The sequence below is a fragment of the Orcinus orca genome, chromosome 1 (genome assembly GCF_937001465.1).
Source record: "Orcinus orca chromosome 1, mOrcOrc1.1, whole genome shotgun sequence".
Classification (NCBI taxonomy): domain Eukaryota; kingdom Metazoa; phylum Chordata; class Mammalia; order Artiodactyla; family Delphinidae; genus Orcinus; species Orcinus orca.
In genome coordinates, this window is record NC_064559.1 from 31,246,319 (window position 1) to 31,355,263 (window position 108,945).

Here is a 108,945-nt window from a genome sequence, read left to right on the forward strand (position 1 = left end):
GGAAGCGTCTGCCCGGGGAAGAGGGGAGGGCCCTGGTGGGACCCCAGTGCTAACTCTGCCCCTGGCTGGCTGTGTGACACAGGCACGCAAGCCACCTCTCTGGGCCTCCAGTGTGGCATCTTCAACATGGCCTCTCCCGCTGCTGGAGAACGAGCGGGTACCGTGTGCGACGGTGCTCTGGGGCTAGGATGTGTCTGCAGCCGGCATGCAGGAGGGAGTGGGGGCCACAGCCCGTGCTTCATCCTGTTACACACTGCTCCTCGGTGGGTGCGGGAGGGGAGGGGGGCACTGCGGGCCCTGCTCCCCCCGAGGCTCTGGGGCCGGGAGGGCCGTGGACTCTGGCCAGGACAGTGGGGAAGGGTGGCTGCAGGGGACCTGCCCGGGGGGCTGCCCAGCGACGTCCAGGAGCACCGCCTCCTCCACGGTGGCCCCTCTGCTCCTGCAGAAGGACGATGCAGAGGGGCCTCCGTGGAACGGCAGGGGTGTGTGTGTGCGGAGGGTGTAGAAGGGCCCCCAAATGAGACGACAGAGACAGGTGCCCTGTTGCGGGCCTGGAGACTTTAATGTCCTGCTGGCACTGACCAGGCCTCTTTGAATGACCCCAGAAGCTCCATCCCATCACGCCTCTTGCTGGTGAGGAGAAGGGCCTGTCCATCCACCTCCTGACCTTGTGGGTGGCTCCTGTCTATTTGTCCGTCTAGCTGCTGAGACGGGGGGGGGGGCTGCCGTGCTGGGCCAACCCTCCCGCGCCAGCCCCCCACCCTTGGCCATGCCGGCTCTAAGCCCAGGCTGACGCCCGTGGCCTTCACAGCCGGCGGGGAATGAGGGTCTCCTGGGAGCCCTGATGCTGGTCGAGGCTTCCCAGGGAGGACCCGAGGCTCCAACGCCCCCGGGCACTGGCCACACCCTCCAGGGTCTCCCGTCCCTTCAGAAGCTCAGCGGCTGCCACCTCCACTTCCTGCAGTTCCATCTGGCAGGCTTCCACCAGGGTGTGGCCCGTTGCCATGACGAACTTAGCGTCAGCCGCCAACGTGTCCAGGCCCCCTCGAACCAGAGCCTGCATACGCGAGAGTGGCCGGGTGGGTCTTCCCGCGGAGCCTCAGCCCCTCTCCACCCCGGGCCATTGCAGGGCCACCCCGGGATGCAGTCCAGGGCCTTCCTAGCCCCCTCACCTCTCGGATCAGCAGGGCCATGGCTGGGGCCGGGCACCCGGGGGTACCATCCTTGGGGGGCGCTTCCTCGGGCACCAGAGACTGTGTCCCCACAAGCTGTTCCGGGTGCACAGAAGCAAAGACCCCTCAGGAATGCCGGAGCCCACTGGGATCAGGAAGCCCCGGCTCTTCAGACGGAGCCCCAGCCAAGACCCCCAGGAAGGGGGGACCAGGGGTCCCGTCCCTCCTGCTGTTGAATTACCACTGCAAGCTCCCTGGCCTGTGGCCCATTACCTGGCAGGGGTTAGCAGGTGCCCGAGCGCCGCGTATCGCCCTCCGGGGCAGCTGTCCCTGCAACCTCTCCCCATGGGACTTGCTGTGGGGTCCTGTGGGCACGGTGGGCCGAGGGCCAGAGGGACTGCTGACTCCTGCTGGGAGCCCTGGATGGACAGAGCTCCCCTTGGCCAGTCAGCCCCGCCCTGAGATCCTCGGGGTCCTAGAGGGTGACACATGCCGAGGCCCAGCCCACCCCAGGCCTGGCAGGACTCCCCACTGCCCATCTCCCCAACTCTACGTGCCCTGGTCCCTGTCCCTGTGGGTTTGGGAGGGGATCAGGGCCAGAGCCTGACCAGCTCTGGCCAAGCTGATCTTGTGTTTGTGTGCGTGTGACTGTGCATGTGTGTGTGCGCGTGTGCGTCTGTGTTGGGGAACACAGCAAGCACCCTGGTCTCCTGTGAACTCCAGCCTCCTCCGGCCCCTACTGTCACGCACAGCGGTTCAGGACCCACTGAGAGGCTGCCTGGTCATCTGCTGAAAGGCAGAGCTGAGGTGTCAGTGTGTCCAGGGCTGTCTTCAGCTGGGGTGGAGGGGTCCGAGCTTCCTGGTGTGCCAGGGAGGGCCCTTTCACAGTGCACCACCCACCCCCGGCTCCCTCAGTCACCTGGGTGGCCCCCTTCCTCTGCCTGGGTGAGGAGCTGGTTCCCATCGCCACAGGCTCCCAGCCCTCCCGGCCACAGGCTCCCCAACTGGACCGAAGAGCGGCTCCCCAGGCCTTCCTGGGAGAAGGTCAGCCCCTCGGGAGCACAGGAGAGACTGACCCAGGGTCCCCTGGGGCCGGGCGGAGGCTCCTCCTCTGGTGGCAGGCGTCTCTGTCTCCCCTGGGAGCTCCCCTTCAGAGTGGACGCTGAAATGGAAGCACGGCTGATGGGGCTACGGGCTCCCCCATCCCTGCCCTCTGTGGTCCCCACACCCTTTCCCTCTGGGTCTAGGCCCATCGCTGTGGAGAGGCCAGCCTCCTCTCCTCCCATCTGCACCCCTTTGCTCTCTGGCCCCTCCCACACCTGCCCAGCTCGGGCCTCACACCCCTGAGGACACTGTGTCTCAACCTCGGGTGCACGTGGATCACCCGGGAGCCCTCACATCTGGTCGCGGGGTGTCCCGCCCAGAGCCCACAGTTCTGGAAGCTTCCTCCATGCCCGTAACCAGTTAGGTCCTGGGCCCTCGGCCTGCTCATGACCTACTCTTTGACATCGTTTGGTCACAGTCGGATCACATGGCACGTTCTCCCGACAAGACTGCAATCCTCTGGGGGCTGGGCCGGGTCTGCACGTCCACAGCACCCAGCACCGCAGTGACCCCACGTGCAGGCGCCCTCCAAGACTTGTGGGCTGAATTTGAGGGGTCTCAGGCCAGAAGGGGGTGCAGGCAGCCCCAGCCTGGGAAGTAGTGGTTCCCCGGGGCCTCTGCCCTGTCCCGCCCATTCCTGAGGCAGGGGAACCCAGCCTCTCCGGGCCAAGGAGACGCCCAGTCCCTGGGCCCGCTGTCTAGAATAGAAGCTCTGCTTGGAGCCCAGCCCATAGGCCACGACGGCCGAGACCCTCTCTGCTCATCCTGCTGCTTTTCCTGACACTCATGTAATCACAGATTATATTCAGCCCTGGGTTGGCGACATGGGAACCACCTGGAACCCAAATCCAAGGGCTGAATCTTAATTCTTCAGGTTTCGTAGGATGCGCCCTCTCCTTCTAACCTAACGTGTGCCTTTCCCGGACCCGCCAAGACCACAAAAGAAAAGCACCGCTGGGCACTGCCCGACACCGACCCGAGGCTGCCCCCTGCTGGCTACACACGTCTCTGCCGTCCAGGCCCGGCCTCCTGCGCAGCAAGGCGTGGGCTGGACCACAAAGGGCGCAAGGCAAGCAAAGCACACCCTACACGTTTCGGGGTGCCCCCAAAGGCCCGGAGCCCACTAACCATGTCTGCCCAGTCTCACCCCAGCCCCTACGTGCCGGGCTGACGGTTGCCGCCACTACCTGAAAAATGCCGGGCTGTTGCCATGGTTGCTGTTGCCACCGGCAACGTTGGCGTTGGCATTGTTGGTGTTGGCACGGGCAAGAGGGTTGGTGCTTGGATGTTGAGGGAAGTCCTCCAAGAAGACGGGTGACTCCAGCTCCTGCATCTCTATTTCAGTAAACTGGAGGGGTCTCTGGTTGGCCATGTGTGGAGGCAGGGAGTTGGTCCTTTCCAGGAAGCTGTCCACCCGGCCAAACAGGCCTCCGGTCCTCTGGGGGCGAGGAGGACAGGGGAGGGACTGAGACCAGGCACCAGGGATGGATGTGCGGGGGCTGTCACCCTGGACGACAGACGGCGCCGGGAACAAGGCCAGAGGAGAACAGGGCGGGCTGTAAGGCCGGAGAAGAGACCATCGCCCTCGGGGCGTTCTCAGTTTGATGGGGTACGCGGGACACCCGTAAGAACTGTATGGGGACCAGACACCGGGACGGGAAATGCAGGGTGTCGGGGAGCCCGGAACCAGGCAGTCTGGAGGACGGGCTCTAGTCCAACCTCCGAAAGTAAGTTGCTGAGCGGTACTGGACTCAGACGGTCTCTCTGGGCCACCATTTCCTCATGAATAACCCAGAAGGTTCAGCTGGGTGGTCGTGAGGGACCCTCCAGCTCTAGGAGGGAGGACAGTGAGACAGGAAGCAGCTGGGGCATCTGATAACGGGGGCTTCCGATGAATGGACGTTGCCTCAGGCTTGTGGGGAGGGGCGGCCGGGGAGGCTGGGCAGAGGAAGGTGGGAAGGACGTGACACCTCAGGTAGGTGGGTCATTGGTTCAGAGTCCTGGGAGGTGTGGGCGGCGGGTATCCTCAGCTCCCCCCGTTCTGCACGGCGGGGCTCCTGGCCTCCTTTCCGCTCCCTGGCCTGGAACGCGCACGCGCTGGCGTGGCCGGGGCCTCACTCACCCGGAATATCCCTTCCTCCATCGCGGCCTCCACCATGGCTCTCTCCAGCTCTTCCTCGGCCGTCAGGTCTCCCGAGATGGTGCGGCGGATCTCAGGGGCTGCCTCTTCCTCAAGGGTCCGCAGTCCGGCCTGGGGGCACAGAGGGACTCAGCGGCCCCCCCAGGCCAGGAGGGGAGGACGCACTGCTTCTCTCGGCCTCCCCGTGTCTAATCCCGGCAACCAGGGCTTCCCTGAAGGCCCAGCTCCGCCCCACCCCCTCCCGCCCATTCGATCCCCCTGGGCTCCTGCTCTGCCGCTGGGCTAATCCTAACCCTGATGGCTCCCAAGGCATCTTCTCCAGGCCTCACAGGGGTCTCATCCCCCGCCCAGGCCTCCAGGCCGGGAAGTCCTCTCCTCAGTGCAGTCTTTTAGACAAACGATCTCTTCCGAGGGCACGCGCCAGTTATGCCATTTTTTGAGCTGATCAAAGTTCATATCGCCAGCAACGGGACAAAGCAAGATTGGTGTCACCTGACAGTTTGCAGTGACAACGCAGCATCACTTCTGGGACACTGCTGTCCAAGATGCAAGCCCTCAGTCTGTCACGAGGCAACACTGCACAAACCCAGACCGAGGGACACGCTGGCTGGGAATCTTCAAAGCGTCAAGGTCATTTCAAGGAAAGACTGAGGGACTACAGACTAAAGAGATATGACAGCTAAACGCACTGTGTGATTCTGGATCCGATCCTTTTGCCATAAAGGACATTATTGGGACCACTGGCGCAACTTGCACGGGGCCTGAGGATTCCGTGGGAATCATGCATCAGTTTCCTGATTTTGGTGGCCACGTCGTGGTTATGTAGGAGGGTTATGGAGGAGAATGCCCTTGCTGGCAGGAAATACACACTGACCTGTTCTGGGTTGATGGGAATGACCCTCAAACGGTTCAGAAAGAAAAATTTGTTTTGTATCATATGTGCAACTTTTAAAATTGTGAGATTGTTTCAAAGTAAAAATTGAGGTACATTTGTGAACGCACAGCCCGAATACGTGAATATTTTTTGAATGTATCCTTTACGTGCGATATACTTAACATAAAAAACTGAAATTAAAAACAGGCAAGATAGCCCAAAGTTCTAGGTTTCTGTGCGCACCCAATGGGTCATTTCAAGCACCTCCCCTCCCCCGGGAAACCTGTTCTGTTTGGAGACCACTGCTCTCATCTAACCCAAATCTCTCCCTTGTGTTCAGGGGATAGGACCATGGTTTTGGGTCGTATCCTGCAGGGCTGGAAGGGCTCCTGGTTCTTCCCTTGAGGTCGAAGCATCTTCCATCCAGAGCTGTCATCTCTCCCCCTACTCATCCTGGCTCCGTCCTGCCCTGTCTGCCTCCACCGCTGCCCCCAAGGACACAGAGAGGGAGCTGGAGTCTCGAGAGCATCTCAGCAGCGGAGCTCCCTGGTGCTCGGGATGGGCTTACCTGGATCTGCACGGTGTCCTTCTTGGGCCGGTACCCATAATATTCCTCCTGGCGCCTCATGAACTTCCGGAAGTGCTCCTGGATGAGAAACGTGGCGTAGAACTTCCCCACCGTCACCTCGTCATCTGCAGGGGGGGCAACAGGGGCCGGTGGGCATCTGAGGCTGGGGTCAGCGTAGCCGGGTCCAGGTGCCCCTCGCGCCCCCCTCCTCTGCTTGCCGATGTGACCCCAGTGGCTGCCATGGGGTCCACCCAAGGCATTCACGGAGGACCAGGCTGCCCTCCAACTCCCGCGGGGCTCCCTGGAAGCGACCTTCTCCCCTGCCCTCGGCCGCCGTTGCTCCCTGGTCTCCCAAAGCGGCGCCCACCTCCTATGGGCGGGATGACCTGGTCCAGCAGCTTCATGCTGGTCCTCTTCCAGATCTTCTTAATGATGGCCCGCAGCTCCTCGTTGGCCTGTTCGAAGTTACCTGGGGGCAAGGGACAGGCCAAGCCAACCGCACTTGACAAAGCCACCTAGCACTCCCCAAACCTCTCGCTCAGCAAACGTTGGCTGGGTTTTCCCTCGTGGCGGCTGCTTTGTGGGGAGGGCATCGCTGTTCCCCCGGGGCCGCCCTACCCTCGGGTCACACACGCACTCCCCACAGGCCTCGGCTTCCAGCACCTGGAGTGGCTGATTGGAGAGGCTGTCGCCCCCCTATTCTCCCCTCCGCCCGTGCAGCAGCCTTCCATCCCCCACACCCCGTGGTCTGTCCCGCCTCCTCCAGGCAGCCGTCCTGCTCCTCTGCTTCATGCCTGCGAAGGCCCTGCTCACCTGGGCGGTAGCTCTGATGCCGCTGGGTCCCTGCGTGAGGGACACCCCCATCTCCTCCCAACTCCCATCCCGTCTGTCCTCCCGGCAGGGGGGCCTGCAGGTTCAGTGGGGCCCCGTGCGCACCCAGCAGTGGTCCAGCGGACCCCGGGGGGTCCCACCCCCGTGCTCACCCCGCCAATCCCTGGCCCACCCGCATCAGACCCGGCTGTGTGGGAACAGAGCCTTGGTGACCTTTGCCCTGCAGAATTTGGGGGCTCCCGCTGTGCCCTGAGGGGCATGAGAACGTTGTGGCCGTGGCCTGGGTCCTCCCTCTGCTTCTCCCCGTGACTCTTGATTCCGACCTTTAGCTCAGATTTTGGTAGAATCCGCTAGAAAACTCAGCCCCTGAGAGGAGGGGACTGCCCGCACCTTCCGTCTTGATCTTGAGCGCCGTGCGGACCAGGGCGAAGAGAGTGGCGTTGAAGGTGACCGTGCCGTCGCTGTTCAGGGGCATGTTCATGCCCACCAGCCGCTGTGCAGAGAGGGGCTCACTGCCAGGCCGGGACCACTGAGCCGGGGGGTCATCCTCACCCGGGCTGGGGGCCGGCAGGGGAGGGGACCGGGCGCTACGCCCTCCGTGACGGAGGGGAGGATGAATTGGAGACACTGTTGAGAGTTTAGGTCCCAGGCGTGTGGGGACCCAGGAGACGACTGCTCTGAAATGACTCACCCAGTCGGGCCCTCGCCAGTGTCCCTGCCCCAGGGCCAGGTGGGGGGCACCCCTCGCGGGCAGCTCTGGTTACCTTACATGCTACCCGGTGTGGGCAGAACTTCCCAAAGCCCAGAGGGGGCTGGATCCTCCTCAGCAGGGTCACCACGTCCAGGTGTTTGATTCTGCCCCTGCGGTAGGACACCAGACCTGTGCACCTGGCAGCCCCACCCAGACCTCCCTTCCCGCTCAGAGAACGGCCGAGGGCGGGGGAGCCGGGAGCCAGGGGGACGCTTCCTGATTTCCAACCGGGCTTAGGGAGTGGAAGCTGAGTGTCCATTTTAAAGAAGAAACGATGTCTGAATTCACTGTTGCCCACCACCAGGAATGGGCTCTCTTTTTTGGGGGGTGGTAAGAGGCCAGAATCCCCTCAGATATGGGATCTCCGGGCTGGAATCTGGACCTCATTTCTCCCATGGTGGAGCCTTCGCTGGGTTTTAGTCAAGCTGCCTGGGGGCTCTTGGGATGTATTAACAGAAGTAGAGGGTATGGATCAAGGGAGGTGGAAGCTCACTTCCAGGGGCTGGTAGGGAGCTGGAGACCGTGTCATAGGTTGGGAGATTAAGTGAGATACTGCACGTCGTGGTTGGCACAGCACCTGACACCTGGGAAACAGTCATCGAATGTGAGCTTATTACCTTCTTAGAAAGAAGGTAAGGCAGCTGTGCTTCCCAGCGTTAAAGTGCACCCGGACGCCCCGAGGGCCAGGTTAACGGCAATGCAGATTCTGATTCCGTCATTCTGGGGTGAGGCCGGGGAGGTGGGGGCGGGGTGGGCTCTGCATCTTTATAGAGCTCAGCTTCTTGGTCAGTGGACCACACTCTGAGTAGCCGGGGCCTAAACTGCCTGGGGAGGTAGTGAGTTCCCTGCTCCTAGAAGCATCCAAGCGAAGCTGGATGACCATCTCCCAATAAAGGCGAGGGGGCTTCTGCCCTGGGAGGCTGTAGGATCCCTCCCAACCCTGAGGAACTCCAAGTCTCTGTTTCAGGCCCTGGGATAATAAAGGGAGGGACAGCCCCCTCCTCGTCGTTAGACTGGAGAGTGACTTGCTGTCGGACTCCAGGACGGGGTCTAGTCCAGAGGAGTGGATGGTTGAGGGAGGGCCCAGCACAGAGCCTGCAGGAGGGACTCACTTAGCCTCTGGGTCATACTCTGCCCAGATGGCCTTGAATTCGTCCAGGTGATGAGGGCCCAGGATGGACCAGTCCCGTGTGAGGTAGTCAAAGTTGTCCATGATGACAGCCACAAAGAGGTTGATGATCTGCAGGAGGAGAACCGTGGGTTCCCTGCTCGGAAAGGCAGGTGGCACAGGGGGCGGGGCGGGGCGAATGGGGGCATCCACGGGGTCTGGGGTCCGTAGCTTCTCCTGCCTGGGCCCTGCCTCCGAGCCCTTCTGGTGACTACATCCCGCACACAAGCAGCCTGTGTCACTGCTCCGGCCCACGCGGTGTCCACTGCCGGGGCTCCCAGGGTTCATCCTTAAAAATCCCAACCTCAGCCTCTCGTCTGCCCCCCAGAGGGACGCTGGTCTCCCCCTGTGCCGCTCTTGTCTGTCCTGTATTGTTGGGTGTTCCTTTGAAATGCAAGGTGGCACTCAGTGAGCGCCTTCAGGGCTAAGGCTGTGTCCTGTTTGCCTTTCCGTCCCCTGCACTGAGCCCAGGGAACGTTAGACGCTCAAGCAAGCGCCTTAGTGAACAAAGAAAAGAAAAAGAGTGAAGAGCGAGGGCCTGGGGCTGGGGGGCTCTTTGTCTCCCGCGAGTGCAGACAGCAGCCCCGGAGCCTCAAAGCCACCTGTGCTGTTTCCGAGCCCACTGCTACCGCCTTCGGGACCTCGTTTCAGGAGTCTCAGCCTCCTCACTGGGGGGCAACCGCCTCTTCCAGGGAAGAGAGAGGAGCGAACGGCTTTACTCTGTTTTAGGGTAGAACCTCACTAAATTCTTTTGATTACCAATCGCTAACAACAACAGCAAAAAAGGGCCAAGCTCTTAGCAACTCCTCTGGAGCAGGCAAACGCACTCGGAAAACTCAGCCACGCCCAGGATGACCAGAACAGGGACACCCTAGCCAGAGTCCCGTCTCCTGAGTCCCTGAGCTATAGGTCCCTGGAGAGACAGAGGCGACGGGAGGCGGCGGGGTGGGGTGTCACCCTGCCTCAGCGCATGTCCCCGCAGCCCGGCCGCCCCGCCCTCGGGCCTCACCAGGAAGGCACAGAGCATATAGAAGCTGATGAAGTAGTAGTAGGCGAAGTCGGTGCCACAGGTGCGCTCCTCCCCCGGGGCGTAGTCCGACTCGGGGTCGCACAGCTGGCCATAGCTGCAGGCCAGCAGGATCTCCTGCCACGCCTCACCCGTGGCACACCTGGAAAGCAGGGCGCCGTGCGCCTCTCACTCTGGGCAGCGGCGGAGAGCAGGGCGTCGGGGGGAGCGGGCCGGGCGCCCCTGAGGACCCCGGGTTCACGTGCTGCCCAGTGTGAGCCAGGCCCCACTGCCCCCTGTGCTGCGTGCGGTCCCCCCCAACTCTACCCCTCGTGGGGCACCATAGGCAGGAACTGAACAAAGAAAGGGGGCTTCTCGGACAGAGAGGCAAAATCAATCCAGGATTCAAGTCACCGCTGGAGCAGCAAGAGAGCAAGAGAGCTGACCCGGGGTCGGCAAGGCCTCCCCCTCCCCACAAGGGACATTCGAGCTCCATCACCCGCCTCAGTGCAATGAGGGTGGGGCGATCTGCGGGACCCCACTCAGGACCGGCTGCCTCCTTTTTGACCCCCAGGGCACAGTGAAGACGAGGGCCACTCGCGCAAAAATGATTTAAACAGCGGCTCTGGCTGTACGGGGTGAGCATCTGAAAAGGACAGCAGAGCCTTGGCGCTCCAGCATGCTGGGCCCACACACATGAAGCCAGCCTGCTCGCGGACTAGGGGAGGGGTGGGGACAGCTGGGGCCTCTTGCCTGAAGAGCAGAAGCACGGCCTGGGGGAAGGTCTGGAAGTTGTTGTTCCGGTTGATCTGGGTCCCGTCCACCAGGGCAATCTTCCCGAGCATCTGCAGACCAGAAAGCACGCGACGGCGGCACCGGCATAGGTCTCCCCCGGCCCATCTCCCACTGCCCCCTACTTCCTCCAAATCCCCTCCACTTCAGGCCCCGTCAGACCTGAAGCCAGACGAACTGGGCTGCAGTTGGCCCTCGAGCATCGCAGGGGTATAACTTTACAGTCAGCCCTTGGGCCCTCCGTATCCACGGATTCAAACCGCGTGGTACCGTGGTACCACGGTACGTATTTACCAAAAAAATCGCGTATACGTGGACACGCACAGTTGAAACCTCTGTTGTTCAAGGGTCACCCGTATTATCAAGGTTGGGTGAAGTTCTTCTCCTCAAGCCAAAGAAATCTGGGGGGGTGGGCCAGTTGTCCTAACCAAAAGCTAGTCAGGGACTCAATGTGCTCCAGGAGATCGTAGGCCGAGACCACCCGAACCTCTGACGGGGCCCTGGAGAGCAATCTGGCCCTTGTCCGTCTGCCCACAAAGCCTCCCCCGCCTCCATGCCCCGCGCTGCTTCTGCTTGACTATCGCTGCGCCGTCTGGGGACCACCTCCTCCTCTGGTCCTGCAGCTGAGCCCAGGGCTGCCGGGAGGCCGGACGGGGAAAGGGTCCAGCCTGCAGGCCGGCCAGAGGCTCCCCTCCCGCCCCTCACCTGCATGCCGATGACGGCGTAGATAAAGAAGAGCATGACGATGAGCAGAGCCACGTAGGGCAGGGCCTGTGGGCGACGAACGGAGGCTCAGGGCGCAGGGCCCCGCCGCCTGCCCCGCAGCCCCGCCCTGCCGTCGTTCACGTTCACCGGGCCCCGCCCCCCGCGGCTGGGTGGGCGGGGCCGCATACCTGGAAGGACTTGATGAAGGTCCAGAGCAGCGTGCGCACGCCCTCGGCGCGGCTCAGCAGCTTGATCAGCCTCAGGACGCGGAACAGGCGGAAGAAGGCGCTGGAGATGCGGGCGCTCTCGTCGGGGTCCTGCGGGGCGCAGCCCCAGGATCAGTCTGGGGCCGGGGCAGGGGGTGAGGGCAGGCAGGCGGGGCGGGGCAGAGTGTGCGGTACGAGTCGTGCTGGGGGGACTCCCAGCCCGCCCCGCGGCCCCTGCTGAGCACTCGTGCTGGCCCTCGGGGGCCTGCAACGCTGGCGGTGACGCGGGCTGGGCGCCAAGCAGTGCGCGGAGTGGACGGCGATTCTGCCCCCGGGGCAGCGGAGGAGGCGGGCGGCCAGGCCCCGCGCCGGCTCTCCTGGGGCTCCTGCCTCATCCCACCTCCTCCCCGAGCTGCCGCTCAGCCGAGGACCCTGGCAGCTCTCCCGCCCCTCCTCTAGTGTCCACCCAGTGCAAAGTCTCCCAGAAGCTCAGCTGCTCTGCAGCCATCAATTCAGTGGCCACACCCTGCCCCGCACAGGGCTGTCCCAAGCCGGGAGGCCTCTGCCCACGTGCCAGCCTTAGACACTGGATGACTCCGGCCAGGGAGAGCCCCCTGCCCGGCGTCCCGTGTCCCCACAGGCTTGGTGCTGGTGACCTGTCGCTAAGGTTCTGTATCAGCCAGTTCCCTCTGGATGTTCCCATCAGCACAGAGGCCCTGTTTCCCAGGGCTCCGAGAAAGCCACTGCATCCATGCACATTCTAGTAGCACAGAGCTCCCCCCGCCGTCCCCACCCGGAGCCTCTGGGGCCTGCTTGGGGCAGGGGGCCCTGAGCGCGTCTGCCCCATGCAGTCCAGCGGCCAGGCCCGAGCATGCATGCTGCAGGGCAGAGCTGGCGGGCGAGCCCTGCAGGCTCATGCAGCCTGGAATTACAACGTTCCCGCAGCTGCCACCCAGGCAATACAGTCCCCCGCTGGAGGCCAGGAAAGTCTGTGGAGAGAGAGAGGAGGGGGTGGGGGGAGGAGAGAGAGGAGGGACACGGTGGGAGGGCGGTGAGGAGAGGCGTCAGAGAGGACAGGCCACATAAGAGTTAAAGAGAGAACGAGGCAGAGAGGCAGGGGGTGAGAGGCCCCTAGTGGCTGCCGGCCAGGGTCGGGCGGGTGGGTGTTGAGGACGGAGCTATGGGGACAGTGAGGCCACAGGCTGGGGGCAACGGAGCCAGGAGAGGAGGGGAGACCGAAGACGGGCAGGTCCCTTCTCGCCCCCAAGATGCAACCTGTGTGTCTGGCGTCTGTGGTGCTGGGGCCGTAGGGGGGTGGCACGTGGGAAAGTACCTGCGCTCATGGTCACGAGGGGAGTCACACCCCTGTCTCCTGAGTCCAGGGGTGCTGGCCAGCTCCCTTGTGCTGCTGAGGCCCTTACCGGGGTCCCATCCTCTGTGGCAAAGGCCCTCTGGGGGAGTCTGAGACCCCCCAGCAGATGCATCTCTGCCCACCCCCCCCCAGCCCCCCACCTGGGAGCAGGACCTAGGCTTCCATCTCAGGGCCAGGCTCTTAAAGGGTGGGCACGGGGTGCGGGGAGCAGCCTTTGTTCCTGTTTCCTCTGAGCTCCTCCCTTGGGCCACATCTCAGGAGCAGCCCTGTTTCTGGAGTCCTGGGATGGGGAATCATTGCTTTATCTCCTAATGACTTGTGGGGGGACTGGTTCCCAGTATGCTGTTTCCCCACCAAGCAGCATTCTCCAGGGCAACTTTCATCTGGGACACTGGTTCTCAGCCCAGGGTGGGCATCAGAATGCTGGGTCCCCAGCCCGGCCGAGTAAGTCAGCTCCTGGGGCCTGGGCCTGGCTTCCGGGTGTGAATGCACCCCAGGTGATTTCACATGCAGCCCGGGGTGACAAGCCATGTTCCAGGCCCGCGCGGCCAACATGGTACCACCAGCCACACGTGGCTCTTTGGGTTACAGTGAAAATTACACAGACTTAGAAATTCATCTCCTCAGTTGCACTGGCCACGTTTCAAGCGACCAGTAGACACTTGCGGCTCGTGGCTACTGCACTGGAGAGAGCAGAACCGGGGTTGCAGAGAGTGCTAACGGACGCTGCCGCCCTAGTCTGCTCCCTGGTTTATACGACAGGAATATAAATCCGTATTTTAATTCAAAGTCTTAACATGACTTCAAGCAAACAGTCCTGGTTAGGGGCATCTGCTGTCCCTAAAAACCAAAAGGTGAGCAGCGACGCCCTCGGCCCTCCTGCACCAAAGAAACTGATTTACCCCAGACTCCCCGGCACAGACCTCAAAACTCCAAGAAGTAATTTGTCATTTGAGCTGAGACTGCGCTGGTGAGAAGGGCTGCTCTCAGACCCTGGGGCCTTTGGGGGGCTATTTCCCAGCAGGTGCCCCGGTTTGCCCAGAAGGCAGCCTGCCCCCCTCGGCCCCACCCCCTCCAGGCCTGCTTGGACACGGGAAGCTCTTCCCCACGCCCCTCCTCCCGGCTGCCCCTGGCAGGCACTCTGGGGGCAGCGGGGAGGGGAATGCCTTGTGACTTCAACCTCTGGCTCCGGGATCTGCCCCTCCCTGTCCCCTGCTCCCCTCCTTCACCGGGCAGCCACCTCAGCTTCAGATCCTCAGCGAGGCCACCTGGAGGGCTCCACCTCTGGGATCCTGCCCTCTGGCAGACCCCCCCCCCCCCCGGCCGCCCACGCCCTGCTGCTTTTCATCCCACCCCCAGGCCTCATCCCTCCGTCCGTCTCTCCTGGGCCAGCTCCTGGGCTCACATACTGGCTACTTGTACTGAGACCCAACGAGCTGGCCCTCAAGACCGCAACGATCCTGGTATCTGACCCCTTGATCCAGGCCTCAGGGCTGCCAAGCATGACTCCAGGGAGAAACTGGGCACTCGCCACCACCCCCATCCCCCCGCCCAGACTCAGACCCCTGCCTCCTGGCAGTGTGGCAGCCCCATCGGCTTCCTGCCGTGGGTTCATGACAGCAGCTGTCCCTCAGAGGCAAGTCACACTGTCACACCCACCGCCCTCCCTCCCCGAGGACTCTGCCCGCTCCTCAGATGCCCTCGAGGCACCCAGCATGGACTCCGCCTGCCCGCCTCCCCCACACCCTGCCCCCTTTCACACGCTTCTGTCTTACACTCATCTTTTCCCAGGGCTCTGAATCCCAGGGCTCTGAATCGCATCCTTTCTACCTCCTGTGAGACCCTAACAGTTTCCTCAGCGGTCTCTTCCCTCCTCCGTGCTGGCTCCACCCACAGCCTCCGCCTCCTCAAAATGAACGGGAGAAAATATTTGCAAACGAAGCGACTGACAGAGGATTAATCTCCAAAATACACAGGCAGCTCATGCAGCTCAATAACAAAAAAACAAACAACCCAATCCAAAAATGGGCAGAAGACCTAAACAGACATTTCTCCAGAGAAGACATACAGATGGCCAAGAAGCACCTGAAAGGATGCTCAATGTCACTAATCATTAGAGAAATGCAAATCAAAACTACAACGAGGTATCTACCTGACACCGCTCAGAATGGCCATCATCAAAAAATCTACAAACAGTAAATGCTGGAGAGGGTGTGGAGAGAAGGGAACCCTCTTGCACTGCTGGTGGGAATGTGAATTGGTACAGCCACTGTGGAGAACAGTATGGAGGTTCCTTAAAAAACTAAAAATAGAGCTACCATACGGCCCAGCAATCCCACTACTGGGCATATACCCTGAGAAAACCATGATTCAAAAAGAGTCATGTACCACAATGTTCATTGCAGCTCTATTTACAATAGCCAGGACATGGAAGCAACCTAAGTGTCCATTGACAGATGAATGGATAAAGAAAATGTGGCACATGTATACAATGGAATATTACTCAGCCATAAAAAGAAACGAAATTGAGTTATTTGTAGTGAGGTGGATGGACCTCGAGTCTGTCATACAGAGTGAAGTAAGTCAGAAAAAGAAAAAGAAATACCATATGCTAACACATATATATGGAACCTTAAAAAAAAAAAAGGTTCTGAAGAACCTAGGGGCAGGACGGGAATAAAGACGCAGACGTAGAGAATGGACTTGAGGACACGGAGAGGGGGAAGGGTCAGCTGGGACGAAGTGAGAGAGAGGCATGGACATATATACACTACCAGATGTAAAATAGATAGCTAGTGGGAAGCAGCCGCATAGCACAGGGAGATCAGCTCGGTGCTTTGTGACCACCTAGAGGGGTGGGATAGGGAGGGTGGCGGGGAGACGCAAGAGGGAGGAGATATGGGGATATATGTTTACATATACCTGATTCACTTTGGTATAATCACTTTGTTATATAGCAGAAACTAACACACCACTGTGAAGCAATTACACTCCAATAAAGATGTTAAAAAAGAAAAACACTGAAGGGGGTCTGCTGCCCTCTAGTAACCGCCTCCCCCCAGACTCCTGAACTGGCCGCCGTGATTTCCCGGCCCTGCAGCCCCTGCTCCATCCTTGTAACTGGCTGCAGTCCCCCAGTCGCTGTCTGTCACCCCGCAGCTCACGGGTGGCTCTCTGGTCCCAAGCCCCGTGGCCTTGCCAGCTGGAACCCTGTGGAGCCTCAACCCCCCAGGCTTCGGCCACCCGCTCCCTTCCTTGATGGGGCGGCTGCCACGTTCTGGAGTCAGTGACCCTCGGTTCCTGGCCTGCGTTTCCAATGACGCGCGGCTCGTCCGCACGCGCACACCAGCACCCAAACCCCAGCACCAGAGCAGAATCGTGGAGGTGGCCCTCCCATCCTTCTTCTCCTCGGGATACTGAGTCTCCTCGACGCCTTCCTTCCCGGGGCCCTGGGTGGCACTCACCTCGCCCCGCTGCACCTCCCAGAGCCGCGAGCTTGTCCTTACGTCCACCCCGACTCTCACGGAACCCCTCGTGCTCGGGGGGCGAACTGCCGTCCCCAGAGCCAGCCCTCCCCGGGACACAGGGTCTCCTGCCCTCTCACCCAAGGGCTTAGCTCCTGCAGTCGCCCCTGTATTGCCTGATCCTCCCAAGAGCCCAGGATGTGCTCTAATTTCTCCCATTTTCAAGAAAACTCTCCTAGGCTGCATGCTCTCCTCCACCTTCTAAGCCATTTCTCTTCGTAGCAAAAAGAGAGAACTGTCCAGGCTCACAGCCTGCCCTGCCTCTCCTCAGCCCACTCCAGCCGGGCGTCCTTCCCCGAGAGTCCCGTGAGACTGTTGGGCCGGGCTCCCGGGAGGGACACCACCGGGCGCGGCCTCCGGACCTTCGCTCTCTAAATACCCTCTTCTCTCCATGGCTGGTCTCACCCCCTCCCACGACTCTAAATGCCAGTTCCTCCAGTAATCTCCGATTTAGATCTCCAGCCTGAGCAGCCTCTGCGCGCCAGGGTCATGTCTCCATTCGGATGCCCTGCGAGCATCCTGAGTTGTCACGCCCCAAGCGGGACTCTTGGTTTCCGCCCCACGCCTGCTCCTCTGGGAGTTGGCACGTCACAGCAAATGGAAGCTCCGTTTCTTGGGCAAAATCCTTGTACTCACTGTGGATTCGTTTTCCTCTCACCCTGAATCAAGCTCATCAGCAAATACTATGGGCTCAGTGCTCCAAGCAGCTCCGGTACTGGCTACTTCTCCTCTCCTGACCGCCCCCCGGGTGGCCCTTAGTGTCCCCTACAGCTTGCTGTCAGCACAGCAGCCCAAGGGATCCTCTGAGAACTGAGGTCAGACCAGGTGGACACGCCCCCGGGGCTCTCATCTCCCCACAGAACAGAACCCAGGATCAGAAGCGTGGCTCTCCAGGGCCGACACGATCCGGCCCCCGCCCTCTCTCTGAGCTCACCTCGCCGCTCACCCCTCACCCAGCCGCCAGCCCTCCCGCTGGTCCTCAGCCAGCCCACGTGCTCCTAGCTCCCTACCCAGGCCTGCGCCCCCTGCCACGCGGCCCACCCTGTGCTCCATGCAGGGCTGTGCTCAGTACCACCGCCGCCACCTCCCATTCCCTTCTGTCGAAGGCTCCACCTGCTTGATTTCTCTTCATCACACGCGCTGGCCGCACTGGCCACGCGACAGATCACTTGCACTGTCCGTTCACCCCCCACCCCACCCCGGTGCTCTCGTTCTTTGCTGTCCCTCTAGCCCGTGGGAGGCGCTCAGTATTTGAGGAGTAGATGAACCACTGCCTCCCACACTGTGCCCCCTGCTTGCAGCCGCTCTCACCTCCCGCCCTTCGCCTCCAGGGTAACGCTTTAGAAGCGTAGCTTCATCCTTCCACGGCCCTGTTCAGAGACCTCCAGCGGCGCCCACGCTGCCGGCTACACAAGGTCTGCACGCTCGTGTGCTTCTACCAACCGGACCTCTCCGCGCCCCGAACCTTCCGTTCATTCGTCTCCCTCCGGTGCCCTTGCGGCAGCAGCCCAGCCTGTGCCGCTTGCTCCCACCTCCCTTTCCTTCAGGAGCCCCTTCACGTGACGCCACCCCCACGGAGCCTTCCCTGACCACGCCACCCAGGGCCGACCTCTCTCCTCCACCGTGCCGCTTGCTGGGGGCCGCCTGGCACACTCACTGTGCCTGGAATCTGAGGTGTCTGTCTGCTGTACAGGATTTGTAACCTGGGGTGACACGCAGCAGGTACCCCGCAAGGGTCTGTGGCCTCAGCCCCACCCCAGCAATGGCTGTGTCCACCCAGTACTCACGTCAATCTCACTGAGGATGACGTCGATGATGCTGCCGATGACAATCAGGAAGTCAAACACATTCCAGGGGTCCCCAAAATAGCCCTGGGGGAGGGGCCAGGGGTGAGCTGTGGAGGGGAGGGGCTGGGGTCCCCAAAATAGCCCTGGGGGAGGGGCCAGGGGTGAGCTGTGGAGGGGAGGGGCTGGGGTCCCCAAAATAGCCCTGGGGGAGGGGCCCTGGGTGAGCTGTGGAGGGGAGCGGCTGGGGTCCCCAAAATAGCCCTGGGGGAGCGGCCCGGGGTGAGCTGTGGAGGGGAGGGGCTCAGAGGCCAGCAGAGTGCAGTGGTCCCTGTCGGGGGGATGCAGAACTGCAGGGCCAGGCAGGGCTGGGCCAAGATGCCACTTCCCACGGGTGTTCCAGGGCCCCACCCACTCCCGCTCCCCTCCCCTTGCCTCCCCTCCCTCCAGAGCATAAAGTGGTCCAAGGGGAGGGCGGTGTGCCTGGGAACTCAGGATCTGGGGTCCTGGTCCGCACGGGGAAGTCCTTCGTCCCCCGCTTGAAGCCCAGTCCAGTCTGGCCTCGCAGGCAGACCTGACACGGGGGTCGCGGGTGGGGAGTGGACGTGGAACCCAGGACACAGCAGGACGCTCCCTGACCCGGGGGCTGCTCTTCAGAGGCTTAAGGGAAACGGGGCCACGAGACAGGCTCAAGGAAGGGCGGGGCAGGGGCAGCCGCATCTAGTCCTGCCGGCCACTTCTGGCAGCCTGAGCCGCCTGCCTGCCCCGGGCTGAGCAGGCTGGGAGCAGAAATGCCGGAGGTAGGGCGTCCTGTAGGACGGGGTGAGAGGGCTCCATGGGAAGGCTCATCCTGCCGCGGGACTCACCCTGGCCTTGAAGGCCATGAGCTTGAGGACCATCTCCACCGTGAAGATGGTGGTGAAGGCCACGTTGAGGATGTCTGAGATGTGGTCCATCTGCTCCGACTGGTTGTAGTGCTGTGGAGGCACACGGAGGGGCTGGGGGCCGGCTCTGCCCCTCGGGGAGACACCCCCAGAGCCCTGCTTTCTTCCTCGGGGCCCCTGCCCACCTTCCTTTAACCTCAGAAAACTAGAGCCCGCTCTGGCAACGTGCAGAACCCTACCAGGTCCGCGGCCACGCCCTCTCCCCTCGAAGGACCGTGAGGGGAGGCGGAGGGGGCCGACCCTGGTCTTGTGAGCAGGGTTATCCACACACGTCTGTTCCTGGAGGCCAGGAGGGAGGCCCCGCAGCAGGGCTCTGTGAGCGGCTCCCCCGAGCCGTTTGGGCACAGGACCAGCAGGGAAGACCCCTGGTGCGAGGCTGGGACTGCCACCACCTGCAGGTGGCACCTGAGATCACCAGGCTCCCACGCCTGCAAGCTAGCCCGGGACCCCGAGGCAGCCCCGAGCAACGCCCGCAGCCGCCTTGAGCCTCCCCTGTGACCCTCCTGAAATCGATGTCCCTGTAACATTTCCCAGGAATCGCTCAGCCTTCTTAGAATAGAGTTGACACGACCCCACTTCCTCCACAAAACCTTCCCAGGTAGTAGAAGGATCTGGCGTCTCCCCTGCCCCACCCCGTCTTGGCAAGACTTCCTGACTCTGCTGCCCAGCTCAGGCCCCCACGTGAGCCGCGGCTCGTGGACCCCTGTCCGCGCTGGGCCCGCTGGCTCCGTGACTCCCTCCCCAGACCCTGCCCACCGGCAACGTGGGGTCGTGTGGTTGCCAGTGGCTGGGGCTCCGGGGCCAGGGAGCCTCGCTGTGTGATCCCGTTTACGCGGGGCGCTAGGGATCAGGTGCTTGGTTAAGGCTTGAGAAGGACGCTGCGGATGTGACGCGTCTGTAAAGTGTGTCATCTCCTCGGAGGCCCCCGTTCTGTGAATACTACATCCCCTCTTCTCGGGACCGGAGCTGACGTTGCAGCCTTCTCCCCCATCAGGGCAACAGCAGAAGGAGAACAGAGGAGGCCCTGCGCTTCCCGCACAGCCCCACCCTCCTGCGCAGCCGCCTCCGGCCCCAGAGCAGCCACAGCCCCGTGTGCGCTCGAATCACGGCCCCGATGAACCGCTGAGGGCCTGACCCCCGGGCCGGCGTCCAGTCCACCTCCCTCCCCACGTGGCACCTCAGCACGGTGCCTGGCGCAGAGCAGGTGCCAGGAAGAGTCTCCTGGGGGTAGTCAGCCTGGAGCCCCCTCCCCCTGCCCTGCCCAGGCCCTGGCCCGTTGGGCGCTGGTCTCGGGGGACCTGGTCCCCGGGGGCCTTACCTGCATGCCCAGGCAGATGGTGTTGAGCATGATGAGGGCGAACATTAGGTACTCGAAGTAGGAGGAGGTGACGATGTACCACACCTGGTACTGGCACGGGTTTTTGGGGATGTAGCACTTCAGGGGGCGGGCCTTCAGGGCGTACTGCACGCACTGGCGCTGAGACGGGACGCGACGGGCGGGTCAGTGCCCGGGGCCGCCTCCCCCCTCCCACGTCCACGCCCACAGGCTGGAGGAGCCCTGAATTCAGCAGGCCAAGGGCCTCTGCTGGGCTGTCGAGGGGAAGAGTTCCGCTGGGCTGGATTCCCCTGGAACCATCACAGCCCATTTGCAGCACGGCTCTCACCCAGCCCAGGGGCTCTGGGCATAACGGCGGGTCCACAGGAGACCCCACCCGACCACCGTGTGCTGCTTCAGGTGGGAGATGGGTCGGAGGTGGGGCTGGGCACCCAACGGAGGGTCTGGGATCACCCCCTGCCCAAGGGCCCCTTTCCCTGGCCTGAGCCTCGGCCCGGGGGGCGGGAGGCCTGGAGCAGCGGCCCAGCACCTGGTTCTTGTTCAGCTCGCAGTTCTTGTACTCGGTCTCCCCCTGCTCCTGGAAGGTGACGATGACGAAGCCCACGAAGATGTTCATCATGAAGAAGGCGATGAGGATGATGTAGACGATGAAGAAGACGGCCATCTCCGGGCGCTCGTTGTACACGGGGCCCTTGTCCTCCTCGTGCGAGTCAATGGCTCTGTACAGCAGCCTGGGGTGGGCAGAGGACACAGGGGTGGGTGCTGGGCGGGGCGGGGTGCGCTGGCTTCCCCAGTCACCGGGGCAGAGAGGCCCACACCGTGCCACCCCTGGTCGGGCTGTCTCTGGAGTGAGCGGTCGGCACCCCAGTCCCGTGCGCGCCCCGCGAGAGCCAGGGTGGCTGCCGAGCCCCCGCGGCGCCCAGCGTGCCGCATGTATACGTGGCCTGTGGCCGCATGGCTGGGCCCCGCCCTCACTCACTCAGGCCACCCCTCGAAGGTGGACACCGTGAAGAGTGACATCATGGCCCCGCCCTCACTCACTCAGGCCACCCCTCGAAGGTGGACACCGTGAAGAGTGACATCATGGCCGAGAGCACGTTGTCGAAGTGGAAGTTGCTGTGCGTCCACTGGCGGGGACGCAGCTCCACCTGCGTGGGGTCCCCATCCTTGTACACATAGTAGTAGCCCCTGAGGCGGGGAGACGCGGTCACCGCACTGTGCTCGCGGGTCCCCCTCTGCGTCCTCTGGGCCCCGGGCGGTGAGTGTGAGGGAGGAGGGCAGGTCTGGACCGGCGACCCCTCCCGAGGTCACTCGAGGAAGGGGCTTCTGTGAGCCTGAGGGGCTCAGCTTCCCAGTGGCCCCTGCGGAAGGGCCACCCTGCCACACCCCCACCCCGCACACCTGCACTCCTCCTCTGTCATCTTGGACAAGTCATTGCAGCTGAAGAATTTCCCCTGCATCCAGGAGGGAGGGAGGGAGACAGGTTGTCATGGAGACAGGACGGAAAGATGGGGTGGAAGGGAGGAGGGAAGGCAGGGCCTGAGGGCAGCCTAACCACGGGGGCAGGGCCCCACGATAGTCTGCATCAGGTCACTGTTCCCTCAGCCACCCGCGGGCTCCCCGCCAGGCGGACAGCTGTGAGGCTGGGAGCCAGCTCCTCAGACCATGAGCTTTGCTGAGTGCCCCAGGCTGGGCCTGAAGAAGGGAAGTACGGAGCCAGCTTGGCCTCTGCTTCCCGCTCAGGAGCCCCTGCCCCTGCCCGCACTGCTGGGGCTGCCCCACCCACCCCTTCCTTCTCAGGCCCTGGGGCGGTGCAGGGGTGGAGCCCAGCTGGGCCCGGATGACACATCTTCTCTCAAAATTGAGCAGGGGTCCCGGCACGCCCGCTCCCCCCAGGCTGGGATCCCCTCTGCTGACTGCAGCCCAAGCGGTTTCTCCTTTGATTTACATCACGTATCAGGCACCCACAGAAGATTTTGTTTCAACAAAAGTAGTTGATTGCTAGGTCTGACTGTGGCTAAATTGTTTGAATCCACAGATGCTGGTCCGGGTCCCTCAAAGGTCGGGAGAGGGAAATGCCTTGGCCAGGGACACAGGAGCAGCTGAAGACACGGCCACCCTGTCACTGCAGGCTCTTGCCGTCCCTACCGCCTCCCCCTAATGTCACGGAGCAGAGGGTGAAGGTGAGGCAGGGGACGTTGGGGCAGGAGCCGACAGAGGACGCTGCTGCCACTGGGCAGGTTTTTGGGCACTTGAAACCAAACACCCAATCTAGTACAGAAAGCAAATAGAGTACAGATACGTGTGACCGGTGCATTACAAATCTGATGTAAATGCCACCTGTACCTGGCGTTTGACTATGATCTGGGCGGGCACTGGGGGTCTATCGATAAGAGACTCACACACACAGGGGGTGGGGGTGGGGATCAGCTGCTCACTCATTCTTTCGGGGAGCGCGTCTTGGGGACCCGGATGGGTGCCAGGGTGAGGATGAGTCCTGCAGAGACTCTGCCCTGAGGGGGTCCCAGGGCCCCCAGGCTGCAGAGGCAGAGGCTGGGGATGGGGCGGGGGGCGGCCCTGGCTGGAGCTGTGGGATAGGGCCGAGTGCAGGCCACTGTAAGCACCTGGTTTGGCGGCTAAGCTGTCTCCGTCCAGACACACCTCCCGCCCCTCCAGGACAGAGACCAACAGGACCCGGTCCCCTATAGGTCCTCTGGGAGCCCCACCCTGATGGCCCTCCCCAAAGCCTGCCCCTGCCCATGGAGAGGGCCTTGTGGGGTTCGCTCCACAGCCCCCTCAAGCCCTAGCAGAGGCCCGGGCCCAGAGGAAATGCTCCATAAATGTTTGTTGAATGAATGAGTGATTGTAAGATGATGCCATTGTATGTCTAAGAATGACTGAGGTTACATAATCGGGATGGTGCTTTGCGGGTGGGAGCAGAGGGTCATGGAAGGAAGTGTCGTGAATGTGGGTGGCGCCCTCAGGTGTCCGTGTCTGTGTCCTGCAGGTGATCTAAGAGCCAGAGGCATCTGGAGGTTGGCGGCACAGGAGAAGATGGCCTGTCGGGCTGATTGCCATGTGGGAACGAATATAGCGGAGTTCTCCCAGGAAAGTGAGCACGGAAGCGGGGTGGCTCCCACATGTGAAACGACGGATCCCCACCCGCGGAAGCTTGCGGGAGATACACCTGCTGGCTCAGGGGGTGCGGAGGCTGGGGCGGGCGTGTCCTGGAGGGGATGGAGAGCGTGACAGTGGGCTGGGTGCTGGCAGGCCCGGCGGTGGGGGGAGCCAGTAAGACAGCAGGTGGCCCGCAGAGCCCCGGGGGCCAGGTGGCGCGTCACCTAGGAACCAGACTCAGGCCCTCGACGGCTTAGCCTTACCCCATGCGTTCAGGACATCTGCCGTCACGGTTTGGGACTCCCCTCGTTTAGAGGGAAACAGACCGGCTCTTGCCCCGGCCCGAGAGCTGGCAGCGGAGCTGGGGGAGTGAGGGCAGGAGGGCTCACCTTGAAGAGCTGGACGCCGATGCAGGCGAACATGAACTGCAGCAGGGTGGTGACCAGGACGATGTTCCCGATGGTGCGGATGGCCACGAACACGCACTGCACCACGTGCTGGGGAGGGAGGCCGGTCGGCACCTCTCCCCTCCCCTCGCCGGCCCGTGCCAGCCAAGGGCCCCTAGGGCGCAAGCCTAGTCGCCTCCCGGCTTGCTGGGGGCAGAGAGGGGCCCCTGGGGGCACGGCTTCCCGGTCACACCACACCCCCATTGGGCAGAGGGGATGGGACGGGCCTGGCAATGGCCGGGCTGACTGTCTGAGCGAGGCCTGGCAGCCCTGTTCTCCCCCCAGGGTCCCGCCGGCCCCTCTCACCTTCAGCCCTTTGGCTCTGTTGATGGCCCGGAGCGGTCGGAGTACCCTCAGCACCCTCAGGATTTTCACCACGGAGATGGCACTAGACCTGGGGGGCAGCCTGCTCAGCCCTCCGCCTGCCCCCAGCTCTCCGCACCCACGCCTGCCTCCCCCAACTCCCCTTAAGCTCCGCCCCAGGACAGAGGCGCCTCCCGGCCCCTGGGCTGGTTTCCTCCAGGGCTGCCCACAGACCCTGTCTCTCCCATCGGACTGCAGTGCCCTGGGCACCGGGGCTATGCTCCCCGTGGGGCTGTGGAGGGGACTCCCTGCTCCTGTCCGCATCCCCCCTGGTCTCCAGCACACGCTCTGCTCACCTAGCCTTGTCACTCAGTCCAGTTGGTGACAACCCAAGGGACCCCCCCAACCCTGGCCAGTGGTCCCGAGAGACTGTGCCCTTGTGGCTCAGCGCCCACCAACCAACAGCGGCTGGGCTGCCGCTCTGGGCCCCGGCTGCCCCGCTCACTCGAGTCCCATGGAGATGAGGGACACGGCCACCACCACCAGGTCCAGGATGTTGAAGTAGTTGCGGCAGAAGGAGCCCTTGTGCAGGAAGGCCCCATAGGTGGTCATCTGGGGAGAGAGGTGGCATCCTGGGTGGGGAGGACCCTGGGGACACTCCTTGCTGGGTCCTTAGGGCATTGCCCTGTTCTCTGCACCCGCCTCTGGGAGCACTGACACCTCTCATGGGCAGCGAGGCCAAGGGAGCCCTGGGTCTCCTTCCTTACCCAGCCACAGGGGGATGCCCTGCCCTCTGCTCTGCAAATTGATACAATTCTTCCTCTCCCTCCTCCCTCGAAAGCATCCTAGGCATGGTTGGGTCAGGCTGAACAGCCCGTCGAGGACTGAAGACCTTGCCCAGGCACCCACCCCTGCACGCGTGCTATATCTCAGCCCAGAGGGGCCCCTTTCTCCTCTCTGAGCACATCCCAAACATCGCTGTACAATGCGTTTGCATTGTTTTGTCCTCCTTGACTGCCCCTGCTCTCTCTCTAATGAAGTCCTGTCTAATTTCAAGGCCTAACTCTAAAGTCACCACCTCCAGGAAGTCCTCCTGGACCTCAGGGAAGCCACCATCTCCCTCTGATCAATTTCTTTAATAATCAGGGCCCTGAAAGAAAGGACTGTCCTCACTTCATACTGCAGCCAGCTCTGGGCCTGCTCTCCCTTCACAGCTCCCCTCTCCCCTCCTGGTTAATGGAGGTGAAGGCTGGGGTTATGGGTTCTAGACACAGATGGGAGGTCTCTGCCCCCAGACCCCATCCCCCACCAATGATGGTGTGAACCCAGTGTGTCCACCTTGAGAACGGGAGGGCAGTGGTGTGCTACGGACAAGGGGTGGGAGGGCCGTGAGAGGGCGGAGCTGCCAGACACCCACCCAGGGCGACAGCCGCTTCTCTGGGATCCTAGGGGAGGCCTTTCAGTCGCTGGTAACAAAGGTCTGGGAACAGATCACTGCTCCCGGGTCCACGCTTAGGCTAGTTGCGCCTTGACTGTGGAAGAACGTGCCCAAGGCTTCAGAGGCACGCAGGCCGCGGGTTGACTGTACCTCATGCCTCCACACCCCTCCCGCTTGCCCGCTCGCACCAACTCGTGAGCTGAGACCATCCGGGCTCCTAGGTCCTGGGAATCTTTCCCTGCTGCTCTCCACCACCTTCTTGCTTTTCCCTCCTCCCTGCAACCCAGCCCCTGTACAGCCTGTGTAAGCAGGAGCCACAGCAGGTCTGGTCCCTGGCCTGGAGATGCCCTTCGCCCAGGCTGTCTATCTCACAGCCTTCACTCACCTTGAGGACAATCTCCACAGTGAAGACAGAGGTGAACACGATGTCAAAATACCCAAGGATCTGGTGACATGGCAGAGGTCAGTGAGACGAGGGGCAGAGCAGTGATAGCGTCATCATCTTCCTCGACATCACCACCATCCCCATTGCCACCACCATCACTGTCATCACCACCAGCATCACTACGGCCAACATCCCCACCATCATCACCACCACCACCATCCCCACCACCATCCCCATCCCCACCGTCACCATCACCACCACAATCCCCACCACCATCGCCACCATCACCATCACCACCACCATCACCACCACCATCCCCATCCCCACCATCCCCATCACCACCACAATCTCCACCACCACCATCCCCATCCCCACCATCATCACCACCACCACCATCACCACCACCATCCCCATCCCCACCATCACCATCACCACCACAGTCCCCACCACCACCACAATCTCCACCACCACCATCCCCACCACCATCCCCATCCCCACCATCACCATCACCACCACCATCCCCACCACCACCATCCCCATCACCACCACAATCCCCACCACCATCCCCACCACCATCCCCATCACCACCATCACCATCACCACCACAATCCCCACCACCACCATCCCCATCCCCGCCACCGTCACCACCATCCCCACCACCACCATCCCCACCACCATCACCAATATCTCCACCACCACCATCCCCACCACCACCACCACCATCACCACCACAATCCCCACCACCAACACCACCATCACCACCATCCCCACCATCCCCGCCACCATCACTGCTAACATCCAGCAACAAGAGCCCGTGTAGGCCGAGCGCTGTGAGGCAGTCTTGGCCCTCCAGGGATTTAAACTCTAAGCCACTCTGATGCCTGTAGCCACACAGAGGAGACAGTGAGCTCTGGGCATCAGGGTGAGGTGTGCGGTGACGCAGGCTGGGTGGGGATGGTGCCGAGCTGGCTGCCGTCACCTGGTTCCTCACGGACTCAGTCCGGATGGGGTCCTCAGCAGCCAGTGCGGCGCTGCTCAGCAGGATGAAGAGCAGGATGAAGTTGGTGAACCAGGTGGCGTTGACGATGCGATGGCACAGGACGCGGATCCTGCGGGGGCGGGGTGGGGGCGGGAGGCTGTGACCCGCCTCCGTCGCTGGACCCCGCCCTCCCGGTCAGTGGAGAAGGACAGCCGGCAACCGGGTGGTCTCTGGCTGGCCTCGCAGGGCCCTGTCCCACCTTCTGTTCCTGCAGCCCCAGTCCCATCCCGCACAAGCCCTCCCCCAACACTCCACCTCATCCCACGGCATCCCCACTAAAACAACGGGGCAGGCCCATCTCCATCCCTGAGGCCGACAGCTGAAACTCCATGGGGACTACAGTCTGTATTTTAAAGGTGTAAAATTGTGAAGCCAGTGAGAACTAGAGCTTATCCCCTTGTCCTGCTCTTGGAAAGGAACCCAGAGATGTGATCCCTCTTAGGAGTAAGTAACTGATAAGGCTTAAAGCATTACTTCTCCCAGAGATTCCGGCACTTTCAACCGGGCACAAGGTCTTAAACTAAAGGAATGACTTTCTCACGGTGTAATTGTAGGCCCAGGGAATCAGGAGAAGGGGGCCTTCTCAGAGCAGGAAGCAGCCCTCTCTGAGAGCCCCACCAACCTCCCTGCCCCGCCACCGAGAGGCCACCCACTTATTGGTGGGGCTGAAGATGAAGAAGGCGCTGGCTTCTGGAATGGGCACCGCCTTCTCCTTCAGCTGCAGCTCGGCCAGCGGGCGCGGCCGTGGGCTTATTGGGATCTCGGGCTCGTCTTCCTCATCGTCTCCTGTGGGGGAGGGGAGAGAGAGGTCGGGGTGTCTGTCCACGTTTCACTGCTCCCCTGGCTCCTGTGCTCTGACCCCAACGGTGACCCCCCCGCAGCCAGCAAGCCACACGGGGCACGAGGGCGCCAGCAGAGTTCAGCCAGGCACCTCCCTTCCTTGCGGCACATGGGGCTGACCTGTCCAGACAACGGTCAGGCTCAGAACCTCCCAGACGTCGGGCCGGGAGCAAAGGTCTGAGAGCCTGGCCGTTGCACCTCCTGTCTCGGGGCTGGACGCACCACCTCGAATGCTCACCAGCTGGGGGTGCCGGGGAGGGGCCCTGCTTGGCACGAGGCCAGAGTGCTGGGCCCGGCTCCGCCCCTGACTCTCAGGCCAGGTGGGCTTCTGTCCCTCCAGAGTGTGAGACCCTCAGCTCGCGACATTGACAAGGGGCAGGAGGCCTGTTGAGAGAAATGGACTCGGAATTTCTCTCCTGGGGCCGGGTTCCAAAAACCGTCATTCAGGGAGGAGCTGCCAGCATGAAAAGAAACCAGGATTCTTTCCTTCCGGGGCAGGTGTGGGGTGGGAGGGGCTGGGAGGGGGAGGGGGCCCCTCGGGCTCATTTGCTGAGTCTCAGGGCCTTGTGAGAGGGAGCTGTCCCCCCAAGTCCTCAGCCGCAGACTGGGGGCACTGTGGGAAGTTGGGGAGCCCTTTCCTTTGTCCCCTCGCCCACAGCTGTCTCCTGCCAGCCCCTGGCAGGGTTCTCCCGCTCTCTCCACCACGGCGGCCCCTGCAGGGTCTCCTCCCGAGACCCCACTTCTTCCTGCCAAAGAGCATCCTCACGGGACATTTCCTGCCTCGCCTGGGACCAAGGGCCCCAGAGACACATTTTATGCTTAATCGCAGAGACTGTTAATTCTTAGAACTCGCGTATTTGCTTTCTTTTCCCGCCTTAATTCTGATTTTCTCCGCCCGCGCCCACTGTGTTGACTTCGTTGTGCATATCTTTCGTTGTCAGCCATTTCAGATTATTTTTGGAAAGAAGCAAGATAAACACATTCAGCCCCCTTGGTAAGAACGCTCCTCCGCAGCCCACCCCGCGGCCCCTCCCCCACCCTCCCCCTTCTCCCCAGCCCCTGCCCCTCCCCCACCTCAGGTTTCCGGGCTCAGCCTCTCCCGCCTGCACAGCGGCCACTCCCATCTACTAGGAGATGGTTATTAGATGAAGCAGATGAAGTCGAATTATTCTAAAACCCAAATGTCCCTTCAGGCAAGTATCTGAAGAATTATCATTAGTCTTATCTATACCAGCTCCATCCTCCCTACATTTTACTTGGCAAAATCCTTGCATTTTTTCCTTTCTTTTTCTCTTTTTTTTTTTTTTGGATTTCTATAAGGCTTTTTTTCTCAGTTTTAATATTTTTTTTATTAAAGTGTAGTTGATTTACAATGTTGTGTTAATTTCTGCTGTACAGCAAAGTGATTCAGTTATACACATATAGACATTCTTTCTTTTTTATATTCTTTCATTATGGTTTATCACAGGATATTGATGAATGGATAAAGAAGATGTGATACACACACACACACACACACACACACACACACACAATGGAATATTACTCAGCCATAGAAAATAACACAATAATGCCATTTGCAGCAACATGGATACAACTAGAGATTATCATGCTAAGTGAACTAAGTCAGAAAGAGAAAGACAAATACCATATGGTATCACTAATCTGTGGAATCTAAAATATGACACAAATGAACCTATCTATGAAACAGAAACAGAATCACAGACATAGAAAACAGACTGGCCGTTGCCAAGGGGGAGGGGGCTGGGGGAGGGATGGAGTGGGAACTTGAGGTTAGCAGATGTAAGCTTTTATATATAGAATGGATAAACAACAAGGTTCTACTGTATAGCACAGGGAACTGTAGTCAGTGTCCTACGATAACCCTTCATTCTATCTATTGATTGCCTGTCTGGTGCCAGACACTGCTATTTGGAGCACAAAGGGTCCCGCTGGAGCTTAGAGTCGCTGGCACAAACATGCTAATCAGCTGATTCCACAAATAGGCATGAAATTGCACCAGTGACCCAGAGCTGGAAGGACCCAGGAGTGAGCTAAGAGACATCGCCAGCTCTTGGGCACCAGCCTCTCCCAGGTGGCCTTTTAACCTTCACCGGCTTGGGAGCTCCCCCCAAGTGTTCCCTCCTTGGCACCGACGACGAGGGCTTCTGCTGCAGCCACAGGCTGTTTGCACCTACAAGGCGTGTGTAGCGCATTCGTGGCTGTGCGCTATGCATCCCCCTCCCCTCCTGCACCACACGGGCGGCTACACTCCCCTTGTGAGTTATTCTGTGTGGCTGGAGGGGCTGGAACAGAAGCCGTGTGTGCCCATCTCCTGCACCACACGGGCGGCTACCCCCCGCTCTGTGAGCTATTCTGCGTGGCTGGAACAGAAGCCGTGTGTGCCCATCTCCTGCACCACACGGGCGGCTACACCCCGCTCTGTGAGCTATTCTGCGTGGCTGGAACAGAAGCCGTGTGTGCCCATCTCCTGCACCACACGGGCGGCTACACTCCCCTTGTGAGTTATTCTGTGTGGCTGGAGGGGCTGGAACAGAAGCCATGTGTGCCCACGAGTCTCTGGGCTCCTTGAAGACCAGATCCTTAGCCCTGAAGCGCACAGCCAGTACTCAGTAAATACTGGCTGAATTAATTGAAAATAAAATGTGTGCATTTTCCCACTGTGTGTATCGTAGGGAGAGGCAGGCTGGCAGACGGCTCACTTGCAATACGAGGTACACGAGGGATGTCTGAGTCCTGATCTCCTCGTGGATGGGTCCAGGTAGGGGACACACAGGAGAGATTTCGTCCCTGGGGAGAAGTCACCCCAGCACACCCGCCCCGGGTCCCAGGACTCTCACCTGGGAAGTCGGCTGACGGGTAGGGGTCCTTCACCTCATTGACGTTGGATTCAAACTCATCGACTTTCAGCTGGAGGAAGGAACACGATGAAGGTGAAAACCCGAGCTGTGGTTCCCACCTAATGAACATTGACTGGAGGGCCGTGTAGGTGTCAGCTCACCTAAGCCTCCCTATGGCTCGGGGCGGGGTGAGGCAGTGGGTGCTATTATGGTCATCCCCGTCTTACAAAGGAGAAGCCAGAAGCAGAAAGGTCAGCCAGGCTGCCCAAGCTACCAGGACCCCAGCCTGTCTGAGCCTGAGCCCCTCACCCCTGCTTAGTTCTCGAGAAGAGAGTGGACTGCCCCAGGCCACGACCCCTGCTCTGGGGGCTGGTTCCTGCCCCTCTGAGCTCTGCTTCCTCAGCTCCAGGAAGGCTGAGCAGGGCCAGGCTGACAGGCGGGGCAGGGTTAGAAACGGGGGGAGGCTGGTCTGGGCGGCTCTGAGGCGAGGGGGACACCCTGACTGGGGTGGAAAGCTGGGACTCAAAGGAAGTCTGGTTCCTGGATCGGGGCGTCTGTGTCCTCAGTACAAAGGATTCCGTGAGACAGAGCTGCCCTCACCTGGCTGGTGCCCTCACCTGGCTGTTACCCAGGCAGACAGCCCCTCTCCTGCCTCCCCCTGCCCCCCGGCACCCTAAGGCACCAGGCGAACAGGGGACTTTCAGAGGCCCCTCCCCGTGCGGCCCCTGAGAGCGCCCCCCGTGACGGGCTCACCTTGGCCGTGGTGGGGATGCCCTCCCCCTTGGGTTTCTGCTCCAGCTTCTTGGCCACCATCGACTTCTCCTCCTCTGACTTGTCTGGGAGCCCCCTGGGTTGGAAAACCAAGAAAGCCCAAAGTGGAGGACCAACTGGAAGGTTCTGGGGGACGCGCCCAGCCTGAGAACACTGCAGGCTGACCCCGCGCCCACGGGCCGGGCGCGTCGCGTCCTCCCTCTGCAACGAGGGAACAGGACAGGCGTCCGCCCGCGGCCGGGCAAACACAGGGGCCGTTGGCCAGTCCCAGGGGAGGGTCCCAGGCCGCAGAGGGTGAAACGGCAAACTCACAGGTGCCTGAGGCTCAGCAGAGGGAAGGGACCCCCTCCAGGAAGTGTGGTGACAGGGCGGAGGCCAGCCTGCCTGGCTCTGCCCTCGGGATCCCTCCTGCCGACTGGCCTGCAGTCCTGCCCCGGGGACACCTCAGAGACTCGGCCAGCGGCACAGTGGTTTGGCCTCTGCTCCCCAGGGAGCCCCTTGCCCGGAGCGGCCGGAGCCCTGCAGGTCCCTCCCTCTGGGCGCGCCCCGCTCACCTGGACATCTTCCTGCGCCTCCGCTCCTCGGCCTTGGCCTTCTGGGCCGACGTCAGGCTCTCCGCCTCCGCCAGGTTGTCCACCGCGATGGCCAGGAAGACGTTGAGCAGTATGTCTGAGGCGACCCGCTAAGGAGCTCGGGGGGCGGGGAGGGACGCCCGGGGGGCGGGACCTGCCTCCTCCTGTGCTCCAGTCTCCCCGTCTTTCTATGACTGATTCCTCCCACCTGTCACCAGTCACCCTGTGTTTCTCTAACGTCCTGCCGGAAGGAAGTGTCCTACAGCTACACCCACACTGCCACAGGCTGTGTCCCACCTCCCCACCCCCAGGAGCTCCCCAGCAGCAAGCCTGAGCACCTTGACCCCGCTTTACCCCCAAGCCTCCTCCCCAGGCCCTTTTCTGTGCCCTGCGTCTGGGCGGATACAGTTGCCGCAGACGAACAGGATGATGAAATAGATGCAGACGAGCACCCCGGGGTAGGTCGGGCCGCCGTAGGCCATGATCCCGTCGTACATCACGGAGTTCCAGTCCTCAGCTGTCAGCACCTGGCAGGGGAGGGAGGGTGGGGGACGCAGAGGGACTCGAGGGTCTTCTCTGGGGACTGCGCCGTCCAAAAGTCCCCTTCCAACCCTGCCCCCAGACCGGTCCTCTCTTCATCCCGGGTGAAGTCCCTGCCCTCCTGAACCTCTCCCGGGGGTCGAAGACCTCATCGTTGGCTCTTCGGGGCCAAGGACTTGATTGTGGCGTCAAGGCTTCCACGAGCTCTGTTCCTAAGGCCCAGGCTTAGCTGTGCTGCCCACACTGGACCCCCTGCCTTTCCAGCCCCCAGAAAGAGTGCGAAATGTCAGGTGCCTTGAAAGACAGGATGCCTGACCAGCCGGTGGGGTGAATGGAAGAACGAGGGTGACACCCTGTGTAGGGCCGGCCGGTTGTCACAACTGCCCTTCCCGCTGGCAACACCGAGGTGGCGTCCCCTGAGTACTGGCCCGACAGAGAGGAGCGTGTGTCTGCTCTGCGCTCAGGCAGCTCGCTCTGGAGGCCGGCCGTGGCTTTAGTGAGCGGTGGCTAAGCCATGTCCCCACAGTGGGAAGTGGTTTGTGTTCCTCTGGGGCTTTTGCAGCCTTGGGGAGGGACAGCCCACCTTGTCTGACCTTGTGCTCAGAGATTCTAGTAGCACGTGGGAAAGAAAGCTCCCTGCCCACCCAACTCCTTCACTGATTAACCGCTGGCCTACTGTGGGCCGGGGCTCTGCTGGGCAAAGGGATGAGGACACACAGGACACACTGGACACAGCACCCAGCCTCCAGAGCGTGGAGGAGACAGACAGGCGACTGTGGCCTGGAGGGGATGCGGGGGCCCAGAGGGCAATGTCGGATCACGGAAGGCTTCCTGGAGGAGGTGATGCCCAATCTCCAGCGGCAGGCAGCGGGCTTTAGCCTACCTGGAAGACGGTGATGAGGGCCTGCGGGAAGTTGTCGAAGTTGCTGCGCCGCACCTCCGTGTCCTCAAAGTCGTACCTGCCCCCGAAGAGCTGCATGCCCAGGAGGGCGAAGATGACGACGAACAGGGACAGCAGCAGCAGCAGGGATGCGATGCAGTGGATGGAGTTCAGCAGCGAGGCCACCAGGTTGCTCAGGGACGTCCAGTACCTGGAGGAGACGGGCAGCCCCCACCCCCGGCGTCCCTGCAGTCGGCGCGGCTTGGGGGAGGCTGGGGGCTGGTGGGATGCGGGGGGGTCGGGCAGGGCTGCCTGGATCCGGGCCGCACACCCAGCTTCCCTCCGCCAGAGCACAGGTCTTGGTCTGTCCTTTCATTCTGTTAGTAGGACGGCCGTTTAGCTGCTGGTGCCACCACTGGACTCTGAACCCCACGGGGGTGAGGACCACCCCTTCCTGTGCAGCCCCGGCCCAGACGGCCATCCCACCACTGCCCCCTTCTCTGCTCCCCTTCCATCTTCCTTTCCCCCTCCCGCTCCCAGACGCTTCTTTTCCCCTTTCTTCCACATTTTCCACACCACAGACAATGGTGAGAGGTAGGAAGACAGGAGAGGCCGAGGTGGAAGGGGGAAGGTGCTTTCTGCTGCAGAGGCGCAGGATGGGGCAGTGCGCGCAGGCGGGCGCTCACTTGGTGATCTTGAAAATCCTGAGGAGGCGGATGCAGCGCAGCACGGAGATGCCGAGGGGTGTCATGGCCCCTGACTCCACCAGCAGGATCTCCAGGAGGCCGCTGCACACCACGAAGCAGTCGAAGCGGTTGAAGATGGACATGAAGTACTGGCGCAGGCCCAGCCCGTACATCTTCATCAGCATCTCCACGGTGAACAGGGCCAGCAGCACCCGGTTGGCGATGTCTGCAGGGTGGGTCACGCAGCTAGGTGTCACTCTCCTCCCTGCCCTGCCTGCCTTGGCCAAGCCCTCCACCTTGGACACCCTCCCTGCATTTTCAGGGCATCTTCCTTTCCCTGCCCTCCGGATCCAGGAAAACCTGGTGAATTTTCACCATTGAAGGAACGCAGTCCAGATTTCTAGGAAACTAAACGACACTGTGTTCAGCAGGTCCACCCTCCTCACTCCACCGGTCAACCCGTGAGCATTTTAACCCCATTTCCCTGATCTCCCAGAAGCACTGACACTGTTGCGGGATCTCAGTTCCCTGACCAGGGATCGAACCCGTGCCCCCTGCAGTTGGAAGTGCAGAGTCCTAACCGCTGGACCGCCAGGGAAGTCCCTTCTTGCTTTTGCAGATGTCCCCTTTCCTTGGCTTCCAGGACGCCACATCCTTCTGCACTTCTCCTGCTTCTCCTGCTTTTCCTGCTTCTCCTGCACCCTCTCTGCAGACGCACCCCTACCTCAGCCCTGAGTGCTGGACTTGAGCTGTGCGCGTGAGTACACACCGTCCTCTGGGGATCTGGTGATGTCTTCTAAGACCACAGCTTCGATTGCCATGCCTGCCAATGACTCCGGATTTACACTCTTCAACCCAGACTTCTCCACTGAGTCCCAGACCTACTTTCCATCTGTCTCCTCGACATCTCACTGGGATGTCTCAGAGGCACCTCAAACTCAACATGCTCAAGTCTAAGCTGATAGGTACTGCCCATCCTCCCCCATCCCCCCCAAAATACCGGGTCACTGACTGTCTTCCCCATCTCAGCAAGTGGCACTACCATCCATCTATCTGCATGGGCCAGGAACCTCAAATTCATCTCTGACTCCTCTCGGCGGGCACTGTTCACATCTTGTCCACGTTTGGTCATTGACAGTGCATTGACAATGCTTGGCACATTCAAGGGGCTCTCAGGAAGACTGGTTGCAAGGAATAAATGGATGGACAGATGGACGGATGCAGGAATGGTTGCATGGATGGATAGATAGATGAATGGGTGGATGGATGCGTGCATGAAGGAAGGAATGGGTGCATGGATGGATAGATGTTTGCCTGCATGGGTAGATGGATGGATGGCTGGACGGATAGATGGATGGATGGATAGATGTATGCCTGGATGGGTAGATGGATGGATGGATGGACGGAGAGATGGATGGATGGATGGATGGATAGATGTATGCCTGGATGGGTAGATGGATGGATGGATAGATGGAAGGACGGATAGATGGATGGATGCATGCCTGCATGGGTGGATGGATAGATGGATGGACGGATAGATGGATGGATGCGTGCACGCATGAATGCATCTGATCTGTAGCATTGTCTCCTATCTCCTTTCCACAGAAGAAGACAATCTTCTTTTCTATTTTCCTTCTTTTATCTCTTTCATTATTTTATTTTAGGCCACACCGCATGGCTTGCGGGATCCTAGTTCCCCGACCAGGGACTGAACCCAGGCTACAGCAGTGAAAGCGCTGAGTCCTAACCACTGGACCGCCAGGGAATTCCCTCTTGCATCATTTTAAACATAGTGTCTTCCTACTATCCAACCTCCCCTCCTCTGTAATCCTCCTCTTGTTACCTTGTATTTACCTCCACTGTTGCCCTCCCTATACTGACCTGACGTCACTTATCAATATCTGTCTTTTCCTCTGGCTCAGGAAGCTCCTTGGCGGCAAGAGAGGTACATTCCTCCTCCGTGTGCCCTGCATTCTTTACTGGGCCTGACCCAGAGTACGTGTGTAATACACAGTGGGTGAAAGATTGCTGTTTCTGGAGTAGAACTTGAACTTGGATGCGTGAAGCGCTCAATTACTGGTCATCTGTACGTCCAGTGTCTGTGATAATTTGCCCAGACATCTGGCGAGCACCTGGAGTGTCCCCAACTTGTTGCTGTTACGGCCCCTGGTAATGCCACGAGGAAAAGAGTACCACTGCCTAGAAGTTCTAGAAAACAACGTCGACATCTAACGACTTCTTCTGCAAAACCTGAGGGGCCATTGGCCAGCACTGGCCGCCGGCCGCGTGTCTCACCTTGCAGGTGGGTCAACCAGAGAGGCTGGTGGTGGTGTTCCGAGGCGATCGACAGGGTGTTGAGGGCGACGATCAGGATGACCAGCCAGTAGAAGGCCCTGGACTTCACCGCGTCGTGGCATTTCCAGCGGAAGATGCGGTTCCACCGCCTCCACTGTCGGCTGAGAAGGCGGGGGGCGGGGCCGTGGCTGAGCTACTCCAGCTCCTCCCCGAGGCCGCCACACTTAAGTCTCACCACCCACTCCCTCCTCCAGCCACATGAGAGGGCCAAGGACCTGAACTGCAGAGACAGATCGCAAATCTTGCCTCTTACAGCAAATGTCTTCACCTTTCAAAGGAGGATAGTGATGATGCCGACCTCAGACGGAATGAGAGACAAGGTCCGGCGCAGAGCAGGGCTCCGTGCGTTTCCAACTTAATTAAAGCAACCCTGGCATGCCCCGTTTTGCCCGTCATAAAGGCAATTCTTTAACAAATTGGTCATATCTGGTGTCGGGGAGGGCGCGCAGAAAGGCACCTCCACCGTCAGATCGACCTCTGTGCAGCACTTACCAAGGTTAGAACCTGTGCTCCCTTTGACCCAGCAAGCCTGTTTCTAGGCATCTGCCCGGCAGAAATGTTCACCCTTATGCACAACGGTTCCCTGGGGCACTGTGTGTATTGCCCCAAACTGGACAGCTTACGTAAACAGACTACAACATATGCGCACCGTGGAACATTTTACATTCAAAGGTACATCAAAAGACGGTGTGTGAGCTATCACACCTTGCAGAGATGTGGAGGGACCTGAAATGCATGTCACTAAGTAAGAAAAGCTGATCTGAGAAGACCACACGCTGTGTGAGTCCAATTAAAGACATCCTGAGAAAGGCAACACTATGGAGACAAGAAGATCGGTGGTTGGTTGCCAGGGCTGGGAGGTGGGGTGTGAACAGGCAGAAACAGAGGATTTTTAGGGCAGCGAAAATACTCTATGTGATACTGTAACGGTGGGTACGCGTAATTATACGTTTGCCCAAACCCACAGAACGTCCAAGAGTGCGCCCCAACGTAAACTCTGCACTTGGATGACGCAGGTTCATCAGTTGTAACAAACGGACCATCTGCTGGGGATGTCGATGGCGGGGGGCGCTGGGCGTGGCTGGGGGAGGGGCAGGCGGGAAATCTCAGCACCGTTGGCTCAATGTTGCTGTGAATCTGAAACTGCTCCGAAAAAAGAAAGTCTTAGAAAAAAAAAAAAAAGAAGGTTCGTGTCTGTATAAAGTTGCCCTCAATAGAAAACAAAACCGAAAAAAGCTGGGGTGTGTGTGTGCGTGCGTGTGTGCGTGTAAGAGAAATGAAAGCGTGCAAGAGGCTTCAGAGAGATACAAATCTAACTGTTACCATGGTTACCTCTTTGAAGGGCAGAGAAGGCCATCTTTTCTTTGATGTATTTCTCTATTGTTGGATCTTTCAAAATCACAGTCACGTATGAATTTGGAAAAGGAAGCAGCCAAACAGAACACATGGTCCTCTCCAGCTTCCTGCCTCCAGCCCCCCCGCCCGTGACACTTATGGTGGTCACAGGCTAACTCCCCGTCTGGAGCAGAGGTTTCCGGGACTAATTATCCCACCGGCTCCCAGTTTCTTCCTTACGTGGTGAGTAAATAGGTCATCTGCCCAGTGCCCTCCAGCTGCGCTAAGGGAAAGAGACCCAAAAGCCACCTAGGGAGGTGACCGGGGTCTAACTACATGTCTCAGGGAGCTGCGGGCTGGGAGGACCCGCAGCTGGGCAGATACTCACATAAACTGGATGACTTTGTTCAAGCCTGCGATTTCATACAGGCTCTCTGTGTCAGAGCCGCCTTCATCCAAAGCCAGCTTCCCTGGGGACAGACAGGTCCAGTTGGCCAGGCTTCCGGGCCCCTCTGGGCTGGACACACCTGGAAAGGGCCCGCTGACTGGGGACACCTGTGACAGCGACCCTGGGTGGGCCTGGACCCCTCCCTCTGTGATTTCCTGAGCCCTAGAGAGCCTGCATCGGAGGGGAGGGCGGGTCCCCAAGGGGTGGTGCAGCACTTTGGGACCTTGTGCTCCGGGAGGGCCCAGGGCACACCAGGCCGCCTCCACCGCAAGGTGTCAGGCTAGGCCTCTAGGGGCCGGGTTTTCTTATCTGCAAAGTGGTGATGCTGTTCGTGCCCGATGGGCCCCCTGGGGCTGCAGTGGGGGCGGGTGTGGAGGTGCCCCTGTGGGAGCTGACTGCGAGGGCAGCTCTGGGGGGGCTGCCGACCTCGGCCCGTGGCTCCAACCTTCTCTCAAGTCGTCCACATCCATGACCTCGCCCTGCGTGATCCAGCTCAAATAGCCCCGGAGGTCCTCATCCAGCTGCTGCTTCTCCCGCAGCTTCTGGAAGGTTCCCCTGGACTTGGCCTTCTCCCGCTCCTTGGTGAATTCCCTGCAGTGGGGCGGGGGAGGGGGAGGAAGAACGCAGCTTCCTGGGGCGAGGGAGCCCGTTCTGCGGCTGGACGTGCCCCCCCTGCCCAGTGTTGCCTGGGGTCTGGGGCCCTTTAGGGAGGCTGAGGGGCGGCCCTCTCCCCCTCACCAGCCCCGCCCTCCAGGCCCCCCCCCCCAACCCCGTTCCTTCTTTTCCTCCCATCTCATTTCTCCCGCCTTGTCTTGGGTGACCTTGGACATTGGGGTTAATGACATGACCGTGCATTGCCCTAACAGAATTGCCATGAACCCTCCGATTTTCCATACTGCCCCGACCCTTTAGGCTGCCTGAGTAGTTTAGCTCTGCTTACAGACTTAAGGCCCTGGGGGACATGCTCCTGGGCCTGGAAGAAACCAGACAGCAGCAATGGAAGGAAAGGACCCGAGGGTCAGCGAGGGCTCAGAGCGGCAGGGGGAGCCCTGGGCCCCCACGCAGGGTGAGGAGGGGAGTCCAGTCCGGTCCGCCCTCCCTGGGCTCCGAGGGGCGGGCTGGGGGCAGCAGGGCCAGCCCGCACCGCCCGCACCCTCAACGTTGCCCAGGGCAGGGTCCAGGAGGGGCTCTTGACCATTTTGAGCCCTGGCCCCTTTGGGGGTCCCGCGAACCTATGGGTTGCTCCTCAGAACAGCGTTGTAAAATGCTCCAAATGAAACCACAGCTTGACAAAGGAACCGAGGAGTTAAGACATAGTTGTTGAACTAGAAAGTGGTGATAAAGTAACATATGTGCTTCTTTATTGAATCATTAAGTAGCAAGGTCAGGCGCAGTCTAATAACTGTCATAATTTTGAAGTAGTGATATTTGCAACACCTGTGCTATGACAAGGGATTCCTGTTGGGACAAGTCATGGGCAGAGCTGGTACCACGTCATGGAAGGAAGCGCTGCATTTCAGTTGGACTCAAAGAAATAAAGGCAAGTTCTTCCTACCCTAGTCCACGGACCCCCTGAATTCTATGTCCAGAGTGCCTGGAGGGAAGCTCTTGCGGTGGGCACAACGGGGCCGATGGCCACTTCCAGGCTGCCCACCGTAGCTGGGTGGAGCCGTCATGGACAAATAATGACCATGAGTACTTAGCACTTCTGATGTGCTGGCCTCCATTCTAAGTACTTTACGGGTATTAACTCATTTAATCCTCCCAACAGCCCTGTGAAACAGGCACTGAAATTATTCCGATGTGACAGATGTGGCTCATGAGGCACAGAGAGGTTAGGTAATTAGTCAAAGGTCACACAGCCACCAAACAGTAGTGCAAGGGTTTAAACTTGGGCCTCTCGCTCCAGAGTGTGTGTGCTTAGCCTGAAGGCCATGCTCAGTGCCGAGCTTCAGCCCAAGCACCTCCAGGGACAGGAGGCTGGGGTCTCGGGGCTTCACGTGGACAGAAGGAAGCGAGGATGGGAGAAGGCTTGAGGAGAAGGGAGAGAGGTGAAGACTGGAGGGACTCCTGCCTGCATCTGTTCTCTTCCTGGCTAAAGGGGAGCCAGGGATGAGCGGGGGTTCTAAGCCACATCTCCCTGCCCACTGCCTCCCCTCCTTTCCCCGCCCCCCTCCTTTCCCCGCCCCCCCCTTCTTCCTCCCCTCTCTCCCAGCTGTCTTTGAGCCCCTTACCCGCTCAGCACGCCCAGCACCAAGTTGAGGATGAAGAAGGAGCCCAGCAGGATCAGGGTGACAAAGTAGATCCAGGGCCACTCGTTCCCAATGGCATCGTTGACCTGGTCCAGACGCAGGTGTGAGCCCCATCCCCGACGTGAGGGCTTAGGCCCCCTTGTCAAGCTGGCCCACGCACCGCACCCGACGGCGGGGGCAAGGAAAGAGGCCATCTGGGTCCGGAGAGGAGCCTCTTCTAGCCTGAGGACCTGGGACTGGGCCTTGCTGATGGCTACCGGCCGGTGGGACTGAGCCCTGCCTCCCTCCGGTCCCCGGGCTCCCTGCCTGCCCCTGTCATGCCGGCTACCTCCAGTCGGCCTCTTTACAACCGAGATTCCTCACAGTGGAAGAAGCACTAAAAAGCCTTGGCCTGCGCTTGGCCGGCTCCTTCAGCAAGCACGCCTGTGACCCTGGATGAGGCGCCGGCATCTCTGAGCATCGTTCCATCTGCCTCCTGAGCTGCTGATGGGAGCTCGCTCCTCACAGGCTGGTCACGGGTGAAACAACACGCGTGACCGTCCTTGGAAACGTTTAATAATTGGCTCCCGTAATCTGAGTTTACGAGAGCTACTCCCACTAATCCTTTATATGTGCAAAGCATTTGATGGGTTTACAGGCATCCCCCATAGGTAGTGTCAACCCGCGGCTGAGCTCCGGGGTTGGAGCCGGACGGTTAGAGGTCAATTCTTGGCCGTGTCGCTCACTAGTCCAACAGCGGCCAAGTCACCGAACGTCCCTGAGCCTCGGTTTCCTTATCCGGAAAATGGGATCAATGCCTCCCACTGTTGGAGGATCAAAAAAGAAATGCAGCCTAACTCTTGTATCACCAAACAAGTCAACTTCTCCAGCAAGAGAACGTCTACGGCACTAGGTGCCCGCACTGCGGTAATTCAGTTAGTGCCCCCACTAACCATCGTAACTACCCTGAGACGGAGTTATAGTATTTTTATTTTATAGACGAGGAACCTGATATCCAATCCTATTTTTATGGAAAAGCAATCTTGCCCAGCAGCAAGAAGAGAGACTCAAAGGGCCCTTCCTTCCTCAGGAAATCTGAGATCCCACGCCATCGGCACCAAATCACTCACAGCCAGGATTAGGGACAAGTTAGGACGTGAGACCAGAACCCGCCGAGCTCCGGGTTTCCGTCCCTCACCTGCTCTTGGGACTGCGGACACAGGTGGTACCTCGGCCTCCCCCAAGGATGCTAGGACACACACCTGAGGCCCAGAAGGGCTCCCCGGGGAGGCGCGAGGAGAAGCGGTGAGACCCTCAGCCCGGGACTGGCAGGCCCCACCCGCTCCCGGCGAGCCTGTGCTGGGGGAGACAGCCGGCGGGCTCGGGCCCAGACCCACCCAGTAGAGGACGTCGGTCCAGCCCTCCATGGTGATGCACTGGTACACGGTGAGCATAGAGAAGCCAAAGTTGTCGAAGTGGGTGATGCCGTGGTTGGGGCCTGGCCAGCCGCCCCGGCACTCGCTGCCGTTGATGGTGCAGCGGCGCCCTGACCCCGTCCGGGCACAGGGCGACGGCTTCTCGTTCTCCACCGTGGCCACGATGTCTGTGGGCGGGCGGGGGTGGTAAGCACCGGTGCAGGGGCAGTAAGAGGGGGCAGCAGGGTGCGGGTCTCAACATCAGTTTAAAGTCGGGGAGGAGGCCTTGCTGGGAGAGTGTGGTGCAGACCATAGGGGGCTGGGCCGAGGGCAAGGATACGGATACGGATACGGATACACGGATATGGACAGGGACACAGGCGTCTGCAGACAGGAGCTCGGGCCCAGGGCCTCACTGGAGGCGCGGCTTCTATGGACTACAACCGATGAAGCAGATGTGATATATCGTTTGTACCCACAGAGCTTTGTAAAAGGAGGCAGCAGCCCAGCGGGGGCGGAGGTGTGGGCCGGGCCTCACGCTCCAGCTTGAGAGCTCTGTCTGGGATACAGAAGTGGGGATGCGCCCCGATGCTGGGATGCGCTGGACTGGGGTGTGGGTCTGCTTTTAGCGGGGTGTCCCCAGCAGGCCTTAGCATCCAGGGAGCACCTGAATGGTGCTCTTATTGTCTCTAAAGCCTGAAATTTGGGTGACGTCTGTGTCCCCTTTTCCCCTGGGTAGGTTTGGTCTCCTCTTGTGTTCAGAGAGGTCAGACCGTGAGAGATCGAGTGGCCTTCCTTAACCTTGTTACCAGGGGGCTCAATCCTCAGGAATGGGACAGGGGGGCACAGATGGTCCTGAGCTTGGCGTGTGGTCCCCAGCCCCTCGCAGCTGGGTAACCCCCATCCCAGAGGGGCTTGGGAGCGCTACCGGTCAGCACTGGGCAAGACCTCGTGTGAACACCAGGCGAGACCCTCGAATTTCGTTTGAAGGTTGTGCTAGAAAGCCCCCTCCTCTCTGCCCTGGTAATGCCGACGAGAGGCCAGAGATCGTCATGGGGACAGGAGGAGGCTGAGACGGAGCAAGTTAGGAACAAGCCCAGCGACAACGCCGTGAGAGGTGTCGTTGGAGCTGGGCTGCCGTCCCCTTAGGCGAGCGCAGGGAAGTGGGGAGGGTCCCCCAAGACTCTGCAGGTCTCCACCACCGAGTTAGGGGCTCGTCCTAACAGAGGTCACCTCTGCCTTGTGCTGGGTCCTGTTCCTGCACCCCCAGTGGCAGCGGCACTCGGCCCGGGGAAGCTGAGGACCAGCAAACTGCTGCTACCTGAGAGCGGGGACCCGGGAGTACGGTCCATCCTTTCATCAAAATGCCCAGGGGCTTCCAGGTGGCGCAGCGGTTGGGAGTCCGCCTGCCGATGCAGGGAACGCGGGTTCGTGCCCCGGTCCAGGAAGATCCCACGTGCCGTGATCCATGGCCGCTGAGCCTGCGCGTCCGGAGCCTGTGCTCCGCAGCGGGAGAGGCCACAACAGTGAGAGGCCCGCGTACCGCAAAAAAAAAAAAAAATGCCCAGACTCTATGTGCCCCCTCGTTTCTCATTCTTTGAACAGATGTAGGGGCAGAGTTTTCCAGATCCATGTGACATGTGATGTCGCAACAGACCGAATGCAGCGATGGGAGAACTCGGCTGACATCCGCTAAGCCAGGTCAGTAAGGAGGTCCAGAGCACATGTAAAACGGTACCACTCTTGTCGCCAAACATTTTTGGTTTGGTTTGGGAAAATAAAGTTATTTTTCAGTAATTTTTTCAACTTTGAGAAAGTATATTATTTATGTTAGTATGTAAGTGGTCTATTACTGTTCTTTTTAAAACGAGTTATTAAATTAATACTATGACATTTTTCTCGGTTTTCATTCCCAACACCGTACACATCAACAGACAAAATCTATATAAACAAAAACTCTTTGGGACCCTCAATAATTTTGAAGAGTGCAAAGGGATCTTTTTTTTTTTTAATTAAAAATTTTTTTTTTGGCCACACGGCACGCAGGATCTTAGTTCCCTGACCTGGGATTGAACCCACGCCCTCGGCGGTAAAAATGTGGGGTCATAACCACTGGACCACCAGGGAAATCCCCCAAAGGGGTCCTGAGAGCAGGCAGTTTGAGAGATGCTGGTTTAGAAGGTGTAGTTCAAGTTCATCCAGGCCCCAAGGTAGCTCATCTCTGACCAGGGGCCATTCGGCCGTCGGGTGCTTCCTGAGTCCCATTCAGACCCCACCCTGTGGGCCCTGGACTAAAAGCTAAGACTCCAGCTACAAGGCAAGTACAGACAGAAATTCGGGCTGGGCCTGAGCCTACATGTCAATCCACAAGTGGCCAGAAAGCCCAAGGGCACCAGCCTTATGTGGGGCAGGGGTGCTCAGAGGAAGAACCTGACCGTTCACCCCCCTTGCCCCCTGACCCCAGCAGAGCTGTTTCCCGCCCAATCTCCCTTGTCCAGGAGAAAGCCATCCCCAAGGTCAGTGGATGGGGGAAGCAACGACCTAGTCCTGGGGCTTCTCCACGGCTGGGTGAACCCTCCTCTCGAGACATCCGCAGACCTTGCCGACACCCCGGCCCGGAAGCTCACCCGTCCCGATGAAGTAGCAGGTCTTGTGCATCTTGCCCTTGAAGAGCTCCAGCCCGATGATGGCATAGATGATGGCCATGAAGAGTACAAGCAGGGCGATGTGGAACAGGGGCTGCATGGCCTTGAAGACGGAGTTGAGGACCACCTGCAGGCCTGGGGGGCGTGAGGGCAGGGGGAGAAGGATGCCTCAGCCCCCCTCTTGGTCTCCTGGCCCTCCCTCGGAGCCTCCTCCACACCAGGGTAGGAGGGCACCCAGGACTGGGGCGAGGGGGAGGGGCTCTGCCACCCACTGGGCACCCCGGACACCAGCCGGAGCGGTCTGAGCACGCGGAAGGCCCTCAGAGCCTTGACGTCCAAGCCGGCGCCTTTGCTGCTCATTGGGGCCGTGTTGGTCTGGATGACGTTGACCTGCTCCAGAATCACGGTGAAGACCCTGGGGAGGACGAGAGGGAGAGAAGGTGGCCCAGCAGTCCACTAAGCCTCTGGCCCGGGGCTCAGGGGCCCCGTGTCCCATCCACGCTCAGGGTACCGGTGGAAAGACTGGGGGCAGGCGGCAAGGTACAGTTCATCAGCCACTAGCAGCTCTGGTTTGGTGACACCCGTCTGGGGAATTTTAGAAAAAATCCTGAGGCCACGTTCAGGCTCAGTAAGAAGAGTGTCGGGTCCATGTGTGATAGCCACTCTGGGTCCTGGAGGGGGCAGCTACGGTCAGGCCGGGGGCTGAGCACAGCCCGTGGTGGGTGGAGGGTTCCAGCAGCCCACACTCGCGCTCGGAGGAAGGGGGAACGCGGAGGAGAGAGCCCGCAGCTGGTTCTCCGTCGAGCTCTCCTTCACTGCATTTCTGACAAAGCCCCTTTATGGTCCTTCCTGCTCTCAGTGTACTCCGATTGCCACTATCCTTCGAGGTCCATCTCAAGTCCTTCTTTAGGAATCCTTCCATTGATATCTGAACCCCCTGGGCTGCACCGCGTGTGGAACAACGGTGCGCTGCGTGGCCTTGTCCTGCACAGACTCGTGGCCTCCAGCCAGGCAGTCCGTCAAGGGCAGAAGCTGGTTCACAGAATTCTCTGTGTCCTGTTGTACCTAAAGCAGCACTCGGCAATTAGTAGAGAAGGAATGTGATTTTTAGGGAGTGGAAGGGCAGCCTAATGGTTAAGGGCAGGCTCTGGAGCAAGAGTGCCTTGGTTGAAATCCCGGCACCGCCACTGGCTGGCTGTGTGACTTTGGGTGGGTTGCTTGACTTCTCTGCGCCTTACCTTCCTTAAATGGAGAAAATAAGAGGATTGTTGGGAGAATCAAACGAGATGGTACATGTAAAGCACAGAGTAAGTGTATGATAAACGCTGCTGTTATAATTAGGTCATGGCTACCAAATCGTAGGTTATGGGCTCAACCACGCTCCCCCCCACTCCAAATTCATACGTTGAAGTCCTAACTTGTGGGACCTCAGAATGTGGACCTTTAAAGCGGTGATTCAGTGAAAACGAGGCTGTTCAGGCGGGCCCTAATTCAGCCTCCCATCCTGGCCCTTGGAAGAAGAGGGAACTTGGGCACACACCAAGGGTGCGTGTGGATGGAGGAAAGACCACGTGGGGACACAGCGAGAAGGAGGCCGTCAGCAAGCCAAGGAGGGAGGCCTCAGGAGAATGCAGACCTGGCCACACCTTGATCTTGGACTTCCAGCCTCTAGAACAGTCAGAAAATACATTTTTGTGGTCTCAGCCCCCAGTCTGTGGCATCTTGTTACAGCAGCCCAAGCAGGCTCATACGGGTTATTAAACGTCTGTTCTCATGGACCCAAATAACAGGTGCTCAACACAGGCCCATGGAATACATGAATAGATGATAGTAAAGCATGAGACGTTTATGAACGTCCAGAAACTGCTGGGCACTGGAGCCACTCACACGTTTCCAGTTTTGTGTGAAGAGAATAAGGAGGGCTTCCCTGGTGATGCAGTGGTTAAGAATCCACCTGCCAATGCAGGGGACACGGGTTCGAGCCCTGGTCCTGGAAGATCCCACAGCCGCGGAGCACCTAAGCCCATGTGCCACAACTACTGAGCCTGTGCTCTAGAGCCCGCGAGCCACAACTACTGAAGCCTGTGCGCCTAGAGTCCGTGCTCCACAACAAGAGAAGCCACCGTGATGAGAAGCCTCTGCACCTCAACAAAGAGCAGCCCCCGCTCGCCGCAACTAGAGAAAGCCCGCGTGCAGCAACAGAGACCCAACGCAGCCAAAAATAAATTTATTTTTTAAAAAAAGAGAGAGAGAGAAAATAAGGAGACTGGCGGTGACTGGCTGGGGAGGGTGTGAGCCGTGGGCGCCCCCCCCTTCCCCGGCCCACACCCCTGCACTGCTGCACCTGCCTCTGGGCCCTCGGGCAGCCCGCTGAGCTCAACCGCTCCCCCCCGGCCTCACTCACCCCAGGAAGACGATGATAAAGTCCAGCACGTTCCAGCCGCTGCGCAGGTAGGCGTCCGGGTGGAACAGGAAGCCGTAGGCAATGATCTTCATGGCGGCCTCAATGGAGAAGACGATGAGGAAGAAGTACTCCAGCTTCTCCTGCAGGGCGAGGCAGTCACACCACGGCTCCCCTACCTCTGCACCCTGTTCCGCCGCTCTGCGGCCCCCGGTCCATGGTGTCCCGCGCCGCCAGCTCCCTCCCTCCCTCCCTCCCTCCCCCTCCCCCTCCCCCCGCGGGTGGTCCCTCCCCAGGGCGCCTCTGCTATGTTGTGTTCCTCCTCCCACTTTGTCTTCTTAGCTGATCCCTAGCTGGAAATGCCACATGTATTTCCGTCTGGTTCATTTCCTATCTTACACACTACAGTATAAACTTCATGAGGTGTGGGGGTTTTTGTTACTTTTTTTTAATGACTTCACTTCTCAGGCCTAGAACTGGACGAATGAATGAACGGTCAGGGCAGCCCCCAGAGGGAAGGCCCCCAGATGGCTCTTGTTTGGGCGGCTTTCTCCTCCCTCGTCCCGACGACTCACAGTAGGAGGTGGAGGACGGTCCTCGGGACTCCAGCTGGGCCTCCCGGCTGGTCAAGGTCTTACCTCTCATGTACTTTTCTGTAACCCCCAGCCCGCCCCAGCTGCCCACACCTGCTGCGGCCTGCAGGCAGCCACTTAAAGGGCACAAGCACCGACGCGCCAGGCGGGTGTCGGGGGTCCCTGTGCCTGGACGAGGCCCCACAGCTCGGAGGCCAAGGGCTTCGGCTTAGTGCCCCCTGCAGAAGGCCTTGCCCGCTCCCCCAGACCCTCCCCTGTAGGCCGGCTCTCTCAGCCTCCCATCCTGGCCCGGTCACCCTGCCCTGTCCTCTGGGCCCAGGAGAGAGCTATTTCCGGAGAAGCAGGTCACTCTGTCAGAGCTCCAGGCTGACGCCGCTGTCCTTGCAACCATCCTAGCCAGGCTGGTGGCTTCTGAGAGCTCTGCACACGCGCCCCCACCAGCGAGCCGCCCCCCAAGCCCGCCCCGCCCCGGACCGGGCTGCAGCCCTGCAGGACCACAGGAGCACATAGAGAGAACTGGACCACTGTCCTCTGGACCTCACAACCCAAGCCCATGTCACCGTCAGTCACCCACACCCACCCCAGAAAGCCCGCCACCACTGGGCCAGCACACTACAGAGCCATCACTGTACTGGGGCCACCCCGCTAGTGACCTGGAAGAGAATTTACTTTAACTTCCGAGTGGGTAGAGATGGAAAGCAAGGGAAGAGGGCGCCAATGGCTCGTTACTATGGATCTGGTCCCAGAACCCTCCCAACTTGGTATTCAGAGCATTTTCCTGAAAGCAAGGTCTCCCTTTGTATGTTGAGGGGGAAACTGAGGCATATATGGGCTAGGCCTGCTTTCCTTAACCTGGACCCTAATCCCTTCCACCAATTTGTAATTCCAAAGCTTTCTCCTTCCTCCAGAAAACAGTAAGGCAGGGTTAGAATGCAAAGCAACACCGATCCATTCAAGGGCCTGTGTAGGGCCACCGGTGGGAACTGGGGCAATCGCTCCGCGGAGAGGCCCTGCCAGGGGGTGGGTGCAGCACGGCCACGGCAGGGCTGAGGGGGGCGGGGGTCCATTCCCCCGCAGGGCAGGCTGCCCGGGAGGCAGATGCAGCATCAGGAGAGAGGCAGGAGGCGCAGAGTGAAGTGGAGTCAGTGTGTAAATGCCCAAGTGGCTGCCACCCCAGGGGCAGGGCAGAAGTGGGCTTGAGGGGAGGGAAAACAGGGCCCAAAATAGCTGCTGTGCTCACAGGCCGGGCGGCCGGCCATGTACCCGGAGGGCCGCCTGCACCTGCCCCTGCCTGTCCGGCTGCCGCCTGGCTCCCAGGGGGCTTGTCGAGGGCCCTGGGGTCCCGCAGGTTCCGCGGCCCGATAGCTCCCCTGGCCCGACCCTGGAGCTCCTGGAATTAGAGCACACTGCGTGGGAGCCCTGCGTACGCACACCCCCCGCCCCCGCCCTAGGAGAGGCAGGGGGACGTGTTCCTTCCTGTGTCACAGAAACTGTGCCACGGATGTCACCTTGGGTGGCCCCCGAGCCCCTCCGGCCTGGGCTCTTTCCCTGGCTGCTGCGGGCGGCGCTGTCTGTCTGTCTGAGATCCACGTCATCGGCCTTCCCAACCCCCCACCTCCCATCCCCGCTTCCTTAGGCTCCCCACTCCAGCGGGCAGAGAGGAGCAGGGGGTTTCGGGCATAGCGGTTCTCTCGGCATCTCTGTTTCCCTGGGTGAGTTCCTAAGCCTCCGTGAACCTCAGTTTCCTCGTCTGTAAAACAGAGATGACGATTGCTCCCTGCCTGAATCAGCGGAGGACAGGAGACCGTCGTGTGGGAGCGTCCGCCTCGCCGGGCCCCTCCCGACGCTCAGGGGGTGACAGCCTTTCCGCACCGCGTGCTCCGGTTCTCGCGGAGCTGTGGTCCGAGGTCTTGTCTGGGGGCGGCTCACGGGCCTGGGCTCCGTCCGGCCCACCTCTAACCCAACCAGACACTCCCTGCCCCAGAGCCTGCTCCTCCGAGGGGTCTCTGTCTTGGCCAATGGCCCTGAGTTGCCCAGTGGGGACACCCAGGGTCTTTCCGGACCCCTCCCATTGCTCTGCCCTGGGTACCTCCACCCACCCAGCCCAGGCCTTTCTGCACCCTAACATTTGCTGGATCCACCTGCACTCCGCACCGGCCGGCCTGTCCCCCAAACTCGCACAGCCTGTGTCCCCACGCCTCCCCGCCTGCACGACCCCCTGACAGCCCCTGTGTGATGTCCAGGCCCCGGCTCTCCCGCTGCCCCAGTCCCGGCGCCCCTGTCCACAGCGACCCCTCTGCCTGTGTCCCCAGGTCCGTCACCCAGCCGACCTGTCATCTGCCCAGATCCCTCTGAGCCCCCAGGGCGAGCTCCCCCCGTGTGGCCCGCAGTCCCCGTACCACTGTGCTGCTCTCCACCACCCTCTGCCAAACTGCAGCCCCCCGAGACCACGAGCGGGGGCCCCAAGAGCGGGGATGCCCCTGGTTTCTCTGCCACAGGACGGAAGAGGTGACATTCCCTCAACGGCAATGGGAGCTGGGTGGGGGCCAGGGGCACCCGCGGGCAGCTTCCCTGAGTCTCTGATGGTGGTGGCTAAGGCGGGGCTGGTGGCGGGACTCCCCCAGCCCACCAGGCAATGATGCTCACCCTGGGCACGGCTCCCCTCCCACCCCCAAAGACCTCTGGGGCTCAGGGCTTTCGCCCTTGCCATTCCCTCTGCCCAGAAGGTCCTTCCCAGACAGCCCCACGGGTGCTGTCTTCTTTCTTTAGGACCCCAACCCCAAAGTTGCCAGAGGCCCTCCGGACCCCTCCTCCCCTCCCCCAGCTGTCTTCTTCCCCTGCTTGGGTTCTTTGTCAGCAGCTGTCACTGCTTGCCGTGCTCTGTTTCTCTCCTTCCTTTGACTGTCCCCCCCGACCTGAATGTACAGTCTAGAGCCTTTGCTGTGTCACCGGCATCTAGAACCACGCCGGCCACGTGGGTGTCTGATGTGTCAGTGTCCCTGGCGCTGACCCACTGTCGTCACCCTGGGATGAGCGACGTAGAGGCTCTGAGAAGCAGCATTTGGGAGCCATCAGAGCGACGTGCCACACCCTCCAAGCACGTGGGTGGGTCACAGACCAACGTGGGCTGTGAGTCCCACACGGCACAGGCTGTGACATGGTCCCGCGTGGGAGGACAGCTGGTCAGCCCACGGCTGGATGAGATTTAACAGCGGCAAAGTGGTCTTTCCTCACAGATTGGCTGCGGAGCTCTGCTCTGGGGCACACAGTACTGCCTGGCGCACAGTAGGTGCTCCGGAAGTGTTTGTTGAATGAATACACAACGGAAAATTTAACCTCTGCCGCCACATACCTCCAAAGCGGGTGTGGCCTTACGATCTCTATTCCCGAGAAGGGATGCTAGACCCCAGGCTTTGGCTCCAGAGCAGGGGAGACGTGCCTGCCCCAGCCCCCCCCGCCCCCCGACCTCGAGGGAGGACCATAAACCTGTCTGTCTCTGAGGCGAGGGCTCCGATACCAGCTCCCTAGAAGGAAGGACCTTAACTACCAAACGTCCCTCCACAGACAGGCCTCTCACTGGGCCCCTGGGGCCACGCTTGGCCGGAGGTGGGCCTGGAATGTGACCCTGACTCACAGGCCTTGCACCTGCTTCTGGGGGCGCTGGAGCCAGACCCTCCTAAAGTCCTGGGCTGGAAACAGCAGGGCTCAGGCTGCATCTGCCCCGCTCACTGCCTCTATTTTCGGGCTGAGTCCTCTCTCTCCAAGGGTCAGCCACCCTGGCCCGACTGCTCACCCGCCCTGGCAGGCCCCGGGCTCTGTGGGGAGGGGGTGGCAGTGGGCTGGGCTCCCTCCAGGGGGCCTGCTCGGCCTCAGTCTCCCTGTCTGACTGCAGAGGGGCTGCACTCCTGCCCTGGGCACTGGGGCTTGCCCGACAGCTGGCCTGGACCCCAGCCTCCCCGCCTCCCGCAGCCCCTTGGAGGGCTCTGGGATCTGCAGGGTCCACAGAAAGACCCTAACAGGCTGGTCGGGGCAAGGCTGCAGAGAAGCCACGGGTAGCTGTGGTCACAGGTCCTGGGAAGGCGGCCGGCCCATCCCAGGGCTGAGGCTCCTTCCTCAGGGTCAAGGCACTGTGACCTGTTAGGACACAAATCTTACTGTGGGGCGAGGGGAGTGGCGTTCCACTATCTGTTAACTCTTTAAGGCACGTCTGCTTCAATGAGCCACAGTGGGTTTGTCTGAGGGTCGGGGAGCTGGTGCCTGTAGGGGGGTGGCCCGTGGTGGTTCCCAGAGCCAGCGCTCGGGGCAGGCTGGCAGGCACTGCTGCCACGAGATGCTTTTGCCAGTCAGGGACCGCTTCCCTCCTGGCGTCATCCCCTGTCTCGCCCCTGAAGCAGATGCTGGGCCCTGTGCCTCGGGAGAGGTTTGGAGGCAGGTCCCGGATGGTGGTTTCCCAAGGCCCGACCCTGGTGTGGGAGGCAAGGTGGAGGCGTCTCCCCAGCAAAACAGAGACTCACCCCAGGGTTTGGAGGTTCAAGGGTAGATCGACCTTGGGCCTGCTTCCCCACAGCACCCTGAAGATGCGGCTGGATCTGGGAGAGGGGCCCTGAGGACCCCTGAGAAAGCAGGGTACGGGCTTGCCAAGGCCTCCTGCTTCCTGAACGTGGAGACAGCGGACGGTGGCCTGGGGAACCATATGGCCAGAACAACACGGCCTCGGCCCGGCTGGGCGAGGCCCGACAGCCCCTGCTTCTTGGTGCTGCCTGAGACCTGGGGCTGGGGCCGCAGGATGACCAGAGAACAGCCCTGACTGAAGTTCTCTCCATCCCAGAGGGATGTGGGCTTAGGACCCAGACAAAGTTGGTTTCTAGGAATAAAGATGGTACTTCTTGGGCACCCCAGTGGTGGGTTGAGCTTCACCCCTGCTCTGCTGCTTTTCCTACGTGCAGCTGAGGGAGGTGGGGCTTGGAGGGCAGTGGGGCTCCAGCCCACCTGCCCCGACTCGGCCAACAGCGTCTCGGGGAAGCCGGCCTGGCATCCTGTGACCACACCGCCCGCAGGTGTCCCGGGCCCTGGCATCTGTCTGCATGACCACCTGAGCCTCCAGGTCTGGAAAATGACCTGTTGGAGTGAGGGAAGTGGCTATATTTATCCCAGTGAACTCTCACCCAAAAGGGTGCGGTCTGAGCGGGCTTCTCTACCACCCTGCCTTCCCCCCGTCTTCCTGCATGGAGACCAGCTCCCATGGGTCCGGGAGGGTCAGGCGTGTGACCAGTCCAGAAAAGGGAGCCAGTGGAGCTGAGGGTCACAGAGGAGGAGCCTCTTCGCCTGGGGCGGGGTGGTGATGGCGGAGGAGGGGAAGCGGGGAGCCCACCTGGGAGAGGGTGGGAGATGGTACTGTCTTGGGTAATCGTGGTGACAACAGCTCTGGGTCATTAAGCTTGTGTGCCAGGCCCTGTTCTAGCCACACACACACAGTTCATCCTCACAGGGACCCTGAAGGGGAGCACTCTTACCCCCATTTAACAGATGAGGAAACTGAACCACAGAGAGGTTAAGTAATTTCTCCAGGATCGCTTCTGAGTGGCAGGGCCATAATGTGAATCCAGGGTCCGTGGCCTCAACCACGCCGTGCTGGGAGGGGGAGAAAGGGCACCCAGGGACGCCTGTCCCTCGCCCCCCAGGCCTGGGCTCGGAGGGGCTTGGCTGTGGGCTAGGAGTACTGTGAGGGCAGAGAGGGGACAGAACGGCCACCTACTCCGCCTTCCCCATGTGCCTGCCAGACACTCGTCACCACGACGGTCCTGGGGGGACTCTGAGTCCCCTCGGTGGGAGAGGGCAGGCTCCGAGCGGGGCCTAAAAGCCAGGCTCTCCTGTCATTTTGCCAGAAGCTTGTCCGGTGGCCCCGGCTTGGACGCCTGTGCCCTGCAAGTCCAGGGTCTCTGACGGGCCAGGCCAGAACTGGGGTCCTTCCGAGGGGAGGTGGAGTGGGCTGTGGCCTCAGCAGGCACATTCCAGACCCTAAAAAAAGACAGCGCCCTGGATGCCAGAGGCTTAGCCAGCAGCAACCGGAGCCCCAGGAATGTGCAGGGGCTGCGGTCTGAGGGCAGGCAGGCTTGGGAGGGAGGGAGGGAGGGAGGCCCCGGAGGAGAGACAGGCCCATCCAGTCCCGCCGCTGGCCTCCCCGCGCCTGCAACACCAAGGCTAGCGTGACCGTGCTACCAAAAATCGTTTAGAACTCGGAAATCAGGCACCGCGTCCTTGCTGGAACCTTTGCTCACAGGTCCGGCCAAGGAGTCTTTCGTTGTCTAGGGCGGGTTTCTCAGCCTCAGCACTCCCCGCATTTGGGGTGGACAGCTCTTTGTTGGCAGGCGCGGGGCTGTCCTGTGAGTTGCAGGGGGGGAGGTGTAGCAGCATCCCGGCCTCTGCCCTCTAGACGTTAGCGGAGCTCAGGACACAGGCTCCTCCCCAAGCTCCAGGCACCGCCCAACGCCCCTCCCTGAAAACCACTGACCTGGGGGCTGTACCTTTGCTTGAGTCTCAGGATTCTGCCCCCGAGAAGCACAAATGGTTTCTGCCTGATAGAAACCGGCATCCCACGGCCACACTTCCATTGCCCTGTAGCTAGCCCAGTGTGCCACCCGGCAGGCAATCCTAGCCTATCACTTTTTCTCCGATAGCATGGATTCCTGTTTCTCAAATTCTCTTTGAGCCAACTCTACCCTCCTCCTTGTTCCGTTACCCGTTGAATTAACCTGTGACATGCGTTCCTTCTATATTTTAATCAGTTTTTACTTTTAGTTTGTGGGCGAAGTGATAGATCATTTCTAGCCTGTCCCCAGAACTGGTAACTCTGATCACGGCTCTTGTTTTTCCACGTGGGTCCCCTCAGGCTGGCCCACGCTGGAATGGAGACCCTCCCAAAGGTTTCCTTTAATTGATTCAGTCAGGGAGTCCCCCAGGAGCAGGGCTCCTTCTGGCCTCAGGGAGCAGGTAGCCCTTCGAGGGGCAGAGCTGGACTTGCAGGGTCCTGGTCTGGTGCTGGTCTCAGCCTTCACCTCCCTGCCCTTCGCTGGCCCTGGGGCAGCTCAGGGTCTATTCCATCCTTCTGCTTCCCTGACCCATGGTGCCCCTTTGTGACCGGAGTCCCCAGCCTCCACCCGGCTGGCAGAACCCTGGGACAGCCGTGTTAGCCACTGGCCCTCCAGGCCTAAAGCAGCCTGCTCTCTGGGGCAAGGAGGGGTGGGGCTGGATCTCAGCATCTGTCCTGGCCTGGACGGGCAGCACCTCCACAGTCGGGAGAAAGTGGGGTCTCACGCAGGGAGGGGCCGGGGCCTGCTGTCCTGGGACCCGGCCCCTGCAGGCCACTCCCCAGGGAAGCAGAGACCCCTCTCCTCCTGTGTCCCCTTCTGATGTCCAGGGAGCCACGCCCAATGCCCCACCGAGGGTACAGGTCTGCCCGCGGAGTCCACTGGGCATGCGCTGTGCCTCAGTTTATTCATCTGTAAAAGTGAGAAATAGTGCTGCCTTGTGAGGCCGTGGTGGGCATTCAGGGGGACAGTGCACTGAGAGCCGTCAGAGCAGCACCTGGCGTGGGGCAGGTGCCCGACAGCTGAGGATGAAGACGATGATGGCGATGATGACGATGGTGATGATTGGCTAGAGGATGGGGCCGGGGGCGGGGTCAGGAAAGCCGTTCAGATGACTTGGATGTTGGAAGGAGAGGAGAAGGGTTAAAGAGTTTGGGGACAGGTGGTGGGGGGTGGTGAAGAAGAATTTTTTGTCTGAAATAATCCTTTGGTCAGAGCTGCTAGGGATTATACCCTTTGACTCTGGAACAACCTGGGGTCTCTGTGACCAGGGGCTTTGTGGCTGGGGAGCCCACGCTGAGGCACTGTGACCCCCGCATAATAAAGATTCCTTGTGTCGTTAGACAACGTGGCATAATTTATAAGGGCTTGACTCATCCAGAACCTTCTCTGAACTTTACGGTGTTATCCCCATTTTACAAGTGAGGGAACTGAGGGCACAGAGAAGTTAAGTAACTTGCCCAAGATCACACAGCTGCAGCTCCAGAGCCCATCGTCTGAACCACCGTCAGCTTCTCCAGCCCGGCTAATGCAGCTTTCAGCCTCAGTGAGAGCTGGGGCAGGGGGCGGGGGGAGAAAGAGGAAAAAGCACCCGGAGGGGCCCCCTGCCTCCCGGGGGAGATTGTTCCCAGGACAGGTGTCGAGGCTTCCCTCCCATGAGCGAGGGTGCCAGCTGCCTGGAGTCTGCACACCAGGCCCCTGTGGGAAGCCTTTCTTGCCCCCTGACCTTTCCCCCTTCACCCCAGCTAGTCTGCAGTCACCCGAAGTGAGGGAGCTTCTGTCGCCCAGTGCTCAGACCTGCCAATCTCCGTGCTGGGTGGACGCAGGCCTCTGCACCTGCACCGTCGGGGGTTGACCTCGCCGTCCCCCTCCCCCAGTCCAGCCTGCTCCTCCCCCAGGAACGCCTGTCTCGGAAAGCGACACCACCATCTGCTCCGTCACCCTCTCTGAAACCCGAGTGTCACCCTCGCCTCCTTCCTCCCCTCCCCCATGCTCTGTCCCCACGCCCGTCAGGCCCCGAGTCCACAGATCCCCCGTCCTGAATCTCCCACTTCTCCATCTTCACCGTCACCTGGGCCTCAGCTCCACTGGACACCACTTTTCCTGCTTCCGCCCCCCCCACCCCGTTCTACCTGATGGCCTGAGAGGTGCTCCAAATCCCAGCCCGTCTCTCCACCTCGTGCCTCCAGCCCTTTGCCCACGTGCCCCCTCACCCAGAGCGCTCCTCCTGCGCGGCTGCGACAGCCTCTCCTCCGTGCCCCACACTCATCTGCGACCTGCTCCAGGACTGGCCGGCCCAGCGCGAGATGCAAGTGCGCGGCGCTTGTTCACAACCTGTGCCGCTAAAGGTGCGGAAATGCCTTCCTTCCACGCTCCCTTTGTCAGCCTATCATGGTGGGCTTTATGGCCTATTTAGTGTTTTGAGGAGGGTGCAGACCCTCCCAGGCACCTCCTCTCCGTGACCCAGTGCACATGCCGCCCCCAGCCATGCCCTGGCCCTTCACACGGGCCCAGTGCCTCCACCCGAGGTGGACAGGCCTCCCCCAAGGAGACACAGAGCACTGGGAGGGAGGAGGGCCAGAAGCCGGACCCTGCAGGGCCCTCTCTGAATGGGCCATGGTGCTGTCAGCCCAGGCTGGGGACAGCCACCTCCGTGGCTGTCCTGACACACCGAAGGGCATGTGTGCCAACCCTGACGCTCCCGGGACCACGCCCAGGCTCTGCCAGGTGGCCTCCCAGGGGACTGAGCTGAGAGTCTGTTCTCAGAGACAGGGGAGGGGTGGGAAGTGACAGAGGCAGGACCACGAGTGGGCCACGGCCCTGTGCCCCGTCCCCGTTGAACTTCACTTACAAAACATGGACTCAAAGATGAAATTATCAGATGTTTCGATGCCATGACCCCAGAGCATCACCCCCTGAGCACAGGGCCCTCCCGAGTGCAGGCCACACCCCGTGAAGCCGGCCCTGCCCTCCAGGCTCAGGTCAGACATGCCATCCGCTGGGGCCGCCCTGACGCCCCCGTCTCACTCAGGTTCTCCTCCCGGACAACGTCTAAGTGCACCCAGACCTTGCGTGTTTCCCGTTTCATTTTAACGGCTTGTTTGATTGATTGGATAAATTAATCTCTGTCAAGATGGGAATTATGTCTGCTTGGTTCACAAGTAGGTCCCTGTACGTGCCAGGGATGTAACAGGCACACGACAAATATCTGTTAAATAAGAAAGTTAGCGCAGAGTGGGTCCTTGGGCCTCCCTTCTCCCAACCATGGTTCTGTTGGATGACTGGGGGGGTCCCAGACCTTCCTCAGATTCCTACAAAGTGGCCAATAGGGCGACGAAGAGAGGAAGCCCCCATCTCCCTCCCTCCTGCTCTAACTGCCCTCCCTTCCCTCTTGCTGGCTTTTGTGGCGATCAGCATATAACTACAAGGAGAAGCGGGGAGGCCTCAGCTAGGAGCTGGCTGTGTGACCTTGAGTATCACCTGCCCTCTCTGGGCTTCACAACAAAGGGTCCCTCACCGACGAGCAACGACCCACCCAGCTCTGACCTTTGACGTGATGGTCGTTACTTTGGGAAGGTTTCCGGTCCGGTTCTGCCAGGGAACTCATCACCCTGTCTCTACGAACCCTAGAACTTACCCAAGACTCCATCACTCAGCCCACAGGCCAAAGGCAAGCACACAGCACCGTGTGAACTTTTTAGGGTAGCCGTTTTGTTTCAAGATGGCAGGCGACATACCCGCTAAAGTCTGATTCTGCACCTTCAAGGAGGGTGGAGTTTCTTTCCAAAATAGTCAACTTCTTAAGGAGTTGAAATGGAACCGAGGCCCCCTGATATGAAGTCCTAAAGGGTGGAGTGGATGCAGGCCCCCCCTGGATTCCAGAGCAGAGACAAGGGACCGGCCTCAGGGGGCCCAGCCTCCGAGGAGCACCGCCCCCGCCTGCCTCACCGCAGGGCCTGCCTGCTCCGGCTCCCACTCTCCGAGCTTTTCCGCTTATAGCCAAGCACACACTTAGAATCCCAGCTCTCCCCAGCTCAAGATAGATTCCTATGGAAACCAGCGCAAAGCAGAGGCAGAAACACATGCCATCCTTCCAGGCCCTGGACGCATGCGTGACAGTTCTCCTTCCGCCCACCCCGCAGAGTTAGTGCAGGAAAAGCCGCTGAAAGGGCGTGTCCGTCGGCCTGTCCCCTCAGGGGCCTGGTAAATGCCCAACACCTCCAGGGGCTTCCCCAGGGACCCTTGTACCGTCACCACATTGGTGGCACAGGCCGGGTCTGAAAGTCAGAGCCCCGCGTCTGAGACCCTGGGAGAAGACGCGTGCATGGGGGTGACCCCCTGAGCCTCAGTTTCCTTGTCTTGTAATGGGTCTAATAACGTTACTGACTTCATGGGGGCAGTTACAGGAAGTGATTAGCACAGAACCTGGCATCCGATAAGCACTTAATAAACACCGAGCATTTTATTGTGATCTAGCTCTTGGGTAAGTCCGTCTTTTACCCCCCCTAAGCCTCAGTTTTCTCATCCGTAAACAGAGTGAGCTGGGGAGGAGCCAGGACAGCCTGGTTCTGGAAAGCCCCTTCCAGCCGCGGCCTTTTCTGGCCTGTGGACTTGTCACTGGTGCCGGCGTGAGGAGAGTGTGGCTCTAACACATGTGCTCTCTTGCCGTCAGGCCATCCTGGAAAGGCAAGCCCCACGGAAGCACGGTCCTTCCGGGTTGCAACCAGGGAAGGGAACTCGGCATTCAGCCCCCATCGCTGGCCCTACAAAGCCTCAGTTTCCACATCTGTCAAATGAGCCTAGTTTAGGGGCCATGGGGAGGAGGATGTGGCTTACTGGCGCAAGGAGCTCAGCACAGCGCCCCTGGCACAGTACTGATATCATGGAACCCAGCCCGGCCAGGTTTCCCTGCAAAGCTCTGAGCCCCTCAGCCAGTCCTGCAGGTGGTGGGGACGTGGGGTCTGTATCCTTGGGGGCTGCAGCTCCAGTGTCATCTACCAGCGCGCAGCCTGGGCGGCAGGCCGGCAGGAGGAAGGGAAGACCCCTCTTACCAGGCCGAGGTTCAGAGCGCTGCTGTCGTCCTCCGGCATGGGCAGGTACGCGGCCAGGGCCACACAGTTGGCGAAGATGGTGAGTAAAATGATGGTCTCGAAGGGTCTGGTGCAGGGTTAAGGAGAGCCCTCGAGTGAGGCGTGGGATTCGTGGGATTAAGGGGAAGGGCGCACTGGGGGTCTGTCTGGACTGACTACAAGGCCAGGCTGATGGGCCCACGTTGCCCTCCTGCAGGGCACAGACGGGGCCAGGCTCCTGTGGGGCACCCGCCTCCCTCTCCTCCAACAGGGAGCGTCCACTGAGACGCTTTGGGACCACGAGGCTCTGGCTCCTGGCTGGGGGCTACTCAGCCTCAAGGCCCGGGGAGTCTTAAGCCCCCATCTCAGTACCGATCCCCCCAACCCCCCAGCACCACCGACCACTGCTCTCCCCGCTCCGCGGAGCCACGGCCAGACACGCCATGGCGTCCTCGCAGAATCAGCAAGGGAGGCTGGGGCTGCTGCGGCCTGGGCTAAGCACCCCCGGGAAGCGGGCCTGGAGGGATGAAACCTGGACTCTGCAGCCTGAGGAGGGGATGGTAACCGACGGTAACCGACGGCATCCGTGGCCCCAGGGCCATGCACCCACCCACACAGGCCCTGCCAGCCATTTTCCGGAGGGCACTCCCACCAGGCTCCCTGGATTTGCTGGTGAGTAGCACAGCCTCCGGGGAGGCTGACCGTTACAGGGCGGCTGTGGAGGGCACTGAGGGGGAGAAGCGGGGAGGCCCGAGCTCTTCGTGTGTGGTTGGGGGATGCCCTGTACAGATGGCTAGAGGGAGACCCCACGCCCTTCCCAGCCACCTTCCTCTGCGGTTTGAAGAGAGGTGGCCTCGGGGCAGAGGACTGGAGAGGGGACAGGATGCAGGCGAGAGACACGGGTGGGGAAGTCTGCCCCCGACCCCCAGACAGGAGGGCACGAGGCTCCTGGGTGCCGCGTAGGGGCAGGGCTGACTCCTACCCAGACCTTCCAGCTCCGCCTGGGTTTTCCTTGTCCCTGCGGCTCCCTTACTCTCCTTTCTTCTAGGGAACAGCTGGTGGGAGCCTGGTCTTCCAAAACCCTTCAGAAGTATTTCAAATATGCCCGAGCAGCTCACTCAGCCCCCACTTGACAGTGGCCTCCCCCCTCTGCATCTCCTTCCTTTCTGCCCCAAATAAGCTGGAAATTTTCATCATTCTTCCTCGCAGAGCTAATGCCAACGTAGAAGGGGGCTCATGTCCCTGTGCCCACGTGGTGCCTCCCACCCAGGCCTGCTGTCACAGCAGAGCTCGGTGCAGGCCCATCTCTCCTCCCCGCCCTGCCCGCTGTCGCCTCCCCCCACCCCAGTCCTGTCCCATAACCCAGGGATGCTGAGAGGAGCCCTCGACGCTGGGGACTGGGGATTTGGGCACACCTTCCAGCACCTTCCAGAGACACTACAGAGGCACTCAGGCTGCCTGAGGACCTGGGCCTCAGCCCCGGGGGCCCCTGCTCCTCGGCTGAGGGCTTCCTTCGCAAAGGCTCCCTGCTCCATCGCCAGGCCCCGGTCTCCGGCCCCCCAAGCCTGTGATCTGTGAGCCCCGCTCCTCGCCTCCCCTGACACACACACACACCCCGTGCAGCCCCTTGGCCCTGAAGGATACTTCCATTCTACGATGCTGATGCAGGCCCTCCTCACAGGGTTCTGGAGAGTCAAGCAGAACAAGGCCCGCGGCGGCCTGGGCAGGACCTCGGGAACCGGCTTCTTGGGCTGCTTCTTCCTCAGGCCCTCATCCTGGGGCGAGGACGGCTCCATGGCTCCCGGAGCCTCAGCCTCTCCTGCTCTCCACCCGCTGCCCTCTCTTCCCCGAGTCCCCAGTGCCCCTGCCTTGGGGACTGGGCGGCTGAGCCCCTGGGCGAGCCTGCCCTGCTGAGCCAGCCGGGGCGGGCCGGGGATCGCTCTCCCTGCTCCCAGCGAGTAAAATTAGCCTCCACGGGCTCTCTGCTGCCCAGCCGAGCTCCCGCGGCCAGGCAGCTGTCATTCCTCCCCAGTCCAGCCAGTGACAGCCCAGTATGTCCCCAGGGAGGCTGGGGGTGGGGCTGGGGGCTCACACATGGGTCTGGGCTGGGGCAGAGGGAGACAGGATGGAAGGTTCGAGGCTGGGGCGACGGAGAGCTCACGAAGTGCTATGGGGCCTCAGGCTTCAGACTAGCCCCTTGGTGTCAACGTTCAACCCACCCCTCCCCGCAGGCACAGGACACTGTCCAGAAAGGGTGCTGGGTGGTCCAGCTCAGTAGGAGTCCACAGCCCTCCCTCACATCTCTACCTGCAGCCCTCAGGCCAAGATCCTCCACCCTCACCCCATGCCTACGCCCCGTGGGGGGGGGCTCCTGGCTGTGCCCACCTTTCTCCCCGCCCCCCCCCCAGCCTGCCCCTAGCTGTGCAAGGGGCGGTGTCTATCTCTGGGACTCTGCCCTCCCCCCACTGCCCCTGGCATGTACTAAGCTCTCTGTAAATGTTAGTTGAATGCATGAGCTAACAGAACACCCCACACAAGTGCTTGAGTGGGAAGGAGACAGGGGCGCCAGGGAAGGGAAGGCGGACAACCACCCGGGAATCACAAAACCCAACGTCTTTATTTAGCCCCGTCGTGCAAACACAGCGCCGGTACACCCATGCGGTCCCCATGCCCACAGAGTACAGTCTGAGGGGGGAACACGCAGTCCTCACCCACCCCAGGGGCGGGGGGAGGGGGGAAGGAAAGGCCCACACTGGGGCGTGGGGTGGGTAAGGCCCTCCATTAAGGAAGCCGGAGGGCACCACCAACGCACACACTCCGCCGCCTCCTGGGCTGAGTGCACGCTGAATCTGGCCTGCGCCTCTCCCTCTGGGCTCCTCTGGGGGGCGGGGGGTGGGGGAGGTGACAAGCAAGTCCTCGAAGCGGACGCTGGCGTCTGAGGCCATCTCGTGGAGAGCAGGGGCGTGGCGTGCGGACCAGAGCAGACTCGCCTCCTGGGCTGCGCCCGTGGCCACGGAGGGCGGAGCAGGACCTCCACGATCGGGGCACCTCCGACCTTCCCTGCGCGGGGCTGAGGCCCAGTCGGAGCCCGACCCGGGGGTGGCCGGCATGGACGGGGCGTGCGCCCTCGCCGCCCCCCGACAGCCGCTCTGGCCTCTCTCGTGCCCCCACTGGAAGGGACGGAGCCGTGGTGGCGCTGGCGGAGGGAGGGTGCCGCGGACGCTTGAGCACCCCGAGCCCGGGCGGCCCCAGCCCGGTCAGTGGCTGCAGTCCTCCGACTCGAAGAAGGGCGAGGAAGAGCAGCACGACGGCTCGGACGAGTCGGGCGCCAGGGGGGCGCGGCCGCGGGGCTCGCGGGGCCCAGGGCCGTCGGGGGCGGCGCGCAGCAGTTCCTGCAGGTGCTTGATGTAGCGGATGGCGGCGCGCAGGGTCTCCACCTTGCTGAGCCGCTTCTCGGCCAGGGCGCCAGGCAGGTGGCCGCGGAGGCGCGCGTAGCCCTCGTTGACGCAGCGGACGCGCTGGCGCTCGCGCTCGTTGCGCTTCTGGAGGAAGGCGGGCTCGAAGGGGTAGTGGCAGGTGCCCAGGGCGCCCGGGAAGGGCGCGCCGGGGAACGCGGCCGCGTAGGCGTCGCAGTAGGGCGGTCGGGCGGCGCCCGGGTACAGCAGGAAGGGCACGGCGCCCAGAGGCTCGGCGCGGGCCGGGGTCGCCGGTCGGGGAGGGGGCCCGATGCCCAAAGGCAGGCAACCGGGGGGCGTCGCGGGCCGGCGGGCCGCCAGCGCCCGGCAGAAGTCGTCGTTCATGGTGCCGCGCGGAGCCGGACCCGGAGCGTGCCCCGAATCGCCCCGACTCGGGGTCTGCGCGCCCTGCCCTCGGAGCGAGTCACATCGCCAGCCGCGGCTCCGGGCGGCCGGACTGGTCAGGGCTTCTTTTCGCTCTGGGAGCAGGCTCCGAGGTCCCCCTAAGGCGAGCCATCGCGGCAGACCATGAGGCCTCTGCAGAGGCTCCGCGGGCACGTCTCAGAGCAGCCGGCAGGGATGTGGGGTGGGCGCGGGCCTTCCCAGGGCGCAGCCCTGCAGCTCCAGCGGGCCCCGCGCCAGGGTCTTGGTCCTCGCGGCCCTCGGGGTCCCCGGGCTGTGCGCCGGGCAGGAGAGGGTCCCGGGTGTCGTCTCTAAAGAAGAGGGTGAACATATCAATTAGGAGAGGCCTTGTTGCATCGTGGTCTCCTTTGTGTCACCCCGCCCTCCAACGCGATGGTAAGCATCACGAGGGGAGGCAGTGGGCTGCAGAAGACATACGCGCAGAGCAGGGTTCAAATCCCGGTTCACCCCTTGATGCTTGGGTGCCCTCTCTGAGCCAGTTTCCAGTATGGAGATAATTAAAACATCCCTCCCAGGAGATGAATACTGAATGAGGATCAAATGAGAAAAAAATATACCCAAAGATGCCTCCTCCAGGACCTGCCTTATAAAAGGTGCCCAGCGACGTCATTTCCTTGGAGGAACACGTCTGGTCACTCGCTCCTGCCAGGGCCTCACATCTGGAGGCTCCGAGCCTGCTTGCGGAGTTGGCAGTGGAAACCCCAGCGGCAGCCGTAAGGCAAGTGAGGGTGGGACTCTATTGAAGGCAACGCATCTTTGGTTCAGAGGAGCCCGCATGAGGTCGGGACTTTCAAAGCCCTCCCGTGTGGAGTGGTACCACCAGAGCTCTCTGTGCCCCAGTCCCCGGGGGGGGGGAGCTGGGATGTGCCCCCTCAGCCCTCCTGGGTTTGTCCTTTCTGCCACTCAACACAAGTGCCTGTGATTTCAGCTCCGTGTGGGCAATGCTTGTTGCATAACTGAGAGGGAGGGTGAGACAGGAAGCTGGGCTGGTAGGGGGTGGGCCTAAGTCACACGCAGCCCCTTTCCCAGACTCCAGGATGCTGTTACTTCAGAAATAATTGGCCTGGTTTGCATTTAAGTCACCAACTCCTCTCACCCGCGGTTATCAGATTCCACTTCGTCGTCATGTCCTCTAGGCATTCTCTCTGACCTGCCCCCTCCCCGTGTGTCCAGTGTCCTGTCGATGCCATCCTGCACTTGTCACACTGCCCTCCACGGGAGATCTCAGGGTTCCCTGAATGAGCAAGTGAGCGCGGGTGCTGCAGCCCACGTAGCAGTGATGGGGCAGCGGGGCCTCAGATGCCGGGCCAAGGCTTCGACCTGACAGAAGGGCCAGCTCTGTCCCTGACAGAGGAAGGTCGCTGCCACACTCGGGCTCCCGGGAGTCCCCTGCACCTTCTCGCCTTTGTCCTGTATCCGGGTCCCAGTCTGTTCCCAGCTAGCTCCGCCCTCCTGAACGGAAACCGGGAAGATCCAACAGCGTTCAAAGCACTGCCCTCGAGAGACTGTGTGAGGCTGCAGTGCAAAGTCACACGCCCCTCCCCCGCTCCGCAGCCTCCCAGGGCTCCCCTTGGAAGGGAAGTGTCCTTCAAGGGACGGTTCTAGAAAATCTCTTCCAAACACCCCTCGGCTCCGGACGCTCTGCTCATTCCTGGCCTCACCCTCGGGTCATGGGGGCCTCTCTGCTGCCCCCGGCCCTGCCCCAGGCTGATTGCCTGAGTTCTCCAGCCCCCGACACAGACTCTCCAGGCTGTGCATTCTGAGTCTTCAACCAGACAGTAAACCGCCGGAAGGCAGGGCTTTCTCCCATTCTTAGGTGGTGCCCCTCAGTCCCTCGCCCAGTGCTGGGCACGTAACCAAAATTATTTGCTATCAGTGCTTTTGTTTTATAAAACTATGGGATCCAGGGCTTCCCTGGTGGCGCAGTGGTTGGGAGTCCGCCTGCCGATGCAGGGAACGCGGGTTTGTGCCCCGGTCCGGGAAGATCCCACATGCCGCGGAGCGGCTGGGCCCGTGAGCCATGGCCGCTGAGCCTGCGCGTCCGGAGCCTGTGCTCCGCAACGGGAGAGGCCACAACAGTGAGAGGCCCGTGCACCGAAAAAATAAAAAATTAAAAAAAAAAAAATATATATATATATAGGATCTAGACTCTCCTGCATGATCCCTGTCTATTCATATTTGACTTAATTATTTAAATATAATTTGATTGAGGTCAGAAGCTCATTTACATCTAATGACAATTTTAATAAATACGACTTAATATCTATTTGTGTCAATTCAATACCTGTTCATTTTCCTCACATGCTATTTACATTTTTTATGACTCTTCAGAAAAGTCACTCAAGCAAGAAACCTCGCAGCTTGACCATGTATTTCTTGAACTAGTTCTCTTTTTACTGTTAGAAAAGGACCGATAACCTGGCAGCGAGCTCAGGTGAGGGCACAGCTGCAGGCGAAGTGTGATCTGCATTTTCCTCCGCGGAATGCTCTACCCTGGCGAGGAGCGGAAGGACACCGGGTATAGCAGGCTATCCTCAAGCGGCCTGAGAGCACGTACTTCCCGAGAGCATCTGTGCGTGGGACTGCCCTCGGCTCTGGGATGGAGCGGTGGACAAAACCCATGGTGAAATAATAATAATAGTAATAATAAAATAATAATGATAATAATAGCGATCGTTTATTACTCTTGCTGTGCAAGACTTCGTGCCAAGTGCTTTACGTGAAACATCGCACTTAATTCCTACGTAATTCTTGTGAGGTAGGTGCTAATTTCATCCGGTTGTACAGGTGAGAAAACGGAGGATTGTAAAGGTTAAGTTACTTGCCCAAGGTTCCACAGTTAGTGATCTCATGAACTAGTAAATGCTAGTCAGCCCTACCCTTCTCCCCCTCCCCCCGATTCTCTCACTATTTCTCCTAGAGCTTCACGTTTGAACCAGAAGTTCAGAGGGGCTTGTGCTGACCTAACACGAGTACCTTACTAAACTATGACTCCTGTTGAAGGGGATGTTCCACTGCAGATTCTGATGATCACGCTGTTTGAGCTCCTGCCCTGGTAAGAGTGGTACCACAGGTCACCTGGGTGGTCCTTGGGAAGGTAATGGCCCCTTGCAGATGCTCTTAGGAGGATGGCCACTGACTTCTGTCGTTGGGAGGGGAGGACAGAGTTTAACCAGAGTCAAGTACCGGGAGCCGTACCCCTGGGAACGTGGTGAGGAACCCCCTCGCCTGAGCTTAAAAACACGAATACTGGGATCTTCCTTAACCTGCAGTACCTGGACAGGATCTGACCAGCAACGGAGAACCAGCCCATGGGCTCAGCGCCCAGACTGGGCCGAACCAGTTGTCGACAGCGGCACCGTGTGGCCGTGAGGAGAAATGACAGTAGCAGGTTGCTGAAATTCCAGGTCCCAACTCCGTCATAACTACCCGCCCCGGGGACTGAGTCCCCAGGTCTTTTGGAAAATTCGGGGTACTGGAGGACTCCCAAGAAGAGCCATGGGGTCTCCCGTTAACATCGACTACTTTCCTCCCTGAGTGGGTGGATCAGTTCACGTCACTTAAACATTCACTATATACAAATACATAAAAGACGCATCATTAAACATATTTTGTTTTCTGCAATTTATTTGTAACAGTATGAAGCAACTTACTAGCTAAAAGCCTGCTTCTGAAATAGCGCGTGGGGGGCTGGCCCCGCCCACGTGAGCGCGGAGGAGACTACTGTCCTGGAGGGAGGGGTTGAAGCAATACTCTCCACCTTTCTAGGACCCTAGTTCCTCCAGGGCGGGGGCTCTCGCCCTCTGCGCCTCAGGTGTACTTTCCCGGGCCTGGGGGCAGATGTGCTCGGTGGGAGGAGCCTGATCGTCCACGAAGCTCACTGCCCGATGGAACTGTCCCCGCTGCCCTTTTATGACCAGGACGTGTTCACAGTCATGTCCGGCACGGTCATATATTGTACAAGGAACGTGGTGACACCCAGTCCAACTTGCAGCAGAGAGAGTCAGGAAGCCCCAAGTGGGGTCTCCTGGGCCTCCTTCCCCAGTCCTTGCTGCTCCTAATTCTGCATCAGGTGGCATTTGCCCCCCAACAGCTATTAGCTACTTGTGGTCACATCCTGCCAGAGGCTCTCCCTACCACCGCCCATGGCGCATCATTACAACTTCCTGTTGACGGCTTCATGAGCACGACCTGCCCACCCCAGGCCGTCCCTGTCCTAGGAGTCCGGCGTCACCCGACCCCACCTCCCCCTTTCCCCAGCCCTACACTCTTTGTGGCCAGCGGGCAGACAGAGAACACTCTCCCCGGAGCCCTTCCTGACCCCATCTCCCGCCCCAAGTTGTAAACTCCAAGTGCAAGAACTCCTGTCTCGGGCTTCATCTTTGAAACACACAGTCCCCGTTGCATAAATGTTTGTTGATTGACACTGGGTATCCCTGGGGAGGGCTGAACCATCTTGATGGAGCAAAGGGGGCTGTGACCTCTGAGTGGGCTGGACCATCTAGAGAGCAGGTAACATAATTCTCCCTTTCCAGGTTTTCTCACTGTCTTCACCGGGACCGGAGCCAGAGGTGGGGGACTGAGGCCAGAAATTGGCTGAAAATGTCACTTCAAACTCAGAACAGGGCTCGGGAAGTGGCTTTGGGAGAGGTGAGTTCACTGTCCTCTGCCTCTCCTTCCACTCAGGGGTTCCTACAGCGGATTGTGTGTGGTGGAGCTTATCGGCACCTTCATGAAGACATCTTCCAGAGCCTCTCCTACCCCTGCCATCCCAAACTGGGAGAATTTGTAAGGAAACCAAGGACTCGGAATGACAGCACGCATGGGCTTCACGCATCCCCTGCCTCCAGGCAAGGTAGCCGCTGAAACCTTTCCCCAAAGGGCTCCACGAATACGTTGAGAAATGCAGCCCCTTTATTCAATCCCTGGAGATCCCCAGGGCGCATCCCAGAGAAAGCCCTGCAGTAACGAAAGCTGCTTGCGTTTAACCCAGAAATCCCCAGTGGACCTCAGAACGGTTTGTTGTTTTCTTTTCCTCAGGCCTCCTAACATCAAGTAGAATACATTTCAGGGAATTCTACCTTAAAATCTCCAGGATAAGCACATGTTTTTTCTTTTTAAAATAAGAAATGTCACCATCTCCCTTAGGAGTCTATCTTATAGCCTGTAATTACTTCTAGGAGGATAACCTCACCACTCCCTCCTTATATATCCAACACACCCAACCAAACGATCATTTCAGAATCTCCTCGGTACCACGCTGGATCTGACCAAGGAGAAGGGCAGCCAGGCCCGGCGACCAGGACCCCACAGAGGGCCCTTGAGGGCTAGAAACCAACGCCTCCTCTTCTGGGCAGTGGAAGGACTTGGCCGGCTGCTCTCGGCCTCTGTGCCCCTCTGGTCCCGTGATGAACGAGGCAGCGCTATTCACGCACGGACCTCAGCCCAGAGCCCGCCTAGCCCCCCTCATGCCCTCCACGCTGTGTTCCCTGCCACGGGGTTTGCCCCAGGCCACTGCCTGCAGCCACTTCCCGAGAGGAGCCGTGCAGAGCTCTGAGGCGGTGATGGAACCAGGTGCCCAAACACGGGGACGCTCGGCTGGGACTCTGGAAGGAGGGGAAAGGCGTGGGGAAGGAAGGCTGCCATGGATTAGGTGGCTTTCGATGCCTGGCCTTGCTGGGTGCCCTGCTCTCCTGTCTCCTGTGACCCTCAGCCTGTTTACAGAAGAGGAACTGGCTCAGAGAGGCTGGGACAGCTGCTCAGGGTCACACAGCCGGGGTGCAGCTCACCAGGGTCTGTTCAAGGTGATCCACGAGGACCTTCTTAGCCAGGTAGGTGTGCCCAACTTTTTGGCAGGAGTCCTGATCTTTATAGGATTTCTTGGGGGCCAGAGTTGGAGGAGGGGCTCGTCCTCTTCCTAATTCCCTTGAATGTACCCGGCATTTACAACGCTGGGGAGTCACAGGAAGGTGTTTGGGGAGGTAGCTGCCCCGAGTCCCCAGGAAGAATATCGGGCTCCCCGGAGCACCTCACGGGCCCAGGAGCCCCGCGTGAGAGGCAGCCCCACAAGCAGAAAGCACGCTTTAGGCCAGACTCTCCTAGACTGGATCCCGGCTCTGCTTTCACTGGCAGAGGCGCTAATTCTACAGACCTCAGTTTCCTCACCTGCAGAATGGGGGCAGTGACACTTCAGAGGTTATTGTAAAGATAAGAGGAACCTACGTGGGTCACCTGGCACCTAATAGGAACTGAATCACTGGTAGCCGGCATTGCCAGCACGGCTGGGGCGGCCCTGGAAAGAGCCCCTGAAGCTCTAAGATCCCGGGATGTGGCTCTGACAGGCCTGAGTCCGCAGATGCCACCCCCCACACTGCAACTGGACACAGCACCAACGCCCGCGTCCAGCAGCTCCCAGAGCCACGTCTGTCCTAGTAGACGTCCGGAGGGAAAATTCTGTACATGAGGGCCTGACCCTTTTCTCAAGTCTTTGAAGGACTAGGGTAACACAATTCTCTAAATAAGGTGAATGTATTCACTGTGCGTCCTACCGCCTACCTGCGGATTCACCCGCCAAACCTCTCCTGAGCCCCTTCCGAACCCCATGGAGGGCGGAGTTCAGCAGAGGACCACTCAGACTGCTGTGCCCAGGTGGGTGGGCAAGGCAGGACTGCACCTCACACTTCCGCTCTGAGTGCACTCACTACAGCCCTGGGAGGTCATTGTCCCCATGTTCCAGACGAGGAGATGGGGGCACAGAGAGGTTAAGCAACGTGCCCAAGGTCACACAGCTGGTACAGGGCAGAGCTGGGATTCATACCCAGGCACTGGGGCTCCTGAGTAAGTGAGAGGTAGGGGCCAAAGGAGGTGAGGAGAACGTGAAGACAGCAGCGTGATAGTCTCCGTGTCAGGCACTCGTCTCAGTGACACCTGTGCGTGCACACGCTCACACACGCATGCACAGTCACTGAGTCCTCACTACAAGGTAGGGACCACCATCACCCTTGTTTTACAGATAGGAAAGCTGAGGCACAGAGAGGTAAAGGAACTTTCCCAGGGTCACACAGCGGATGAATTTTGAACTTGGCATTCGAGGCAAATTGGTGTACACCTTGGGACTGGCCAGGCATCCTCGTCCTGTCCAGGAACGAGTCTTTCTTAACAGCCCAAGAGAATGAATAAACCTGAGACTCGGAAGAAAGTCTGCTCCAGACGGCGTTCCTACAGCCTCACCCCCCCACCCTTGCCCCCTGATGTCAGTTACACCTCAAGGGGGAGGAAGGGGCTACAACTTAGGTGCCAGGACATCTGAACTCTTGGCCCAAAGCCACCAATAAGTGCTAATGTGACTCGGTGGACAAGCCTTACCCAGAAAAACGGCCTCTCACTGGACTTCAGAGAGGGTGTGTGTAGGAAGAGCTCAAAGGGGTCCAAAGCCTCGTGGGAGTGGCGCTGGGGGCGCAGGACGGGGGCTGGGGAAGGGAAGGCAAAGGCGGGACCCTCACCAAAGTGTCCACGGGAGCCCAGCATCCAGCCCACCTCCTGGCCAGAAGGATGCACACTGCTGTCGAGTGCACCTCCGGTGAGGCCCCTCCGGTCACTGCCTGCACACGCACGCCCTCCAGGGCAGTTCTGAGCCCTTGGGATTAGTCAGTGCTAACTTCAAGGGAAAAAAAGAGGAAGGGAAATCATTCCATGGGCGCTGAGAAGGCACCAGCAGCCTATACCAGGTGATTCTGCGGAGGACAGAGGCTCTGACGGGAAATGGGGCTGTGCCTGAGGCTCCCTTGGTGATGACCGGTCCCCTGGGGCAGGGTTCACGGGCCGAGGGGGCAGTGCGGAAGCCTCCGCCCCCTGGCGACCCCGCTGGGCCATCAGCGTGGCCATCTCCCCACCACCCCCGGGCCTGCTGCCAGCTGTAGCACCGACAACAGACAGAGAACCGTGCTTGGGGCCCCAGTCATCGCTGACTCAGGGATGGAGGAAAGGGGCTCCCTTCGCCACAAAAGGGAGCCTCCCTTCTAGGTGACTCGCGGGGGGAAAAAACCCTGGGGCCACAGAATAAATGTTTGAGGTTTCCCGAGGCCCCTCCCGACCATCGATTTGGGGCGTTTATAGGTGGGAAGTGACCCTGGCTCCGGGGCTCCCGGAACGCAGTGACACCTCGGTCTGCAGGAGGGGGGAAGCTAACTCTCACTGCTCACACACAGGTCTCGTTGGGTCGTCAGCGCGCCCTACAAGGAAGGGGTCTTCAGCCCCATGTGGCTGGAGGAAGTGGCTGGCAGGGCCGGGGCAGGCGCCAGGTGGACCCCCAGGTCCCTCTCCTGTGCGTGCGGGATGCCCAGGACCCTCCCGGCTGTCTCATTCGTGCAGTTCCCACGTTTTAGAGAGAATCGGAGCTCTCTGCATCTTATGGAAAATGTGGCTTACGACCGGGGCTCTGGGTCCACTTCCCAGCCGGGACCTTGAGCAAGCCCATCTGTCCTCAGCGGGGCGGGGGACGATCAGCACGGTCCTGGGGGAGAGCCCACCGGAAAGCATCCTCGCCAGCACCTGCCTGGCTCCCGGCGGCGGCCCCGACCTCACAGCCGCTCTGGACGTGCACATCGCCACGCTCATCTCCCGAAGCATGGCTCTGACCACGTGGCTCCCAGGGACAGTCCATCGCTCCCTGGACCTGCACGCCCTCGCTGGGCGCTGAGGGGCCTCAGCTCTCTGCGCCCCCAGCCCAGTCCTCAGAACCACCCGCCTTTCCTCTGGCGCCTCCCCTCCCCGCCTGGGGCTGCTCCCCGCCTGGGGCGCCAGCCCCGCTTCCCAATGCCCATCCACGTCCTGCGCCTCCTTCCAGAACAGTCTGGGTCTCTTCTTGTCCACAGTACTCCCCGGCCTCTCCTGTTCTTTCTTTCTCTTTCTCCCCCGAATGCTCAGGCCTGTGCATTTGGGGATGTTCTCCCAGGGGCCCCCGACCTGCTGTTCCACCACCACCACCTGTGTGCCTTGTGCTCCCTCAGAAGAAGGGCAGGCCCGTGCCTCCTGCATCCCAGCCTGAGGCAGGGTGGGCCCTGCTCCCGGCACCAAGGGGGTGCCCACGCGTGTGGTCACCTGCGAGTATCCCGGGCTGATCGGAGAGTGTCACTGTGAGGCAGGTGCTCTCACGGGCCACATCTGGTATCTAAGGTCTGCGTGGAGCATCTCTGCAGAGGTTGTGGGCCTGAAAATGTGTAACTTTTCTATCTAGATGCTTCCTTTGGGAGTGGGGTAAAAAGCACAGGCCCTAAATGGGGGAAACATGGAGTCTTAACAGGAACAGACCTCGGCTGACCTGACAAGGAGGCAGGGCACCCTTCCCTGGGCACCTGCCAGGTGCTCGCAGCTATTCAATCCCCTCGAGATGACTTTTCATCCCCCATTTTGCAGATGGGGAAACCAAGGCTTGGAGAGTTTAAGTGAGCTCATGTTTCCATAAATGGCAGGATAAAAAAACAACAAAAATATTTCCCCAGCCCTCGCCCTGTGCTGGGCACTAGCGTGACCTCTTGGCCTATGCGACCCTCACAATGGTGTGACGAGGCAGGTACCATGTAACAGGTGGTGGGGGAGACCAGCCAAGCCGGCGGCCTGTGGTCACACAGCTGCTAAGGGACGGGGCTGGGATCTGACCCTGGCGGCCTGCTCCAGAGGCAGTGCCCCGAACCGCTGCCCTGCACACCCAGGCCCGCTCCCACGCCAGACACGGGACAGGCTCTCCCCTGCCCTCACCCCTCACATTCAGTTCCTCTCCAGGACGCCCCCCTGAGCTGATCCCCAACCAGAAAATCCACACTTTTAGTCTCTGGATACTGGCAGGCGGCAGGCATCCAGCCCAACCCAGAAAGACGCCCCACTGGTGGCGATGCCCTGGGCAGCTCGGCTAACCTCCCCTGCTCCCCGCGGAGGTGGGTGCCGGCCCCCACCAGCAGGTGGCCGGCTGCTTTCTCTCCCAGGGCAGGTGACCGAGCCCAGCCTAGCTGTGCTCCAGGCCGGCGGAGGCTTCACGATGCCCGTTACCTCTGGGGCCGCTCCTCGCGCAGCGTGGCTCCACTCCGGGCCGGTGACCGGGGCCTCCCGGAGGACTAGCCAGGGTCCCGCCGTCACCCGCGGCGTCCTCGGCGCCTCTGGCTGGCTTCCCGTCCCGGCACAGGAACCAGGTACACGTTACCTGATTAAGCTTCAAACGGTGACACACCCAGAAGGGGAGGGGGAAGGGCGGGGTGGGGGCACCTGTGATCTGGGATCAGCTCCGAGGAGGAGAGAGGGCCACGCTAGCCTCCGCTGATTGGCTCCTGAGCCCCCCAGCAAGACGTACAAAGCTCCTGCCGGAGCCCAGGGCCGGTGGAGATGCTGTCCTCCAGGGCTGCCCAGCCCAGGGCCAAGGGAGGGCTGGCACACCCGGCCCGGGGGCAGGAAGCTCCAGAGCCTCTAAGACAGGCGTCTGTGCAGCAGGAGGGCTTGAGTCGGCGCTCGGGCAGTGCACGGGGTCCGCGGTGAGGAAATCCCAACGGTTGGGGGAAGACTGCCCCGTCTCCAGACTGGCTTTGATGATACCATTTTGGGTGTTGGGTGATCACTGCGCACCCCTGGGGCTGAACCGGGAGCTAGGACGCCAGCCTCTGCGGGGACGTGGCTCCAGGACTACCTGGCAGCTGAGCCAGAGGGGCCCTTGGAGCTCACCCAGGCCACCCTCCTCGGTGGTCAGCGGACGAAGCTGGCACCCCGAGCGGGCAGGGCTGGCCCAGGACACACAGCCGGCTGGTGTGGCCTGTGGAGCGACGGCCCAGCTCTGTCTGGCAAAGCCCGCTGACCTGGGGGAGTCAGCAGGAAGGGGGCACCTGTGTCCTGGCCCCTGGCTTGTCACCCTGTCGCATGTTGAGTCCCATGCGGCTTCCTCGCGGGCAGAAGGAGAGTGGGGAGTGGGCTGAGGGGCCCCCAGCACCCCTTGAGCAGCAGTGGGGAGACGCCCCTGCCACGCAGACACAAACCACACCCAGCAGACACTTACACATCACCCCGTGAGGTGAGTTACTATTCCCGCTTTTCAGCTGAGGAAACAAAGACAGATTAACGTGCCCAAGGCCACACAGCTGGAAGGCTCAGCGCTGGGCCTGGACTCAGGCAGCCTGGCCAGTGTCGCCATGCTTGGCTGCTACACCATGAATCCTTTCTGGTAAAGTCCAGGGTTTCCAGCCCGGGGTCTGTTTGGAGGCTGGTCTGAGCCACCCTGTACCATCGGGCCAGCAGAGCCTTGTCAAAACCCCCTCTCAGTACTCTGTCACCCTGTTAGGCCAACGGGGGCACTGGAGTCTTAAGTTGTCCACAGGTGTCAGAGCTGATGGTGGCCCAGAAACCAGCTGGCCTCACCAAACCAGCACCATTGGCACGCGGCTCCTTCCAAAATTTCTCCCCCAATTCTGCCGTTTCTGCCATGTCTGAGGACCCCTTGTACTCGGTGTCTTCCTGATAGTTTTCCTTACGTGTACCCACTTCCCTCCTTTCACTTGCCCTTCACATGAACATTCACAAAATCATGCAGTTCACGTGCTGGTTACATTTTGATCCGATGCACAGTAAGATAATCACATGACTACTAGAAGAAAAAGCGCTCTTCTGGGCACCACCCGAAGTCGCCTTGCACACGTGGGCCGCCCCTGGGGAAACACGGGCTGGCTTCAGGTCTTCCCTCTCCATCTGGAGAAGCTGACGCTCGGACAGATTGTCTGCGCCCGGTCGCACGGCGACGGACAGCAGGGCCAGGGCAGGGCCAGGCTCCGGACGCCCGGTGGAGCCTTACCCTGCGTGTCCGCCCTGATGCAGGAGGCCGAAGAGGCCAGGGGCCTCGGGTCAGCCGGCCTCCGGCTGCTTGACCCACACCCGGGGCCAGGGGGCCACGGGACTCATCGCCCCCCGGGAAGTTCGGGGATCTGCCTGAGGGCTCAGGGTTTCTGATGTCACAGCGCAGGAAGTCCCCCCGGCATCTACAGACCCTGGCTGGCGGCTGGGGTTATGCTGTCACAGTGATGATGTGAGTCAGAAGACCCAGCACCCCGCAGGGCTGTTCTAAGCGTCTTAGACACAGTAACGACGTATTCCTTACACCCGCCGTGAGGTGCCTGCGGCCCTGGAGTGAGAGGCAGAGCTGGGGTCTGCACCCGGCTGCTGGCCCAGAGCTCACGCTCTTAACGCCCCACCCGCTTTACTGGATGGAGGACCAGCCTTCTGGGGTTTTGGTCCCTGCCCCTCGTCTGACGAGCACTTACTACAGGCCAGGCCCCGGGCCGCAGTATCATTACGGAAAAGGAGACTGCCTCGGACAGGAGGGATTGGAAGGGCCGAGCGGGCTCAGGAAGCCAGGTCCGTCCCGCTTCCAGGCCCGGGCATCCCCCGGGCACTCCTGGCCCGTGGGAGTTGCGTGGCACGGAATGCAGGTGCCCAGGGATGGACAGAGAAGCCGGGCCCGGGCATCCCTCTTCCGGCCCTCAGTCACCTCTTCAAGCTCGGCCCCCGCTCCAGCATGCCCAGGGCAGGGCTTGGGAGCGGAGGGACGCAGAGCCTCCTGGGCACCTATGGCTGGCACCCCCTCCACCCAGGTGAGCGTGTGTCTGGGGGGCCGTCAACGCCCCTCCAGGGGTCTCAGAGTCCCCACCAGTAACTCCCGCCAATTTGTCTGGGGTTGATGATCAATCAGAGGGGCTGGTGGACGATGGCCTCAGTAAAGCACTCAGGCCCTAGGGGAGCTCCCTGGTGGCCCAGTGGTTAGGATTCTGGGCTTTCGCTGCCGTGGCCCGGGTTCAATCCCTGGTTGGCGAACTGAGATCCCACAAGCCGCGAGGCGTGGCCAAAAACAAACAAAATAACCCCTCCGGCCACAGGCCACGGGGAGCCCTGGAGGGTCTTGAAGGAGTGAAGTGACGTGATCGGAGTAATGCGAGCTCCCCGGTGCTCCCCACGAGAACCCCAGGAGAAATAATGAACTGGGCGGTGGTTGTCGGGCAGAGGGGAGGAAACAGGTGCCCCAGCTGCCAGGACTTCGTGAGTGACCGGAAGTGGGGCCTGCAGCCCAGGAGACTCAAGTCTCCAACGAGCCCCTGGTTTCCGGCTTGAGCACCTTGGCGACTGGTGGCACCACTGACGCAGATAAAGGAACTAAAAGCAGCCGATTTCCAGGCAAGGATGCGTTTATTTTTGGACGTGCTGATTTTGACAGGCTCTGTGGGCCCCAGCGGGGAGGGTCCAGCTGAGAGCCAGGTAGATCTGGAGCTGGGGGTCAGGTCTGGGCTAGAGTCGGAGATTCTAGAATTAACATCAGGAAACCACCCGAGAGAAAAGCCTCGGAGAAAACTGCCACGTTAAATTGTACATTGAGCTGAGCGGTCTGAGCAGGGAGGCCCGGGAAGCCACATATCTGGGGAGCAGGATCCAGTGTCGGCGCAGCGTTAAGGGCTGGGAGGGCGCGAGCCGAGGACGCGCTCTGGGTCCAGCAGTTACACTCACCAGCACCTCCACCTGTGGAGGGCTTGGGGGAGGGACTGAGTGGGGACAGGGAAGGGACCCCCATAGCCAGAGCTGAGCGTGGAGCCCACAGATGGCCCTTTCAGGACGGGAGACTTGAGTGTGTTGATAGGCTGGACGGCACCGGGCAACAGGACGAGCTTGGAGGTGATGGCGGTCCCAGGGAGAAGGGACGGGTGGGTTGGCCTGGAACAGGAAGCAACCTCCAAGGTCAAAGCAGTCAAGATCAATAGGAAGGAAAATTGCACGTGGGGTGAGGAAATTGTGAGATCACCCCTGACGGCCTTGCTTTTCCCCAAGCAGTGAGGCAAGATTTCCCACGTTAGGGAGAAGGGGACAGAAACACAGGAAGCTTGCCTAGGGTCAATGCCAAATGCAGCGGCGGGGGCAGCGGGAGGGCGCTGGGAACGGGACAGGCTGGGCTGGAGACCCGTGGTTGGGGATTCGCAGGGTTAAGAATGACGCAAGGAAGCCAGAGAATGAAAGAGCTGGTCCGGGTTAGGGGTGGAGGGGGGAGCTCAGGAGCGGGACGGCCCCTCGCTCCCCGTTCCCCACACGTGTCGCTTGACCAATTCCAAGGCTCGGTCCCCAGGGCCAAACCCAACAAGTTCTTCCCAGGTGGGAACAGACCCTTGCAGAACAGTGTGGCTGTTTGATGGGAGACAAACAGGACTTCTGAACACAACACAAGAACTTCTTTCTCAGGTGAGGCAGGGAACAGCTCCTCTGGCCTCTGCTGCACTGGCTGCAGGGACCCTGCTCCAAGGTCACTCACAGGAAGGCACCGAGGCACACCTGGAAGTAGTTGTCCGAAACCAGTGTGTGTGCGAAGTCAAAGCACATTGAGAGGCTGGTTACTGGCTGAGTCCTTAAGACACTGAAGAATCATTCCTGACCTTTTACATTAATTTATTTTCACATACTGGGCTTATTTACAGATAACAACAGCTACCTGCTACAGACCAGATCCTTAAGACTACCCGACGGGTCAGATCACCTGTAGGACGCAACCAAGACGCAGAGAAGCAACAGCACTCGAGGTCTCCCCTGGGCAGTGTGGCTTAGAGGAGTACCTGGCAATCTGAGACACCAAGTCCTGGACTGGTGATTGATAAGCCGACACACCCATCTACCCACTGCTGGAAAGCATCCCTATCGAGGAAGAACTCGCGGCCCACCGAGGCCTCTGAAGCAGTGGGTGGCCTGCCCGGCACCAAGTGTACGCTGGGCAAACGAGGGCGGAGGCGCAGCCGGCACCGTGTCCTCTGCGCGGCCACCTGCGGCCCACGTGCCTCCCGCTAACCCGCCGCAAGCCTCACGCTGGCCCAGGACCCGTCAACCCCGCCCCTCCACTGTGTCCCTCGCTCACTTCCAATGCCAACCCCAAGTCTCTGCTCCTCCAGAGCCCCGCCTATACATCACCCCGCCCGTGCCCTTCAGTACCTGTACATGGCTCTGAGCTTGGGCACATCTTTGCAAACTGAAATGCCCACCCCACCAAGACCCTGGCTCAGGGCTCCACACGGAGCCTTCTCGACACGTTGACTTGGACAAACCCCGCGGGAAGAAGTGCCATCAGATCCAGCTGGGCCGCCAAGCCCGTTTCTGCCTGGGTCCCGGACGCACCCCTGCCACACTTCCGGGACAGACGGATGGATGTGACTCAGCCCAGGCGGCCCCTGGAAGCTTCTCCTGGCAGCACCCTTTCCCTGGCTGCCCCCACCCCTGAGTACTTGCTTTTCATTTGGGGAAACATACGGGCTTTTCAGTGAGGGCCACGTACTGTATCTGTAAGATACTGCCATCAGACACTGTTCAGAGTTTCAGGGGGCTCTCCCACAAAGGTGAAACACAAATAAACTCAGGGTAGTTCCTAAGGGCCGGTTCACCCACTGCCCCCTGCAGGGAATGGAGCCTGAAAGGAGCAGCGACCCCGCCCAGGCCCCCCGTGGGCTCCGTCCGCCACAGCCACCTGGACTGTGCAGGCCCTGCCTCTCTGCCTGGACCCCTCAAGGACAATGCTCCTGTCCCCTCTCTGGGTCCACTTGTGAAACACTCGTAGTCCTTGAAGTCTCTTGAGATCCACAAAGTGAGACGAGACAATTTCAGGCTTCCTTGGTTTACAGGTAACAGAAGGATGGCATTCCTCTCCATGCACTGGTACAATGAAATTCAGGGGCACGTGTCAATCTGCGGATAGGAGCCCAGGTGCTCAGAGCCACCGCTCGGCCTCGGGGTCCCGTGGTCCCACCAATGGCTCAGCAATTGCAGACCGGGGCGGGAGGTGGGGGGGGGCACTGCCTGGCTTCCGAAGTGGGAGCGGGGGCCAGGAGGCAGAGCGAGCAGGGTCCTTGGTTCTGCCTGCATTGATGGGAGAAGAGGAAGGGGGAGAGAAGCCGGAACAGCGTCCAGGTGTGCCCTGAGGACGACGGCCGCGCTGTGGCATCAGCCTTCCCAGCAGAGCCGTCCCGAGGGCTGGAGTGAGGCCGGGCCAGGGCCGAGGAGTCGGGCCGGGAGGAAGCCGGCCGTGCCTTCCTGTCCCACACTCAGCTCCTGATGACCGAGCTCCCAAGGTCTGGAGCCGGGAGGGTGGCGAGGAGGGAGCAAGGTGACAGGGTCGCTCCAGTCCCGAGGCCCCCAGCCCTCCCCCCCGAAGACCACCTGTGCAGGCAAACCGAGACCACGGGCCCAGCGCTCTTCCTAGATTATGCAGCTGAGCACATGTCAAAACAGAGGGAGAAGGAAAAACGCCCCGGGCTTTAAGGGGGAGACCCGGAGGGCAGCACTGAGTGGGGAGAGTGGCCAGCTCCGTGTGGCCTCTGGCCCTGCCCTGACCGTGGCCCGGCAGCACTGCTGCCTAGCTGAGCATCTTGTGCCGATCAAAGACTGTCTTCCGCTGTTCCTGCACCTGCAGCTTCCACCGCTGCTGCGCTCCCTCCACGCGCTCCAGGACTGTGTTCGCCCGGGGCCCGGAGAAGGTGGCGGCCGCCACAGAGCGCGCGTCCTGTTGCGGGAAGAAGAAGAGGCTTGGCACTGCGAGCCGGGGGGTCTCTAACGCCTGACATGGAAAACAGTGCCAGGAGAGCAACCCCAAAGGCCTCCCCGAGGGCCTATCCAGCACAGGGCGCCCGCGGCTGCAGGATGGGCGGGGGCTGGGAAGCGGGGGCTCTGGTCAGGCCCGGCCGCGCCCCAGACTCACTCCTGACCCTCGAGAGGAGCGCGGAGGGTCAGCAGAGAGGACACAATGACCCTGTCGTTCGAGGAGAGGCACCACGTGCCCCCACGGCTGGTAGTGGACTGCAGAACCCCTCGGCCCTGCCGGCCACGGCCAGGACAGCGGGGAGACCCCCAGGACCTGCTCTGCCGGGCCTGGGACCCCAGCTCACTCCCCGAAGGACAGTGTCTGCAGGGTGGAGCTGGGAGCTCGCCCTTCGTGCCCATTCCAGAGCCAGAGCCGCTCCGGCCGCCCTCCCCGCTCTGCCCCATCCCCCCCCGCCCGCCCGCCCGCCCTCAGAACTGCCGCTGTCGTCAAAGGCAGCATCTCCCCCTAATTACCACTTCTCTGCCTCTGAAGCTCCAGAGCCCATGCATTTCCTGCAGGACCCGAACCTGATCTCTGGGGGGAACTGGAGCCAAGGGCCAGGCCCACAGCCCGGGGGATTTCCTCCCCAGCTCTCCCTTCCCTCTCATCTCCTGCCACACACCTCTTAAGGGATTAGCACACCTCTCTAAGCCCAGGGCCGCCCAGCAACTGCAACTCTGCTTCCAATGCCCCGAGCTGGCACAGCTTCTGTCGCCATGCAGCTGCCAGGCTGGGGAGGTAGGGGCGGGGGGTGGGGGCGGCGGGCGGTGAGGCTGGCAGGTCGTCACTGCCGCCCAGAGCTCTGCCCAGGGTGAGTTAGAGACGGACGCTGCCCCCAGGGAGCCCTCGGCCCGGGAGCCCTCAGCCCGGGACCCCGAGGAAGCCCGCTCTGCCAGGCTGGACGAGGACCACGGCAGCACCTCAGGGGCAGGTGCCGGCGCAGCAGAGTCGAAGCCAGGACCCCGGGCTCTACAGCTGCCCCCTTCTCCCGGCCTCGGCCACTTAGCGGCTGTGTGTCCCCGACAAGCCACTTGACTTCCCCAAGCTTCAACTTCGTAAACCCGGTCTTCTCAGGCTTTTCTAAACACACGCGCACACACACGCACGCACACACACGCACACACACACACACACACACACACACACGCGCGCGCACACACAACACTCAGCATGACGCCCCCTGACGCCCTCTACCCTGCTCCATCTCAGTTTTCAGTGCTGGTCATGACTCAGGACCTCGTGGGTGGCACCCCACACCCTGACACACGGTTTATGACCAGGAGCGGGGTACGGCAAGGTTACATACAGTAACACGTGTAACGTCCTCAGCACACTGCTGTCAAGCTGGAGCCCGCGGGGTGCTCAGTTTCCTTCCTCCCCAGCAGTTCACAGTGGGAAGATGACTGTGGCATCACACCCGGCTCTGCACCTGGGCTCTGACCTGGAGCACGACCCTGGCTGACGCCCTGTCCTCTGAACCTGCTTCCCACCCACGGATGGAGCCTGCAGGAGCGTCTTCTCGGGGACGGTGGGCGCACAGCGTTCAGCGGTGCCTGGCAGATCACAGGCGCTCAATTCACAGCAACTGTCAATGTGAGACCCACTCCCGGAGCCCCCAGGCAGGAGGGGGGACCTGCCCTTGAAAGGGCACCGGTGTCGCTACTTTTCAGATCGTCCCTTCCCGGTTCAGGACCAGCCTCTGCGTGGCCGTCTAGGTGAGGGGGCACTGGAGACCCCCGTGGGAGGCTGTTGGCCCCCAGGACCGAGCTATCCAGGCTCCGGGGCTACAGGGGCTTCTCTCCCCGCCGGCCTGCCCACACTCTCGTCCTCCTGGGAGCCTGGGGGCAGGCCTGGCGAGGCGGAAAAGCGCCCTTCCTGTCCCATCGGGAGAGTGTCTGGAGGGAAAGCAGAGGGAGCCTAGAGCAGCGCGTGAAGGGACAGCTGGAATTCACCGCATTTCCACAGGACCACTTGTTTTTCCTTCGTGTAAAGTCTTGACAAACAGGCCCTAAGCCGGGAAAGCTGCGGCTGAGCGGCTCTGCGCTTCCACCGCTAATAGTCTGATTAATGGGTATTAGAGACGCCACGTCTGTCCTAGAAACGCTCCGAGCGGGGCCCGGTCCTCACCCGCTCTGCCACAGGAGAGATGCTACCACTTCCAACTCTCTTACCCCCCGAGCTGGGCCTCTGGGCAGCGAGGGCAGGAGGGGGAGCCCTGCCGACCAGGAGGGAGGCGCCTGCCACCGGGGCTGGACAGGCCTGAGGACGAGCGGCCCTGGGCGCCGGGCGCTCTCTGTGCTGCACCTGGACTATCCCCAGGCTCACGAGACTGGCTCGTGGGCCACGTGACTCTCATCTGCGGCTCCGCTGCCCAAGGTCACACAGGATTGGGACCCGTGTCCCCCGAGCCCCACATTCAAGCCCTCTGGGCTGGCTGAACCGTGCCTGGCCTGGCCTGGCCTCCCTGCCCCTGGCCTCTGGCCCTGCCATCCCTCAGCCTTCCTGCCTGCAGTGAGGGCGGCCCTTCAGGTCAGGGCCCCACGGCATCACAGCAACCACACTGAGACAGGAGCTCAGACTTGGAAAACTAACCAAAGGGTTAAACACAGGACAGCGAGTGCAGAGCTGGGACTCTGGCCCAGGATCACAATCCCAATGCCACGCTGCTAACGGCTGGGCCACGAGGTCCTGACGGCCGTTCTAGAGACGTCCGCCAGCCCTGCCCTTCCTCGTCCCCCTTCCTGCTCTGGGCTCAGGGGGACGAGGGCCCTGTCCCTCTTGGGCTCCTCACCGCCCTGGGAAGGGAGGGTCCCCGGCTGCCATCACTCCTGCACACCCCTCTCTCCCCCACTCCCGCCCAGTGGGCTGTGGTCTCAGGGGACCCTGCAGAGCTGAGGCCCACAGACACCCACAGCCTTGTAGGAACCCTTCCTTCTCTCTCTTCAAAAGGGGCCAAACCTACACATCTAGCACAGCTCTGTTTGCCGTTTCTGCCCCAGCAAGAAGGCTGGCTTCCTCCTTTCAAAGGGCGTCTGAGCCGGGGGATTAGTCCTGATGCTGCTGGAATCAGGAAAGGCAGCGCCCCGCACCAGGGGCCCACCGGGCCGGCTGGCACCTTCAGAGGGAGCGGGGCTTTCATCTCCTCAGCGCGGTGGGCCAGGCCCCCTTCCTCTCCATCCTCGAGCCCCAGGGCAGGAGCTCCCGGCTACAGGAATGGGGGGACGAAGCCAAAGGGCCCCCATCCTGGGATGCGATCGACCCCCCGACTCCTGGGGGTCACTTGAGAGTTGCACAGGCCTAGAGCCTGACTTTCTTCCGCTTGGGGTGAAAGCTAAGTCCCCCGCCCCGGGGGGGCCCCATCCCTCTGAAGGGAAATGCTCTTCAGGGCATTTCCAGAGATTCAGCTCAGCCATGCAGGGCCTCCTCCCCTTGCCGGCCCCAGGCCCAGGCGCCACCGTGGTCTCCGCTCCACTCAGCTCCAGCGGCCCCAGCACTTAAGCGGCCCCGCCCCACCAGGAAGAGCCCCCGCTGCCAGGAAGCCTTCCCATACTAACACCCAGGAAAAGTCAGCCCCAGCTTCCCCCGCCCCTCCCCTGACAGCCTTCTATCCCGCATCCCTGACCGGGGGCTCTGCCCCTGAGGGCGGGCCCGAGGTCTGTGCATCTGTCTACACGGGGCACCTGCAGGACCTGAGTACGTCAGGAGGAAGAGAAACAGGGACGGGGCGAGCCGGGGTGCCCAGGGCGGGGCCCATAAAGAGCCATGCGGCTTGCCCTCCCTTCGGGCTCCGCAGCCAGGTGGCACGCATTCCGGGGAGGCCGCGGAGCCGTGTAATCATGGCCCATCTCTCAGCCGCTCCCCAGCCAGGGCTGCAATTACCGCATGCATCCCCTAATCACGGGGTACTCACCGCGCCGCTCTGCCCCCAGCAGAGCCGCCGTTACCGCGCGTTAATAACCAGGTAGGCGTGCGAGATTTCCTCCCGGGCAGAGAGACCACCCAACTGCCGGCCCCCCCACGGCCGCCTCCCAGCCCCAGCGCCACCGGCCGGGCGCGTGTCAGCAGGAGGCTGGGGGCACCCACCCCCGAGGGGCCATGGGGTCCAGGGACGGGCCAGGCCCCCTCCCTCCCTGGCTGTGTGCACGCCTGCCCCATGCGGCCGGCCGGGCAGCTTCACGCTGAGGTCTGAGCCCCAGCCCCTCTTCTTGGCGGGAACCTGCCCTTCCCACCTTCACCCGCTGCGTGAGATGCTCTCAAGGGCGACAGCCGGCCGGCGCTGCAGCCTAAGCCTGGTGCTCTAGTGACCACTCACCCCTTCACCTCGCTCACCTGTGTCTCTGCAGGAAGAGTCCCTCTTACACATGTTAACCTCCTGGCTGTGGTCCTTCCACCCCAGCTTTACGTAAACCAGGGTGAGGCCGAGCTCTCCGCACCTGCGTGCAGCTGGTCCCCAGGGCAGGAAGCGTCCTGAGCCCCACCTGCCCGCAGATGCCACCCTCTGGGGCACCCCTCCTCCCTCACTGCTGTCTCGGGCACACGTGGCAGCTGTGTAGGCCCGAGGGGGCGAGCTCGAGGGGCACAGGCCAGGAGCCCCTGACACCGTCACAGCTCTGCACGGCACACACCACCTCTCACTCCCACAGAGCTGCCTGAGCCTCCTGTGTCCCACCCCGGGCTCCCCTGACTCTGGGTACACTCTCCAAGTCCACCGTCAGCCTGACACCAAGGTCTGAGCCCCCACATGGGGCTGCCTGGCGGGCTCATTGGCCCTCTGCTAGGAATGCAGGGCGACAAGGAGGCTCCCCGACCCGTGCACTGAAGCTGCCTGACGCCAATCAGGGAAAACTCAAGGCTGCCCCCGCTGAGGAGACACTGCGGTCCGGGTGACGCATAGGACACCAAACGGGAGAGGAGCCACTGGAGCGCTGGGGGAGGGGAAGACCGCCCGCCGAGGCCCCAGGGACGCCGCGTGTGGGCGGAGGGGCCGCTACCTCGTTCTCCTCCTCGTTGTGCAGCCGCTCAGTGTAGGCGTCTGGCTTTCGAATCAGAGGGTCCACCAGCATCAGGAAGGCCATGTAGAGCAGGAGGGCGCCCACCACCGACAGGTAGATGACGATGATGACCTGTGAGCGGAAGGGACCCAGCTTGCCCTGCGGGATGCCGCTCCCCTCCCTTGCAGTCTGTCTTCACCGGGCAGCGTGGCCCCAAGTGCTGCCTGCAGACAGGCCAGGAGACTGCGGGCGCGGAGAACGACCCACCCCACCTTTGCTGACTGTGCCCTCGGTGGTCGGGACCCCACAAGAGCCACCAGTTCTCTGGCAGCACAAAGATGACAGATGAGGCACCCCCAGGAGTGGAGAGCGGGGAGGGTAATCTGCCCGGCCAGACGGGGGCAGGGGGAGCGCCTGTCAGAGCGGGGAGAACCGAGCCCTGCTGAGGTCAGCACAGGGTGACGGGGTGGGAGCTTCAGTCCCAAGAGGGCGAGTCACCTTCAGGGGGCAGAGGGGACAGGCCGGGGCCACAGACACCCCCCCCCCCCCGCCGTCAGTCACAGCAGGAGGTGAGGCTGGGGCAGAATTACAGGCCTGGAGAGCCTCCCAAGCTGCAGTCATTTTTGTTTTACAGGAAAAACAGAGTCAAGGAAGCTAATGAGATGTTTCCCAGTGTGGGTACTCCGGGCACCTTAGGCAGGACTCCCCAGGACACTGCCCTCCATGGTCAGTAATACCACAGTTACTGGGGCCACAGTCCATCTCCAAATGTCCCCCAGGGGCTGACACTCACCTGATGCAGAGCCCCCCAGGCCACGCCATCACCCTCAGTCCCAAGAATACCACCAAGTGGTGGATGTGCCTGGAAACCAGATTTGCCGTGACTGCAACTCCTAAGCCTCTTCTGCTCCCCAACTGCCATCTGTCGCTGGCGACCCTAGCCCCGTGTCTACGCTGTGACAGGAGCCGAGCTTAGTCCACAGCCAAGTCCAGCTGAACCACACGCCTCCCTGACTGGGGCATCTTCAGCCAGGGTGAAGGATCAGAACTCTTGCCTGTACCCCAGGAAGCGGGGGGGGGGGGCTGAAGCTGGAGGGGGTTCTCTCTGGTCTCTTAGCAAGGACTAGAGGGAAACTGGGGGATTAGGATGTATCTGATGAGGTCCCCACATCAGGAAGTCCCTTCCAATCTAAGGTCTTGGGGACCTGGTCCCCCAAGCGTGGGGCCAGTGGATAAGCTCAGAGGGGAAGGGGTGATGATAGGGAGGGTGGACAGGCAACCGCCTCCACGTCAGAGGGGACAGGATGGGCACCACGGGCCAGGCAGGGAGGGCAGCGGTGAGGACCACTTCCCCTTCAAAAGAACCTCGAAAGGGAAGCCCGAGGGCAGGCTCAGGGCTGCTGCCAAATTCCTGCCGGTTCTTTCCTGATGCTATTTCCAGACCCTTCACCAGACACGCAGAAATAAGCTTAAGAGCTGGACCAGGAGAGGCTTATGTTGGAAATCGGCAAGCATGGCCAGGCTCGCCCTGGTTGGGGTGTGGTGGTGCTGGGGGATCGTCTGCCTGGAGGGGACCAGGGACCAGGCCTCTCCATGTCCTCACTGTGTGTTGGTGGCCATTCCACCACCTCCCCTGAATTCACTGATGCCCATGAGACTGGGGTTCAGGGGAAGCAAGGGGGGCGTCTGATGGCCATCCTGCCAGGCCCGCAGCTCTGGAAGCTTAACTAGACTGCAGGCTCCGGAGGGCGGTCTACCTCTGCTCCAGCATCCCTTACGGTGCCCAGGACACAGCAGGAGCCCCGGAAATGTCTACTGAACAAACGGAAGGCGGAAGGCGGAAGGCGAGAAGGGAGAGGAAGACGGGAAGCGTGGGGGAAGGGGTCTCAGCCCCCCTCCCAGGTCCCCCCGCGAGTGTGAGGGCGTCAGAGGGGAGAGCGGCCCCAAGCGGGGTGGGAAGGGGGTCCCTGGGTTGCGACCAGGCCAGCCTCGAGCCAGCCCCCCAGCCCCGAGCAACGCTGCAGAAGGAAACAGGACAGGACGGAGGGCGGGGCGGGGCGGGGCGGGGCGGCCGCCGGGCACCTTGATGGTGGTGGTGCTGCGCTCCTCGTACTTGCACTCGCACAGCAGGCAGTAGGCCTCCACGTCGTGGCCGGGCACCGGCATGGGCTCCACCACGTGCAGGCAGTTGCTGCAACAGACAGAGGGCTGTGGGGGCAGCCGGGGGGCTCCCCGGGAGGGGAGGGTCTCTGAAAGGTCAGGCTGGCGGAATCCCTTTCCCAACCCACAGCCTCTCGAGGCCCTGGCCCTCCGCGACTCACCGGGTGAGTGTCCCAGCGGCAGACTCCACCCCCACCCCACCCCAGTCCCTCGGGTCCAGGGTCTGTCCCCGCGGCAGGCAGCGCCTCCGCCAGGCCTCCTCTGACCCACGGATCCACCACAAGCCAGTGATTCTGCCGTCTTCAACATCTCTGAACCCCACTTCCCTACCCCCTCCCACTGCTGTCTCTCAGCCGGGCCCTGCCACCAGGAGCCTGGTGCCCTGGGCCCTGAGCCGCCTCTGGGAGCTGCACGTCTGGGAGCTGCGGGGGTGGCGCCGGATGACCCTCCAGGCCCTTCCAGCTCTGGCCCGGGCTGTCCCAGGGGCCCGCAGGCTCAGGCGGGGTTTCTGGCAGAGGCGCCAAGTGTGGGCTGGCATGTCCTCCACAAGCCTCTGCTCCCCCTAAAAGTCCATATGTGGAGGGTGTGATTTGACCTGAACCTCTGATAACCCCACTTCCAGCGCTGGGCACGTGGCTCCCTGCTGTAACTCAGCCCCTGCCCGGGGAGGGGCCGCCGGACAGGGCCAGGTCCACACCCAGCACTGGGTCATCACTCCTGGGGCCTCCCCTCTCCGGGGGCCTCTACCAGCCTCTGAGGGCCAGATTTCTCCCTGGGTCTGGAAGGTCACTCTGGTGCACCAGTGGGACGTGCGGGTTCCCCACAGGGATGTGTTCTCTCCCCAGAGAATCAGTGAAACCGTGACGTGTCCCTTTTTGGGGATCAGTGATAGCGCCGTAGGGGAGAGGGTTACCGGAGGGCAAGCTGGTTAAGTCTCCGCCTTCTGCAGGTGATGTGTGTAACTTCTCTGGGCCTCGGTGTCCTCATGGACACGTGAGGACATGTGTGTGTTTATCAGTGTCCTTCAAAATGTGCTCCCTGGGGCACCCCAGGGCCCTCTGTGCGGAGGGTGGGAGGGAGGGGCCACAGTCGCTCTGCTCAGCGGGGGCAGTCCTGACTTCTACACAATGTGTTTCCAAAACAGATTTGTTTGAAGCCTGTAGTTTTAGAAGTGTGAGAGACACCGCACTAGCCAGCTCTGGGACTGTCTCTCTAGTGCACTCCTCGGGAGCTCCACCATCAGGGAGAAGGTGTCGGGGTTTCTGCCCCTCACGGGCACGAGGACCCCCAGCACGAGACGACAGAGCGCCTGCAACACGGGAACGTGGCCTGTGCCGCTCAGACACCCTGGCTTCACACCCCTCCACCAGGGGAGGGCCCAGGTGTCCTCCTCACAGTGGAGGGACCATGCGGAAGCGGCCTGAGGACACACCTGGTCTCCTCTGGCCCTGGCCTGAGGTCTAGGATCACAGGGTCAGGCCCCACCCCTCCCCTGCGGGGCTCCAGGCAGCCTGCGATGCCTCCCCTCCCTGACAGGCCAGGGTCACTGGGTCCCAGAACCCTGGGGTCTTACATCCCAGCCTCAGGTTCCACCCACCAGCCTTCGTGGAACTGTTCCTCAGGCAGCCCCCTAATGCTGACTTCCCAGGGGAAGGAGATAAACCACAGCCTGAGAGGTCCAGGTAGGACTCCGTCCTCCGTGGCATCCACGCTTGGCTTGGGGCCTTATTCTGGCCCCAGTGCAGAGACAGTGCTGGTACAATGTGGTGGTGCCTGAGGGATGTAGCTGGTGTCTGGGCTGAGACAATCTAGTCGTTTATTCCTGATGCTATTTGAACTGTAACCACAAGATACAAGGAGGTCATAGGGGCTTCCCCAGGGCTCCGGGTCCTGGGGCTTTGTAACTCCATCAGGACGGGCAAAGACAGAAGGAAACTTGGGCTTCCCTCTTGGGCTGTGGCGTAAGTCGGCCTCTTCGTGGCCTCTAGGAAGGCATAACAATATACATTACTAATACTATCAGCCGACATTCATACGGCCTCACCATGTGCTGGGAACTGTTCTAGGTGCTATACTTACTTGTACATGCATTGCACAAGTGTGTGCGAGCCCACACACACACACACACACACACACACACTCTTATTTAATACTCAAAATACTGCCACCGCTTTACAGATGAAGAAGCTGAATACACTGGGGATTAAGTAACCTGTTTCACAATGAACAAGGAGCAAAGCTAAATTGAAAGGCAGGCAGGGTCCATCCAGAGTCCGCATCTGACCAGACGCGTTCTCAGAAAAATCACACACTCGGAGCTGGACAGGTTCAAAACCCCCAAATGCTGCTCTGGACCAACTGCTTCACAATCACTTATTTAAGAAAAAGCTTCTGCCATGCCCCAACCCCCATATTCACTGAAACAAAATCTTGGGTGGGGGCGGGGGGGGGGTGTCTAACGTACAGCATGGTGACTATCGTTAACAATACATGTTAACAATTATGTACACTTGAAGTTGCTAAGAGAGTAGATCTTAAATGTTCTACCACACCCACACCTGCACGGTTACCCTGTGAGGCGATGGAGGTGCTGTCTAACCTTGTTCCACAATAGATACATGTATCAAATCACGTAACCTTATACAACGCCACATGTCTGATTCATCTCAATAAAGCTGGGAAAAACAACAACAAAAAAGAACCCAAAAATCATGGCAGACGGGGTGCTGGGACTCTGTATTTTCTCAAAGCCCACCTGGTGATCCTGACACCTGACCAAGTAGAGGCAACGCTGACCTGGGCTCCCCCGTGTGGCATAACCGCTCCACGGGGACCAGATGCAGGTATCGCGGCACCTGCGCTCAGAGCCCTCCGGGATGAGGCACCCCTGCTCCTCAAACGGCCTGCACAGGAAACGCCCCCTCAACTCACTTCAATCTGGTTCCCTGGAGCTCTCCTCGCTGGCCCCAGTCCTACACCCAAACCACACGGTGCGCCTCAGAGCACGCCAGCCCCTCTCCTGCCCTCTCAGCCGCGTGTGTCCCCAAGTCCTCTCCTTCTCAGACTATAATTCCTTAAACCGTTCTTTCCAGGAGAGCATGTTGAAACTTGCCTTCAACAAGCTGATGTCCTCTCTCTGAATGGTTTTTTTGATTACTTCTCTTTTTTGAAGTGAGGCATCCAGAAATGAATTCAAGACTCCAGGAGTATAACATAAATTCTCTTTGGGCCTCAGTCTCTGCAGCTATAAAATGGGGACACAACCCATCCCACTGCCTTACAAGGTGGTTAGACACTGGCATCAAATGACGTGGGTAACAGAGCTTCGCCAAGCGCACGCAAGTAGGCGAAAGATCCCCCGGTATGTGGCTCTAATGTTTACCTCTCCCGGCTTCTCTGTTACCATCTTGCAGATATGAACAAACACCCACATCAAAGCAAATCAAAGGGCTTCCCTGGTGGCGCAGTGGTTGAGAGTCCGCCTGCTGATGCAGGGGACACGCGTTCGTGCCCCGGTCCGGGAATATCCCACATGCCGCGGAGCGGCTGGGCCCGTGAGCCATGGCCGCTGAGCCTGCGCGTCCGGAGCCTGTGCTCCGCAACGGGAGAAGCCACAACAGTGAGTCCCGCGTACCAAAAAAAAAAGCAAATCAAAATCCACTCCTCTGACCAGGAACCCCTCAGCTGGAATTAAAGACACGCGGACCCTATTTCTAATCGGTTGTGTGACCAGGGACAAAACATTCCTTTGTAAGGTTCTCCATAGAAATGCGAGAGCAAGCTTATCCTCCAGGGGTCCATGAACCCCACTCAACACCCACAACCTCAAGGGCCAGCCTGGGCAATGCCTTACCAGTCCTTCTGTGACACATTCTGGTTGTAAATGTGTCCACTGATGTTTCTATATGGTGGACAGATGCATTTGCACCGGATATCTTCAGAACTCTGCGAGAGAAAGCACATATCAGGTGGGCAGGGCCCCTGGGTTCAAGTTCTAGCAAGACTCTCCACTTGCAGTTCCCTGTTCCACAAGGTGACCATATGAACGCTCCTGACCTGCCCCCATGCCCAAGTTCAGCAGGAACGACTTCTGCAGGAAGGATGCTACATCACAGGGTCCTCGAGAAACTGTCTGGGGGCGCGAATGATACTCACAGGCTACCCAGGGCTGCCACACCCAGGGCTGCCACTCCCAGGTAGGGGGCTTGGGGGAGGAGCAAGCAAGGTGGCAGTCCTCTGCTCTGGGCCTCACACCTGTGTGTGTACCCGGGTCCAGCAGTCTTGGCGGCTGGCCTCTTCCCCCAACCCCACCTCCAACTTCCTAGGTTAGGATCAGGGAAGGAGAAGGCTGGGGTGAACCAGAAAAAGTGGACGCTTCCATGGAAACACTCAAGCAACCCCTCTGGAAGTTCTCCCTCCCTGGAATGGGTCAGAAACAACAACACAAAATTTGCATTCGAATTAGCATTCCCAGGAGGAAGTGGAAACAAACCGAGACTCAGTCTGATTCAAAGCCTCAGTGACCTTCATAATCTCGAATTCCAGAGACCTACCCAAACCCAGCTCCGGGCCATTACCCCTAAGGAATAGAAGTTACCTCGAGTCCCAGCTCGGGGGTGGGTCCCCTCCACCCAGAAACCTGCAACCTGTGCAGACTTCACACTCCGCACATTACGCCCACTCCTTGGGCTACTGGAAGCTCCGACTAGGGCAGTAGGCACCCAAGAGCAAAGCAAGAAGGTACTGAGAACTTAGACAACATCCCCAAACACAGAACCCTGACCGGAATTCCACCTCCGGCGTGCCCGATCGAGACGCGTGCCCCGCAGACGCCCCCTCTCCTGGAGGCCTGCAGCCTAGGGCCGAGAGAACATGCACCGGCACGGCCCGAAGGGGAGTGAGGGGCCGGGCTGGAGCAGTAGCCCCCCCGGGATGCCGGGGCGCAGGCAGGGTGGTCGTGCATGGGAGCTGCACCTTGTTGGCTTGGGCTGGGAGCACCAGCAGACTTGCGACCACGGCCACCAAACACAGGAGCTTCATGCTTCTCAGACTTCCGGGGCCGGCAAGACCGCCCACCTGGAAGAGAAATACTGAGGCGGAGAAGGGGCGGGCCGCCACGCAGCACCCTCGGCCCCGGAGCGAACCGCCCTGCTCGGGCATGGTAAGCGGGTGGGAGCTGGGCCCTGGGTCCTGGGCCTTCCAAGCCTGGTCCGCGAAGGCGCTTCCCTCTCCCCCAGGCCTCGACTTGCACAGCCCACCTGGCGCGCCGGGCCGCGGGGCCTCCTGGGCGGGGCCACGGGCCTCGGGTCCGCCGGACAAGGCCGGCCAGCGACCCCCATCTCGCGTTCCTCCGCCCTCCCTCATCACCGCCCGCAGCTCCTCCCGCTCCGGCCGACGAGAATCTGGGGCGCGAAGTCTGGGAGCCCCAACCCCACAGCCAGGCCGCGGGCCCCGTACCCCAAGCCCTCGCGACCCCCGCAGCCCTCCCCCAACGCACGCCTGCTAACCTGCGAACCCCGCCTTGGCAGCACAGGACCCGGCCGTTCCCGCCCCTCCAGCTTCTATTGGCTGCTGGGGATGTCGCCAAGGCAACAAGGCCCGCCTCCGCATGGGCGCCGAGGCTCCGCGCAAGGGAGAGGGAGGCATTTCTCAACCCTACCATACAGGAAAAGGGAGCGTCTGCAAGCGAACGAGAAGCTGGGAAGGTGTGGCCTCCTTGCGGCCGCAGAATTCCACCGCCGAGCTCCCTCCTCCCTGTATTCAAAATCCAGGGTTTCGGAGCGGGCCTAAGCTGTTCAGTCTTACCGTTTTATAGAGAAAGCACTTGATAAACAATAAGCTAGTAACAACAATAACGATAAAAGCAGATCCAAGGGCTCTCCTCATCCACAATTTGGAGATGTTATCTCAGTCGCATCTTTGCTGCAGAGGGCGGCCCCACCTCTCCTCCCCCTCCCCGGCAGGAGGAGGAACCGGGGCGGCGAGGGGCGGGCTGGGCCCGTGAAGGGTGCGCCCCGCAGCTCCCAACCTGGTCCCCTGGTGCTGGTTCTGGACCCAGCAGATGGGGGCGGGATGTGCGGGGAGCGGGGGAGGTCCGGGCCGCTGAGGGGCAGGGGTGAGCTCGGTCCAGCTGCAAAGGAAAGAGAGAGGAGTCGTCCGAGTCTAGGGCACCGACCCTGGTGAAGACACCTGGGTTTTGGTCCCGCTCTGCCACTAAGCAGTGGTGTTACCTGGAAGACATCTCCCCTCTCCCACCTCTGCTTCCTTGTGTGAAAGGAGTTGGTTGGATGCAAAGACCCTTCAGTCGATATTTTGGGATTCCGTTGTGGCGGGGGGGGGGGGGGGGGCTACCGTGGATTGTGGTGGGCACTTCCTGTGGGGATCGTTGGGTCCCTCCTACCGATATGCGTCCCTCCCTGTACCCCCTCCGCCTGCAGAGTCCCTGTTTGCTGAATTGGGTAGATTTAAAATCCGCCAGCCGGAGGACCCGCAGGAGGTACCACAGTGGCGCACAGAGCTTGTGGGCTTTGGCCCTAGGCCAACCAGGGCACCAATCCTGGTTCCTCTCGTAGTAGTTGTGAGAATTGGGGTGGTTGGCTTATCCTTTAGAGAGCCTCGGTTTACACATCCATAAAATGGGGATAATATGACCTACTTTCAGGATATAACGAATCTATATGTGCAAAGCACCTGGAACAGTGGAGGCTCTGTCAGTGGAGACCGTAGCTCATTCTGGAGGTCAGAATGGCTGCTTTGGGGAACAGGCTGGGACAGAGAGAGGATGCCTGTCCCGTGGGGGCAGAAGGGACAGTTCAGGCACTGGAAAGGCACCCTCCCTCCCCCCCATACACCTCCTATGTGGCAGTGGAGACCTTCTTGGGGACAAAAGCAGAGGGCCGAGTCAGTCACCTTCAGCTCATGGTCCTCTGACACCCGACACTAAAGGTACCCAGTGCTGGTCTCACCATCTTTTTTTTTTTTTTTTTTTGCGGTACGCGGGCCTCTCACTGTTGTGGCCTCTCCTGTTGCGGAGCACAGGCTCCGGACGCGCAGGCTTAGTGGCCATGGCTCACGGGCCCAGCCGCTCCGCGGCATGTGGGATCCTCCCAGACCGGGGCACGAACCCGTGTCCCCTGCATCGGCAGGCGGACTCTCAACCACTACGCCACCAGGGAAGCCCTGGTCTCACCACGTTCACCACAAAATGGAAGCGAGGCCTCCCAGCTTCCTCTGTGCACCATCATCCTGCACTTCTCAGGAATGCAAGGATGTGTGCATCAAATGATCTTTGACTCTGTTCTCTCCTGTCTCCACCTCGAGTCTATGCCAGTGACCCTAAGGGACAGCCATCATTGCCCTGCTGGCATACTGCACTCTGTCCTCCTGCTTCCATCCTGTCTTCCATCCAATCCTGTTTTCAGCAGCTTGCTCACTGCTCTGTAATCCCTGCGAGCACCCTATCGCATCAACTCGAGACCCCTCCACCTGGTGTCCGAGCCCTGGCCCTCCCATCTCAGCTCTGGTTTCCCCGCACCAGCTGTCTCCCACACTTGGCTTTGCTCATATGAGTCCTCTTGGCAGGATGTCATCACCCCCTCAGCCTGCATCTCTTTCAGACCTCTGCCCCAAGCACTTCTCTTCCAGAAACTTTTCCCAGGTAGCCCTACCTGACCCAGTGCGCCTCGTTCCCACATGTCCTCCGTGGGCCCTGCGTTTAAGAGCTAGGCCATTGAGAGGAGGCCGAACCTCTTTCTTCAATCCAATTCCACAAGCGTGTGCCGAATACTGTCCAGACGCCCCAGGGGACACAACAGACAAGCCACATGTGAACCCTGCTTTCAAGATGTGTCTTGTAGAGAAGGCACGTAACCAGAAGGTAATTTAATATAGTTAAATTCTGTAGAAGAGTTTCTGCACTAAAGTGTTTTTGGAACGCTACGCGTCCAGCTCTGTGCTAGTTGCTAGGATATATCAGTGGACAAGAGAGACCCTGTCCCTGCTGTCATGGTACTTGACATTTATTGCAGGAAAATGACAAATCAACAAGCCGTTACAATCCAGGGTGCTGGAAGCTGTGGAGAGGAAGATCTACAGAGGCCCATGGGCCAAGTCAGCCCGGAAGGTGGAGAGGATGCTTTGAAGGTCACGGGGGCTACCGGAGCTGGGCCAGTGCGGGGCAGAATAATGCCCGCCCCAGATGTTCATATCCTAATTCTGGATCCTGTGAATATGTCACCTTATGTGGCAAAAAGGACTTTGCAGATGTGATTAGGTGAAAGCCCTTGGGATGGTGAGAGGACCCTGGATTATCAAGGTGCGCCCAGTCTAATCAGGTGAGTCTTTAAAAGAGGAGAAGCTTTTCTGGTTGTGGTCAGAGAAAGATGTGAGGTGTGAGGACAACAGCGGGGTCAAAGACACTGAAGGTGGAGGAAGGGGCCACGAGCCAAGGAATGTGGTGTCCTCTAGAAGCTGGAAAAGGCCGGAAAGCAGACTCTCCTCTGGAGGCCCTGCTGACACCCTGACTTGAGTTCGGTGACACCTGGGTAGGACTTCCGACCTACAGAAATGGGACGTCATAAGCGTGTTTTCCGGGTTTTTTTGGCCGTGCCGCATGGCATGCAGGATCTTAGTTCCCCGACGAGGGATCGAACCCATGCCTCCTGTAGTGGAAGCGCAGAGTCTTAACCACTGGACCACCAGGGAAGTCCCAAGTACGTGCTGTTTTAAGCCACTAAATTCATGGTAATTAACAAATTTAGAAAGTTAATCCAACCAGGAAGGGTGGGCCAGGTTTGGCCCAGAACACAGGAGCAGGGTGGTGAGGGGATGGTGTCCCGAGTGGAGCGGGGGTAGCGGAGCAGAGATGGGCTGGGAGGAGGCACGTAGCGGAGGAGCATGGGGTTCCATTTGGCTCAAGCCCAGGGCATGTGATGGGAAGGGAGGGCAGAGAGATGAGCTGGGGCCAGACCTTCATGCCAGCAGGGCCTGGGGGAGCTGGGGAGTGAGCGGGGCTGCGGCTCGGGTTCTGGGACTGGATTGAGACCAGGCAACCTCAGGTGCAGGCTCTGTCCAGCAGAGGAGGCCAGTCCTGCTGCTTCCTTGTGGGCCGGTTACGCTTCATCCTGCCCGAGTTTGGAGCCCTAGGGCTCGGGGCAGAACGCAGGCCCTGGTTTCCCTCTCCTGTACCTGCTTTTACCCGAACAGCTCTGTGTCGGTTTGACCTTAAAGGCATCGGAGCCAGAGCTGAGGGTCTAGTTTCCTCCCCACTCTCTGTACCCACTCTGGGCACTCCTGGACTGGGAGTCATCGTCCCCAGACTGTGCCCACCCCCTGGCATCCATGGCACGGCCCTTGTCTCCCTCTAGAACCCCGCAAAGCCTGTCCGTCCCGTGTCTCGTGGCCTCAGGCTCCTATGAGATGACTAAGTTCCTGACTGTTCCATTAGCGGCCACGACTCGGCCTTCCCAGGGGACAGCCGCCCCAAGGGGTCATCCGACCGGAACAGAGAACAAAGCCCAGGCACTGTGTGGAGCCCTGACATACCCCTCGCAGATGGCAGGTCAGGGTCCCTGGAGGCCCTGCGACGGCGTGACGTTCCCTGAGGAGGTCTCCCCTCTGCCCACGGCCGGACTCCCCAGCATCAGGGTGAGAGGGGCAGAGGGGGCCCTGCTGACAAACACACACCCCCAGCTGGGCGCTGGCCTGGACCCGGCCCTCCAAGCTCACCTCCTCACAGATGGGCGGCTCTCCCAACACTAACTAAGGCAATGCCTGGTCAAAGAATAACTCTATTTATTGACAATTGAGCAAAACTTTGAATCAAAGTGTTATTCTATCTAAAGTTTAATACGGGACATCGATTCTGTCCAGTCCAATATATATACATACACACATGTACGTGTGTAATAACACACACACGCTCACACATACGTAAATGTAAACTGTGGACCCACTTGCTGCCGGACGTTCTACCCGCGATTACTCTCCAGGCTCGTCATGTGCGTGACCTTGCCCTGCATCCGCCTCCCTCTGTTGCCCTGTCTGGGCTCAGCCCGCACCCCTGCGATGCTTTCTGGGCTCAAGCAGGAGGTGCTGTGGAGCATAGGATAACAGTTCTCTCTTGGGTTTCCATTTTCTTCTCCACGTCAAATATCTTGGGTTTGGCTCGGTGGTGTTCCACGCTCAGTGGTGTGTTAGGCAGCGTGGGGTTATAGTAAGACTCGGGACCAGAAATCATAAGTTCTGGGTTCAGTTTGAATGATGCTCTCCTGTCCAAGCCCCAGCCCCTTGGGGCTTCATTTTCCCCTGAAGGGATTTATTTAGAATAGCAGTTTTAAAACTTTTGGGTCTCATGTCCTATGAAATAATAAGAAAAAAATTTATATATGTATAGGTCTCTGCCCCAGTTCCTGACACAGGTCTCCTAAAACCTTTAATTTCCCGAATGATCGGATGGTCTGACATCGAGCTCCCAAACCCGTGGAATTTCCAGGGTGATGGGAGCATCTTTTGTTCTAACGAGCCAACTCCTGGTGGCCTCCTGGGTGCGGGCTGCTCCCTAAGAACACCAAGCCACGATTAGAAGCTTGGAACTTTCAGCCCCACCGTCTGTTCTCCGGAGAGTTAATAATCGATCGTGCCTACGTGATGAAGCCTCCGTATAAACCCCCGAAGCACAGGGTCCAGAGAGCTCCTGAGTTCCTGACACGTGGAGGTGCTGTGAGCATGACGCGCCTGGAGGGGCTTGGAGTCCCCGGCGCCTCCCCCGGGGACTGTCCTACTGTCTCTTCCACGGCTGTTCCCGAGTTGTATCCCTGCATAATGAGCTGGTGATCTAGTAAGGAAAGCAGTTCCCTGAGCTCTGTGATCAATACTAGCAAATCACTGAGCCCAAGGACAGGGTGCAGGAACCCTGATCTACACCCATCAGTCAGAAGCACAGGTGACAAGCAGGACTTGTCACTGGACCTGAAGTGGGGGGAGAGGGGTCAGCCTTATGGGAATAAGTCCTGAACCCATGAGTCTGCGCTAATTGCAGTTAGTGTCAGACAGTCAGCAGGCATCGAAGAATTGCTTGGTTTGTGGAAACCCTGACATCTGGTGTCAGAAGTGTTGCTGCACACTTCTGAGTACAGTAAGGGAAACAAGAGTGTTTTCCTGGGCTTCCCTGGTGGCGCAGTGGTTGAGAGTCCGCCTGCCAGTGCAGGGGACACGGGCTCGAGCCCTGGTTTGGGAAGATCCCACATGCCGTGGAGCAACTGGGCCCGTGATCCACAATTACTGAGCCTGCACGTCTGGAGCCTGTGCTCCGCAACAACAGAGGCCGCGACAGTGAGAGGCCCGCGCACCGCGATGAAGAGTGGCCCCCGCTTGCCGCAACCAGAGAAAGCCCTCGCACAGAAACGAAGACCCAACACAGCCATAAATAAATAAAAATTCTGTCTTCCTTTAAGCCTCTATTACATTAGAACAATTTTTTTTAAAAAAGAAAACATTGAATGAGAAGAGTGGCATCGTTTTACATTTTTTGGTAAATCTCCTTCACGTCTGGTTTAATAAGAGACAGCTGGGCTCTCACATCTGCTTCTCCACTCAGCCCCTTGTGATATCACATGTCGCCTACCCTCTGGGAAATGCCACTGTATGCTGCAGTGGAATGAGAGTGAAAAAGCCAAATCACATCTTAGAATTGCTAGGAAAGTAGTTTCATCTCTTGATCTCCCCGCAACAGCCTTACAAACCCACTGGGTCCTCAGGCCACACTTTGAGCACTGCTGGCTTACAAAACCCTGTCTCCTAACATTCTGTGCACTTGCTGACAATACTCTGTGATAGTGTTTTTCAAAATACGCTTCTGGGAATAATTCATGGGATGCTACTGTGTTGGGGAGAAATGTGGTTTCTGTGAATAAATTAGTTTGGGAAGCCTTAGCTTAAAGCAAATTACATTGATGTATTTTACTGCGGGACTTTTTAGATGCTTCAGTGTGGTAATACACATTGTGAATCCCTGAAAACAATACAATTGCGTGTAATATTTCTCCATCATTTTGACAATAAACTCTTTTTTTGAGAAGCATCTTGAAAGACTCACGTACCGAGGGATATACTTTGGGAAATGCTGCTCCAGTAACTCCCGAATACTTTTCCTGAGTATTGGCAGGTCGGATCCTACCATTTGGAATCCATTTTTCTGTAAATCAGATTCTACATGCACCCTTGTTGGTTCTTTAAATGTAGAGACTTTTTGGTAGTCATTTCTAGGACTCAGAGAACCTCGGATTCCTAAAATTTGGGCCTCTAGATATGTTGCATTTTCCTGCAAATTAAATAGAAAGAATATTAGCAGTTATATTAGCAGTAATGTTTATATATATTTGACGAATGACAGTTTCATATGGTTCAACCTAAAACAAGAGGACTGTGTCAGCTCACATACCTGGGAAGTTTACATGTAGAGCAGGATTCAGGCATGGTTGGATCCAGTAGATCAACTGGTACCCTCAGGGCTCTGTCCCTATGTCTATCTCTGGTCATGCTTTCCTCTGTGACCTGGATCATTTCACACAGTTGGAACGATGTTGCTAATAACCTCAGGCCTACAGCATCATGGCTTGTGGACACCAAAGAAAAAGTGATCTATCAGAGCACAGATGTGGCAGATCTCAGGGAAGACCCTAACTGGCTTTGCTTGAGTCACAAGTCATCAGCCAATCACTGTGGCCAGCACAGTGAATAACTCTGATTGGCCAGCCTGGTTTGTGTGCCAACCTCCCTGGGGAGGGTGAGACCCTGTGATTAACTCCTATCAGGACCAATAGGACGCAGAGCAGGCAAAATGACAGATGTCTGCTCTCCTATCTAAAGGAGGGTTGGATGGATGGATGGTAGATGATAGGCAGATGATAGGTGGGTAGGTAGATCTAAGATAGAAAAAGAAATCACATTCGTACAAATGTTTCTGTTCATTGCTTGTTTTTCATAGGGGCGGGTAAGGCAAGAACAGTGAACAACTGATTGTACTTGAAAAGTAAATTTTCTTGTTTAGAAATTTTTCTTTAATGAGCGTGGGTCACGTTTTATCACTTTTTTGAGAGAAAATATATATATGTTCATTACTACCAGGGTGATATTCAAGAAAGTCCTAGTTGAGCTGAGCTCTCCCAGCAATTCTCAGAATACTCAGCAGGCCTCTTTCATAAAGTTAAATTTGCACCTTAGAGATGGAGGAAGGGGTAGGCCTGCCGCCTGGGGCCAAGTGTGTAATGCTCAGGGCGGACACAGAAAGAGAGCAAACCTTCAGACAACGTTTTATGTCTGCAATTTCTGCCAAAGGGAATTCTTTTCACTTCGTGTTGGGGGGGGGGGCGGGGGGGGGGGCTCGATCAGCTAGGACGGCAGCCCAGGGTGGGTTCAGTGGTCGTAGCGGGTTGCTCTCGGCCAGTCTCCCCCAAATCACATGTCTGAGCTTCACGAGTTTCCCTGTGTCCACCTAATACTCGGCATTTTTCCTGACTGGATTCAAGTCAGCTAACTTTACGTTTCTGAGCTTCGCCTTGGGGTGTTCGTTGCCGTGACCCCTAACGGAGCTGCTGTAAAGGAAGTCCTGTGAAATAGTCCGACAGAGGTCTGCTCCCGAGGCGTGATTGATTTCTTACTTACGACCAGCATACCAGGGGCTTACTTGGCTGTTTAGACATCTGGAGGATAATAACATGACTTGAAAAAGTACAATTTGTGTTGTCGGAAGAATGATAACTTTTAGGTTATTGTCTGCATAATGACTCGGACTTACTGTCTGAGTAAGGACCCTCTTTCCACCAGCAGCCAAAAGGGAGAGAAGAAACCCAGTCCTGCCACACACTGTTTTTTATTTAACTTTTTTTTTATGGAGGTATAACAAATCTATAGTAAAGTGTATAAACCCCAAGTGTCTAGCTCGACGCATTTTTACGTTTGTAAAACTCAGGTCTCTGTACGACTTTGAGCAGGGCGTGTGTCCCGTCTGAATTTCACTTTCCCCAATCATAAGGCAAGAGCACTAAACTAGATTGTTATTTCACCAAGTGTGGCGCGTGTGTGTGAAGTGAGATGATTCTGCGTGCATGTGGATGGGAGAACATTTTTTACTTGGATAGATACGTAGTTTTTTATTTTTTAAACTTTCGCATGAGTTGTAATTCACATAACAATAAAGTGTACACACCTTTTTTTTTTTAATGGTTTATTTATTTAGGCTGTGCTGTGTGGCATGCAGGATCTTAGTTCCCCAACCAGGGATCAAACCCTCGCCCCCCGCAGTGGAAGCGTGGAGTCTTAACCACTGGACTGCCAGGGAAGTCCCTAAAGTGTACAAATCTTAGTTGATGCAGGTGTATACTTGTGTAACTACAGGCATAAGCTATCTCCAGGTCCCTAGAAAGCTACGTCCCCGTGCCGGTCAGCAGGCATCCCCTCCCTCCCAAGGAACCCAGTGTTCTGAGTTCTGTCAACACCACCTGTTCCTGCCCGCCTTTGAACACCCTGTAATGAAACCATAGCGCATCTACTCTTCATCTGCGTCTGGCTGTTTGCGCCCATCGTCTGTTTGGGAGAATTACCTGTGTTGTTGCACAGAGCAGTAGTTCACGCATTTGCGTTGCCAAATAGCGTTCCGTCGTATGACTATACCGCAATTGTCCATTCTGCTGCAGGTGGACATCGGGGTTGTTTCCAGTTTGAGGCTGCTGGGACCAGAGCTACGGTGACTGCGGTGTCTTTGGAGGACCTGTGCTCTCATCTGTCCTGGGCACACCCCTGGGAGGGGAATTGCTGGGCCGCGGAGTCCTCACACATTTCTCTTCCGTAACGACTACCAGATTGCCAAACCAGATGTGCCGATTTCCGCTCCATCAGGACATGAGACTTCCAGGTGACCCGCACCCCTGCCCCCTGCTGTCACATAACCTTGCATGAAAATATGGACGTGCATCTGCCAGGGGAGGAAGAGAGACGATCAAAACCTTTTTCAGATTCTTGTAGGGACTTTCTGACTAACAGGGCGCTTTTCAGTGTCCCAGTAAACATAATTCTAAGGGAGAGTTTTAGCGGGGGAACACATTTGGCTAAAGAACTTGGAGGGAGAACATATGGCCAGCAGACTGCAAAGCTGTGTGCAAGGGCAGAGGTGGGCGGGAGAGGTGGGTGCAGGACAAGGGCTATTTTGGAGGATGGTGCCAGCATCCACGTGACCTTGTGCCACTGAAATGAAGGCTGAATCTAAGCTTCACACTTATACAAATACAGGCTCAGACACCTGAGTAAGAAACTGAGGATACGCTGGTGAATAACACAACGAAACGGGACAGACAAGCTGATTCGGCAGGAGTTAGGACCCAAGAGGTCATTTGGTCCAGACCAAGGGAGGTGGTGACGGGCTCCATGCTGCGTCACAGACCCACGGCTGGGGGTTCTGTTCCACTTCATGGACTTGCCGTGAGGACAGGATACACGGAGGGCACAGTGGCCAAGTGGGGAAGGCCTGCCACACGAGTAAGAGCTGTAGGAAGTGGGACACCGTCCTGGAACAGAGACATATTGGGGCGGGTGGCTGTCTGCGGCCATCTGAGGGCTGTCGGGGGGAGAGGAATGGAATTTGTAGTGCAGGACCCCAATGGTGGACACAACAGAGAAAACTCTCAGGGGAGCATCACAGGAGTGTCTAACGAGGGCATCTGGAGATGGAAGGAGCTGCCTGGAGAGACGGTTTTGCTGTCACTGAGGTGTTCGCACATCTTTCTACAGTCACTTGCTGAAGCTAATTCGGGGGAGTTTAGGAGTCTGATGAAAAGTTGGAAGAATGACTCTAAGCTCCCTTTTAACTCTGAGAGTCTGTGAGTCTGACTGTGTAACCTTGGACTTCTTGGAACCTCAGCTCTGCGTCTGCAAAACTGAGGATGGATTAAGAATTCTTCAACACCAGACACATGCACTGAGCTGCTTCCCAAGGGAGCCCAGATGATGAGTGACGCGTGTTCCCAATCACTGGCTGCGACTCGGGCAGTCAGGGTGTTTGGCTGTAAGCAACAGAAACCGATTGCTAACCAAAGGGAAAAGGGAGTTTGTTGGAGAGAAGTGGGAAATCCATATAACCTAAGAAATGGCTGAAAGGCGAGGTGTGGAGAGGACAGAAGCTACAGCACCCGTGTGGCACGCCGCAGGGGCAAACCGGCAGCAGACGGGTTTCCCCTCATCCTTGGACCACAACTCGGTACTCAAAGTCCAGGGAGGGACTCAGTCCCCTGGACTAGCCAGGTCTCACATCTGCCCCTTGACAAGAAAGGTCAGCCCCCAGACTGAAACCGGAGGCCTTTACCAAGGAAGGGACAGTCAGGGGTCCCCCACGTATACCTCCCTCTTCTCTCCGGCTCAGGGTAGCACCTCAGAGCTCAAGGGAGCGAGTATGTGATGGATTTCATCAGGAATAATCTTCATTCTGTTCTAGCTTCTCTTCAGAAGTGAAGAAGGCGTCCATCTGGATGCCTGAGTTTTCACCGACAGCACATGTGATGTGTCCTCACCGAGCGGGAGGTGCCAGTGAGCTGGGAACACGACTCCCCCAGGAGACAGAGGCGCTGGTGGACCCGCCATCCACAGCGGGTGTCAGGCGCCCGCTGAGCGTCCAGGGCTGTGATCGACACCGAGACTATTTAAGCCGCTGCAAAAATGGAAAGGTTACCTATTTGCCCCTTGTGGATGCAAGGGCAAGTGCAGCGTGTGGGGGCGAGTGGGGTGGGCTGGCCCAGGAAGACGCCTGTGCCCCCAGCGTGGCCCCCGCCCTACCCATGGGTCTCCTCACACCCTGACTGTCCAATCCCCGTCCCCCACCAGTGAGGCTCCGCCCATGACTGGACAGCTGGGGTCCTCTGGGGAGGCTGCGCCCCCAGAATAAGGACAGTTCTGTCCCGGGCCAGCAGCTGTCACCTGAGAAAGACTGAGATTCCCCACCCGGCCACAGCAAAGAGGCTCGTTGTGCCCAGACGGGCGCAGCTGGGATTCCCTGCGGTGGTAATTAACCCGGGGAAAAATGTGACAAATCCCCGGGCCTGGGCTGCGGTGGCGTCTCATCCCTAGGCCTTCCCGACAGGGCCCCACAGGCTGGGGGAGAACGCTGCGGGGCGGGAGTCTCCTCCTTTTCCTGGAGCCATGGGGACGCTTGCACGGTCCCGTGGGCGTCCTGGGCTCCAGCCCTGGCTCCTGCCCATCCAGACGGCGGCTGGAAGCAGACACTCGGGTTGCGAAGCGAGCCGGGCACAGTGGGGGGCGCTGGCCGCGGGCTCTGGTGCCGCCTGATTTACTGAGCCCGGAGGTCACCGCTCCTGCAGGCCCCGCTGATGCCAGGGGGCACGGCAGCACGGAGACACTAATCAGCGGCGTTTACACGGGATAGTACTTCCTCTTCCTTAAGCACCTCCAATTGCTGTCATAGCTGGAGGGACTGGCGGTTTCAGAGGATTTCGGCTCACGTCCTCAGGGGCCCGTGAGACAGAGACTCCGGGAGGGTCAGAGGCCCCGACCCCACTCTCGGAGCTGCCCCCGCTCCAGATCACAGCCTCTCTCTGGACTCCGTTTTCTCACCCGTCCAATGGGTGGAACCAAACCTGAGGCATCTCACTGCCTTTTAGGGATAAAGGAGAGACCCCACCGAGTGCTGGAAAGTTAGAGCCCCTCAGGAGTGGAGAGGTTCTGCTGCTTGTGAATGTCACACCCCTCTCTGGCATGCTTGCTCATTTTGTTTTTCAAAAAGCCTGTAATTGACTTGAAGGAGACCAACCTACCTGCTTGGTCAGAGGAGGGTAGGAGGTGTGTGTGTGTCGGGGGCGCGACTTGGTGGGAAAAGACTTCTTATTTGCAGGGATTCTCTCAGGAATGAAGTAAGGGGAGGAGGGTGACTTCATAAAGGTCCCTGTGATCAGAGCCCTGGGCGAGTCCAACTGGAGGAGGAGGCTCCTGGCAGGAAACTGAGGCCCAGGCAGGGTGTGGGACCTGCCCAGGGGACACACCTGACCGCAGAGTTGCTCTGGAATGTCCTCCCTAACTGGCTTTCCTCCCCCCCACAACCCAGGAGATGTCGGCTTCCAGGATTTGGGCTTTTCTCCCCAAGGGCTAATGGAGTGGCTTCCTGCTTCCAAAGAGGTTTCGAGCCTGGCAGAGCCGTTCTCTGACACTGTCCTCACGCCGGGGGCAGCAGGTTGGGCAGCTGAAAAGCGTTCCCTGGTGTGGGATTCGGCAGGGGGAGAGCCGCGTGGCACGGTGCACCCGATCCGTTTACAGCCTGCTGTGAATAGAGGCCATCAATCACGGCCAAGTGCAGCTGGCCTGCCGGCTGGGCCCTAGAACAGAGGCCACCTTCTCCTTCGGTCACCCCAGGGCCCAAAAACCCATCCCAGGAAGGAAGCTGGAACATGTGCTCCCGACGTGATGACACACGCACACACAGCTGGGGTCTCCCTCTTGGCGGTGGGCTCCCCCAAATGCCCCGACCTGAGTAGAATGCCTGACACGGCGGCTGGCACACATTAGGCGCTTACTGAATACTTCAGAAAGGAGTCTGGTATTTGGGCGGCTTTGACCCCAAACGTCATGGGAGAGGGAGGGAGAGCTTCTGGGGGGTTCAGCCACCGACTAGACGGCAGATTCCCCGTGGCAGGAGAGGCGTCCACTTAGCGCAAGGCAGATCCTTCCCTGCAAGGGGACAGTGGGGTGGGGGCCCCGGCCGGGTCAGTGGGCTCAAGATGTGAGCTTCACGGTTCAGAGCCTGCTTCTCTTTCCACGGCGCCAGGGGCCTGCATGGCTCTGGGTCCTGGACATCTGTAACGGCTCTTGGATATATTAGGGTCAAGACCAGGGCTCAGGTGGACCAGCCTTCCAGGCCTCCCGACAGAGTCCTGGATAGTTCAGTGCAGAGGGACTAGGAAGGCCAGCCATCCTGTTCCAGAATGTTCTACTCCAGTTACATTGTGCCCTACACCAAACACTGAGCCATCAGGGCCCCTTGAGTTCTAAATCAGGGGAAGTATCTGCTATTTTTTCGCCAACTGTTTATTTTAACGCTCAAGCCTAGAATAAGAGCAAATGAACATAAATTAGGGGAAAGGATTGACTGACTGGACTGACTCTCCAGCCCCCACGTGTATGGACTTAGCCCAGGCCACACTCTGCTACATATTATTCAAATACCAAATCACCATTCCCAACAACCCTGCAAAGCAGGTGTTATTTAATCCTCATTTTGCAAGTGCAGAAACGAAGCTGGAGAGGGGCTAAATTATCTGATCAAAGTCCCAGAGCAGGAAGTGGCAGAGCTCGCTTTCACGCCTGGGCTGTCCGGCTCCAGGGGCCATGTTCCAACCACCCAGAGAGGATGGGCCTGGAGAGAAGCTTCCAGCAGGTGGTTGTCAGACTCTGACCTCTCCCAGAGGTCCCCCTTCCAGCCGGGCATGGGTAGCCCTCCCTGGAGAGGGGAGGTGCGGGCGACCTCTCGGGGGGGACCCTTCGGATAGACCGTCCTCACACTCTCCCTGGAGGATTCCTGGCTCTCCGACCTCACCTGCTTTTCTTTCTGCACCGTCCAGGCTAGTCCCAGCCTCCTGATGGCCGTCAGCTGTGGGCCCAGCAAAGAGTGTGCAAGCCCCTGTGAGATTAGGGGTGACGACAGGCCTTGCAGCCGCCAGGGCACAGGATCACTTGACAGACATCTCTATTTCACTGTCACGAGGGCCGAGCCTGGAGCCCTCTCCCAGCTCCTGCAGCCGCCCTGGCCTCCCTGCGACCCAGCCCATCTTGTTTCCCTCCATCCGACCCTCCCCTCACAGCTGCGGTTTTCATACTTCCTGGTCAGAGCCTCTGAGCTATCCCTCGGTCCTCCAGTGTCACCCCGCACTGAGGGCCAGAGGGCTAAGAAGCCCCCCACCTCTCCTCTGGAGGACACCCCCTCCTCCCTGCCCACCGAAAGCTCTTCTTAAAAATACCCATCCGAGGGGGTCCCCTGTTCCCCCGCCCCGTTCCCTCAGGGGGGAGGTTTCCAGGAATTTGTTGGGGATACATACAGAGACTTAAAGTATCCCATTCATGTAGCGCAGGGGTCTGCAGAGGGCCAGAGAGTGACAGTTTTATCAGGCCACACAAGTTCCCTTGCCACCATGCGATTCTGCCGTTGTAACACAAAAACAGCCTTAGAAGATATGTAAGTGACAGGGCGAGACTGTTTCCGATAAAACCTTATTTACAAAATCAGGGACTTCCCTGGTGGTCCAGTGGGTAAGACTCCGCGCTCCCAGTGCAGGGGACCCAGGTTCAATCCCTGGTCAGGGAACTAGATCCGGCACGCCGCAACTAAGAGCCCACACGCTGCAACTAAAAGATCCCGCACGTGGCAACTAAGACCCGGCGCAGCCAACTAAGAGCCCACACGCTGCAACTAAAAGATCCCGCACGTGGCAACTAAGACCCGGCGCAGCCAAACAAGTTAATAAAATATTTTTAAAAAACTAAAAAACCAGACTGCCCCAGGTTTGCCCTGGGGGCCAGAGTTGCCAACCCTGTGATAGACAGCAGTTTAGGGGAGTGGCCTGGGTGGGGCACTCTGGCTGGGGCACACCCTGCACAGCTGGGGCACCGGCCTCACCCACCCCGCAGAGACCCTGAGTGGACAGAGGCCTTTGGGGAGCACTGACCTGAGTGGACAGAGGCCCTTGGGGAGCACTGACCAGGGTCGGGGCTGCTGTCATGGAAGCATCCCGGAATGGGGCCCCAAGGCGCAGACCGCTGGAATGAGTGCTCGTGACCCGGGCAGACTGCCTTTGCCCTAAGGGAGGAGGCCCCCAGCCTTATCGTTGGCTGACACCCTCATGTGCTGCTGGACTGATGCGCTTGGAAGAAAACCCCAAGCCAACGCTCCCGAGGTCGTGTGTGGCTGGTGAGGTGCTTCCTGTCTGCGAACTGGAACCTGCAGTTCCTGCACGCGAACCTCCTGCGTGCTGAACTGGGGAGGAGCTGGGGGTGTAGGGTGGCTCTGGGCCCCTCCCTCTCCCTGCCCACAAGCAACTGCTGCGGAGACACCCTCAAAACTGAGTGAAATGGGGCTCCCAACGCTGGCCGCCCTGGCGCTCACAGGCCACCAAGAGAGGTGCCCGGGAAGCGGTGGGAACAGGACGTGGGGGGGGCTGCGAATTGGTGCTCTTTCTTCAACACAGGTCCCTGCAACGGATTCCAGTTTACCGCACTCTGGCCTCAGAAAAATAATGGCCCTTTATTTTTCGAAATCTAACCCTATGTGTCCGCTCAGCACGCTCACGGGCAGCTGTGTCTCTCATCATGGCGGGGCGGTTGCCCTTCGCTCTTTACTCCAAGCTGTTCTCTACTGAGATGCTCCTGGAAGGGCTTGGGGGTCCTTGAGGGCGGGAGGCCCCAGGCTTCGAGGTTAGGATGGAGCTGTGGCTCCCTCCCGAGGCTGGAGCCCTGTGTCTCAGGACCGGGCCCTCTGGGCATCACAGCAAGGCCTTTCCGAGGTCGCCATCTCCCCTAGAGAGTGGACCCGGGACCCACAAGAGACTCATCCCCTTCCCAGTCCAGGGAGAGTCCTTCCGGCTCCCTACCTGTCCCCACCCCGCCTCCCACCCGCGGCCCCAGCCTTGCTGGCCTCCCTCCCCGTGGCCACTCGCTGCTCCTCCGGCGGGGCGAGGGCCGTACCTGTGGTGCCTGAGGCTGTGCTCCTGCCTAGCACCGCGGGGGTCCTCGGGTCACGGGGACCAAGGCCAGACACCCTTCTTGGAACGGGCAGTTCAAGTGCCCAGAGAGGTGGACAGAACGTAAGTTAAAATCTCAGTAAAGGATCCTGTCCATCGTTCCCACCTCATCAAACTACCCGCCTGCCTCTTCCTGCCACAGGGAAACATGCCATCTTTCGGGCTGTGGTCTGTGGGGAGCCTGGACCCCAGGTGCACTGGCATTGCTCCAAAGGTGACCTCAGTAATTCCGGCAAGTACCAGATCTCGGACAGCCCAGGCAGCAAGGAGTAC

At 59.8% G+C, this 108,945-nt stretch overlaps 3 protein-coding genes across 8 annotated transcripts; all 3 read right to left on the minus strand.

Annotated features, from left to right (window-relative positions):
* Nucleotides 1-538: 538 nt before the first annotated feature.
* On the minus strand, nucleotides 539-61,219 carry CACNA1S (calcium voltage-gated channel subunit alpha1 S). Of its 2 annotated transcripts, XM_049716406.1 has the most exons (44): nucleotides 60,879-61,219; nucleotides 59,217-59,322; nucleotides 46,989-47,128; nucleotides 44,857-44,999; nucleotides 44,567-44,719; nucleotides 41,922-42,127; nucleotides 40,528-40,631; nucleotides 38,739-38,884; nucleotides 38,234-38,315; nucleotides 36,451-36,611; nucleotides 34,156-34,381; nucleotides 33,473-33,680; nucleotides 32,456-32,576; nucleotides 32,032-32,146; nucleotides 31,460-31,553; nucleotides 30,707-30,776; nucleotides 27,659-27,791; nucleotides 26,946-27,075; nucleotides 25,967-26,026; nucleotides 24,649-24,755; nucleotides 24,147-24,234; nucleotides 23,784-23,891; nucleotides 21,679-21,731; nucleotides 21,319-21,465; nucleotides 20,807-21,008; nucleotides 20,260-20,418; nucleotides 18,864-18,974; nucleotides 18,001-18,084; nucleotides 12,250-12,306; nucleotides 11,300-11,428; nucleotides 11,112-11,177; nucleotides 10,368-10,459; nucleotides 9,618-9,777; nucleotides 8,553-8,680; nucleotides 7,454-7,550; nucleotides 7,080-7,182; nucleotides 6,226-6,327; nucleotides 5,859-5,983; nucleotides 4,399-4,527; nucleotides 3,464-3,714; nucleotides 2,249-2,334; nucleotides 1,446-1,537; nucleotides 1,173-1,268; nucleotides 539-1,057 (listed from the first exon to the last, which is right to left on the minus strand). In XM_049716406.1, the coding sequence occupies exons 1-44, from the start codon at nucleotides 61,028-61,030 to the stop codon at nucleotides 806-808; spliced, it is 5,574 nt and encodes a 1,857-aa protein (XP_049572363.1). In that variant the 5' UTR covers nucleotides 61,031-61,219; the 3' UTR covers nucleotides 539-805. The 2 variants fall into 2 exon arrangements, with proteins under 2 accessions (XP_049572363.1, XP_049572367.1); XM_049716410.1 differs by lacking the exon at nucleotides 1,173-1,268.
* Nucleotides 61,220-62,424: 1,205 nt separating this feature from the next.
* On the minus strand, nucleotides 62,425-63,034 carry ASCL5 (achaete-scute family bHLH transcription factor 5). Its single transcript, XM_004285416.2, has one exon. It carries the CDS (start codon nucleotides 63,032-63,034, stop codon nucleotides 62,492-62,494), a length of 543 nt encoding a protein of 180 aa, XP_004285464.1. The 3' UTR covers nucleotides 62,425-62,491.
* A 14,512-nt stretch (nucleotides 63,035-77,546) lies between these two features.
* On the minus strand, nucleotides 77,547-92,380 carry TMEM9 (transmembrane protein 9). 5 transcript variants are annotated; one of them, XM_033415898.2, is made up of 7 exons: nucleotides 92,146-92,375; nucleotides 91,862-91,963; nucleotides 90,741-90,832; nucleotides 86,810-86,918; nucleotides 85,521-85,589; nucleotides 84,728-84,859; nucleotides 77,547-79,658 (listed from the first exon to the last, which is right to left on the minus strand). In XM_033415898.2, the coding sequence occupies exons 1-7, from the start codon at nucleotides 92,224-92,226 to the stop codon at nucleotides 79,512-79,514; spliced, it is 732 nt and encodes a 243-aa protein (XP_033271789.1). In that variant the 5' UTR covers nucleotides 92,227-92,375; the 3' UTR covers nucleotides 77,547-79,511. The 5 variants fall into 5 exon arrangements, 4 of the variants coding, with proteins under 4 accessions (XP_033271789.1, XP_033271787.1, XP_004285453.2 ...); XM_033415896.2 differs by having other exon boundaries at nucleotides 91,862-92,374; XR_004479795.2 differs by having other exon boundaries at nucleotides 79,546-79,658; nucleotides 85,521-85,681; nucleotides 91,862-92,379.
* Nucleotides 92,381-108,945: the final 16,565 nt, after the last annotated feature.

What these genes read in the sequence shown, in the direction of transcription:
- CACNA1S (XM_049716406.1), bottom strand. Translation starts at nt 61,030, where the DNA reads ATGGAGCCGTCCTCGCCCCAGGATGAGGGCCTGAGGAAGAAGCAGCCC. An exon ending in GGACCGACGTCCTCTACTGG is followed by an intron (nt 40,632 to 41,921) that starts GTGGGTCTGGGC and finishes CGTCTGGACCAG; the next exon opens with GTCAACGATGCCATTGGGAA. An exon ending in AACAAAGTCATCCAGTTTAT is followed by an intron (nt 36,612 to 38,233) that starts GTGAGTATCTGC and finishes CCGCCTTCTCAG; the next exon opens with CCGACAGTGGAGGCGGTGGA.
- ASCL5 (XM_004285416.2), bottom strand. Translation starts at nt 63,034, where the DNA reads ATGAACGACGACTTCTGCCGGGCGCTGGCGGCCCGCCGGCCCGCGACG.
- TMEM9 (XM_033415896.2), bottom strand. Translation starts at nt 92,251, where the DNA reads ATGAGGGAGGGCGGAGGAACGCGAGATGGGGGTCGCTGGCCGGCCTTG. An exon ending in TCCCAGCCCAAGCCAACAAG is followed by an intron (nt 90,833 to 91,861) that starts GTGCAGCTCCCA and finishes TTTCTCTCGCAG; the next exon opens with AGTTCTGAAGATATCCGGTG. An exon ending in GCAGCACCACCACCATCAAG is followed by an intron (nt 85,590 to 86,809) that starts GTGCCCGGCGGC and finishes TCTGGTTTCCAG; the next exon opens with GCACATCCACCACTTGGTGG.